Below are 144,179 nucleotides of genomic sequence, written 5' to 3' on the forward strand. Positions count from 1 at the left end.
ATCTTCCCAAATAAGATCAGTGAGGTAAATCCGAGTCATGCTGATGAGGTGCTAACAGGGGCTGACTACCTTTCCTGTGGTCTCTCGGCTCCAGCTCACGGTCTCCGGGGTTTCAAGCTCAGGCTTTTTCTTTCCTCTTCTTGCGATGGTTGTTCCCGGGTTGTTGCTGCCAGTGTCCTGTTCGGCAGTATATTTATACTTTATTTCTCAAGGAGCTGTGTGATTGGTACATGTGTTTCTGCATGTAGTTAGCCACCAATCTCTATCGTTTCAGCAGACACGATCTCGTTGTTCCAGTTAATCAGGTTATCCCTCGGTGTTTGTCTCATCAGACAAGATATCATTATTTGAGTTATTAGATTATCTTCTGATGCAGCTGCAATCACCTGCGAAGGCATATTATCTGTTGAGCCCATATCTTATTGTGCCCATGTTTGGTTCGAGCTCCTTGACTCCTCAGAGTTGGCTAGCTTTTAACCAGCATGCAATTCGGTCTGGATACAAGCCATTTGATGAAGCTTGGCTAAAAATGAAGAGATTGTCTCCCCTAGGTCCCTGATGGCCAAATTAAATTTATATCAATGCAGTATGATAGAGGGTCTGGGGTTATAATGCTCTTTCACTAATCGATCAAACGACTTGGTATCTGGGGCCTCTGGGGATGTTAAATTTCTAATGAGGTTACAAGGCTGGTGTCCGCATACCGTCAGTAAGATAACGTTTTGCTCGTCTTCCCCAGTGATCTCATTAGCTAAGAAAAAGTACCGAAACCTGTCAATGTATTGGCCCCAGTCTTCCATCCCAGGTCAAAAGACTCGAGTCTTCCTATTAATGGTATTGTTTTTCACTCACTAATACCGTGGAGACCACATCTCTTCTCTGAAGGTTTCTGATGGTCAACCCAACCCCCTCTAAAATTTGTAGCTTACGACCATTGTCCAATTTACTCTTGTCACCAATGTAATAGCACGAGGCTTCTTGAACAATTAAGTGATTTCTTTGAATTAACAGCGGAGTTAATCTAGGTACAGGAACAGCAGTTGGAACACAAGTCTTTACTCGTTGACTCTCGGGTCCATACTGACTGCAGGTCCCGCACTATATCTCTATTGGCGGATCACCTGGCCGACGAACGATTGCCCCTTAAAGGGGTCACTCTGCAACAGCAGTCACAGGAAGTGCCTATTCTAATATGGCCAACATTATCCAAGTGACACAGTAACATTGGGAAAATATCAGAGAACATATTTTCTGTCATTACCATCTTAAGGTCACTGAATGCAAGAGATGCCATTTTATTATTGGCATCTAATATTATTATGGCAGGCAGAATGGGATTGAAAATTTAAATTTCCCCTCAGGGAATATAGGTGGTTATGGAATAATAAATTAAATTTTTTTAAAAAATTATTTGTTTATTGAAAATTTAGAGTACCCAATTCATTTTTTCCAATTAAGGGGCAATTCATCGAGGCCAATCCACCTAGCCTGCACATCTTTGGGTTGTGTGGGCGAAACCCACGCAAACACGGGGAGAATGTGCAAACTCCACACGGACAGTGACCCAGAGCCGGGATCGAACCTGGGACCTCGGCGCCATGAGGCAGCAGGGCTAACCCATTGCGCCACCGTGCTACCCATCAATTACATTTTTAAAGCTCGATATATAGACATTTAATAACTGCCTTCCTCTTCAGCTGCCCCCGTGGTGTTTTGATCTGAGGCAGAAATATGAAAAGTTTGAACCATTTTCAGTATTGGGCTGACAATATGGAGGTCTTCAAGATTCTGAAGTGCAATAATAGGACACATAATTATAGATTGTTTCCTAGATGGTGTTGCAGGAATATCGGGGACCATACTTTTATAATTCTATATACATATATATTTTATTCCCATGTCTAAACCGCACAAATGCACAAAAGCAAGTCAGACCTCACTAGAAAACATGAAAGGGTCAATTCAGACATCGGGCAGGCAGCAATGGCAAAGGTCTGAGAAACTCGTTTTCAGCCAGACTCCAAGAACAATCATTGTCCCTGGACATCCAGGCAGGGGAGGCCGTTAGCACCCTCCCAGAACTGAAACTTCCTTTTTATATGTTAAATGGGGGCCAGAAATCGTCTGGAGATGCGATTACCAGGACTGTTTCAAACAATGTCTGTATTTAACAAAATTATGCAAACTATCCGGCATTCAGCAAAATAAGTCTTAAAACAAGTTTGAAGGTGATAGTGAGGCCACACCTGGAGTATTATGTTCAGTTTTGGTCTCCTTGCCTGAGAAAGGACGTACTGGCACTGGAGGGTGTGCAGAAGAAATTCACTAGGTTAATCCCAGAGTTGATGGAGTTGGATTACGAGGAGAGGTTGAGTAGACTGGGAGTGTACTCTTTGGAATTTAGAAGGATGCGGGGGGGGGGGGGGGGGGGGGGGAACTTATCGAAACATATAAAATTATGAAGGGAATAGATAGGATAGATGTGGGCAGGCTGGTTCCACTGGCGGGTGAACGGAGAACTAGGGGGCATAGCCTCAACATAAGGGGAAGTAGATTTAGGATTGAGTTTAGGAGGAAGTTCTTCACCCAAAGAGTTGTGAATCTATGGAATTTCTTGCCCAGTGAAGCAGTTGAGGCTCCTTCATTAAATGTTTTTAAGATAAAGGTAGATAGTGTTTTGAAGAATAAAGGAATAGAGGGTTATGGTGTTCGGGCCGGAAAGTGGACCTGATCTCATTGAATGGCGGAGCAGGAACGGAGGGCCAGATGGCCTACTCCTGCTCCTAGTTCTTATATTCTTATTTTCTAAGTCAATATGTTAATATTACGTTTTCTTCAAACTATCTGTATTCAGTAAACAATTACCATATCAATGCGGAATCTTACAACATCGAACAGTATAACTGACCATTGCAATGTACAATCTGAGAGAACCAGGGACTCAGGAGAACCTGCAACGTTCAGAGCCGAGCCTTCTGTGTCTCCCACATGCATGTGATACAATAAATTTTCCTCGAAGCTCAACACAGTCACCAGAACTCAGCTTTAATTCCCTCCAACAATGGAAATAACAGATACAGATATAAGACAATCATTGAGTTAATGGGGAGATAGAAAAGGTGAATTTACACAGAGAGTGGCACCATTATCAATATAAGCATCTCTATTTTGAGGTAAATCACACTACATTTGTACCTTCCATTTGATAACTTCTTCAATCTCTCCAGAATTGGATGAAGCAAGCATTTAGTGAGAAACTAAAGTGGTTAGCACTTTTGCTTGACAGCACCAGGGTCCCAGGTTTGATTCCCGCTTTGGTCACTGTCTGTGCGGAGTCTGCACTTTCTCCACGTGTCTGCTTGGGTTTCCTCCAGGTGCCCTGGTTTCCTCCCACAAGTTCCAAAAGACATGCTTGTTCGGTGAATTGGACATTCTGAATTCTCCCTCAGTGTACCTGAACAGGTGCCAGAATGTGGCGACTAGGGGATTTTCACATTAATTTCATTGCAGTGTTAATGTAAGCCTCTTAGCTTTACACCAACACAAAGTTTCCTTTAATAATAATAATAATAATAATAATAAAGAATATTTAATAATAATAAAGAATATTATTATTATTTGCTTTACCTTACAGTAAGGTGAATAAACCAAACAGCAGTTGTGATCAGGTTCATTTGAATAAATCAGTACAATTCATCTTTGCATAATAGAACAAAATAAGGAATGCTCCAGAATTTGCCATATCAGAAAGTCATAGAACTTGTCTAATTTCCACAGACAGTTTCTAGAATGGATGTGCGATAGGTTCTGCCAAGTTACTGTCCAGATGGTGAGGTGAAAATAATCTCTATTCGTCATTTTGAAACAGCTATCATTAGTAATATTCTTCTTTGTTTTTATTGAAAGTAAACCAGCACTGTGGTAGAGAGGAAACGTAAACTGAGTGATACTGGGATACAAATGTGCTGCAGAGTTGGACATAATTAAAGGTACAAGTCAGTAACTCTTTTCTTGGCTCACCTCCTAATTTTGACCAACATTTCTGGTTCTTTCTTGCCAAATTACATATGAAGTAACTTCTACATGACCTTCCCGCACAAAGCTTTTCATTCATCCTCAATCTGTGTTTCAAGAATGTCCCATGGGAAGCTACTGTACTGAATAGAGATGAAAAATACACACACACACATCAATATGCATTGATCAGACTCCAAGGTACAGCCAAGATGAGGCTGTGATGCACACTCTCACACCGTCCCAATGATTATTCCCAGCTTAAATATAGATTATAGCTTTGTCCTTAACGGACCACTGAATCATTTGAATCTGACTCTTGTATTGGGCATGTTGAAACACTCATTCTGTCGAAAAGGACAAAAAGAAGTAACTAGCAGTGATAAGGAAAGGTGAGCAGAAGGAGGGTCAAGAACAAGGTCAGGGGGCTGCTGCTCCTCAGATGATGTATGTTATTCTGTATCTTGTAATTCCCTAACCGCCAGGTATTAATTAGCCATATGTAAGTTATGCACTTTAATTGAGGCTGAGTTAGCTTTGAATACGAAGCTCATAAAACATTGCCGGGCCTGGGGAAATTGGTCTGCACACTTTTCTGGGAATGTGTGTGCTGGGGTGTGTGGGTGGGGTGTGGGGGTTGCAATTCATTTTTAAAAAAAACTTTAGATACGTAACTCTTTTTTTTCCCAATTAAGGGGCAATTTAGCATGGCCAACCCACCTACCCTGCATCTGGACTCGAAACGTTAGCTCTTTTCTCTCCCTACAGATGCTGCCAGACCTGCTGAGATTTTCCAGCATTTTCTTTTTGGTTTCAGATTCCAGCATCCGCAGTAATTTGCTTTTATCCTGCATATCTTTATGTTGTGGGAGTGAGATGCCCCGCAGACACGGAGAATGTGCAAACTCCACACGGAAAGTGATAGGAGCCGGGATCGAACCCGGGTACTCAGCGCCATGAGGCAGCAGTGCTACCACTGTGCTGTGCTGCCTCGGGGGGTCGCAATTCATGACCTGCTGGCTTCTACTGCATAACGCAAACTTGGTGCTGTCTCCTCATGGAAATCGTTCCAATCTGCAGCCCAGTGCATGCACACCTGGCAGACCTAATAGCATACAAGGTTAACACATATTCGAGCAAGCCACCAGTTCTTAATGGGGTTTGTTCCACTTAAAAAAGGGGAGCTGCACTGACTCACAGCAGATTCCTGTTGAATATCACTGATGCAACTCAACCAAGGGAAGTGGAACACCAGCACAGAGAGAGGACTCTTTGCTTCACAAATGTGCTGTGGTGCGAAAGGGCTTTTGTCATGGATGTAGACAGGAGGTGGGAGACAATTTGGAGGGGTGCCAGGAAGTCTTCAAGAAATACCTTCTGAAGGGAATGGGAACACATGGGCACATATGTCAATTCCCAATGTCTGGCCCCAAGGACCTAGTGATGACAGTACAAGAGGTGAATTTATCTTCAAAGGGCATTTTATACCCACCATAACGCCAACCTATCGCTGCAAAATTGGAGTCAATGAGAATCAGGGGGGAAATTCTATGCTGCTAAGAATCACCCCAGCACAAAGGAAGATGGTTGTGGTTGTTTGAGATCAGTCATCTCAGCACCAGGGCATCACTGTAGGAGTTTCTCAGGATAGTGTCCTTGGCCCAACCACCTTTTGCTTCTTCAATAAATAGGAACAGGAGTAGGCCATTCGAACTTGCTCAGCCATTCAACATGCTCCATCTCTATACCAATACCATACCCCAATGCTCTCCCCATAACTTTCGATGCATTCAACATCTAGAAATCTACCTATTTCCTTCTTAAATGTATTCAGTGACTTGGCATCCACAGCCTTCTGTTGTAGAGAGTTCCACACGTTCATCACCTGGAGTGAAGACATTTCTCCTCATCTCAGTCCTAAATGTCCCACCCCGTATCATGAGACTCTGACCCCTTGTTCTAGAACAAGAGGGAGGTATACAAAGAACAAAGAAAAGTACAGCACAGGAACAGGCCCTTCGGCCCTCCAAGCCTGTGCCGACCATGCTGCCCGTCTAAACTTAAATCTTCTGCACTTCCAGGGACCATATCCCTCTATTCCCATCCTATTTATGTATTTGTCAAGATGCCCCTTAAAGGTCATTATTGTCCCTGCTTCCACCACCTCCTCCGACTGCGAGTTCCAGGCACCCACTACCCTCTGTGTAAAAATCTTGCCTCGTACATCTCCGCTAAACCTTGCCCCTCGTACCTTAAACCTATGCCCCCTAGTAATTGACCCCTCTACCCTTGGAAAAAGCCTTTGGAGGTTGCAAGATGAAATCAGTGGAAGGTGTGTGAAGGTGATGTGATGTTTGTGAATGCTAGATGTGAAGGCCAAGAACTGTTGCTGGGTAAGTGATGAGGATGTGATGCATTTTTTAACAATTCATTCATGGGATCTGGATGTGATTCGCTAGGCCAGCATTTATTGCCAATCCCCAATTATCCTTCACAATGTTATTGTGAACTGCCTTCTTGAAATATTGCAACCCATGTGCTGTTAGGAAGGGAGTTCCAGGATTTTTGACCCACGACAGTGAAGGAACAGCAAAGTATTTCCAAATTAGGTCGGCGAGTGACTTGGACTGGAGCTTCGCGACCCATGCCAGTCAACCTTCGCGACCCAAGCTGCCCGTGCTTCACGACCAACTTTCTAATTTAATGCAACAGGCGAGCCTGCATGGTCCTCACGACCTCACTTGCATTGTCATTCAATGTTGCATTCCTGCTAAGGGCTTCTGCCGATGATTTAAGTTCTTGCTGCACCCTTTGAAAAAATCAAGATGTTTGTCCCTGAACTCGCCATGCTTCTTGAAGTTTTGAGGGTTTTAATATTTCATTTGCCAGTACTTCCCTGCACATGGGCTTTGCATCCTGACTTGCATTGGCACAATTAACAAAGTCATACCTCAATAAATCATCTTATACCGCTTTGTTTCTGATTTCAACTTCTTAATGGGTTGTTCATCAGAGGCTCTGCAGCTCACACCAGCACTGCTTTGTCCTGCCATGGACTCTCCTGAAATGCTCTCTCCAGCAGATTCAGTTGTGAGATCCTGGCTGTTGGTGTCTCTGGCCGTCTTTTCTTTATTGCAAACTGATCTATCTTCAGTTCTTCACACACCCCTGTTGCTTGCTCGCTGGCGGCTACAAAATGGAGGAATCTCTCTTCCGTGATTTCATGGCAAAAGCATGGATATTGTGACGTCAGTGTACTTGCTGGGTGCGTGACCTGCTCTCTAAGACTCTGCCGTTTTTAAGAAGAACTTCTTTTGGTCCTGGGAACAGGCGGTGATGTCAGGAGGAGACGATATTGGACAGCACGCTGTCAGGAGGTGGCAGTCTGCCACACTGGGCACCGGGCCTGAGAACTGCTTGATCTGCCTGAGGGGGTATGCATGCAGACAGCATTTTCCTCTTTTTTTTAAACAGCACATGGTGTCCCATAAGTTTTATTTGTGAAGACTGATAACTTTTAATACTTCATTATAGTGACACATTTGCAGAGGTTTCAAACATTCACAGATTTTGCATGCTGGTGCTTAAATTCCACTTTTCCTGCCCCAGAGGACAACCACACAAAATTTATTTTCTGTGCTTGCTGCTGGTGCCTGTGGTGATGTGCATCAATGTAAATACATGTAGGCTAGCTAGACACTAGAGGGAGCACTAGAAACATCACACACACTCAACCAATAGATCAGTTAGATAGGACATGTCCAATGGACATTCACGATACACACAGAGGTGACACGACCACAGGAGGGCATTGCACCAACCCATATATAAAGGACACCACACGCATGATCTGCCTCTTTCCAGTGGAGACAGTCAGTGAGAACAGACACAGGGTTCATTCAATATTACACCCACCACGTGGATTGCAGCAGCTGGTTAGTCAGACTGGGTAGCTATAGTAGGATTAGCAGTAGTGTCGAACCCGAGTAACAGAAGTGTAAATAGTTTAATAAACGTGTTGAAGGTATCTCCACGTCTGAACCTTCCTTTGTCAAGTGCACCACAAGGAAGCCGCTTATGTTACACCTACAACATAACAAATCAGTGCCTTTTTCTTGGATCTCAGTTTGAAGAACAAACAAATTACTGTTTATATAGCTATCACATACTTCCTCCTCCCTGTGATGGTGTAGGCATTGAAGGACTTGTGGAAACCAATGAACTGGTGCTGACTGCCAGCATTCAGACCCGCCATTCTAACCTCTCACACAAACTTCACTTCACTTGGTCGCTCTCTGTATCCTTCACAGGCCCTGAGCTCCAACTGACCCACCATCGGAAATACCGCCCTCACCTCTTCCTAGGAACAATGAGACCCCGGATGTGATGTTAGGAAAGCTAATCACCTGTTCAATGATCTTGGTGCCAATCTCATGGAGCAAGGCAAAATGTTGTTGATGGCAGTAGCGGCCGGCATTCTCAACCTAAATGCCAGTCGCAGCCGTTGGGCGTTTCTCCCATGATCGGGAGCGCCATGACCGATCGCTTCGCAACCCTCCCAATACCCGTCCATGACTCACCCGTGGGTCACGACCCTGAGTTTGATAAACCCTGTTGTAGTTGGTACACACTGCTGCTACTGTAAGTTGGTGGTGGTAAGAGTGAATGTTTGTGGATGGGATGCTAATCAAATGGGCTGCTTGTCTGGATTTGTCAAGCTTCATTAGTGTTGTTGGAGCTGCCCCTATGCAGGCAAGTATTAATGACACTCCTGCCTTGTAGATGGAGGACAGGCTTTTGAGGAGTCAAGTGGTGAGTTACTCATCACAGGATTTCCAACCTGCTCTTGTAGCCAAGTCACATGGCCTTCATCCTGCTTGTCCAACCCAAGTAAGAGAACCTGTACTCTCCTCTTCCATATGGGATGGCCTCAATGACCTCCCCAATGCTTTAAGCGATAGTGTACCTGAAAATGTTAGCAATGTCACCCACTCATGATTGGAAGGACAGGGACACATAAAAGTTTGGTACCATTGTGAACTTGATGGCCATTAGCAAGGATGTCCTTTCCCAAGTGTAGGCTAAGGTTGGGTTGTAGGAGGTCACAGTTCAGGGACAATCAGCTTGTTGAATCTGAGTTACTTCAGGCGGTGCTTCTGAGTCAAGAGGAGGTGGTAAAAGCACTCCAAAAAAAACTTTGGTGGCCTTCTGCGCAGGGTACTCCTCCTCCTTCACAAAGCTATCAGCAACTTTCACTCCATTTCCTAGTTACGTTACATACAAGAGGAATTACAATCATACCCCCATGTTTTGGGCACCAGATCCTGTGTCACCCTAATTTTCAACACCAACTCTCCAAAACACCTCCAAAAATGCAGCACCATACTTCCATAAACTGAGACTAAGCAGAAAGAAGACAAAAGCACCTCACTCGGAAGTTGATGTGAAATGCAGACTTACCTCCTCGGCAAACAAGGACCAGAAGCTGCAAGTCCTGATGAGCCTCAGGATCTTTGCGCATGCAGAGGCTAGGAGTAGGTGGCAAATGTGCAATCCAGCATTTGTGGTACTTCAGGCTGAGGCCCGCCCAGTGCACCAGCGCAAAAGAAGAACATAGCATGAAAATCAGGTCATGTGACCGAGGAGAGGTGCGCCAAAGCTGAGAGGAGTTGTTACTCAAAATCAGGGGCTATGGTGGAAGAATTAATCCAGTCTGGTGTTTTAGGTTGAAGCAAGTTTATTGTAAGACACTGCCACAGAGCAACTAACCCACCAGTTATCTGTATTTATCGGGTGATCAATGTCACATGTTTAACGAGCAATTCATGTAACAAGGTAATTGCCATATACAATGATTAATAATACATTGACACAGGGGACAGGGCGAGGGAACAGGAAGGGGTTCCAAAGTTATGAAGAAACTGTGAAGAGCAGAGAAAGAGACTCCAAAGAGGCAAAGGGCTGTGGTTGATAGAATAGAAGGGGTGAGGGCTCAGGAAAGTCCCTGGCGATCAAAAAGGGCTCAGGAAAAGCTTGATCAATCGAAGCAGGCTCAAGAGAAGCCCGGGCAATCAAACGAGACAGCAAATGTTGGTGAATCTGTGCTGCCAGCCATTGGGCAAAGTTTCCCCTTGGAGCTGTACTATTCTGCTCAGCATGGCTGAAGTGCTGAGGTTGTGTTTGTGATTTGTGCAAGATTGCAGACTTGGGAATCAAGGGGAATTGGATCAGTTAGGTGGGCATTTATTGACACTATCCAAGTTGAAGTGACTTTTGGAGAGAATTCCGAGGTGAGATTTAATAGCCTATAATTTATTATGAGCCTGGACCAGATCCCCAATGATTTAATAAGGTCTGCTGAGGGACCAATAACCTTTTATTTAAAATTGACAAAGTTTGAGATTCAAAGGATACTTGCATAGGGAAGAAGACCATGAGATTCTATGGGCGTTAAATAAGCTAAAGATCGGGGGTGGGATTCTCTCAGCCCACGCCGGGCCGGAGAATCGCCGGGACAGGCGCGAATCGTGCGATGAATTCCCGAAGTCGGTCTGCCGATTCTCCAGAGAGTGGAGAATCGGCGCTATTGGCACCGGCGCGGTCGGCGTGACGCCGGTCGGGGGCTGCTCCGGCGATTCTCTGCCCAGGATGGGCCGAGCGGCCATGCAAAAAATGCAAGTCCCGCTGGCGCTGTCCACTTGTGGTCTTACCCGGCGGGACCTCAGTGTGCATGCATCCGGGGACGGCCTGGTGGGGGGGGGAGTGGGGTCTGACCCCGGTGGGGGGGGGGGGGGGGGGGCTCCGCTGTGGCCTGGCCCGCGATCGGGGCCTACCGGCCGGTGGGTCGGCCTCTTGAGCTGGGGGCTTCTGTTGTTCCGTGCCGGCCCCTGTAGCCCTACGCCATGTTGCGTCGGGGCCGGCGCGGAGAAGGGAGCCACCGCGCATGCGCGCAATCGCGGTTGTCCCACTGCGCATGTGCGCATTGGCGCAGGTCTCACTGCGCATGCGCAGATCCGCGGCGCCCATCTGATGCCGGGATTGGCAGCTGGAGTGGCGTGGGTCACTCCAGTGCTGTGCTGGCTCCCTGCAGGGGTCAGAATCGCTGCTCCTGAGAGCATGTTGACACCATCCAGAAACGTGACAGCGTTTAGATGGTGTCAACACTTAGCCTCAGGATCAGAGAATCCCGCCCTCTGTTCCCGCTGGCAGTCCGTCCATGGATATCTGACAGCATGGGGTGGTTTCAATGGGAAATTCCATTAACAAGCGCTGGGGTAGAGATTCCCGTCATCAGCTGACGTGTTCCTGACATCTGGGTGGGTGAATCTGCCTTGGTCACATTTGTTATTTGGTGAATTTGACTGCAGTTTGCCTGTTAATTCACATGCACTTCATATTAACCATGAACACGAGAGTATAATTTTTCTTTATTCGTTTCTGGGACATGGGCGTCGCAGACTGTGCCAGCATTTATTGCCCATTCCTAATTACCCTTGAGGGAGCAGTTCAGATTCAACCATATTGCTGTGTGGTCTGGAGTCACATGTCGGCCAGACCAGGTAAGATTGGCAGATTTCCTTCCCTAAAGGACATTCGTGAAACAGATGTTTTTTTTAATGACAATCTACCATGGTTTCATGGTTATCATTGGACTTTAATCCCAGATTTTTATTGAATTCAAATTTCACGATCTGCAGTGGCAGGATTTGAACCTAGATCCCCAAAGCATTACTCTGGGTGGCTGGTTTACTAGCCCAGCGACAATACCACTACGCCACCACCTCCCCATTCAAGATCGGACCTGTAAATTATTTTATCTTTCTGACATTATGTAGTAAGTTTTCTTTTGTTTGTTTAAAACCCATGCAATCTCTTGGCTTTATTCCCTTAGTGTGTTAAATCTCAAACTTTGTCTACTTTAAACATAAGGTTATTGTTTCCTAACCAGACCTTAGCAAAATATTGGCGGTCTGGCCCAGGATCATAACAAATTTGATACTTGGCCCTTTGAACATTGCTGTTAGGAGGACTCCCATGCCTCTGTCCAACGATGTGCCGGTTAGGTGGATTAGCCATGCTAAATTGCCCCTAATGTCCAAAGGTTGGGTGGTGATACAGGGCTAGAGCGGGGATTGGGCTTAGGTAGGGTGCTCTTTTGAAGGGTCTGCGCAGATTTGATGGGTCGAATGGCCTCATCTGCACTGTAGGGAGTTTATGATTTTTGAATGCTTGATCAGCTTGGAGTGGTCAGCACAGACATTCATAGCACAGGCAGAGTTCTTGAAATTAATATCAAACCAGCTAGAGCAGCAGTTTGGCATCATGAGCCTTCCATCACATGCATAGCATACCCATGCTGGTACCCTTCCCAGCTTAGGGCATTGAGCAGGCTATGTCAGAAATGTCCAGAGGTCAGCTGTGCAATTCTGTTGCTTCAGGGCTTCTCTGGTACAAGGCCTAATTTCATGCCCATAAATTTGAAGCTTGAATAGGCCAATGCCTGCGGGGGTAGAGGCCTTTACATCATTGGGAATCAACCCAAAAAAACTCCTATTTCCTGCTTTGACCATGCAGTTGATGGATTAGATCTTCAGAGCATGCAACCCATAATTTTAAAGAAAGACACAGTTGCTTTTACCTGATTTAACGTAATGTGATCCCTCTGTCCCTGGCTGTGCAGAAAACCATCTCCTGTCGAGTTTACAGAATTGTTGGTGAAGCACGGCCCATGTCCAACCCTGTGTTCGATTCCCAGCTGATTGTGGGGCTGAGCCATAATATTTCCTTGAGACAGTTTTAACTCTCACTGCTGCACAGTAAAACAAAAAGCATTGGGCGGGATTCTCCGCCGGCGGGATTCTCCGTTTTGCCAGCAGCCCGGGGGTTTCCCGATGGCTTGGGGCTGCCCCACAATGGGAAACCCCATTGACCGGCCGGCGTAACGGAGAATCCCGCCGGCGGGTCGGGGCAGAAATGTGGCACGGCGGGGCGGAGAATCCAGCCCATTATATCTTGGGGTATGCTGAAACACCAATTAAGCTCCTTCGTTGACTCCTCAGAGAAGAGTATTCAGAAAAAGTAGAATGTGATGTATAAAATAACAAAATAGACAAAACAATGGTATCTAAAATATAATGCAGACTAGTGTAAAGAAGGCTTGGCAGGAATCATTCTGAGAGAGGGCAGCACGGTGGCGCAGATGGTAGCACTGCAGCCTTACGATGCTGAGATGCCAGGTTCGATCCCGGCTCTGGGTCACGGTCCATGTGGAGTTTGCACATTCTCCCCGTGTTTGCGTGGGTTTCATCCCCACAACTCAAAGATGTGCAGGGTAGCTGGATTGGCCATGCGAAATTGACCCTTAATTGGAAAAATGAATTGGATAATCTAAATTTATAAAACAAAAAGGAATGATTGTGAGAGTTTGTTTCTCCTGGCTTGAGAGTTTAGAACTATGGGCCATAATCTCAGGATAAGGAGTTGGCCGGTTAGGACTGAGATAAGAAATTCCTTCACTGACAGGATTGTAATCTCTGCACCCGTGGGATGTGAATGTTCAGACATTGAATGTATTCAAGTTTGAAATCAATAGATATTTGGACATAAAGGGAAAAAAAGAATATAATGATAGAGCAGTGGACTGAAATGGAAGATAATCTTATTGAACTGGCTCAAGGGGTAGTATGTCCCACTCCTCCACGATTTCTTATGTTTTTATGAAATATTGTGTATTTGAAAAGAAACAACTGACATGAAATTGCAAAGGATAAAGTTGAAAAAGACTTCACAGTCTTGAGGCTCAACATTTTTATGCAGTACAGACAAACTTTTACCAAAGCCAATTGAATGTTGAAGTACACAGTCCAAATATTAGAACACAAGTCAGAGGAATGTTGTGAGCAAACTGATTAATGCTTGGTTGGAACAGACCTACAAGCATTGCACCTAGTTTGTAGAATCGCTGAAATAATTTCCCCCTTGTACTGCAAAGTTAAACATTTGCTGTAAAAGGGCGGCACAGTGGCGCAGTGGTTAGCACTGCTGCCTCACGCTCCGAGGACCCGGGTTCGATCCCGAACCCGGGTCACTGTCTGTGTGGAGTTTGCACACTCTCCCCGTGCCTGCGTGGGTCTCACCCTCACAAACCCAAAGATTTGCAGGTAGGTGGACTGGCCATGATAAATTTCCCCTTAATTGGGAAAAAAATGATTGGGGACTCCTTAATTTATTAAAAACAAACATTTGCTCTAAATTAGTCTCAGGGGTACTCTATCCCTAGCTTTAAATTATATTCCCATAAATGGATCAAATTGTAGTTGGGCAGGAACCAGCCACTCTCATACAAAAGTGCTCTATTTCTGGCCTCTCTCCTTTAAGCTTCCCAGCATGGGATGAATTACAGATAGCAGGATGACCACTCGTATCACTCTTCAGCTTGTAAAGCCCCCTCACCACATCCTGGTTATAGCCAAGAAGGGTCACAAAAAGACTGCGCCATCACAGATTCAGTAGCAATACCACTTCAACTAACACTTTAACAGAACAATGAATTAGTGCTTTGAAAGGCCTCATTATCCCTTCATCAATATTCAGACCCAAATCAAAGGATTGTCTACCTGAAACTGCATGATTAACTATCCACCATATGGATGGCCCTGACCATGTCCTTGGATAAATGTAGCATAATCTTGTTCAACTGATGGACGACAGCAATATCAGACCTCTGTGTGGTCAAACCTCTGGGCAAGAACCGCATTATAATTATATTCAACTTGATCAGTCAAACAAAAGTTACTGAAAATGTAACACTAAATGCTAAATTCCAAGATGAGAGCTTAATTGAATCAGGTCAGTTAGGAAGACTTATTACCTTACTGCCGCACAGTAGCATAATACAAATGGAAGCCATAGATGTTTCTAGATTTAAAAGGAAGGGCACATGGTAAAACAAAGACATATTGTTTATGCCAAAATCAATCTCAAACAACAGTACTTTTATATATAAAGCAAATACTTCTCTTGAGAATAGGAACAAATATTGATCTAATGAAAAGGCATTGAAAGCTGTTAGAAAAAATAGCCAAAGATTGGTTTCAGAAGAAGATTGTGGATAAAAATGGAAATATTAACAAGAACTGTTTTTTCTACCTGTAGGAGAAGTCACAAGCCCGTGAAGGGCCATTGAAGGATTTCACAGCCTCAGACTGAAAGAAACTTGCAATATGGGCATCTTCCTCAACCAATAATTTTCTCATATTTGAGAGTTATTTTAAAGTATTGTCCTCTGGATTCAAAAATTGCCAACGGCACACCATTATTGAAGAAGAACAGGAGTGAGAAAACAATAAATGATAGATCTATCTATTTCATGTCTATTGTGGGGAAACTACAGGAATTTGTTATTAGAGACAGGGTGACTGAACACTTGGACATATATGAATAACTATAAACTTGCTAGGCAAATTTATCTTGTGGTGTATCAAGCACTGGGGCTGACCAATTTCACAAAAGAGTTCTCTAGTCCTTTGCAGGCATAGGATGCTTATTTAAATATTTTAGTTACTATTTGAGTACTTCCAATGCACTCACTGCATGGCTAAATAGGGTTGAAATCCAATTTGGCAGACAGTGAACAATCATCATGAAATAGTGGGCATGACTTAACCACCGCATTGTGCCTGGCGCACCCCTGTCCCGATTAAATAGCAGGAAAGGCTAAAATCAAGATTCACGCTGTGTGCAAATCAGTTTGCTATCTAAACTCCTGACTCCCGATGGTGACTTTGCCCAAATATATTGAGTATATCATGAATTCCATATTTCCATTAATTTAAATCTCATTAGCTAGATTAAAATCAAATGTAACGACCTCCTGGGAATTAACCGGCTCTCCAGCAAGAAATCACACAGCGTAGTTTGGTACCCCTTTTCAAAAACATGAAGCTGGTGCAATGGCTATGGAGGGGAACTGAGGAGGTGAGTAGCCATTTCCATTTTTGGCCATGTAGCTCAAGGGCGCTGGAGCTGCTGCCCCAGTGCTTGGGTGGGGGTGGTGGGGTGCCCCTCAGCGGAGATTGGTCTTGGTCGGGGGGTTGCCCCTAGGTTTGGGGTGGGGGGGGGGGGGGGAGGTGTTGAGGATATATGTGGATGCCAGGATTTAGTTCCAGTGAGATTGGGCCGTGTGAGAGGGCCTGCACAGCTGCGGCTCCTGGACGGAGAATGGCGCTGATACGAGGAACAAGTCACACATTGATGGACAGATTGTTTATAGAACAAAGCTCTGGACATGATAACACATTCTCAGGCTTAAACCTCTGTTTCTTTTGAGGAATCTGCAAGCAATGATACCATGGGCCGGGTCAGAGAATCCCCGGTGGGCGTTGTGAATCCCGCCCTGCTTCTCCGACGCCGGCTGCCGTATTCTCCGGCGCCAGTATTCGGGCGGGAATCACGCCATGCCGGTCGGGGCCCGATGGGCCGAGCGGCCGTCGGTTTCTGGCCAGTCTGCCGGCGTGGATTGGACATGGTCCCACACGGTGGGGCCTGGCTGGTAGGCTGGCTGGTGCGGTCCTCGGGGGGGCGCAGGGGGATCCGTCCCCGGGGGGTGGCCCCCACGGTGGCCTGGCCCGCAATCAGGGCCCACCGATCTGCGGACGGGCCTGTGCTGTGGGGGCACTTCTTCCTTCCGTGCCAGCCCCTGTAGGGCTCTGCCATGGCTGATGTGGAGAAGCCACCCTCTGCGCATCCGCCAGAATAAGCCGGCTGGTCTGCGCATGCGTGGAACAATGGCGGCAGTTCTGCAAATGCACTAACCCGCGCCGGTCCTTCACCGCCGGCTAGCGTGCCGCCAACCCCTCCGCCGCCAGCCTAGCCCCTGGAAATGCGGAGAATTCCGCAACTTCCGGTCGGCCCGATGCCGGAATGGTTCACACCGTTTTTTGAGCCGACGTCGGGCCACCTCGCTGATCCGGGAGAATCCCACCTCAGGTGTTTGTGTTTTGTGTGAAAATGAGCTGATATAGCTTTGTGTTGGTACCAATATGGTGACATTTATTTGTTGCTCTGAGCAAAGCCCTCTTCGCAAAAAGCTCGATTGAAACAACAATATGAAATGTTGTTTTTGGACTTGGCTCTCAGTCTGTTAAATATCTTCTCTGAAATATCTAATTTCTTAGCCACAAACCAAATAGTCTCTAATTGTATCGCCTAGCGAGTCACCATATTCTTAAAATTCTGCAAGGTGCTTGAGGGTCACGATGAACTGTACAATATTTTCCCCTTCAAGCTGATTCCTTCACGAAAGCGAAATCTCTCTAATAATTAATGCCTTAACGATCTTCTCGTATTTTAACCAGTCCAAAGATGTATGGGTTAGGTGGATCGGCCATACTAAATTGCCCTTAGTGTCCAAAAAGGTTAGCTGAGGTTACTGGGTTACGGGGATGGGGTGGAGGTGTGGGCTTAAGTAGGGAGCCCTTTCCAAGGACCGATGCAAACTCGATGGGCCAAATGGCCTCCTTCTGCACTGTAAATTCTATGATTCTTGTTAATTTTTATCAGTGGGTTTTTCGAGTTGGACCAAACTTATTAACAAATTAAAGGTTTTGCATACTTAAAAACTCAATGGGCTGAATGACCTCCTTCTTCACTATAAAATTCTATGGTTCTGATCTTATTATGTAGCTTAAATTGTTTCATTTTTGTTATAATGTTCCTGTAAAGTGCCTTGCTGCTCTTTATTACATTAAAGGGATCAAATAAATATACATTATTGTTGATACTGGGTGAAAGGGCTATCCTCTGAACACATGGCTGATGTTTGTCTGCAACCCATACAGATCGCCTGCATACAATGAGAAATTATTCCCACATGAAATTTAATCGAAACGACCTCTGGGGTGTTTAAACAATTCTGCAACCTCCAGTGCTTCGGAAGGGCCCTATAACATTCAGCAGAATATTTATTCGGATTCATGTTGGTCTTAGCATGGGACTTGCCATCATGATAGCCCAGCCCTTGCCGCCAGGTACATGATGAATAGTTTAGGATGAGGTGAAGAGAAAGAAGAGAGGACGCAATTAACACATTCCCTTTCTGACCGAGTTGTCTGTGATTGAATCATCCAGCTGCAATCCAATTCCCCATTCACTAACAGTCTCACACTTTACCTTCCCACTGTTACTGACCATCATAGCGTCCTCTTGGCCACAATGCTAAAATAAAAATCACATATTGTCCCAATACAAAGGTAAACAAATCACCCTTGTATATCCTTTAATGTTTGCCTTCTGTGTATTTTTGATTTATTAATGCTCCTATTGTGCTACCCCCAGACATTGCAGCATGGTTGGTGGTGGACAGCTAACAGCGCAGGTGGCTCCTGATGAACTTACAAGACTGACTCTGCTTCTGGAAAGACTGGTGGCGGAATGCACCGTCTCGGCACGGGCAATGTTGGACTGCTTCCCTGTTCTATTTTCTTTTGTTACTGACATCAGTGACAATAACTACAGAATGAGCTCATGTTACAACATTCAACATGAACGCTTAGTCAAATCATACAATATGGGCGGATTTACCGGCTGTTCACGCTGGCGCGATATTCCGGTCCCACCAACGGCACAGGGGTTTCCCGGCAATGAGGGATGCAGTCAACGGAAAGTCCCGTTGACAACATGGGGGAAAAAAATCACATTGGCGGGCTGTCGCCGCCATCAAAACACATGTGGCGGGTTGGTCGATAAATCATGCCCTGTAATTCCATTTGATATTACACTGATATTTTTGCTGGACTGGCAATCCAGAGACCCAGGATAATGCTCTGTTGGCCAGGTTCAAATCCCACCATGACAGATAATGAAATTTGAATAAAAATCTGGAATTAAAAGTCTAATGATGATCATAAAACCATTGTCTATTGTCACAAAAACCCTCCTGGTTCAGTAATGTCCTTTAGGGTCGGAAATCTGTCGTGCTTAACTGGTCTGGCCTACACCCGATTCCAGATCCACAGAAATGTGGTTAGCTCTTAAATACCCTTTGAAATGGAGGGTAGTTAGGGATGGGCAATAAATGTTGGCCCAAGCAGCAGTGCCCATATCCCATGAATAAAAAAAACCTTTATTATTGACTTCACAATTCACAGTAAAAACCCAGGTACCAAATTCTACCATTCCAGATGGACTACAGCAGACAGTCATTTGCTCAAACCACTTATACCAATTATTTTGACCATTACCTAGCATACATGCTAACACTTAATAACAATGCATTAAAGGACAGATACTGTGAACTTCAGATAACATTGAGCCACAAATTATGCTCATGGTCATTAATTTCTCCCATTGATTCTATTAGCATGGTTAAATGATCCACTTAAGCTTTTAGTACTATAAGCAGTGACCAAACAATATGTCACAGATCCTCAAGACAAAATTTCAGATCCCTATTCGCTTCTCATTTATATTCAGCAGAGCTGGAAGCTGCTTTGGTTCATCATGTGTTGATTCCACAAACAATAGGTACGTTGAGATAGATGGATGATGTAAGCTCATATTACTATTAAGAGCAGTCTTTCTCTCTGGCTCGCAGACAACACCAAGGGCACTGCTGGAGTGGCAGTGGTGGGAGGGTGACTTCCTTCATCCTGAGAGCGGACGGCAAGTTCATGCTTCATGGAACAATGGCCACTCACCTGAATCAATGCCTCAGCAATCCTAGTGATCTGCTAGAGGAATGATTGGTATGCTGACACCCTTCAAGCTCCACTCAATGTTGGTATCTGTAGCTATGATAGCAACAAGTTGAGATTATATGACTGAGCTTCCTACTGCAGCACCTACATTTTAGGTGTCTTTTCTTATGTTGCCACGGGAGCCACTATATCAACCGTCAGATCCTGCAGCACCGATTGGCCCTCAAGTGTTCCGATAGAGCTTTCCACCACTTCCATGCAGGAAAAGATGGGCTCCAAATATGTGCCAAGGTGGTGCAAGACTCCTTCAAATTGACAACGGACTTTCTGACAGACCTGGCAATGCACCAGAAATTTCTGTATGCATGCTCGTTCATTTTCTGCTGGAAGACACCCTATCAACATCCTCACCCGAGCCCTCCGCAGCAGAATGTTTGTGTGACCTTGCAGTCTGAGGGGCAGGTGATTGTGCTACCCTCGTCTGCTGCCTTGGCTGAGGACCACCTGTGCCCAGTGACCCATAACATGCAAATACCGCCGCTAACCAATTCTCTAAAGTGTGGTATCCGAGTTGGTGGCCATGAATGTAAGAGTCAATTATGGTGTTTCCTACCTTCATGCGTTTCCATTTTTTTCTCTTCCAACACAGCAAGTTTTGGGTATCCTGGAAAGGGAAAGGCTCAAGGGTAAATTTGTGGTGGGAGAAAGGATGGAAAGCAAGAGATGTCTGCTTGCACCATCTGACACTTATGAACTAGAAAAGATTGTAGAGTTAAGGACGTAGCGGGATGTGAGGAGAATTAGGCTTCGGTCCATTGCCATACCACCATCTTCGATGCTTTCAGCCCTGCCACTGGCCATGGGCACAGTCATGACTGCTCCATTAATGACAGAAACTGCCTGAGCTCAGCCTATCCTCACTTTCCCCCACCATCACCTTATATTAGGTGCAATTGCCTTTGGCTGTGTAGCACCTTTTCCTGCAATGGAGGGGGAAGTATGTCAGTGAGTGTGGTGCAATATTTTTGTGTGATCTGGCTTTCATGTTTAATAGCTGGCCTAGTAGTAAGTGCAAGCTGTGAGATGTGGGTGTGAGGCTTGCAAAAGTGCTGACTGTGCAAGGGTGAGCTGAAGCAATGAATGTTAAGTATGAGTTATGATTGAGAGAGATTGTTGGCAGGTGAGTGATGGAGATGGGGTGCAATGAGCAGTGTCTAAGGCTACTTGTGCAGCTGGTGGGATATGACACTTGAAGATATATTCACTAACCTGGACCACTCACGTGAAGCCACGAGATGTCTGCGTCCAGGTCCTTGGAGCCAGATTGCTGGCATTGATCACAATAGCTATTTGATCCAACTGCCTGTTCAATGTCTGTAGGAGGGCTTCCTATGATTGAAGACCATTCTCCTCCTCTCCACCTCCGCCAACAAAATCTCCAGAGCAGCATCTGAGAATCTTGGAGCATGCCATTAGATTGGTGTGCCCTTTTGTGCCATCAGTCACTCTGTTTGTAGGTCAGATCGATACCCTTGCTCAATCACTTCCAGCACCTGCTCCAGCCAGAATTTGCATCCCCTTAAAGAGCACAGGCTGGCTTTAAATAATGCAGGTAGCTTTAAGTAGTGCTAGACTGACATGATCTTTGGTCCCCTGCTGATGCTTGCAGCTGCTAAACAGCATATTTAGCGATAGCCTGCAGGCTACATTCTGTTAAATTAGCAATGTAAGTAACGGGAACAGGTTAATTGTGATCCCTGTCCCTTTGTCTGTCCCTGTCCAAATGCAGCTGAGCCATCTTCCACTTTGTTTGGAGATCAAAAATGGAGCAGGTTCATGGGGACATAATGTACAAGCCTCTAGATAAGGAGGGTTTTGTGAGGGCCACGACGAATCCAGCATGAGTTTTAAGGATACAAAGTAATAACATTTATTTACAATAACATATATATATATAACAGCAGCAGCAACTTCCCTTGCTGCACACTGCTTCCTGCTGGTTCCAAACTGGCCAGCTTTATTTATACATGGAGTTTACGAATGGTTTCTCTGCCCCCCTCATTGGGGAAGCTCATACTCCCACAGGATTGTGGGATTGTCATTAGTCCCCAGCCAATGGTAAGCAGGCAGGTTATAACATCCCTCCCCCCCCAAAGTCCAAGGAATCCACCGAAGACCCTGGCGAAGGAGGGCAGCGGACTCGTTTTGCCGCAGGCCGGACACCATTTGCACGCGGCGCTGGATCAGGCGGCGTGTAACGAGACGGAGACCGGCGCTTCCGTGATGAACGGCGCAACGGTTGTACATCCACGGCCCGTGGACCCGAGGATTCCCCCTCTGATGCGTCCAGTGTCTCCATCTCGGAGTCAGAGTCTGCTGCCTCCGTCATGTCAGCGTCTCTATCTCCATTCGGTTCTGTAACGACCTGCGCAGGCTTTGAGTGAGGCACCAGAGGAAGATTGTGAGGACTACCTTCCCTTGTCTCTGGTCTCTGCGGCTGTAGAAATGAACTCCGGGGGCGGGGAATCTTTGGAGGGGATAGTCTTCTGGACCGAACGTGGTCTACATGTTTGCACTGGAGACGACCCTGGGCTTGCACCTGGTAAGATATAGGGCCCGTTTGGCGAAAGATTACGCCAGGAACCCACTGGGCACCACCAGCAAAATTCCGAATGAACACTGGGTCACCGGGCACAAACTGCCGAATCGGCCGATGCCGCGAAAATCCCAGTCCCTGCCGTTCTTGTGTGCGGCGTAATTTTGCGCCAATGTCCGGGAAAACCATACTAAGGCGGGTGCGAAGTCTCTGGCCCATTAGGAGTTCTGCGGGAGCTACCCCAGTTACCGCATGGGGGGTGGTCCTATACGTAAACAAAAGGCGAGCCAGTCTCGTGTCCATTGATCCGGAAGACTGCTTCTTTAGGCCTCTTTTGAATTTCTGCACTGCGTGCTCTGCCAACCCATTTGAAGCTGGGTGGTAAGGGGCAGTGCGGAGATGGCGTATGCCGTTCATCTTTATGAACCTCGCAAACTCCTCACTCGTGAATGGTGTGCCGCTATCCGTTACCAGCACCTCGGGGAGGCCATGCGTACTAAAAGACAAACGCATCTTTTCAATTGTTGCGCAGGACGTTGTCCCCTGCATCTTATGCACCTCTAGCCATTTAGACTGGGCGTCGATTAATACAAGGAACATGGGTCCTTGAAATCTGCATGCAAGCGCACCCAAGGCCGCCCTGGCCATTCCCAGTGATGTAGGGGCGCGGCCGGCGGAAGCTTCTTATGCTCCTGGCAAATGGAGCAGTTTTGGGCCACCTTCTCAATCTCGGTGTCGTCCTGGCTACCAGACATAACTCCGGGCCAACATTTTCATTTTGGTCACATCTGGATGCCCATTGTGCAAGTCTCTTAGTATCAGCTCCTGGCCTTTTTCTGGGACAATCACACGCATCCCCCACAAGAGGATGCCATCTTCCACGCTGAATTCTGAGAGCTTGGAGGAAAATGCCCGCAACTCGCCTGGGAGCTTTCTATGCTGCCCACCATACAGGACTATGTGCCGAACCTTTGACAGGACTGACTCCGTCTGGGTCCACTCACGGATCTGTGATGCCGTGACAGGCAAGGTGTCCATAAAATTTAGGGTTGCAACCATCTCACCGGTCGTGGGGGTTGACATGGGGCCGGTCGATAAAGGCAATCGGCTCACTGCGTCGGCATTTGCTATCTGCGTTCCTGGTTTGTGCTCCAGAGAATACTCGTATGCAGCAAGCAACAAAGCCCAGCGCTGGATCCGTGCGGAAGCAATGGGCGGTATTGGCTTATCCTCTCTGAAAAGTCCCAACAGAGGCTTATGATCAGTCACGATAGTGAAATGGCGGCCATACACATACTGGTGGAAGCGTTTAACCGCAAAAACCACTGCGAGGCCCTCCTTCTCGATCTGCGCGTACTTTTTCTCCGCTGCAGTCAATGTGCGGGAGGCGAAAGCTATCGGTCGCTCGGCCCCATTCTCCATCTTGTGGGACAGGACGGCCCCAATACCATACGGGGATGCATCACATGTGACGAGCAAAGGCTTTCCAGGATCATAGTGGGTTAGTAACCCAGACGACGACAATTGTTGCTTTACCCTCCGGAAAGCGGTTTCTTGCTGACCCCAAACCCAGATGTGATTTTTCTTTAGCAGAAGGTGCAACGGGGCCAGCGTAGTTGCCAGATTGGGGAGGAACTTCCCGTAATAGTTTACGAGACCGAGAAAAGAACTAAGATGCGAAGTGTCAGTCGGGGCGGGGGCCTGTTGAATCGCACGCACCTTCTCTGCGACGGATTGCAAACCTTCGCGGTCCACCCGATAACCTACGTAGACTACTTCCTTTGCCTGAAATACACACTTTGTGCGACGTAAACGGACTCCAGCCTCCGAAAAGCGTCTAAGGACAGCCTCCAGATTTTCATCTAAGTAGACAGCGACACGTGGTAAACCTCTCAAACTACCCTCCATAACACATTGAAAAATAGCGCAGGCAGAGGATACTCCAAAGGGCAACCGTGTATATTCATACAGGCCCCGGTGTGTGTTAATTGTTACATATGGTCGGGAAGCACGGTCCAGCTCCAACTGTAGGTAGGCGTGACTCATATCTAATTTTGTGAACGAGAGTCCGCCTGCAAGCTTTGCGTAGAGATCCTCTAGGCGAGGCATTGGATATCGGTCGAGTCGGGAAGCCGTATTCACTGTAAATTTATAGTCGCCACACAAGCGAACTGTGGCATCTGGCTTCATTACAGGTACAATTGGTGCTGCCCAGTCAGCAAAACGGACGGGCCTGATAATACCCAAACTCTCCAAACGAGTGAGCTCCCCTTCTACCTTCTTGAGCAAGGCGTAAGGCACCGGGCGCGCCCGGAAATAGCGCGGCGTGGCTCCTGGTTCGACTTGGATACGGGCTACAGCCCCTTTTATTTTCCCCAAACCAGGCTGGAATACATCTGGGTATCGTCCTAGCACCTCAGTCAACCCTTCAGAAACTGTTTGGAGGATGTGCTGCCATTGCAACCGCAAATGGCGCAACTAGTCCCGACCCAACAGGCTGGGCCCATGGCCGCGCACCACGATAAGTGGGAAACGCCCCTCCTGGCGTCCATAAACAACAGGGGGTCATTGTAGTTCCTGCAATGTCCAGTGGTTCCCCTGTGTAGGTGGCCAACCTGGCCTGTGAGTCGGTTAATGTAAGGCTCTGTATTCCCTGCTTGATGCGGTCGAATGTCCTCTGGGCAATCACGGAGACCACTGCGCCAGTGTCCAACTCCATCTCAAGCGGGTGACCATTGACCCATACTGTCACCTTAATGGGGGCCACACAGGGAGCTGCCACACAATGCAGGTGCAGGCAGTCGTCCTCCGTCTCCACGTCCTCAGGAGTAGTCGCCTCAGGTTCATCCACATGGAAGGTACAGCCCCTGGGCTGGTCCCAGTTTCGGTCAGAACGACGGCGCCTCTGGCGCCCCCAGGACCGGCGTCCGCGACGGGGTCAGCGCCTACACGTCTGACACGGACATGGCTCCTCATCCATTGGTTTTGGAGAAGGCTCCCTTCGGGGAGGAATGTCCGACGGCCACTGGCGTCGGTTCGGACGTCGCCTCGCCCAAGGTACCGCAGGCGTGCGGGGGGACGTTTTCGGATGGAAGGGGTTGCGCCCCAAGGCATGCACTTCCATTCCCTGTAGCTCCTGCACTCCTGGTTCTGCGCTCTCTCGGGACAATACTATTTGAATGGCCTGTTCAAAAGTCAATGTTGGCTCAGCTAACAACTTTCTCTGGGTGGCCGCATTGTTAATACCGCAAACCAAACGGTCGCGTAACATTTCTGACAAGGTCTCACCATAGTCACAGTACTCCGCAATCCTGCGTAGCCTGGGTAGAAAATCGGCAAGGGATTCTCCTGGGGTCCCCTCAGCAGTATTAAACCGGTAACGCTGGACTATCGTGGATGGGGTTGAGTTAAAACGTTGTCCCACTATATTCACAAGTTCATCAAACGTTTTGGTGTCCGCGCAGCTGGGTACATAAGGCTCCTAATCACCCCAAACATATGCGGGCCGCAGGCGGTGAGCAATATGACCACCTGGCGCTCGTTTTCGGTGACATTGTTTGCCCGGAAATAGTAACGCATCCGTTGTGCGTACTAGTTCCATCTTTCCAGCGCAGCATCAAAAACATCCAAACGTCCATACAGAGGCATGGTATAATAGAAAACAACTTCCAACCTGTATCCAACAAAAATCCAGGGAGGTGGCTTCAGCAGTGTAGACAGCTATTCACTTTAACCCTCGTCGCCAGTTTTGTGAGGGCCACGAAGAATCCAGCACAAGTTTTAAGGATACAAAGTAATAACATTTATTTACAATAACATATATATATATATATAACAGCAGCAACTTCCCTTGCTGCACACTCTTTCCTGCTGGTTCCAAACTGGCCAGCTTTATTTATACATGGAGTTTACTAATGGTTTCTCCGCCCCCCTCATTGGGGAAGCTCATACTCCCACAGGATTGTGGGATTGTTATTAGTCCACAGCCAATGGTAAGCAGGCAGGTTATAACAGAGGGGAAAAAAGTACCCAAAGTTTCCACCATCCTGATGGCCACTATTGCAGGTGGCTGCATCAAGCAGTGTGTAGACAATCGGTACACAAGTACGAAGTGTCACTATGTGCTGAGGTTCTGTCTGTCCCAGATGTTGCGAATGTCTGGCCATTTTGCAGATGCCTGACCATATTGCTGCAGAATGCTCCAAGTAGTGGATAATATGGACTGGGCCATATCACCTGTCCTTCATAAAAAGATTTATGCAGAAAAATCCTTTAACCACACGACCGTCAAGCAGTGGTCCACACGTACCATTCTCAAGGCCTAAGAGGAAAATGAGATGGGGGATTGTGTTGCATGGTTCCAGGGATAGACTGTCAAAGTGTTTTGATAGAACGCCTCAATATCAGAACTTTCAAACAATCAACTGGATGTAGCTTGGCTGGTGGTGCGAAGAGCCTACCCCATCAGATCCTTCCTGTACACGCAGAGCTTCATCCTTCCGCATGTTGCCCTCTAGGTGGCTGGGGTTGTCCACCTCCTTCTGGAATGTGCCTCTGCAAAGTAGGTCTGAAAAGAGATGGAGTGGTCTTGTTGAAGTTCACCCTGAGCAGCAGGGGCCTCTGCTCTATGGCTTTTCTCAGGGATATTTCTGAAAGACCTTCAACTCAGAAAAGGTGATTTTTAATCTGCCCAAACCTTGCTGGTGTCCCAATCCAAACAGTTGTCCATGGCCAAGTATTTCAGACTGACACAACCAATGTCCAGGACTACATGATGAGGGAGGCACTAATCCACAAGGTCTTTTAATCATAGTACACTGAGGGGTTAGAAACTGGTTAAAACCCTTTACACTTCACTTCTGATATATAATGAACATTGTAAATATTAGGTGTAGTGTAGTGACTAATACAGAGTATTGGAAAGAAACTGATTTGGTTTGCATCTTACGTAATGCCAATTTTGAACAGTCATGTAATGTAATTTTATAAATAAAGCATACTTTGGGGAAAACATGCTACCCGATTTTGTCTCCAAGCTCCTGTTTCTCTGCCACAGGTACAATTTAACCTCCTGAGTATTTTCTGTATTTGATGTTTTTATTTCAGATTTTCAGCATCCTCAGTATCTTACAAATGCAAACCTTGGCTGATTATTTTTTCTCACAACCTGAGACCGATTGTAACACCTCTGCTGACATTCCAGCTCAGATTAACAAATGTTATACCTCGAAGAAAAGAGTACAGATGGGTTGAAGTCATGATTTAGTTACTGAAAACCCTGGAGTACTGTGAGTAATTCTGTCCACCACACCTTAGGAAGTATTGGCCTTGGAGGGAGTGTAGAGTAGATTTACCAGGTGGATATTTAGACCTCAAGAGTTAAATTAGAAGAAAGGAAAAGGAAAATCACAAGTAGGCTTCAATGAAGTTACTGTGAAAAGCCCCTAGTCGCCACATTCCGGCGCCTGTTCGGGGAGGCTGGTATGGGAATTGAACCATGCTGCTGGCCTGCCTTGGTCTGCTTTAAAAGCCAGCGAATTAGCCCAGTGTGCTAAACCATCCCCTGTACTGAGTACATGTCCTGAAAGTTAAAGCTTTAGTGGGTGATTTGATCAAAGCTTTCAAGTTTTTGAGGGGGCAGAAAGGCTGAATTGAGTAAATCTATTTCTACTGGTCAGGGAGTCTAGGACGAGTGAGGTGTAGTCAAAACATTAAAACTAGACCTTTCATGAATGGAATTCGGAAACATCTCTTCACACAAAAGAGAGTTTGGAACTCTCTTCCACAAACTCATACTAAACAAATTGTTAATTTTAAAACTGGGGTTGATAGATTTTAATGAATCAATGGTATCTCTGGATATTGAGCAAAGGCAGGTATATGGATGGTAGGACACAGATCAGCTGGCAGCATTAACACAGAGAGCTCATTGAAAGGTGGAACACGTTTGATGGGTATCTCTTCCTGTTCTTATGTTTCACGACTGTTTTTTAAACCTGGAATATTCCTTATTTGCGTGGCTCTGTACTATGTATTGATGTGCATTTACCCACTGAATTCATTTGGAGAGCACAATTCTATCTGACCGGCACACGCGTATACACATTGCTTTAGTTTGGAACAACCTTCCATTGTGCATTAACAGAGAGATCTTTGAGTGAATAATTCCCTGTGTCATCTGCTCACGAATTGTTAATGAGTTTATAAAAGACACAGAGTACGAGGAAGGTGTAGGAGGATCCATCACTGTAATTGGTTTCTGTCAGTACCACCTTTGTTCACTGTAAATACCACGTTGACATTGTTCAGTGTTTTTTTAATTAACATGTCTACCCTTTAAACAGGATTATTTCATTCAGTTGTACTGTTCAATTAATTGTGAGATCTCTCATTTCCTGATGACTTCATCATCATTGTCATGGACAAGCATTTGGACAGATGCAGAAGAATATTAAAATTACATATTTATTCTATACCCTGTGACATACTCAGTACAATTCCTGCATTCAAGCTGATATTTGCAGACATAAATGTACATCCCAGTTTGGTCACCCCACTGTGGCATGGACAGGTCAAAGAACGCAGCTCAATGCAATTTATTTTAGCAGAAATCATTAAAATTAATGGGAAAACTCAAGCACCCTAACTTTTTGAGTTCTGCTATATGTTCAAGTATAAATATGTTGCGTGTTTGAATTCTCAATTAGAATTGGTGCCCTTGCTAGATTCAAGTTCAAATTCAACCGCAAAAAGCTATCGCCGGTGACTCAAGTGAACCAGGCTTGACCACAATTTCCAGCAAGAATAGTGATTTGTCGGAATACCAGGATTTTTTTCTCCAACTGATTTATCCAACAATGGTAATTTTCCCTGGTACAGACGTTTTCCTGGGCGCAGTGTATTGAGGGTGCAGTGATGTCTATCTGTACAATAATTTTGTAGGTACAGTGATTTGCCTACATGTGGTTATTTATGTGGATCCAACCTATTTGGCTGGGTGCCTAGATGCAATGATTTTGGCATCTGACACGTAAGGTGTGTGTTTACTGAGGTGGACGCTTGGTAAACTTACAATGCTCGTCTAGCAAGGCCCATTCGCGCACTGGCTTTCCCCAGTGACAGACTTCCCCCTTTTTTCACAGGCAATCATCCTGCCTGGATAAACCAGCAATTTATTAAGTTTATCACAGAAGGTTGCAATCTTCCATTGCATTTCTGTTCCATGTTGAAGTCTGTGAAATATAATAGCATGGCGATATGGTAGTGAGTGTTTTCCACGAAGCTCCAACTTGAACCGTTGTTTCAAACTTTGGCCTGCTGTAGATACTTTACGGTGTTCAGTTTGAGGGGCATCCCATATACCATGTTGCCATGGAAATCAGCCATGGAGATTAAGGAGATTCATTTGGTTTAATTTATCTGTGTGCATGTTTGCTTACGGAAACAGTCAGTAGTTCAATTTAGAAACAGATGGAAACAGTTGGAGCTCACTTAGTCAAGGGAACAAAAGAGGTAAATGTTAGAAATGCCTGCTCCTTAAGCAGAGACAATTCTAATTGTATTGTTCGCTGCACAAAATGCGGGTGGGAGTTGAGTTCAGTTTCAAGACAGAATTGTGAGGGAATAGAGTACACAAAAACACAAGAAATCAATTCTTGACTTCTAAATCAATGAGCACGATGCAGTCAAGGCTAAGCTTGAGCTGAGGTGTACACAGTTGTGAAGTTTTGAGAAAAAGTTGGAGATAGTTGACGATTGGCTGTCAGGCAGAAGGCAGAGAGTTGGGATAAAAGGTTCTTTTTCGGAATGGCAACCGGTGACGAGTGGTGTCCCGCAGGGTTCAGTGTTGGGGCCACAGCTGTTCTCTTTATATATTAACGATCTAGATGACGGGACTGGGGGCATTCTGGCTAAGTTTGCCGATGATACAAAGATAGGTGGAGGGGCAGGTAGTATGGAGGAGGTGGGGAGGCTGCAAAAAGATTTAGACAGTTTAGGAGAGTGGTCCAAGAAATGGCTGATGAAATTCAACGTGGGCAAGTGCGAGGTCTTGCACTTTGGAAAAAAGAATAGAGGCATGGACTATTTTCTAAACGGTGACAAAATTCGTAATGCTGAAGTGCAAAGGGACTTGGGAGTCCTAGTCCAGGATTCTCTAAAGGTAAACTTGCAGGTTGAGTCTGTAATTAAGAAAGCAAATGCAATGTTGTCATTCATCTCAAGAGGCTTGGAATATAAAAGCAGGGATGTACTTCTGAAGCTTTATAAAGCATTAGTTAGGCCCCATTTAGAATACTGTGAGCAATTTTGGGCCCCACACCTCAGGAAGGACATACTGGCACTGGAGCGGGTCCAGCGGAGATTCACACGGATGATCCCAGGAATGGTAGGCCTAACATACGATGAACGTCTGAGGATCCTGGGATTATATTCATTGGAGTTTAGGAGGTTGAGGGGAGATCTAATAGAAACTTACTAGATAATGAATGGCTTCCTTCTCCGCACACGCCCCGACGCAACATGGCGCAGGGTTACGTGGGCCCACGCGGAGCAAATGAGGCGTAGGTGGACGTAGGGAAGTTGTTTCCATTAGCAAGGGAGACTAGGACCCGGGGGCACAGCCTTAGAATAAAAGAGAGTCACTTTAGAACAGAGATGAGGAGAAATTTCTTCAGCCAGAGAGTGGTGGGTCTGTGGAATTCATTGCCACAGAGGGCGGTGGAGGCCGGGACGTTGAGTGTCTTTAAGACAGAAATTGAGAAATTCTTGATTTCTCGAGGAATTAAGGGCTATGGAGAGAGAGAGCGGGTAAATGGAGTTGAAATCAGCCATGATTGAATGGTGGAGTGGACTCGATGGGCCGAATGGCCTTACTTCCGCTCCTATGTCTTATGGTCTTATAGATAATGGAAGGATCCCCAGGATCTTGAGAACACAAAGGAGAAATTGAAATGAATTCTGGAGAGCTGAGGCATACTTGATTTGAATTCCAAAAGGAGGAGCCAGTATCATGTTAAGTTAGTGGTGCTTGCTTTGTTTGATTTTTTGTATACAGTAAAATTTGCTTGTGTTTAAAAATGTGAAATCTTGTGGCATAATTTATTTTGGCTATCACTGGGTGTTTTAATTTCTCTAACCGTTAATGGTCTCCATAGGAATAATAATACTATATGGAACTTGATTTGCCACTCACCAACCCATTCTGCAATATGGTGGTACAGTTCTTCAGTTCAATACAAATTTGGACGTTGTTCCCCCCCTAATTCCTGAGTTCAACTCATAGATAAAATGCGAAGAAAAATTCTTATCCCAGCATGGACCCCTGTGGAACATCACTTACCACAAGTCTAAGAAACTTCCCTTAACTCTCTATTTGCTTTCAAACCATTCTTCGCCCCGGCCCAGACGTCACACACATATATGGGGTGGGTTTCTCTCAGCCCACGCCGGGCCGGAGAATCGTCGGGCCGGGCGCGAATCGCACAACGCCGCCCCGCCGATTCTCCGGTGAGCAGAGAATCGGCGCCATTGGCGCCAGCATGGCCGACACAGTACCGGTCGGGGGCCGCATAACGATTCTCCGCCCGGGATGGGGCGGGTGGTCGCAAAAAAATCCGAGTCCCGCCGGCGTCGTCCACGTGTGGTCTTACCAAGCAGAACCTTGGCGTGCATCCTTTTGGGGGCAGCCTGGTGGGGGGGGGGGGGGGAGGTGGGGTCTGACCCCAGGGGTGGTGGTCCGACCCCGGGGGGGGGGACCTCTGCTGTGGCCTGGCCCGCGATTGGGGTCTACCGCTCGACGGGCCGGCCTCTCGGGCTCGGGGCCGCTTTTGCTCCGCGTGGGCCCACGTAACCCTGCGCCATGTTGCGTCGGGGCGTGTGCGGAGAAGGAAGCCACCGCGCATGCGCGCAATCGCGCCGGTCGCAGTGTGCATTTGCGCCGGTCGCAGCGCACATGCGCAGACCCGTGGCGAACATTTGAGGCCGGTATCGGCAGCTGGAGTAGCGTGGGTCGCTCCAGTGCCATGCTGGCCTCCTTGTAGGTCTCGGAATCACTGCTCCTGGGTGCCTGTTGACACCATCGTAAAACGCGGAACGGGCGCTGACACCGGAGTAAAACACTCCCGTTTTTACGCCAGCGTCGACACTTAGCCGCCCAACGGCTCTGTGTTCTGATATGGGGGCCAAGCACACATATTTATTGTTCTGCACATAGGTACATTGGCTGTCAGGGGTTCGGGTGCTCGTCAGAGTTCACAAACTGAGGCATGAAATCCATGATTTCCTCTTTGAGAAATCATTCCCTCTGGCTGATGAAACTTGGATGCTAGCTATATCTTGCCTTTGTCATGGGAATGTCACTTTAAGAAATGTTTGTCTGCTCAAGTGGCTGCAGTGATGTCAGAGTGTGGGTGAAGCTGAGCTCTGGCTCTGCTTTTTAGTTTCGCTTTAGTGTTGGAGCTGCAGCCAGCCAAAGAAGGTGTAATGTTGATCTCTCTGCCATCTAAAGACTATCTCTAGATCACTTGGTGAATTCAGAGTGATAACTGCGTTCAGTAGAGAATTTAAACCTGATGTGCTTCTATAAAAAGGGTTTTTGTCTTATGGATGTTAAAAGGAAAGTTTAAGGATTAATTAGAGTGTTATATTCTTTGGGGGTTGTATTGGAATTGATGGTTGCTAAGATGTTCACTGTATGTTTTAAGAAAGGTTAACTGAGTTCATAGAATAAACATTGTTTTGCTTTAAAAAATCCTTCTAGATTTCTGCTGCACCACACCTGCAGAGTGGGCTGTGTGCTCCCCATACCACTATCTAGTGAAAGTCATGGGTCAGGTCATCTCCATGATATGCTTTGCAGTTCTCTAAACCCTGGCCAATAACACCTTGCAGACATCTTTTCAATTCTAAATGAACTGAACCTCAAGATGCAAGGGAAGGATGATGATTGCTTTTGGCACTGTGAAGAAATAGATGCTTTCCAAAAGTCATTGAACGTTTGGCATATGTGAGTACAAAGCCAAAACTATTACATGTTCCCCATGCTGCTACAACACATCGAAGAAAACAGTGTTAGTAAGGGAACTGCCAATCGATTGGCAGGCCTTATTCAGTTGCATTTTGCTGCCCTGGTCAACAGTTTTTATCGCTACTTTTCAGAGGAGAAGTTTCAGGTTTTGAAAGAGAAGAGGTGGGGGAAAAATCATTTTGAGTTTGAGACTTGCAGCCAGTTCCAAATGAAGCGAGTGAATGTCCAGGCCTCAGCTATGACAGCACATTAAAAACACGTCACAAGTCCATGAGGCTATCAGCATTCTGGAGTAGCGTCTCCAAGGAGTATCCAGTGCTGAGTAAAACAAGCATTTTGTTGCTATTGCTCTTCACAATGACCTACACGTGTTAAGTTGGATATTTACATCCTCACAAAGATGAAGACAGCACAAAGACCGGCCGAACTCTGCACCTGATATGCGCATTGTCCTCTCCTCCCATAAACCTGGATGAGATTATGAGGACGAAGCAGGCACATCTGTTGCATTAAAGGTAAGCAAAAATAGTGTGTTGCTTAGGTCGGCCAGAATGGATCGCATAGGTTGTCCACCAAGGCTCCCGAAGGTCGGACGGTTGGTAAAAGTGGGTCCTGGGAAAGAAGTTTGAAGAACACTGCTTTACATGACTACTCTGTGTCTCAATGCATTTTGCAGTCAATGATGTATATATATTTTTTTAACATTTATTCTCCTCCTTTTTCACATTTTCTCCCAAATTTACACCCACCAACAACAAACAATAATCAGTAACAAATATGTCAATCCCCATATCAATAACAATGATCCCATCCTCACACCAAACCCCAAACATTAGCCCGCATGTTCACATAAACAAATGACAAAAAGGAATCAGGAATCACCCATAGTCACCATCAACACACACCGATCCCTCCCCCCAACCCTCCTACCCACAACCCCCCCCAACTAATGTTCAATGTTATCCAGTTCTTGAAAGTGTATGATGAATAATGCCCATGAATTGTAGAACCCCTCCATCCTTCCCCTCAGTTCAAACTTAACCTTCTCAAGAGTCAAGAATTCCAACAGATCCCCCCGCCACGCCAGGGCACAGGTTGGAGAGGTTGCTCTCCATCCCATCAGGATCCGCCTTCGGGCGATCAACGAGAAGAAGGCTACAACATCTGCCTCCGCACCCGTTTCGATGTATTTTTTAAAATGTTGTATTTTAGGAAATGCAGCAGTCAACATGTGCTCAGAAAGCTCCCACAAACAGCAATACGATAATGACATGGTAATCTGTTTTTTGTGATATTTATCGAGGGGTAAATATTAGGCAGGAGACTCGGGAAAATCCCCTTGCTCTACTTCGAAATAGTGTCATGGAACCATTTACATCCAGCCGACAAGACAGATGAGGCTTTGAGATGGAATTCTCCAGCTGTTGGGATTCTCTTTTCCCGCTGGCAGCTCACCGCTGCCCGTGGGTTTCCCAGCGGTAAAGGGGTGACTTAAATGGGAAACCAGATTGACAAACAACGGGAAGATAGAATCCCGGTGTCAGTGAACGGTACGCAGCCGAGAAACACACGGCTGTAGGATCAGAGAACCCCGCCCTTGGTTTAAGATTTCATCGGAAAGTCGCCACCTCCCACAATGCAGTGCTCCCTCAGTACTGCACTGGAGCAGCAGCGTTGCTGCTTGTGCTCCAGTCCTGCAGTTCGAAATAAATTTTTACAACTGGCACTAATCTAATTAATCCGTAGTTGCCTGGATTAGCTTTATCACTCTTGTTGAACAACTGACGACATTTGTAGCCTATGCAATCTTCTCACGAGTTTCGTTCAATGCATCTAGGCCAGGGTTTTGCCCCCGTAAGTTTGGCTAACTTATCTATTATGTCTTTTTCCTATCATAACAGTTGTATAGCATCCCTATAGACTTCTTCAACAGTCTAATTTCTTCATTGTTAGCCTCTTCAGTGAAAACTGAGGCAAAGGGTGGAGGTCAACGGAGCAGAAACTCAGGCAGGTACTTGCACTGCCAGCCAGAGTGGAATTTGCCTGCACAGTTTGGCCCCTGAACCATTTTAGGGAAGAACGAATCAGGGCCAGAATAGCTGCTCGCCTGCTTGCAGCTGCTTGCTCAGTTAATTAAAAGGCCAATTAAAGCAATTAATCAGAGGCCAATTGGAATCTTTTAGCTGGCCAGTCAGTGCCCTGCAGCACTGGGAGCATGGTTACTTACCAGGAGGTGGCCTCCTGGTGGAAGACTGGGTTGAGGGTGCGAGGCAGTGCTCCAAGATTACTTTGATGACCATCCCACCTTCCTGGCCACAGGCCAGTGTTCAGACAGCTGCACCCATTTTTATTTTGAACATTTTTCAAGTGCTGAGATGGTGCCTCAAGATAGGGACACCACTCAATTCCTTACTTGATTTGTGCGCTGAAGCTCTTTCAGTTTTGGAGGTCTGCTATTGAACCTCCAGCTATGAGACCCCCCCCCCCCCCCACCTCTTCGCCATCTTTAATTGGACAGTGAGAATGCTATCTACCCACTAATTGGCCAATTCAACAAAAATCAATGTCACATTGCTGCTCCCGACGCAATGTAGGGGTCAGGGCACACATTCGATGCCAATGTGGAGACTTGACCCAAAACAGAAAATCCTACCAAAAATATCTAACCACTGCATCATCTGCTGTGAGTTTATTTTGCTCGTCCCTTACTGGCGTTATCTCTGTAATAAACCCACTTGTGTTATGTAGATGCCGGCAGAATACTTATCCTCTTCTGATATTTTTTAACATTTTCATTTCATTCTCTTTCTAATTGTGTTTTGTTTTACCTCTTTCTTAGCTCATCGTATTAGGCAGGATATAACGAAATGGGAACAAAGTCCCATAGCGACCACGCTTAGCCATGTGTTTCCCGGTACTTGCAGCACCGAGAGACAGAACGCTATAAAATGGCACTCATGTTAGATAGGGGCCTCAGCGGGGAATATGGGACTAAGGCCGCGCATAGCCCTGTTTTGCACACTGAGGAGTTCCGCTTGCAGCCTAGTCCAGTGATACAGCTCCTTTCTGTCCCAGAACCTCTGCCAATCATCCTAGAATTGGAATCTCTCCTTCTCAATTCCACTCATTCAGCCACATATTCAGTTTCCTAATCTGATTCACCCTATTCCAATTAGTGTTCACCTCAGGTAGTAATCTGGAGATTATCGGCAGCACAGTGGCGCAGTGGTTAGCATTGCTGTCTCAGGGCGCTGAGGTCCCAGGTTTGATTCCGGCTCTGGGCCACTGTCCGTGTGGAGTTTGCACATTCTCCCCGTGTTTGCGTGGGTTTCACCCCCACAACCCAAAGATGTGCAGGCTAGGTGAATTGGCCATGCTCAATTACTCCTTAATTGGAAAAAATAAATTGGGTACTCAAAATTTATAAACAAAAAGTAACCTGGAGATTAGCGTCCTTGAAGTCTTGCTTTTTAATTAAACTCTCAGCGCTTCATATTTCGTTTGGAGAACTATCGACTATGACAACTGGTTTTTCTCCCATTCCTTTCTCAGTTCCTTTCTAGTCACCTTGAAATATCTTATCCTCTATCATCAGAACACAAGAATGCAAGAACATACAGAGCAGGAGGTGGACCATATGGCCTGATAAGCCTGCTCCATCATTCAATACAATCACAGATGATCTTGGGCTTCAATTCTATCTCCCTGCCTGCTCCCCATTTCTCTTAATTCCTGTAGAGACCAAAATTCTGTCTATCCCAGCCTTAAGTGCATTCAACGATAAAGCATTGACAATTCTATGGGGTAGACAATTCCAAACATTTGGACCACTGAAGGAATTTCTCCTCATCTCAGTGTTAAATGATTGCACCCCCTTGTCCTGAGGCTGTGCCCTCCATGTTTTAGGTGCCCCTAGCAGTGGAATCAATCTCTCAGCCTCTACCCTGTCCCCCCCCCCCCCCCCCCCCCCCCCCACCCACTTCAGAATCTTGTACGTTTCAATGAGATCACCTCTCATTCTTCTAAATGTCAGAGATTATAAGCCCAATATACTTAGCCTCTCATTTTAGGACAACCCCTTCATCCCAGGGACTAATTTAGTGAATCTTTGCTGTACCGTCTCCAATGCAAGTATAACTTTTCTTAAATGTTAAACTCCACACATGATATAAGAAATGTACAATTGTGTTGTGTATCTGGAAATACATCCTTGCTGGCTCTGCATCACATGATGTGTAGTGACATCAGCAGAGTGTTTGCACGGGCTTTGAGCAGATCACCATCTTGATTGTATTGAGCAACACCCTTAATAAACCTCTGATCGTGTTTTACTAGAGTGCAGAGTGTGGGCACCTCCATTTCTTTTCTCTTTGCTGCAACAAAGAAATATAACAGAAGAGGCAACTGGTGATGAGGGTAGAGGCAGAAATATCGCTGGAAAGAAGATTTTTGTTGACTAATTGTGGGACGGCATTGGGGGCAATGGAAGATTCTCTCCGAGGAAACACCATCTCCCATAATGCATACGTTATCAAACAAAGAACATTGGAACAACAAGAATTGGTGGACTCAATTTTAGAAATAGATCAGCAGTATTTTATTGCCCCCACCCCTGAGCTGTATGCAGACGGGCGAAGGCTCCAGACTCAATTTGACTTACACTCCATCAATGATTTTTGCGCAAATTACAATATTCAAAGGGAACTTTTTATGAACATGGGGACAAAGCTGGAAGCCTACTGGCACATCAGTTCAGGTGCCAGTCTGCTTCCCGATTTATTTCCTAGATACATGACACCACCCATAAGCTTATTACTGACCCCATGACATTAATCTGACCTTTGCTTCCTTTTACCATAACCTCTATAATTCCAATCCTTTTTGGGTGGCTAACAATGGCTAACTTCCTAAATAATCTGGACATCCGCTCTGTAGATGTGGACAGGAGTAGAGACTTAGACAACCCTCTGCACCTAGACAAGATAACAAATTGCATTAAGTTGATGTAAAGCCCCAGCCCCAAAAGTGTTCCAATTGATTTTTACAAAAAGGTCGCCACTCAACTTCTGCCCTTGGTGCTCGACATGTTAAATGCCTCATAGGGCGGCACGTGGTGCTGTGGGTTAGCACTGGGACTACGGCGCTGAAGACCAGGATTCAAACCTCGGCCCTGGGTCACCATCCATGTGGAGTTTGCACATTCTCCCCGTGTCTGCATGGGTTTCACACCCACAACCCAAAAATGGGCAGGTTAGGTGGATTGGCCACGCTAAATTGCCCCTTAAGTGGAAAAAAAAAATTGGGTACTCTAAATTAAATGTTAAACGCCTCATGGTCTCATGGGTCCCTACCCCTATATTAACTCAAGCCTCCATTTCACTTATTCTTAAAAAGGTTAGGGACCCTGAAGAATGTGGCTCTTATCGGCCTATTTCTCTCCTAAAAGAGGTAAAGCTTCTCGCCAAGATGTTGGTGTACCGTTTGGAGCCATGCCTCCCTGATATAATCCCTGAGCACCAAAATGGCTTTGTAAAGGGTCGCCAATTATCCGCAAACATACACTGTCTACTCAACATCATATTTTCCCCAGCTGACTCGACTGCCCTGAGATGGTCGTCTCTCTGGATGCGGAGAAGGCTTTTTTTTTTAAATTTAGAGTACCCAATTAATTTTTCCCAATTAAGGGGCAATCCACCTAGCCTGCACATCTTTGGGTTGTGGGGGCGAAACCCACGCACACATGGGGAGAATGTGCAAACTCCACACGGACAGTGACCCAGAGCCGGGATCGAACCTGGGACCTCGGCGCCATGAGGCAGCAGGGCTAACCCACTACGCCACCATGCTGCCCTCACGGGGAAGGCTTTTGACCGAGTGGAATGGAATTATTTGTTCAAAATCTTGGGTGGGTTTGGGTTTGGCCAAAAATTTATGTGCACAGTGACTCTTTGCATTCGGAGTATGTTCCCTGTCAGTATTGTCCCCTGTCCCCACTGCTCTTTACTTCAGTGATAGAGCCCTTATTAATTACATTGAAGTCGTCACGCTGCTGAAGGGCATCCTCCGAACTGGGATGGAACATCGTGTATCCTTGTATGCTAATGACATCCTTTTATAGATTACAAACCCTGTTCTCTGTGTCGACAACATAATGAACATTCTCAGCACCTTCAGCTTGTTTTCTGAATATAAACTGAACATTAACAAAAGTAAGTGTTTTCCAGTTAACTCAGGTGCCAAACAAATCCCCCAGGTGCTCTGCCATTCCATAAATCTGGTGCAATCCTTCGCTATCTAGGTTTCAACATAGATCTTTTGCTCCCAACACTAGAATAAAGTATTCAAGCCTGGTTACCAAAGTTAAGGTGGATTTACACCGCAAACATTGTTTACCTGTCTCCCTAATTGGTAGAATTCATTCCAGATTCTTGTTTCTTTTCCAATGTCTACCCATCTTCCGACCTAAATCATTTTTTCCATGGTTAATAAGTTAATATCCTCGTTCACCTGGGTGGGCAGATCCCCTAGAGACTGCAGAGCAATACTTCAGAGGGGGAGATGAGTGGGTGGTCTAGCTCTTCCTAATTTACTGTATTATTTCTGGGTGGCCAATATCCAAAAAATCTTGACGTGGTGTCACCGCCCAAGTCTGAACTGGTGCCTTAAGGAGGCACAATCCTGCTGCTCATCCTCTCTTCCTGCCTTGGTCTGTGTGGTAGTCTGGATTAGGGGTATTACGGTGCCTCGGTTGAGGCTGTAAGACCATTGGTGTGGGAGGTACCTGAGGCATGGAGATCATTGGTGAAGCGTGCCCACTGGTTCCGCCCAGCAAGGCGGAGTATAAGAGTCTGTGTCTCCCTAGCAGTCACATTCTGTACCTGCGCTGCTTGGAGAAACATCTAGTTCAATAAAGCCTTCAATTGTCATCCAATCTCGCTTCTGAAGTTATTGATCGAGCATCAGTCTGTGCCCCACTGCCCTTTTCCCCCTTGAAATTCAAGTCAAACCCCGTTGTGATGTTGACTTTGAGAATATGGAAACAATTTTGTTGACATTTTAAGCGTTCTGCTCCTTCCTTACTGGGCCCTATTTGCAATAACCACTTGCTTTTGCCCTCCATCCTCAGCATTCACTTTGTGAAGGGGAAGGGACTCATGCGTTTCTCCGACTTGTTTGTAGATGGGAACTTTGCTTGTTTCTGTGAGCTCACAGACAAATTTAATTTACCTAAATCTAGTCTCTATCCTTATTTTCAAGTCCGTGTTTCATCCGCTCGTGCTTTCCACCCTTCCCTCAACCACCTGATGGAGAGGATTCTGTTTGTGCCCCAAATCAGTATTGGTTCTATCTCAGGGCCATATGATCTCAAGATATCCTTCGGGATCTCCCCTCTCCATATGGTGAGAAAGGATTGGGAAGCTGTGTGTGCTTGGGCTCAGCCTCATGGAAGACAGGTGAGAGGAGCACCCCCCCCGCCCCCCCCCCCCCCCCCCCCCATGTCCTTTTGTGCTCGGTTAAATTTAATTCAATTAAAAGTTCTTTACCGAGGCCAGGATTAGTGGGATTTCCGCCAACACAGACAAAAAATGTCACAGATGCTCACTTGCCCCCACTTGACCACATGCACACATTCTAGTCCTGCCCAAAGCTGTGCAGCTTCTGGTCATCCTTTTTTGACAGTCTTTCCAATATTCTGGATACTGACCTCCAGCCCTGTCCTTTAACATCCATATTCGGAATCTCATGTACACCGACCAGTTTCACTAAGATTGAAACAGACGTTATCGTATTTCCTTCATTACTAGCTCACAGGCAGATTCTATTAACCTGGAATTCCCCAAAGCCACTCAGTGCTCCATCCTGGTTAACTGGCTTGATGTGTTTTTAATATCCAGAGAAGATCATATATGTCAAAAGGGGTTCAACGGAGGAATACTTTTGTGGATGGCAACTCGTCTATTTTTTTTAAAGAATTAACTTTTAAAAATGTATTCATTCATGGGATGGGGGTGTCACTGGCTGGACCAGCATTTATTGCCCATCCTTGAGGGCATTTAAGAGTCAACAACATTGCTTTGGATCTGGAGTCCAAAGCAATGACTCTTAAATTACTGTCGACTGTTAAGTTTACTGTTTTAGTTTTGCATAATTTTGTATTGTATATCCGGTTATGGGGGTAGCTGAATTCATAATTATGTAATTCTCTATTTCCCTGCTCCTTTCCTCATTTGAAAATCAAATAAAAAGATATTTAAATAAACAATTCACTATCTGAATGCATGTTTTTTAAAAAATCATCTCTATTGTCACAAGTAGGCTCACATAAACACTGCAATGAAGTTATTGTGAAAAGCCCCTAATCACCACACTCCGGTGCCTGCTCGGGTACACAGAGGGAGAATTCAGAATGTTAAAATGACCTAAGAGCACGTCTTTCGGAACTTGTGGGAGGAAACCGGAGCACCCTGAGGAAACGCACGCAGACACGGGGAGAATGTGCAGACTCTGCACAGGCAGCGACCCAAGCCGGGAATCGAACCTGGTACCTTGGTGTTATGGAGCAACAGTGCTAAACACTGTGCTACCATGCCACCCTACTGTATGTAGTATTGTATGTACTACATATGCAGCGTTCATATCAAAACAGATGAATTGATAGTTCAAGTAGAAAAAAATGTTTGGTCTGATGACCAGTACAGGAACATGGCTGCAAGATGACAAAAGTTGGGACCTGAATATTCAAGGGTGCATGACAATTTGAAAGAACAGGAAGCTCGGAAAAGATGGAGAGGTAGCTCTGTTAATTAAGGATGATATTAATACAATAGTGACCAATTACCTTAGTTCTAAAGATCAAGATTTAGAACCAGTTTATGTAGAAATAAGAAATAGCAAAGTTAAGAAGTCACTTGTGGGAGTAATTTATAGGGTTCCTAACAGTAACCTTACTGTAGGGCAGAGAATATAGGAAGAAATCATGGGAGCTTTTGAGAAAGGCACAGTGATTTTATTTTATTATTTCATGGGTGATTTTAATTTACATTTATTTTGGACAACTCATATTGGCAACGATCGCCAGGAAGATGAGTTCATTGAGTGTTTACGGAACAATTTCTTAGAGCAGCACATGCTAAAGCAAACCGGAGAGCAGGCTATTTAAGATATAGTACTGAGCAGCAAGACAGGACTAATTAATGAGCTTATAGTAAAGGTTCCTCTAGGTAGCAGTGATCATAACATGATTGAAATTTGCATTCAGATCGAGCGAGAGAGGCCTGGGTTTAGGACTAGTATTTTGAACTTAAATAAGGACAATTATAAGGTATGAAGACAAAGCTGGCTAACGTGAACTGGGAAATTAGGTTAAGGTTAAGTCAGTAAAGAGACAGTGGCAGACATTTAAGGAGATCTTTTGTAACACTCAGTGAAGAGTGATTCCATTGCGAACGAAATGTCTAGGTGAAGGATGTACCATCTATGGCAAACCAAGGAAATTAAAGATAGTTAAAATTGAAAAAAAAATTGTACAATTGCATAAAGTTTAGAGGCTGGTTAGAAAAATATAAAGGAACAGCGAGGAATGTCTAAAGTATAATGAGGGAGAAATTAGAGTACAAGCGAAAACTAGTTAGATATATAAAAACAGGTAATAACAGTTTCTACAAGTATTTAAAAAGGAAGAGTATATAATGTGAACATTGGGTCTCGACAAATTGAGTCTAGGGAAATAAAATTGAAAATTAGGAAATGGTGACTGAATTAAACACATAATTTGTATCTGTTTTAACTGTAGAGGATACAAATAACATCCTAGAGATAAGTGGGCACTAAGGGAGGGAAGGACTTCAAACAATGACAATCGCCAGGGAAAAGGTATGGAAAAAATTATTGGACTCAAAGTTGTCAAGTCCCCAGGTTCTGATTGACTTCATCCTAAAGCCTGAACAGAAATAGTTGCTGAGATAGTTGGTTTTGATGTTCCTAAATTCCCTAGATTCTGGAAAGCTCCCATCAGATTGTAAAATAGGGAATGTAATTCCACTATTCAGGATGACAGGGAGGTAGAATGCAGGAAACTACAAGCCAGGAAGCTTGACATCTTCATGCAGAGAATGTTGGAATCTATTAATAAATAGATTACAGCAAGGCAATTAGAAACAGGTCTCAAAGTAATCAGGCAGGGTCAACATGGGTTTGTGAAATGGATGTTGTATTTGACAAATTTATTGGAGGTTTTGAGGAAGTAGCGAGCAACATGGGTATGGGGAACCTGTGGATATAGTGTAATTTGATTTCCAGAAGGCATTTGACAAGGTTCTACAACAAAGGTTATTACACAAAATAAGAGCTTGAGATGTAGAGGTTAACTGCATAGATAGAGAATTGATTAGCTAACAGGAAGTTATCATATATGGTTCATTTTTGTGTTGGTGTGATGCAATGAGTGAAGTGCCACAGGGATCTGTGGCCCGAAAGAATTTGCAATCTGTGTTAGTGACTTAGATGAGGGGATTGGAAGTATGGTTGCTAAATTTGCTGATGGCAAAAAATAGATGGGAAAGTAAATTGTGAAGATGACATTGTCACGAGTGTAAGCCCCTTTTTGTTTGAAAAAATGTCTTTTCAACCTTCACCTGGAAATTTTGCAATTTGAAATCAGACAAACTATTTAAAAATGCAAGGCGAAAGTGAAAAACAAACAAACCTTCGCAGACGCATTGAAAATCCTATCTGTCGAAGGAAGAAACATTAAAATGCAAAGTGCTAAATCCAAGGCTGCCACAGACAGACCCACCCAAAACCCCTTGGTAATACACAATGGGTGCAGTATAACTGGCCAAGCTAAAGTCGCTGCAGTAAGATTGCAAGTGACAAGGGAGTACTAAGGAAGTGCTCAGCAGAGGACCAGGCTGAAAGCTGCACTCTCTGTTTTAGCAAAAGTGTTTGTCACCCATTTCGAGAAGTCAACTATCAGAAACCTACCAGTGAACTAAGATCACATCATCATTGCGACATCTGACCATATCCAAGAAACCAGCTAACCTAAATTGGCCACAACATTTAAAATCTATGCCTTAAGGAAAATCAAAGGACACTGATAGAAATCTGATTTTATGTTTAGCTATGGATGAGGTAGATAGGGGTTTAAATAAGAAATCATTGGGAGTAATTAACTGAATCATATTAAGCATGAGAGTAAGAGAAGCTGACTAATTGGGAATTAATCAGATAAGACTTAAAATGTTCATATTTTGCAAGTTGTGTAAACTGCTAGAGACTGCAAGGTCAAATAGCAGAAAGACCCTTTGTGTTAAAGAACTGGGTTGAGGTCCCAGTTCTGTTTCCATGGTAATGACCAGTCAGTCCATGGTGATATGTCCTGGTGGAAAATGTGTTTCGCTCAGACAATGTTATGGAAAATTATCGCAAATCATTTATCTCTTAAATTGACAGACAGTTTGGTCAAATTGAGTGAATTATAAATTAGTTAAAGCCAATCACAGCTGTAAAGAGGGCAACACTTTACAGATAGTAATCTCCTTAAAAGATCAGTTGTCAGGATGAGAAAACATTTCTTCTTTTCTTCTACTTTTCTGGAATCACTCTAACCTATGTGAAAGTGTACACGAATGCAAATAATCAATAAGTATCGGCAATAACGAATGTGGAACACAAACTTGACCTACTGGGGTAAGCCAGAGGTTTTGTGTCAACGAGTGCGAACACCCCATTGACTTCCATAGTGTGCGCTCAGAATCAGAGGCGTCCCTCTGTAACCTTTGAATTTCAGATAACTCTGGCATGCCCTTTTTTGCTAGAATAGGTAGCTGATTTAAAGCCTGTGTACCCCCTGCGGGAACAATCATAGGGGCTGATGCAGACGCTGCCTTAGCGGCTGAATCAGCACGGGCGTTTCCTAATTGCACAGGAGTGTCCCCGGAAATGTGCGCAGCACATTTAATGATAGCCAATGTTGTATTCCCTTCACTGTCACGCGTGACAGTGAAGGGAATACAACATTGACGGTCATTAAATTGAACCAGAAGGGGTTTCGTGAGTTGGTATGTAGCCCTCTCACCCATAAAACCAGAAAGTTCCACATATTCGTCTGAGAGAGGAAAACAATACTGTTTAACTAACGTCAAATTCAACGTAGAAGCAGTTGCCCCTGTATCAATGAGGAAGGGGACGGGAATACCCTCAATGTGAATTGTAGCTGTGGGTTCCTCAGAGTGGTCGCCATTTTCTTTTGTTTTAAATCACACAGTCGTCTTTGTACTGTGCATCTTGATTTGAAGAAATTACCAACAAATATAATGTTGTATTTTGAATCCAACTACTGTATTTGCTAAAGACAATCGATCTGACTAGCTTGCTGCAGGGATAGTTGGAACTTTCTCTTAATTTTGTACTGAAATTGAATTAACCAGTAGACACTTAAAAGCTGACGAATAAAGTTTCAAATAACTTTGCCAAAAAGTACAGTCTGGAATCTCTGTTATTTGGGAACTAAGAAGCAATAATGCATATCCAGGGTTCCGAATAGACACAGAGATCCATCAGACACTTAATTGTTTCATAGAAGGGCAGCACGGTGGCGCAGTAGTAAGCAGTGCTGCCTCAGGGTGCCAAGGTCCCAGGTTCGATCCCAGCTCTCGGTCACTGTCCGTGTGGAGTTTGCACATAAAAGCTGGCCCAGCCAGGGATGCCCACATCCCATGAATGAATAAATAAAAATAGAGGGGAGCCAGTCGATTCCTTCTCACCTGGTCACAACAACATAAATACTCTACAAAGGGGCATTAATAGGTTAAGTGAGTGGGCAGAAAATTGGAGTACGATGTGGGAAAATATGAACTTGTCCACTTTGGCAGGAAGAATAATAAAGTAATACATTATGTAAATGGGGAGAGATTTCAGAACTTGGAGGTGCAGACAGATCTAGGTGCATAAATCACAAAAGGTTAGTATGTAGGTACAGCAAGTCATTAGGAAGGTAAATGGAACATTGTCATTTATTGCAAATTGAACGGAATATAAAAGCTGGAATGATGGATGATTTATTACAGCTGTATAGGGTTCTGATGACACCACATCTAGAGTACTGTGTACATCTTTGGTCTTTTTATGTAAGAAAGGACATAGTTTCCTTAGAAGCTGTGCAGAGAAGGTTCACTCAACTGATGCCTGGAATGAGCGGGTTATATCTATGAGGAAAGGTTGGACAAGCTGGCCCTGTATCCATTGGAGTTTGGAAGAATGAGAGGCCAACTTCATGAAAAATATAAGATCCTGAGGAAATTTAACAGGGTTGATGCTGAAAGGATATTTCCCCTTGGGGGAGTCACTAGATCCAGGGGAGACAATTTAAAATTAACAGATCTTTCATTTCAGATAGAGATGAGGAAATTATTTTTCTCTCAGAACATTGTGAGTCTGTGAAACTCCCTTCCCCAAAAAACAATGGAGGCAGGGTCATTGAATACTTTTAAGGCTGAATTTGATAGATTTTTGATTGACAAGGCAGTCAAAGGTATTGGGGGGGGGGGGGGGGGGGTAAAGAGGAAAATGGTGTTGACGCTACAATCAGCTCTTATTGAAAGAGTGGAGCAGGTTTGAGGGGCCAATTGGCCCACTCCAGCTCCCAATTTGCATGTTCATGTTGCTATTAACTAGCTAAAAATTGACCCAGACAAAATTTGATGGGAATTACTTTAAACAGTTTGTCCCATATTCCTTCCCTCATCTAGTAGGTGCTGTCACTTAGGGGCCACCAGTTCTATGGGTAGAAACCACCTTCTATTCTTTTGACAAAATGGTCATTCTTCATAACAGTCCTCAGGAAATATGGGCTGAATTTTGTGGATGTGGAATGTGGAAGCTGTGAGATGCAGGTATGAGACTGGAAACATTGTCAAGTGTATGTGGTGAGGTCGAGCATCTGAACATTAGGCGTATGCCCTGATTGCTGATTGCTGAGTATGAGGCCTGTCATGCATTAAGCAATGGATGAGGTTTACGGTGAGGTAGACTGGACATGTAATTAGAAGATTACTCATTTGAGGTCATCAAATTTTGTTTGGTATGACAGCCTGGTCCTCAGGCCATAGTCCTGGGATTCACCTCCCTGACCATCTGCTCCCATTTCCTTTGCGGTGTGTCTCTTGAGGATCACCTGTCCTCCTGCAGATATAAGTCATTTCCTCTCCGTTTCAACACCACATCAGGGAACTGGGAGCCCGCTTTCTGGCTTGTAGCTCCATTGGTTATCTTCTCCATTCTCTCACCGACATTCAGAAGCAGTCCCATTAGTTGTAGCCTGACTGCACTGCCCTTTAAGAAGTGCGGTCTATTTGTACTTTGTGCTATCCTTGAAGGCGTCTCGGCCTCCACTAAGCATGGAGCCAGTCAGCAGTGCATTTAGTGTTGATTGCACACCACAATCATTGATATGAGCAGGCAGCAAAAGGTTTGCATGTGGCCTGCATCAATAGAGCTGGTGTAAGGTATTTGCATATTTCAATTCCTGTCTTTGGTAATATTTCTAATTGAGGTTTTAGTCTGTAGTGTTTATGATGTGCAGACGATACCAGAATTTATACTGAATAAGTAAAATTTCATTTTTGCAATGGTATTCTTGGTGTTTTATTGATGTTTTGGGGATTGAATTTCATGACTCTGTCCATTATTCTGAGAAAACCATAAATGAGTGGCATTTATATCTATCTATATGTCTTAATAAAACTCGAACTACAGCTACAGCTTTTGAAAGGCTGCAAATCTGAAGTAAAAACTTTAAGGAAGGTATCAAATGACACAAGAAATTCAAAGTGTAAGCCCTTCTGTTTAAAAATAAATATTCACTCAGGCTTACAGCTTGTTGACCTGTGATTCACAAATTGAATTCACTCCAAAAGGCTGTTGTACCTTTTTAGGAAATAGAGGTAGTTTAATTATTAGTACTGGGAGTGTTTTAGAAATAAGATATTGGGCGTCATTCTCCGACCCCCCGCTGGGTCGGAGAATCATCGGGGGCTGCCGTGAATTCCGCCCCCGCCTGTTGCCGAAGTCTCCGGCACCGGAGATTCGGCGGGGGCGGGAATCGCGCCGCGCCGGTTGGCAGGCCCCCCGCTCGATTCTCCGGCCCAGATGGGCCGAAGTCCCGCCGATAAATTGCCTGTCCCGCCGGCGTAAATTAAAGCACCTATTTACCGGCGGGACAAGGCGGCGCGGGCGGGCTCCGGAGTCCTGGGGGGGGCGCGGGGCGATCTGACCCCGGGGGGTGCCCCCACGGTGGCCTGGCCCGCGATCGGGGCCCACCGATCCGCGGGCGGGCCTGTGCCGTGGGGGCACTCTTTCCCTTCCGCCTCCGCCATGGTCTCCATGGAAGAGACTACCTCCACTGCGCATGCGCGGGAAACTGTCAGCGGCCGCTGACGCTCCCGCGCATGTGCCGCCCGGGGATGTCATTTCCACGCCAGCTGGCGGGGCAACAAACGCCATTTCCGCCAGCTGGCGGGGCGGAAATCCCTCCGGCGTCGGCCTAGCCCCTCAATGTTGGGGCTCGGCCCCCAAAGATGCGGCGCATTCCGCACCTTTGGGGCGGCGCGCTGCCCGTCTGATTGGCGCCGTTTTGGGCGCTAGTCGGCAGACATCGCGCCGTTTCCGGAGAATTTCGCCCATAGTGTTAAGTTTAAGCTTAGTTTGTGTTTCTGTATCTATGTGCCAAGCAAGGTTTAAAACTTCAGTTCAACTTCATGTTAAACAAGAGTGCCTAAAGCTGTGGCTTTTAGTGGCACTTTAGACATTGGCTGCATTGGAATGAAGGGTGTACGATGTAAAGGTGTTGGCCGGGCCGTCGATTCTCCAGCGTTGATGGACCGAGCGGCCGTGCGGAAATGGCAGAGTCCCGCCGTCCACACCTGCTCGCATCCGGCGGGAACTCTGTGCGCAGAGTCAGGGGGTGGCCTGTGGGGTGGGGAGGGGGGCTCCTTCGCTGGAGGGGGGGGGGGGTGGGGTGGTGCCAATGGGGTCTGGCCCACAATCGGCAGGCCGGCCTCTCCAGCCCTGGCCCCATTTTGTTACGCGGCCGGCCCCTGAACCCCCGCGCCATGTTGCGTCAGGGCCAGCGCATTGAGGAAATCCCCCACGCATGCCCGGGCTGGCGCAGCGGCCAGTTGGCGGCGGGAAGGGAGGCTGGAGCGACATGAACCGCTCCAGAAGCTAAAGAACAGAGGGCGGGATTCTCCACTCCCGCGCCAAAGTGCCCACGCCGTCATGAACGACGTCGAGGTTCACGACGGCGCGAAATGGCCCCGATCCCGACCGATTCAGGCCCCGACAATGGGCTAGGATCGGGGCCGTGTCATCTACACGTGCCAGGCCTTGTCGCCGCGTAAAGGCGGCGCCGCATAGAGGACGCGGCCGGCGCTGCATAACTGGCGTCACCTGCGCATGTGTGGTTGCCGTCCTCTCTAAGTCCGCCTCGCAAGAAGATGGCGGACGGATCTTGTGGGGCTGCGGAAGGAAGGAGGTCCTCCTTCAGAGAGGACGGCCCGACGATCGGTGGGCACCGATCGTGGGACATCCGACATTTGAGGTACCCCCCGGTGCAGGATCCCCCCTCGCCCCCCCTGCAGGCCGCCCCTCCAGCGTTCGCGCGCTGTTCCCGATGGCAGCGACCAGGTATGGACGGCGCCGGGGGGAATCCGTCGTTTTGGCCTGGCCGCTCGGCCCATCCGGGCCTGAGACTAGCGGGGGTGCCGGAGAATCGCCATTTTGGGTGTCTTCGGCGATTCTCTGGCCTGCGGCCCGCGGAACCCGACCGGGCTGTTCCCGCCGCTTGGGAGAATCGCGGGAGGGCGTTGGACCGGCGTCCCGGGAAACTTTGGCGGCCCAGGCGATTCTCCCAACCGGCGCGGGAGTGGAGAATCTCGCCCAGAATGTTCCGAAACCAGGGAATGAAGAAGAGGAAAGTCCCAGGAAGAAATGAAACAAGGTACTGCTCACAGAGGTAAAGAGACAGAGAGAGGCTCCCAGTAAAAGACAAGTCTACAGGGTACAGACCTTGGGCGTCATTCTCCGACCCCCCGCCGGGTTGGAGAATGGCCGTTGGCCGCCGTGAATCCCGCCCCCGCCCCCGCCGAAGTCTCCGCTCCCGGAGATTGGGCGGGGGCGGGAATCCGGCCGCGCCGGTTGGCGGGACCCCCCGCTGGATTCTCCGGCCCGGATGGGCCGAAGTCCCGCCCAGGAATTGCCTGTCCCGCCGGCGTAAATCAAACCTGGTATTTACCGGCGGGACCAGGCGGCGTGGGCGGGCTCCGGGGTCCTGGGGGGGGGCGCGGGGCAATCTGACCCCGGGGGGTGCCCCCACGGTGGCCTGGCCCGAGATCGGGGCCCACCGATCCGCGGGCGGGCCTGTGCCGTGGGGGCACTCTTTCCCTTCCGCCTCCGCCACGGTCTCCACCATGGCGGAGGCGGAAGTGACTCGCCCCACTGCGCATGCGCGGGAAACTGACAGCGGCCACTGACGCTCCCGCGCATGCGCTGGGAAACTGACAGCGGCCGCTGACGCTCCCACGCATGCGCCGCATTTCCGCGCCAGCTGGCGGGGCAACAAACGCCATTTCCGCCAGCTGGCGAGGCGGAAATCCCTCCGGCGTCGGCCTAGCCCCTCAATGTTGGGGCTAGGCCGCCAAAGATGCGGAGACTTCCGCACCTTTTTGCCGGCGCGATGCCCGTCTGATTTGCGCCGGCTTTGGCGCCAGTCGGCGGGCATCCCGCCGTTGGGGGAGAATTTCGCCCATGGACTTGCAAGAGCCAGCCAGCCATCTGAGGTGGTTCAAAGATTGGTGACACCTTAATACAGTCTGCAAAATAATGATGTTCTGTTGGCATGGCTGGGCACCTGAGAGATCGTGTGAAAGCTTGAATGTCTGTGGTGATCGTGGATAGAAGAATACTGAAAGGAGAGAACAACAACAAAGAACAAAGAAATGTACAGCACAGGAACAGGCCCTTCGGCCCTCCAAGCCCGTGCCGACCATACTGCCCGACTAAGCTACAATCTTCTACACTTCCTGGGTCCGTATCCTTCTATTCCCATCCTATTCATATATTTGTCAAGATGCCCCTTAAATGTCCCTATCGTCCCTGCCTCCACTACCTCCTCCGGTAGTGAGTTCCAGGCACCCACTACCCTCTGCGTAAAAAACTTGCCTCGTACATCTACTCTAAACTTTGCCCCTCTCACCTTAAACCTATGCCCCCTAGTAATTGACCCCTCTACCCTGGGGAAAAGCCTCTGACTATCCACTCTGTCTATGCCCCTCATAATTTTGTATACCTCTATCAGGTCGCCCCTCAACCTCCTTCGTTCCAGTGAGAACAAACCGAGTTTATTCAATCGCTCCTCATAGCTTATGCCCTCCATACCAGGCAACATTCTGGTAAATCTCTTCTGCACCCTCTCTAAAGCCTCCACATCCTTCTGGTAGTGTGGCGACCAGAATTGAACACTATACTCCAAGTGTGGCCTAACTAAGGTTCTATACAGCTGCAACATGACTTGCCAATTCTTATACTCAATGCCCCGGCCAATGAAGGCAAGCATGCCGTATGCCTTCTTGACTACCTTCTCCACCTGTGTAGCCCCTTTCAGTGATCTGTGGACCTGTACTCCTAGATCTCTTTGACTTTCAATACTCTTGAGGGTTCTACCATTCACTGTATATTCCCTACCTGCATTAGCCCTTCCAAAATGCATTACCTCACATTTGTCCAGGTTAAACTCCATCTGCCATCTCTCCGCCCAAGTCTCCAGACAATCTAAATCCTGCTGTATCCTCAGACAGTCCTCATCGCTATCCGCAATTCCACCAACCTTTGTGTCGTCTGCAAACTTACTAATCAGACCAGTTACATTTTCCTCCAAATCATTTATATATACTACAAAGAGCAAAGGTCCCAGCACTGATCCCTGTGGAACACCACTGGTCACAGCCCTCCAATTAGAAAAGCATCCCTCCATTGCTACCCTCTGCCTTCTATGGCCTAGCCAGTTCTGTATCCACCTTGCCAGTTCACCCCTGATCCCGTGTGACTTCACCTTTTGTACTAGTCTACCATGAGGGACCTTGTCAAAGGCCTTACTGAAGTCCATATAGACAACATCTACTGCCCTACCTGCATCAATCATCTTAGTGACCTCCTCGAAAAACTCTATCAAGTTAGTGAGACACGACCTCCCCTTCACAAAACCGTGCTGCCTCTCACTAATACAGGTTGAAACCATGGATGTAGATCCTTGGTGGAGGCATCTAAGAGAAAGTGTTATGGGGAGAGAAGATTCCAAGTGTGTTCTTTGAGAGAAAGAGTTGGAAATTCTTGTGTGAAAGTCAGAGTAGCAATGAGATTAATTGACTCACCATGTGACAAGCATCTGGGCGGATTTGGTGTGAAATCCACAAAAGTTGTTTTGGATTGCATCAGTCACTTGGTTTCAGTGTGGTGTGTCTGACCAAATTTTGCCGATTGGTTTACATGGACTGTATACTTGTGGAAAACATGAGAATAGTAAATCTATTTTGTAACTTGTGTTATCCTTGAAAAATATATTTGAAAAGGCACAGCTGGAGTGAAGAAGTAACATTTTAATATTTTCTTGCTTAATAAATGTTTTATTCTTTTGTTTAAAGTTAATTGACCGTCCCATGATTCTGTTCATCCACATCGCTAAACAAAAAATAAAAGGTACAATCTACCGAGCTCGGATTGTAACAAAAGTGGGGGCTCATCCCGGATATTTAAAAATGTGGAGAGTGGGTTGTTGGAAGCTGATTAATAATAATACGTCACGATATTTGAAATGTGGACTGTAAGTTACTGAATGCCGAATACTAAAACTGGGTCTGGTTGAAATCCAAAATGTTGGTGAAAATTGCCACGACTTGTCCAAAGGTGGAAGATATAACCCTGATTGGTTTACAGCAAATAACCAAGAGGCAGTTAATGATAAATTGCATGAGAATTATCTGGAGGGGCTAAGAAAGCAGACATAGTTGACATAATATCAGATCATTTAAAATTGGAGGAAATACAAGAGATACCAAGTTTTCCAAAGGATAAGTCACTTTAATTGGCTAGAATTCAGTTACAAATTATTACAGACTGTCATTTTGAGTACAGAGTGTTGTTATAAATCTTTCTCCTATGTTTTAAGAGCATGAATTGAGGGTTCTCAGCATGTGTAAACTTTGGGTGGGCTTTTTCAGCCTGTAAGCAAGACCTGTTTTACTAGAGCTCCAGGTTTCATATTTATTAGTGTTACTATTTTCTGTCACTGCTATTCTTAAACTTAGTTATATATTTATATGAAAAAGTTCCTTCTTTTAAAAAATGCATTTGACTTAACTTTTTTTGTGGTCTCAAGTTATGGCAGCTTTTGGTGACAAGGAGAAAATGCAAAGAAAAGAAAACAATGTTTTTCCATGTTCAACGTGGCAACACAATGTTGCATTCAGTGAGGAGTTAGTTTTCATCGTGGGTTTATTCAACAGAATTTCAAGTTAGCAGTACCATGGATATGTTCAGGCTAGCCGGTGAGTTCGATGAGAGAAGTGAGGACTGGGCTGAATATGTGGAGAGGTTGCAGCATTTCTTTTTAGCAAATGGAATAGAAGCTGAGGCAAAACAGCACTCGAGTCTCCTGAGTGTGTGTAGGGTGAAGACCTATAATTTGATGAGGAATCTGGCCATGCCCCGGGAGCCAGGGGAGGTTTCACCTGCAGTTTTAATTGCTCTGGTCCAGAATTACAATAACCTGAAGTCCTCGGTGATTGTTCAAAGATTCAAAATTCATAGCCATTTTTGAAAAGCAGGTCAATTGATAGCTAATTTTGTGGCAGAATTACAGCTTTCATAATACTGTGATTTTGGGGCAGTTTTTGAAGAGATGCCTAAAGATGAGCTGGTCTATGGTGTTAGTAAGGATAGCACTCAGTATTTGTTTTGGGCGAAACCACACTGACTTTTAGCAAGGCTCTGAGAATTTCTCAGGGCATGGAAATGGCTGTTAGCAATGCTGGACATATTCAACAGGCTAATGGCGTGCCTAGGGAGGAGTGCTTCACCAAGAACGAAAGAACCTGCACACAGAAAGATGAAAGCAATTTGAGGTGTGGCGGGCCACACTCTGCAAATCAGTGCAAGTTTCTGGAAGCTGGTGTCACTGATGCAAATCGAAGAGTCATTTAGCGAAGAAATGCAGGGTTGCAATAGGCAAGGCAAAAACTGAACAAGGAAGCCTCAAGCAGCTACCCGTTATGTGGGGGTAGAAGAGGCAGAGGAAAATACTTATAACATGTTTAATGTGAATGAGGCATGGACAGAGCCTATTTTTACTACAGTGGTGATCGCTGATAAGCAAATCAAGATAGGAGTTGAATACACAAGCCTCCGCATCTGTAATTAGTGAAGAGACTTGAAGGTCAACATGGGACTCTAACCAAGTGCCAGCCTTTACTCTTGCATCATCTTGCATCATTGACTTTGTCTACATATGAGTTTGTGGAACCCACCTCTTCACTCATTTTATGAAGGAGTTGCGCTCCAAAAGCTAGTGACTCCAAATAAACCTTGCACGTGAGGGTACCTTTAAGACATGGACGTTTAAGCAATGTACCTTTAAGAAAACAGCGATGTCATAGAGTGGGTGGAGCTCAGCTCAGTTCAGCCATTTTGCAGTTTGATTTTGCAGTTTTGAAAAGTGCCTGGCTGGTTTTGCTGAGAGCAGTTTAAAAGTGTCTGGCTGTTTTGCTGTGAGCTGATTAAAAGGAGAAAGCCAGTTTGAGACAGCAGCTTAAGAAGTTCTGGTTTGCTGTGATCTGATTAAAAGGAGAAAGCCAGTTTGAGACAGCAACTTGGGTGTGTCTGTGTGTGTCCAGAGAGTTTGAAGGAAGAAAGCAAGGTGCTGGAGCTGAAGTCACCCAAGCTAATATATCTCTGCCATTCTACAGAAAAAATATATATCCATTAACCTGATGTGATACTGTTTAAAGGTGTTAAGTCTCTTGGAAGTTTGAAGGAACAGTTTAAGGAGTTATTTACTGTTGCAATATTTTCTGAGTTATCTTTGAAGTAAGGGGTGTTAAGAGATCCAATGTTTATTTACAATGTTAAGTTGAGTTCATGGAATAAACAGTGTTTTGTGTTTAAAAACCCACGTGTCCATAATTGTAATCCCACACCTAAGGAAAAAGCCGCGTGCTCGGAAAAGCAACAAATCCATTAAAGGGAGAGGTTGTTTGAACTCCATGATACATTTTGGGGTTCTGAAAACGCCTCGCCCATAACAACCTGTTGGACTTTAACATGGTGTTGTAAGACTTCTTACTGAGCTCTTACTCTACAAAAGATTAATCTTCGGACATACACCAGAGAGTCCACATACCTTTGCTCGGGAGGTTGAAAGTTCATATAGTCAAGAAGCAACGGCACACCTCATGTGGTCAAAGGGAAGGGGCTGAGTTTGCTCGGATGTGACTGGCTCAGCAAAATTCCAGTAAAGTGGGATGAGATCAAACACCTGAGGGTATCCAGATGTGTTCAAGGAGGAACTGGGTACATTGTGTGGTACTACGGTGAAGTTGTACATAGATCTTCCGGGTCCTCCATACTTTTTCAAGCCCAGGGCAGTGCCCTATGCCATGAGAAGGAAAGTGGAGGAGCTCATTCAGATTTCTCATTGGGCAGCTTCAATTTGTCCTGTCTTTAAAAATGAGGGTATGGTGAACATATGTGATGACTACAAACTCACCGGTAACCAGTTTTCCAAATTAGATGCATATTAATTACCAGGGATGGAAGATTTGTTTTCAACTCTTCCGGGAGGCAAGACATTTTCAAAATTGGATATGGGTCAGGCATATCAACAACGCTTGCCGGAGGATTATTCGAAGCAGTACATGATCATCAACATACATAATTAGACATGATTCGACACGTCACAGCCTTCCGGGCTTAACATTGAGTTCAACAACTTCAGATTGTGAACTGTCTGCTCCACCTTCACCCCATTTTTATTTCTACCAATTTATTTTCATTTATTTCATTGGTCTTCCCCCCCCCCCCCCCCCACTTGCGTCAACTGTTCCTAGTTGCCCTTTCACACACTGCTCACTTTTGTTCTGCCATTCACACATTCTAATCTCTTTTTATGCCACTATCAGCACCCTTCTTAGCCTTAATCACCTCCATTTACATTCCTTGTGTCTTTCTGTCCTCAACATCTTTGTCAATCTCCACCTATCGCTGGCACCCTATCCAACCCTACTGCTCCGCCCCCCCCCCACAACAGTATAAATCTGACCACATTTCCAATTTTCTCCAGCTTTGACAAAGAGTCATCCAGACTTGAAACGTTCGCTCCCTTCTCTCTCCACCGATGCTGTCAGACCTGCTGAGATTGTCCAGTATTTTCTATTTTTGTTTCAGATTCCAGTAATATGCTTTTAAAAATCTATCAAGCTCAGTTTTGAATTTTGACTTAACCTCAACAGCTTTTTGGTGAAGAAAGTTCTAGATTCCCAGTACCCTGAGTGTAAAGAAGGACTTTCCACTTTATCAATTCATTTAATCATCTGAAACACTTCAATTACATCACCCTTAATTTTCTATGCACTGAAGTCTTCAGAAACCTGCCTGGCAGCATAACTTTCTGATGTGCTGCACCTTTGGATAGATACGAGAAAGTGATACTTGGCCTATACACAGTGGGCGGGATTCTCCACTCCCGCGCCGAAGTGCCCACGTCGTCGTGAACACCGTCGAGGTTCACGACGGTGCGAAATGGCCCCGATCCCGATCAATTCAGGCCCCGACAATGGGCTAGGATCGGGGCCGCGTCATCTACACGCGCCAGGCCTTGTCGCCGCATAAAGGCGGCGCCGCATAGATGACGCGGCTGGCGCCGCATAACTGGCGTCACCCGCCATGCCACATTTGAGGTACCCCCCCGGTGCAGGATCCCCCCTCCCCCCCCCCCCCCCAGGCCGCCACCCCAGCGTTCCCGCGCTGTTCCCGATGGCAACGACCAGGTGTGGACGGCGCCGAGGGAAACCCGACGTTTTGGCCTGGCCGCCCGGCCCATCCGGGCCTGAGAATAGCGGGGGTGCTGGAGAATCGCCATTTTGGGTGTCTCCGGCGATTCTCTGGCCTGCGGCCCGCGGAACTCGATGGGGCCGTTCCCGCCGCTTGGGAGGGCGTCGGACCGGTGTCCCGGGAAATTCTGGCGGCCCAGGCGATTCTCCCAACCAGCGCGGGAGTGGAGAATCTCGCCCAGTGTGCTGGATGTTGCTGTATATGAGCAGCTCCCCTCACCTATTTGCTTCTAGTCAGCTCAACTGGTCTTCATTGCTAAGGCTGCAGCTGCTGCTGCTCTTTCCATTTAAATGAAATTGGCAACATTAGCACCGATATGTTGGAGATACCTATCAGAGAGAAGTGATCTAGAAGTCAAAAACACTCCAGGCAATATGAGAAAAACAGCAATCCAATATTTGCAGCTGATTGCTGCTTCAGTGATGTTGAGACACCAATTGAAATAGGTTTTCATGGCATGTTGAGCACAAGGTGAGGTTCTGTATTTGCATGTAAAAAGTATGCCTTATTAATCAAGAACCTATCTATCTCTGTCTTAGAGACACTCAGTGATTTGGTCGCCACAGCTTTCTGCGGCAAAGAGTTCCACAGATTCACCACCCTCTGGCTGAAGAAATTCCTCCTCATCTCTGTTTTAAAGGATTGTCCATTTAGTCTGAGATTGTGCCCTCTGGTTCTAGTTTTTCCTGCAAGTGGAAATATTCTCTCCACGTCCACTCTATCCAGGCAGTATCCTGTACGTTTCAATAAGATCCTCCCTCATCCTTCTAAACTCCAACGAACACAGACCCAGAGTGCTCAACCATTCCTCAAACGACACGTTGTTCATTCCAGGGATCACTCTTGTGAACCTCCTCTGGACCCTTTCCAAGGCCAGCACATCCTTCCTTAGATATGGCGCCCAATACTGCTCATAATACTCTAAATGGTGTCTGACCAGAGCCTTATACAGCCTCAGAAATACATCCCTGGTCTTGTATTCTAGCCCTTTTGACATGAATGCTAACATTGCATTTGCCTTCCTAACTGCCAACTGAACCTGCACGTTAAAGAATCGTGAATAAGGACTCCCAAGTCCTTTTTGTGCTTCTGATTTCCGCAGCATTTCCCCATTTAGAAAATGGTCTATGCCTAAATTCCTCCTTCCAAAGTGCAAAACCTCACATTTTTCCACATTGTATTTCATCTGCCACTTCATTGCCCACTCTCCTAGCCTGTTCAAATTCTTCTGCAGTCCTCTTGCTTCCTCAATACTACCTGTCCCTCTATAGATCTTTGTATCATCTGCAAACTTAGCAACAGTGCCTTCAATTCCTTCTTCCAGATCATTAATGTATATTGTGAAAAGTTGTGGTCCCAGCACAGACCCCTGAGACACACCACTAATCACCTGCTACCTTCCTGAAAAATACCTCTTTATCCCCATTCTCTGCCTTCTGACAGTCAGCCAATCCTCTATCTATGCCAGGATCTTACCCTTAACACCATGGGCTCTTAACTTATTTAACAATCTCCTATGCGGCACCTTGTCAAAGGTCTTTTGGGAATCTAAATAAATCACGTCCACTGGTTCTCCTTTGTCTACCTTCCTTGTTACCTCCTCAAAGAACTCTAACAGATTTGTCAGACATGACCTCCCTTTGACAAAGCTGTGCTGGCTCAGTCCTATTATCATATACTTCCAAGTACTCTGCAATCTCATCTTTAATAATGGACTCTAAAATCTACCAATGACCGAAGTCAGACTAACCGGCCCATCATTTCCAGTCTTCTGCCTTCCTCCCTTCTTAGTCAGCGGTGTTACATTAGCCACTTTCCAGTCCTCTGGGACCCTTCCTGCCTCCAGTGATTCCTGAAAGATGACCACCAATGTCTCCACAATCTCTTCAGCTATCTCTTTTAGAAACCTGGGGTGTAGCCCATCTGGCCGAGGTGATTTATCCACCTTCAGACCTTTCAGTTTCCCCAGAACCTTCCCCTTAGTGATGGCCACTGCACTCACTCTGCCCCATTAAATTCCCCTGGAGCTCTAGCATCCCACTGGTGTCATCCACCGTGAAGACTGATGCAAAGTACAGTTCGTCTGTCATTTCTTTGTTTCCTTTTATTACTTCTCCAGCCACGTTTTCCAGTGGTCCAATGTCTATTTTTGCCTCTCTCTTACCTTTTATATATTAAAAAAAACTCTTCCTAAGTCATAAGATAATAGCCCATGGTGTTGTAGGTAGTATATTGGCATGTATTGAGAATTGGCTCATGGACAGGAAACAGCGAGTGGGGAAAAGGGGTTCTCAGGTCGGTGACCTGTAAACAGTGAGGTTTCTGGAAGGGAGAACAAAAGAACAGAGCATTATTTAAATGGACGAAAACTGGGTACTTGTGCACAGAACATAGAAAGCCAGCACACAGGTGCAGCAGGTTATCAGGAAGGCCGAGGAATGGAGTGTTGGCCCTTATTTCAAGGGGGTTGGAGTATAAGAGTAGGGAAGTCTTGCTGCAACTGTATTAGGGACTGGTGAGACCACATCTGGAGTACTGTGTGCAGTTTTGGTCCCTTTACTTAAGAAAAGATATTATTTCATTGGAGCGGTTCAGAGAAGGTTCACGAGGAGGATCCCAGGTATGGATTAATTGTTTTATGTGCAAAGGTTAAGCAGGTTGAGACTCTACTCTTTGGAATTTAGAACAATGAGGGATGATCTCAATGAAACAGATAGAATTCTTAAAGAACTTGACAGGATAAATGTTGAGAAGATGATTATCCTCATGGGAGAGTCTCGGACCAGAGGGCATAGTCTCAGAATAAAGTGGTGCCAATTTAAGACAGAGTTGAGGAGGAATTTTTTCTCTCAGAGGGCTGTGAATCTTTGGAAGTCTTTGCCTTAGAGAGTAGTGGGGGTACAGTCCTTGTGTATATTTGAGGCTAAGATAAATTCTTGATCATTTAGAGAATCAAGGGTAATGGGGAAAGGGCAGGAAACTGGATGTGAGGAGTGTTGGATTAACCTTGATCCTATTGAATAGCGGAGCAGGCTCAGGTTTGCATTAGGAACCAAAGATAGTTACTGGGAATAATTTTAAACCTAAGTGATCCAGTATCTTGGGTAGTGAGACTGCAACACAGAACAGCTGTTCGCAGACACCAAGGGCGAAATTCTCCGTTATCGGCGCAAAGTCCGCCGATCGGCGCAAAAAACGGCGCAAATCTGACTTGCGTCACGCCGGAAAAATTGTTGCAAAGTCTCCGGCCCGAAATGGGCTAGCAGCGACGTGACGGGATCCGCGCTTGCGCACGTGGTTCACGCCGTGCAGCATCATACACGCCGCACGGCGTGACGGCATATAAGGACGCGCTGCTCCCCCCCACCCGACCGGAACACCCGACCGGAACACCCGACTGGATGGCTGGCCGCCGCTCAGCCCCGAGGTTCCAATCACGGGATGTGGAGGCCACTGACCAAACACAAGGAAAGGGCCCTGGAACTGGCTGGCGGACCTGAGGACATGGAGGTTGCTGATGCAGAGGTTGGGGGCGTACTAGCAAGTGAGCCACCGACAGCCCGTCCCCATATCCCCCCTCCCCTATATCCCCCTCCCCCATATCACCTGATCACTGCCTGCGTGTCGAACCATGCATGCTTCATTGTGTATCGCAGGAGCAAACGTCGAGGCACCCACCCCGCAGATGCAGACCGCCCGCAGGATGCCCCTCGGAGGCCATGGGAGACGGAGAGACCCGGACCCTCCGGCATGCGACGCCCGCAGGATGCCCCTTGGAGACCACGGGAGACGGAGAGACCCAGACCCTCCGGCATGCGACGCCCGCAGGATGCCCAATGGAGACCACGTGAGACGGAGATACCTGGAGCAACAGGGAGACGACGCCCCCGTCAAGTGCGGGTGCGACGACGCAGGCGTGTGCCACCCAGCGACGAGAGGGGCAGCCACAGGCCCCCGTCACAGCCAAGCCAGGACACCACTACCCAGGACACCACTACCCAGGACACCACTACCCAGGACACCACTACCCAGGACACCACTACCCAGGACAGCACTACCTGGGACAGCACTACCCAGGAAGACGAAATACCGGACAGTGACTCAGAGTGGATGGGTGGAGACGAACCCCCACCCCAAAGTGCCATGGACTCAGAGTGGGACGAAGAGCACGACACAACGCCACTGCTGTCACCAACACCCTCCACCATCGCAGAAACACTCACCTCGGTTGGGCACTTTAGTAATGAGGCGTCTGCTACACTCACTGGTGCGCACAACACAGCCGTCCCGGTACAGCAGGTGGAGGTAGGAGCAGCAGAGGGGCCGGGCGGTCGGAGGGCAGCCCAGCCCAAGCGAACATCTGCCGCCCAGATGGATCCCGGGTTCCTGGAGTTACCACACCCACACATAGATCCGATGCAACCACCGACCTGGAGACGAGCGAAGAGGGTGACGGCCGGCTTGCGGCGGCTGCAGTCGCAGGTGGAGGAGTCCACCCGCGTTCAGGAGCTGGGAGTGGTGCCGGTCATGCCTGTCACCCAGGCCAACACCGCACGGGTGGCGTCCGCGGTGGAGGCAATGGGTGCGACGGTGTCAGACATGGGGAACGGTTTGCGAGGCCTGGGGCTTTCCGTGCAGGCGGCGTCTGTGCCCAGGACATGGCTGCCCTCTCACAGGAGGCCATGGCCCAGTGCCAGCGCCAGATGGCAGAGGCGCTCAACGCCATGGCCCAGTCTCAGCAGGCCATAGCCCAGTCTCAGCAGGCCATAGCCCAGTCTCAGCAGGCCATAGCCCAGTCTCTGCAGGCCATGGCCCAGTCTCTGCAGGCCATGGTCCAGTCTCAGCAGGCCATCGCTGAGGGCATCGGCGCCAGTGGCCATGTGCGAACCGGCGTAGCACAGTCACAGACAGGGTTTGCCAACCCCCTGGGCTCCATGGCTGCAAACCTGCAGACCCCTGTCGATACCAGCACGGGCCTCCAGGACTGGCAGCGCCAGATGTCGGGGGGGCGTCGGATGGCCAGTCCGTTCGCATCCCCCACCCATGTAGAGGCCTGGGGGCCATCGGACACCCCGAGGGAGGAGGAGGTGGTGTGGTCCGTCCCGGGTCCCCCTGTAGGGGAGGTCGCGGAACACCGCGGCACCTCGGACTCCCCCCCTTCCGTCCCAGGTGCATCGGGTGGGCAACGGGCAGGACAGGCTGGCAGCTCGCCATCCCAGTCGCCCGGGCCGCAGTCTGGCCCATCTAGGTCAGGACGCCCCAGGAAACGGCCGCCAAAGGGATCCTGTGTCAGAGGGCAGGAATCACAGGAGTCCACCTCCAGTTCTGCTGTACCGTCTGGGGAACCACGTAGACGTAGTCAAAGGGCCCGTAAGGCCAAACAATTAGACACTGAGTAAGTTGGCACGGGTGCAGGGCACAGATGAGTTTTAGGGGCTAGGGCACGTGCATGAACTCCTTTGGTTATTAAAGTCAATGTTACACCTACAGAAGCTGCCTTTGTGCTCTGTCCAAAGCGTGCGGGGGTGTCATGTACGTTGAGCGCAAGTGTGTGTGTGAGGGGTGGTCTTACCTCAGCCCCAGGTGAGTCTGCCCCCTTCCCCCTGGGCCGCCATCAACATCCCCCCGGGCAGAGGACGGGACCGTGCGCTGCAGTGTCACAGCCGCATGCAGGGATGGTCCGGGTGGATGGTGGTACTGTGGCCATGGGTCAGACATAGTCCAACGATGTGGAGCCAGGAGCTCATCGCAGGGCGGGTTGTCATCATCCTCCATGGCCTGCAATAGACACGCGTCCACCCGCAACTGTGTGAGCCCGGCCATTGTGCCGCAGGTGGATTGGCAATGGGGGGGGGTGGTGTGCATGCGGGTGGGGTGGGTGGGGTTGGGGAGGGGGGTGAGGGTGCTGGGTGGGTGGATGGGTGGGGGGGGGTGTGGTCGGCTGTTGCCATGGTGTGCGGTCTGTGGCCATACTACCCGATTCCCACGCCCATCTAGTCAGTGAAGCGGGCGGCTATCAGTCTGTCCCGTGCCCGCTGGGCCAGCCAGTAACGGTGGACAGCCACCCGCCTGTGTCTAGCCCGTCTTCCCTGACCATTGCCTCCGTCCCCCTCATCTAGGGAGGACTGCGCCACTTCCTGCTGCTCCTCCACTCCGCCCTCCTCTGCCTGCGGCACATCGCCCCTCTGTTAGGCTATGTTGTGCAGGACGCAGCACACCACAATGATGCGGCCGACCCTATCTGATCGATACTGGAGGGCGCCCCAGAGAGGTCCAGGCACCTGAAACGCATCTTCAGCACGCCAAAGCACTTCTCTATCACTCCCCTTGTCGCTACATGGGCATCATTGTAGCGGTTCTCCGCCTCATTGTGTGGCCTCCGTATAGGCGTCATCAGCCACGATCGCAATGGGAAGCCCCTGTCGCCCAGCCCCTCAGCCGGGGATGGATGACCGTACATGCCGGGGATGGATGACCGCGACAACACATATGAGTCGTGTACACTGCCTGGGTAACGGGCGCAGGCGTGCAGGATCATCATGCGGTGGTCGCAGACCACCTGTATGTTCATCGAATAGGTCCCCTTCCTGTTGGTGAACACGGCCCTGTTATCTGCAGGTGGCCGCAAGGCGACGTGCATCCCATCAATCGCGCCCTGGACCATGGGGAACCCGGCCACGGCAGAGAAGCCCACGGCCCGGGCATCTTGGCTGGCCCGGTCCACGGGGAAGCGGATGTAGCGGTGCGCCATGGCATATAGGGCATCTGTCACTGCCCGGATGCACCGATGCACCGATGTCTGCGATATGCCGGACAGGTCCCCACTCGGTGCCTGGAATGACCCCGTTGCATAAAAGTTCAGGGCCACCGTAATCTTGACGGACATGGGGAGAGGGTGTCCCCCGCCAGTGCCACGCGGTGACAGGTGTGCCAGCAGGTGGCAGATGTGTGCCACGGTTTCCCGCCTCATCCGGAGTCTCCTCCTGCATTCCCGGTCCGTGAGGTCCTGGTATGACTGCCGGGGCCGGTACACAGGGGGCGCCCTCGGGTGCCTCCGTTGCCGAGGGGCCGCGACGTCCTCCTCCCCCTCCTCGTCCTGTCGGTCAGGTGTCCCTCCAGCCTGGGCCTCTGCGGCAGCCTGCGCCGTCTCTCTGGCACGCTCCTCCTCCTCCTCCTCATCCAGGGCAACATAGACATTAGCGGCTGCCGCCACGGCGGCCAACATCGCTGGATGATCGGAAAACACGACGACATGTCATCATTGCCCATATCCCTCCTTCCCCCCAGCCAGGTGGCATGGACCGCCTGGGTCCAACTGTTGGAGGCTGGCACCTGGCCAGGTGGACCAACTCACTTGCCCTCGCATCCCCCTCCCCGGCATGGACCCCCCCATCCCCCTCCCCGGCACGGACCCCCCCTATCCTCCTCCCCGGCACGGACCCCCCCATCCCCCTCCCCAGCACGGACCTCCCATCCTCCTCCCCGGCACGGACCCCCCATCCTCCTCCCTGGCACGGACCCCCCTCCCCATCCTCCTCCCCGGCACGGACCTCCCATCCTCCTCCCCGGCACGGACCCCCCATCCTCCTCCCTGGCACGGACCCCCCTCCCCATCCTCCTCCCCGGCACGGCCCAGCCCACTCTAACCCCCCCCCCCCCCCCCCCCCCCCCCCCCCGCCGCACGCACACACAAAACCCTACACACACCTCTCCCCCACACATTCAGTCTGCGGCCATGCCATCGCCTGCCCAGCGGCCAACCCCCCAGGCCGTCACTCACCTCCACGCTGGTCGGCGTGAACCTGGAGCACAGGTTCACGCCTATGAAAAGGAGGTTTGATTTACTTCGACGTGACCGGTCATCACGTCGACGGGACTTCGGCCCATCCGGAAGGGAGAATGTCGGCAGGCCCAAAATCGGCTGCCTTGCGCACACCCGTGCCATTCTCCGACGTCTGCGGCGCCATTAACGCCCCGCCGACTTTTCTCCCTTCGGAGACTTCGGCAACCGGCGGGGGCGGGATTCACGGCGGCCAACGGCCATTCTCCGACCCTCTGGGGGGTCGGAGAATGACGCCCCAAGACCATATTCATTTACTTCATGACTCAGAGTCAGGCACCGTTACAGATAACCTGGTAGAAGATAATGCTGCTGTGGGTGTTTACCAGGAAGTGGTTCCTGTGTTTCCAGGTTTACCAGTTGACACTGCTGGGGGAGTGGAAGAGGAGCGTTCATGTTCAGATCCTCAATCTACTTCTTCACCTACGACTCCAGATCAACTGTTTGAAGATTCCCCGGTGGTACTGTTTAGGTCGCAACACAATCGTAATGCTTCTGACAGACTTTTTTTATCGTTAAGACATTACATTTGTTGTATTGCTGTCTGATGGGGGATTTAAATTTAAGGGGAGAGAAAATGTTATTTTGAGCACAGTGTGGTCTCATAAGCCTTTCGCCTTTGTAATTGTTTTACTGGTATCTGTTGAAGGTTCTGAGCATGTGCGAGCTTTGATGGACTTTTTCAGTCTGTAAAGGGTTGAGCTGCAAGTAAGACCAGTTTTACTAGTGCTCCTGTTTTCATAGCTATCCCCATTACTACTGTTATCCTGAGTAACTGTTACTGTTAAACTTTGTTATTTATTTATATTAAAAAGTTCTTTCTTTTAAACAATGCATTCGATTACCTTTCTTTGTGGTCTCCAGTTACCACACAATAAAAAATTGAATTGGAGGTGAAAGAAATAAGAAAGATAAAGAATGCAAATGGAAGAAAAGGAAAACGAGAATGAGTTTTTTTTTTCCATAAATTTAGAATACCCAATTATGTTTTTCCAATTAAGGAGCAATTAGCATGGCCAACCCACCGCCCTGCACATCTTTGGGTTGTGGGGGTGAAACACGCAGACGCGAGGAGAATGTGCAAACTCCACACGGACAGTAACCCTGGGCCGGGATTGAACCTGGGACTTCAGCGCCGTGAGGCAGCAGTGCTAACCATTGCGCCACCCGAGAATGGGTATCTAAAAGGGAGTGAACAAGTATTTAAAAGGGAGTAAGCAGAAAGAAAAGAGAAAATAAGACCAAATAAAAATCAATTGAAAATGGAGAACTTAGCAACTGGAAGAAAAGGAAAAAGTGAACGAGTATTTAAAAGGGAGTGAAGAGAAAAATAAAAGGACATTGGAAATGGAGAACTTAGCAAAGGAAGAAAGAGTAGAGGAAGGTGTCCAAAATTTCCAGCTTAAAAGGCTGACAGTTAAAACAGGCAACAGAAGGCAAATCAGAACTCAGTGGGGAGATGTTTAAAATTATGCTAACTTTCCCAAAGTTGAGGAAAGGGATACTGAGGCATTCTTTACTTCATTTGAAAAGATAGATAAGCAATTTGAAGGCCAAAGGAAATTTGGACATAGCTATTACAGAATAGGTTCCGTGGTAGAGCTCATAAAATGTATGCATCACCATTGGAAAAGGTATCTGTAGAGTATGTAGCAATAGAAAATGCTATCCTTAGTGCGTATGAGTTGGTTCCTGAGGTGTACACGCAGAAATTTTGAAATGCCAGGAAACAGCCTGGAAGACTGATATTTAATTTGAGAGGTAATTCAAAGTAATTTTGATTATTGGACATTAAAGGTAGAGACATCATATGAAGCGGGGTGGAAGGCCGACCTGGATGCCGTGGCATGTTGTTGAAGTTAGTTTAAACAATGAACAAAACAATAAACAGCCATTGCCCCTCTCACTCCCTCACCTACACACATTTCCCCCTACCCCATCCATGCCAACCTAAGCCACATGTTCCCATTCACACCCAAATAACCTCTCCTACCCTACATGCCAATTTACGTTACCTCTCCAAAAGAGTACCCTGGGTGCCCAAACAAATCCACAAGGCACAAATCTGCTCCTACCAGGTCTAATCTTCCCACATTGGGTTTCAAATACCCATCTCCCCGAAATCATATATGAGTGACAGTAGCTGCTTCTTTCTATGGGCTGCTGCCTCCATGCATTGTTAATGTGCAATTTAGAACCAGCCTCCATTCACCCCCTGCAAAAATTGCAGAGGTACAATTTGGGAGCAGGACCTCCGGATTCAGGTCCATGTTGGCATTTTTGTGCAGAGGGAGAACTTCTTATCTATTTTGTACAGTCTCCAAGGTCTGTTCATCAGAAATCCAAATACCTATGTTTCCCTATGCCTGCACTATCTCTGTTCCTTACTGATAGGATTGTTTAGTTTCACAGGTTTACCATAATTCAACAAGTTTAATTTTAAGGCTGATAAACAAGCATTTTTCATTAGCACTCTTTCAAGCTTCCAAAGGCATGCTGGTTTAATGTCTGGCTAAAAATGATGTCAATTTGTTCTTTTTCCTTGCAAAAGGGTAAACTTAATCATTCTGTCATGAAATATTATTTGTTTGCTATTTAAAACCACAGCCAAGATTTTTGCTGAATGGAAAAGAAAAGATATATGGTCAGGAGCCCATTTTACACCACATCCTATTTTACTTCGCATTGAAGCCAATGAGAGTAAAATTACACAAATTAAAAATGTTAAAAGGGCATCCAGAGCGGGTTGGGTTAAAATCGGGGCTCATGTATTTTATTTTAGGAATTTCAGTTAATGAGAAACAAAATTCAAAAAACATTTTGAGTGATTCATCAACAAGACCTGGTGGCAAAACGTTGACATGCTGAGGTAATGTTTTGATAATGTAAAGTTTGACAAGAATTTTCATCATAAGCATTGGCATAAGAAGTTTCAATGCAAAATGTTTAGTTGAGAAGTAAGATGCAAAGTCTTGGTCGAAGAAGTAACATTTTTGTGCCAAAGATCCCGAATTTCTGTTAGGAATGCTTGTGGCAGACTGGCACCAGGATAGAAACATAGGAACAGGAGCAGGACATTCAGCCCCTCTGATCTGTCCCGCCATTCAATGAGATCATGGCTGATCTGTGACCTAACTCCATTTCACTGCTTTTGGCCCGTATCCCTTAATATCTTTGCTTAACAAATATCCAGTTATCTCCGATTAAAATTAACAACTGATCTAGCTTCAACTGCTGTTTGTGGGAGAAAGTTCCAAATCCCTACCACCCTTTGAGTGAAGAAGTTCTTCCTAACATCTCTCCTGAACAGTTTAGCCCTAATGTTTAGACTATGCCCCATAGTTTTAGAATCTCCAAACAGTGGAAATAGTTTCGCATTATCTACACTGTCTTTCCGTTAATATTTAGATTATTTCAATCAGATCACCCCTAATCCTAACCCTAACCCTAAACCTAACCTTCGAAATTCGAGCAAAAACAGGTCCAATTTGAGTAATCGCTCCGCATAACTCAACCCCTGTAATCTCGGTAACATTTTTGTAAACCTACGTTGCATTACCTCCAAGGCCAAAGTATCCTTCCTAAGTAAGGTGTGGTGCCCAGAACTGCTCACAGTGTTCCTAGCTGCAGCATAGCTCCTGTCTTTTATATTCCAGTTCTCTAGATATAAAAGCTAGCCATTTTGATTACTTTTTGCACTTGTTCCTGGCATTTTAAGGACCTATGCACCTGCACCTCCAAGTCCCTTTGGACATCCACTGTACCTAATCTCTTTCCATTTAGAAAGTACTCTGCTCTATCTTTTTTTTTGGTTCAAAATGGATAATCTTACACGTGCTTACAGGAAATTCTATCAGCCATAATTTTACCCATTCACCGAGTCTGTCAATGTCTCCTTGCAATTTTCAGCTATCATCTAGGCTGCCTATAATGCCACCTAATGCCCCTGAGATGGCACCTGGATGCCCACCTACACCATGCTCCCACCGACCCTACAAGATCCAAGGAGGTCATATTAAAAGGTGCGGAAATGTGGTTATACCTCGTTCTCCTGGGGGTTTTTGTGCGATCTGAACATGGTGAGCCAAAACAGCATTCTCGGAATAGGAATTCAATATATAGCAGGCCTAGGTAAGGATGAAGTGTCAAAGACCCATATGAAAATCATTCAACCATGCCTTGGTGGCCTGGTTCCATTGCTTATTGTAATGAAGTGATTGGAAAGCTGAAGTGGACCATATATCCATGGCAGCAAAATGATTAGGAGAGATTGAGATAATCTAAGTACAACTTTCTTGCTCCCTGTGGTTATTCTGATGCCCTTTTTTGTGCCATTTGATTCATTGTGATTTAGACTGATAGTATGCATGAAATGTTGTGATGTAAAATAGAATTGGTGTAAGTGTTTTGAGTAAACCATTGTAGCCATATTGGAGTGTGGAGTGTTTTGTACTGAGTTTTCATAGGAAATTGTGCACTTGATAAAGACTCATGCATGTATTCCTTCTCCCTTGTCTGCGTGGGTTTCCTCCGGGTGCTCCGGTTTCCTCCCACAAGTCCCAAAAGACGTGCTGTGAGGTAACTTGGACATTCTGAATTCTCCCTCAATGTACCTGAACAGGTGCTGGAGTGTGGCGACTAGGGGACTTTCACAGTAACTTCATTGCAGTATTAATGTAAGCCTACTTGTGACCAGAATAAACATTATTATTATTAGATCATGTAGTGTGGCGTCTCTTTGAAGGTCTGATTCTGGGGTTGTTACAATTCTGGGGTTGTTACAATTGATGACTGATGGGCGGCAAGGAGGCACAGTGGTTAGCAACCCGGGTTTGATTCTGGATTTGGTTGACTGTCTGTTTTGAGTTTGCACGTTCTCCCCGTGTCTGCGTGGGTTTCCTCCAGTGCTTCGATTTCTGACCACAGTCGAAAAATGTGCAGCTTAGGTGGATTGGACATGCTAAATTTCCCCTTACTGTTCCAATTATGTGCAAGTTAGGTGGATTGGCCATGATCAATGTGTGGGTTTACGGGAACAGGGCTGGGGAGTGGGCCTATGTCGAGTGTTCTTTCAGTGGGTTGGTGTAGGCATGAAGGGCCGAATGTCCTCCTTCTGCACGGTGGAGGATTTTATGATTCTATGACTGTGTGCACCAGTGTTTAAAGGAACAAAATGAATTAGAAAGAAAGAAGTCCCAACAAATTCCATAAATATAATGGGTGAGTCATAATCACAGGAACCTTGGGCCTGTATTGGACTTTAGAGTTTTGAAGAGTGAGGGGTGACGTGGTTGAAGTAAATACGATAAGAATATTAATAATATTTATTAGTGTCACAAGTAGGCTTACATTAATGCTGTAATGCAGTTACTGTGAAAATCCCCTAGTCGCCACACTCCAGAGCCTGTTCGGATACATGGACGGAGAATTCAGAATGTCTAATTCACCTAACAGCATGTCTTTCAGGACCGGAGCACCTGGAGGAAACCCACGCAGATATGGGGAGAACGCATAGACTCCGCACGGACAGTGACCCAAGTCGGGAATCAAACACGCGTCCCTAGCACTGTGAAGCAACAGTGCTAACCACTGTGCTGCCTCCTGAGCTCCTCAGCCATTTTTTTGATTCCCCATTATGAATTCCCCTGTTTCTGACTTTAGGGGGCCTACATTAGTTTTTTTCCTTTACATACCTATAGAAACTTTTACACTCAGTTTTTATGTTCCCCACTTGCATACTTACATTTTGCATTTTCCTCTCTTGAATGGTCTTGACAAGGTGGGCGTGAAAAGGATGTTTCCTCTTGTGGATGAGTCCAGTACTAGGCACACTGCTTTAAAATTAGGGGCTCACCTTTTTAGGACAGAGATTAAGCAAATTTCTTCTCGGATGGTTTTGTGTCACTTCGGAACTCTCTTCCACAGAGGGAGGGTGGTGGTCATTGGCTATTTTTAAGGTGGATGTAGAAGGATCCTTTTAGGCAGAGGAATCAAAGGCTATCGGGGTAGATGGGAATATGGATTCTAAACACAAACGGATCAGCCATGATCTTATTGAATGGCGGAGCAGGGTTGAGAGGCTGAATGGCCTACTTCTGTTCCAATTTTGGCTTTGTACGTATGCTCGTACTTATCCATGATGTTGCAAGTACCTGACTTCACAAACTGAGGGTGATAGTGACTTTAAAAGCCATTTGCAAAGCTGGTTAAAAGGATTATCTTTGCTGTGTGTCCCCTGGGAGCAGTTGGCAGTGTTCAGCTGCAGCTTTATTGATGAACTTCATTCTGCCCTTCTAAGTCTTCACTCAGGTTTCCACAAATCTGTGAAGGCTATGGATTCTTTGTTAGAGATAATGGCCGGTTGGCTGCATTCTCGTCAGATGCTGTCTGACCTTTTCACTCCTTTTCTCGCTTCTCATTTACTCATTTACCATGGCTATTAATATGGTGAACAAGGGAATCCTCACAGGAGAATGAGAACATTTTAATCTGGGTGCAGCAAAGGTCATCAATCTTTTAGACGAAAGTCCATCTTTATTCATCACAAAAACAAAATAGATTTCTCAAAAGTAGTACTAAGCCCAATTGTAGCTCAAAGTAATTTTCCCAGTTTACAAGATGCAAACAAGAAGTCGCCTCACCAGCTGCTGACAACAGGTTCACCTGTTTTATTTCAGCGTCAGAATGGGTGATGGTTTCACCCATTCTTCCCATTTCCAAACTGGGGCTGGGTTCTCTGGTCCTCCAGTTGCCGGTTTCTCGGCAGCGTGCCATTCGTTGGCGGCAGAATTCTATACTCCTGCTGCTTGTCAATGGGCTTTCTCATTAAAGCTCCCCCACACTGCCGGAAAACCCACGGGCAGAGGTGCGCTGCTGGTGGGAAAAGTGAATCGCAACTCCGGCCTGGATTTTCACTCCTTTCCTTGCCACAGGCAAATGTGCCTACAAATCCATTTTGCATGCTGGGTGTGAACGACAGCAGGGAAACAGAGGTCAGAGTCCCTTCACAATTCCCTGCTTATGCCAAGTTTAGTGGCTCCAAGCAGAACAACAGCTATTTCATTTGGGGCAGTGGTGGCAAACCTTCTCCATGCAGTGTTCAAGATAATAGATGTAGTAGTGGCCACCTCTCCACCGTGTACCCATGAAATTCACCATATGAAGGTCTCAGCCCACTCTGAACATTGGGTGTGAGTCACTCAGAAAATGGCTAAAGTGTCATTTTGGGCGAGTTTACTAGGTGATTCCCACCGGCTTTTTGGGTGTGATCCAGACCTGTATTCACCCACACTTAGTTTTGGGGGCCTGCTGAGTTCCACCCCAGTCTAGCCCATACGTAGAAATGTTTTCAGCAGTGGGGAACAAAACTCGCCTGCCACGCCGACTCCTCAGAAATCAGGGCGTCCTTTTGAAAGGGTGTCTCGATCTCAAAATGAGCTTGAGGAACCCCCACACCCTCCACTCACGAGCAATGCAACTCTCTGCAGACATGGACATCACACCCCGCTATGCGGTCGCTGAAGGCCCGCCCCCCCCGTCCTTTCAGTCATCCCCTTTCAGTTTCCCTTTTAAAGATCCCCCCCCCCCCCCCCCAATGTTCATAACCCACATTCATACCACCTCACAATTAATGCCCCCACATCACCCCTGTCCTTCATGGGTATGGTCCCCCTCAGGCCCGACTTTGGTACAGCCAGCCTGACACCCGGGCAGTTTCCCTGACAAACTGGCAGTGCCAACCCTTTCAAAATTGTGCTCCGATCTCTGAGTCGCCAGTCTGGCCGGCGAGTTTAATTCCCCACTGTTGAAAAAATTTCTTAGTGTGGCTAGACTGGGGAGAAACTCCCCTGGAAATGCCAACCTGGCATCTGGGCAGTGCCCCTGACACACTTGGAGCTACCAGGGTACCTGGGGGAGTGCCAGAGTAATATTGTCCTGACCTGTAACCATCCACTTGAGGGGGCTCCAATGGCCTCCGACACCCCTGGAGTGGCCACCATGTCTGGTCTCCTCTTGTGGAGCCCAGTAGTAATCGAGCCTGAGTGAGACCTCGGCAGTGTGAGTGGTGACTCCCGGGAACCAGGAGAGTGTGGCGGATCCCAAACTGTCAGCAGGGGAGAAATTTCTGGCCCTCGTTTGTAGGATACACTATTCCCCTGGTTTAGAGAATAAAAATATATATTTGCCACCAACTGTCCTGACACTGCAATGGGGCCAGGGGTTGTTTCCCCCAGCTAAACAGACGCTACTGAAAAACTTCATCCCAACCCAGTTCAAGTATCCTAGTTTCCAGTCTTTTATCTTTAGTCCTTTCTTTATCTTGGTTTATATTTATTGTTAGGCTTATGGTTGCAACACGGAAGGAGGCTATTTGGTCTGTTGAGCCTGCAGCAACTCTCTGCACGAGCAATTTAGCTTGTTCCACTCCTGTGTCCTTTCCCCATAGCCCTGTAATTTTTTTCACTTCAGGTGCTACCCAATTCCTTTATCGGTAATTAAATTTTAGTTTCTATTTTTAAACGCAACAACTTGCGCGAAGCACTAAAACCTAAATTTATGTTTTTGAACATTGACTGCCCCAGGTTTACACAAACCATTTAAAATACTAAAGTCAAAAAAGGAGCACCGCCGGCAGCTCGGCACCTAATTCCACCTCATAAAATAATTCTGAGCTTCCTTCTCCGTTTGCGAGAACCTGTGGCAAGAGGCAGGAGGCTGTAAAGTCGAGGGATGACAGGTATAGGTTTCAGAGTAAGGGCTTGGACATCTGAAAAGCAGTGATGTGGTGGGGAACAAAGGAACAGGTGAGCAGAGACAGTAAAGCTTAATGAGGTCACTGAGGTCAGGTGAAGGTCATTTGACGTTGAGGAAAATAATTCTCAAATTGGTACAAAAGGGAAAGGAAAGTGTTGGAGTTGGGTGAGAATCTGGGAGGTAAAAATGTGAGACATTGAGCAGGTATGAATGAGGCATTATGAGCAAACTTATAGACAGGGAATCAGGCAATCCAGCACGCTGACAACATTAGAGAAGTTGAACCTCAATGTGATAAATGCATGGATTAGTCTCGAGTCACAGCCACTGCGAGGGAAATGGGGACAGTATTTCAAGATGGGAAGCAACAGTGAAATAAAAGAAAAATACTGCTGTAAATCTGAATTAAAAACAGCAAATGCTGGAAAAACTCGGCAGGCCTGACAGCACTTGTGAATAGAGAAACAGAGTTAACTCCTCGAGTTCAATATGACTCTGTATAGGGCTCTAAAGGATTCGAAAGGACTCAAAATGTCCGCTCTGTTTCTTTCCCCACATATGCTGCCAGACCTGCTGAGTTTTTCCAGCACTTTCTGTTTTTATTTAGGAAGCAACAGTCTATTGATGACCGGTGTGCATTTGTCAAATTGAAATCATGCTGCTAATTTGTAAGTCACTATGGATCACCACCTCGCAAATGGATCATCAGATAACACTGCATGAATGACAATTGAAATGGTTGAATTACTATCACACTCCAATTAAGGACAGCTGCAAGTTGATTTGCTATAAACGTCTGGTGCTGTTTCCTTGCTCGACACAGCATGACTGTGAATGTTGATTCCAAATACCAACTTCCAGCACTGCTAATCATAACCCTGCCCAGAATCTCAACCTGACACCAATGTGCTGTCAGTCGCCAACAGACAATCAAAATGGGAAAAGCAATTTCTTATTTTTCTTTTGTGAGATTTTTCCTTATTTCATGTAGTAGTTGTAACACTGCGTGCATTCTCCAGTACCAGAAAATAGCATTTGCCTGCACTGTTTCCATGCTCTTTCTTTCCTTTCTCTCTCATCCAATTTTCAATATGGACAAAGGAACTGCCCTGACTCCTCCAGTGTTATTTTGCCTGAGGTATTCATTGTGGCAAACCTGTTTGTGTGTATACAGTGTCTTTGCAGCACTTGCAGTAAATGCTGGCACAGCAGGTATAATTCCAAGTAATTTTCCTGCCACCGTTGATCTTCACGTGCTTAGGAAGGGATTTCCACAGCCTTGCATATCTCTGCACAATGAAGGCTTTCCTTTGCTCTATTAAACTGTGATAATGTACCTTGTATTTATAGGAAAATAGGAAGAGGGGTAGGACACTTAGCCCCTTGAGCTTGTTCCACCATTCAGTGAGATCATGGTTGACCTGTGACCAAACTCCAGACACCTGCCTTTGTTCCATGTCCCTTGACATCTTCAGTTAATGAGTCTATCAATCTCAGATTTAAAATTAATGAATGATCTTGCATCACTCGCCATTTGTGGAAGGGAATCCCAAGCTTCTACCACCCTCTGTAGCATTCTAGTTTTACTCCTGAAAAGTCTGGCTCTCATTATTAAGTTATGCCCCTTATTCCCAGGCAACCTTTTAAATCATCTATGGGATGTGAGCATCGCCGGTTAAACCAATATTTGTTGCCTGCCCTTAAGAAGGTGGTGGTGCGCTGACTTCTTGAAACGCCTAAGTCTCTCAGATGTAGGTACACCCACAGTTATGTTAGCAATGGAATTCCAGGATTTTGACCCAGCGACAGTGAAGGAACGGTGGTATATTTCCAAGTCAGGATGGTGAGTGACGTGGAGGGAAATCTGCAAGTGGTGTTCCGAGGTATCTGCTACTCTTGCCCTTCCTGATGATAGTGATCGTGATTTCCGGCAGTGCATCTTACAGATGGTAATCACTGCTGCCACTGCTCATCAGTGGTGGAAGGATTGAATATTTGTGGAAGGGGTATCAATCAAGTGGACTGTTTTGCACTGGATGGTGTCAAGCTTCTTGAATGTTGTTGGAGCGGAACTCATCCAGGCAAGTGAGGAGTATTCCATCATACTCCTGACTTGTGCTTTGTTGATGGTGGACAGGCTTTGGGAAGTCAGGAGGTGAGTTACTTATGGCAGGATTCCTAGACTTTGACCTGCTCTGGTAGCGACAGTATTTATATGGCTAGTCCAGTAGAGTTTCTGGTCAATGGTAAATCTCAGGTGGTTGATAATGGGAGATTCAGTGATAGCTTTGCTATTGAATGTCAAAGGGTAATGGTTGGATCCTGTCTTGTTGGGGATAGTCATTGCCTGGCACTTGTCTGGCGCAAATGATGCTTGCCACTTGTCATGATGTTGTGGCTATTACAGAAACGTGGTTCAAGGAAGGGCAGGATTGGAAACTGAATGTTGGAGGATATAGATGCTTCAGGAGAGATAGAGGGGGATGTAAAAGGGGTGGAGGAGAAGCATTACTGGTTAAAGAGAATATTATAGCCCTACTGCGGGAGGACACCTCGGAGGGATCATGCAATGAGTAGAGCTGGGTAGAACTCAGGAAGGCAACAATCACAATGCTGGGCGTTTATGACAAGTGGACCCCCAACTGCCAGCGAGAGATAGAGGAGCAAATAGGTAGAGAGCTGTTGGATAGGTGCAAACGTAACAGGGTTGTTGTGGTAGGGGATTTTAATTTCCCGTATATTGACTGGGACTCACTTAGTGCCTGGGGCTTGGATAGGACAGAGTTTGTAAGGTATATCCAGGAAGGTATCTTGGTGCAATTAAAGCATCATAAAAGCTTGGTTCATGGATTTGCAATTGGATTAAGAGGGTTCCCTGTGGAACAGTTAATTAGATACAGTGGGCGGGATTTACCATCCAATTTGCTGCGTGTTTGTCGGCAGCGGCGGGGGCCGACCAGAGGGATTTTCTGGTTCACGGGAAACCCGTGAGCCGTCTCTGGGACCGGAATATCCCGCCGGCGTGAACAGCTGGTAAATTCCGCCCTTTGTGTTTCAGATTGGTAAAATGATGTGACTAATGGGAGGAGCTAGAGTACTATGCATTTTTGCAGGAAAGCAGGCAGTGCAGTTCTGGAAATGAAAGTCAAATCATGAAGGCAGTTTTTGAAAACTTAGCTAGAGATCCTACATTGCCAAGACAGGATTCATGCCTATCCCTTAAAACAATCTCAAAGAACATCTCTTCAGTAAGTATGCTTGGGTCTGCTAACTGTATTTAAAAGTGGATTGGGATCTGAGACGGTTTTGTTGTTTGAGTGGAAATAAAGATAGCAGTTAAGGGTTACTGTGTCACTGTATTGATTCGCAATGTTTATGGGGTAATTGTAAGATATTTCTTGTGTGATGTCAAAGATATTTTAATACTGGTGTGATTTACTGGCTGCATTGCGCCCAAAAGGTGGCAGGGCTGGTAAATGCCAGGAGATTCCTCATCCGGATTCTACCCAGCTTGCCACATCTCACGAGATCTAATGCGAACTCGTGAGACATTACAATCTAAATCCTGCCCATTGTGGGGTGGACCTCGGGAAGTGCCGTTCAGTTCCAGGCGAGCGGAGTTCCTCAGTGCAGGAAACGGGACTAAGTGTTGCCTCGGCGGTGAGTTCCTCATTGAGGCCCCGAATTGCAACCTAGTCCCGATAGATAGCATGGTGTTTCTCGGCGCTGCGAGCGCTCATCACGGGACTCTGTTCCAAATTGGTTAGATCGTGCTTACTGTGTTAGTAATAACGTTTGTTTTAATATACCATATCCTTATTTTGCGTGAAAGCACTCGTGTAGCCAGGTATCCTTTCCTCACAGTCTTACAAAATTAAAATAAAATATTGGGGTTTCTGTCCAGAGTCCAATCCACTGTTGGGGGTCTGATCCGGGATCATAATATGTGGCCTTTCTGTTCTCTCTTTATTGTGACATTAGAGTTTAATTAGAAGGTGAGGAGTATTATGGATTTGGACATTTTAAACATTACTTTCAAGTACTGTTCCATAAATAAATTCCCTTTCACATATGTAACAGGCTAGATAAATTTAAAGTTTCCACTCCACTGACTACAAAGGGAAGGATTTCATTTTGCCACATTGACAATCTTCACTTTAATGGGGTGAAAGACATTCGCCTCAAGGTTTTATGGCCCTGAGGGCAGCACGGTGGCACAGTGGTTAGCACTGGGACTACGGCACTGAGGACCCGGGTTCAAATCCTGGCCCTGGGTCACTGTCCGTGTGGAGTTTATACGTTCTCCCCGTGTCTACATGGGTTTCACCCCCACAACCCAAAGATGTGCAGGGTAGGTGAATTGGCCATGCTAAATTAATTGGAAAAAAAATAATTTGGTACTCTAAATTTATATTAAAAAATAAGATTTTATGGCCCTGTAACGGTGTGTCTCTCCCCCGGCAGATATGGTGGGCCATTTAAATTGTCGTTTACTTTGGTGGGACCGCAATATCCTGGAGGGTGGAATATCCTGGCCATTTCTTTTCGACTAATCCATTTCTACACTGCTGCTCTTCTGCAGATTTGAATCTATCTCTGAAATATGATTGCAATATCCTGACAGACGGGCAACCACCAGATGGATTAACAAATGAACAATTTATTAAAAAGAAACTATTTACAGAGAGTGAGTTGAAAGCTACCATATTCCAAGACTCTAAACTCCCAACTGACTGGGAACCTAAGCACTGCCCCCAGTGTTCACATACTCTGGCCTCTTTGTCCAATTAGGTCACATGAACCTCCGGGTACTCACCCCCTTAAAGGTGTTGACCAAGAATCTGCTTGATTTGCTTAGACAGACAGAAGGAACATACACTTTCTACTTTAACTCTATTTTACCTGTGTCTTACAATCCTCAAAATCAATCACATAGAATTTGACTCAGACTAACAGCTGACCTCTAGGTATTGTTACAACACCCTAGGCTAGTGTGTGGTCAATTTCAGCATCACCTGACCCGGAGTCGCAACATAATTGAATTAACCAATAATTCTTTGAAAAATACCCAAAATCTTTGGCCCTTGACTGCCCAATAATTACAGTAATCAGGTTTGTAAACTTAAACACAATTACTTTTTATTTATAAAAAGAATTCTAATGAAATATGCAGCAAATATAACTGATTAACTATTATTTAATTCCTAACCCCCATTTTAACTTTCTCCCACCCTCGTTGGTGCAGACTTGATGGGCTGAATTGCCTCTTCTACAGTATATTATTCTGTGATTCTGCACAGGCACACAAGACAAACAAACACAGAGGAGAAGAAAGGGTTGAAAATAATAAGTAAAAGGATGAAGAGTCTTTGTTTCAGATGGTCGACTTTAAGCACACTTTCCTTTAAACAAGGCTTCAATTTGAGGTTTCTGTCTTCAATCTCTAATGGTTTTCACTGGAGGTTCATTCATTCAGGATTTTTGTAGGTTCAGAAATACTTCAGTTCACAGCAATTTTGGAGAGAGAGAGAAAGAAGAGAGGCAGAGCAATCATTCATAGTTCATCTTCCTTGAGCGTCTAGGACCCAAATCTGCTTTCCTCTGGAAATCATCCCACTCAGGCAGGACCCAATCACCACCTGTTACTGGGAAGAATATATGGCATTTTGGCCTATTAAGTGGCCACTAGCCTACCAATCAAACCGAGTCCCACTCCATCTGTCGGGTGCCACAAAGTCTGAGTGTTGCTCGAACACTAGCCCCACATACTATGGTGCTTCTTTTTGAATTCTTCATTCTCTCTGCTGTTTGACTTAAAGATACATGTCCATTAAGCATCCATGGATCAAAATCATAACGGAAAAAAATAGAAAGGTGAAATAAGGGGATCAACAGGAAGGGCGCTTACAGTATTAGTCACACTAGTGAAGGAAGTTTCATGGCTACAATCACTCAGCATGGCTGTCGGCTTCTCTCTGAGCTCAGGGTTTCTTCTCCATAATTCTTGCCCCCTTGTTTGTGTTTGACAATATGTTCCGGTGTTCATTCTTTTATCCAGGTTCTGCTCGTGCTGAGATATGATACAGGGGCTGTTTAGCACAGGGCTAAATCGCTGGCTTTGAAAGCAGACCAAGGCAGGCCAGCAGCACGGTTCAATTCCCATACCAGCCTCCCCGAACAGGTGCTGGAATGTGGCGACTAGGGGCTTTTCACAGTAGCTTCATTTGAAGCCTACTTGTGACAATAAGCAATTTTCATTTCATTTCATTTTCATATCATTTCATGATACATACATGCACATGGCCTGAGTTCTATTGTCTCACCAAGACTTAAACTCACTAATAGAAATAAACATGATGCTGCTGTTTTAGCCAGGGTGATTTTGATCCACTGACCTCAGAAATACTCATGCCTGACCAGCTATTAGCCAGTTATGGAGCCTGATCGCCTTTTTTTGTTTGTTCTTCCTGTTGCGAAGTTGATCTCTACTATCTCAAAGTTAGTTACATATTCATAGTGTGGTCTTCTGTCCTTCCATGTTAACATGATAAATATTATAATTGCATAATCATCCGTTTCACGATAATGAGTTTCCATGCACACTTGAAAGGTCTGGCAGGCAGCCAATATCGATTCCATCTAGGACCTTTTTGGACATTCTTGTTTTTGGCCTTAATGTCTTTTTTTTCTGTCAGCCTGTCCCCCATACCACAAAGGGGCACATTATCACTGTAACAGCTAGCATAAATTGTACCATCGTATATGGTATGAACTCAGATATAAATGTATGGCTGGGATTTCCTCTCCTGCCTCCTTTTTTCAATACAACTAGGGCAAGTGGGGGAGGGCGATATTTCCCCCAATTGTGCTGCGCCATGCCTCTATTCTCTTCAGATTCCCCAGCCATTTCAAACATGCAGGCGACCAGCAGCACTGAGCAGGCAGATTGTAAGCAAATGAGGATAATATGCCATGTGACGTATTTCTTGTCATTTTGGTCCATAGCAATGCTTAGTGCAAGGGTGTGTATTCATTCCTGGTAGCTACTGTTTTTATGGTAGTGGAGGAGATGGAATATTTTTATGAATCCAGGCATTTTATACAATCAATTGTAGAACATAGGAGCAGATGTAGGCCATTCAGCCCCTCGAGCTCATGGCAGATTGTCTACCTCATTTTCCCATGTTATTCCATATCCCATGATGTTATAAGTGTCTAGAAACCTAACAATCCCTGTCTTGGACATACTCAGTGGTAGAGCTTCCCCAACCTTTCGGGGTTGGAGAATTAGAAAGATTCACTACATTCTGCAGGAAGAAATTCCTCTTCATCTGAGTCCTAAATAGCTTGCCTTTATTCTGAGACTGTGTCTGCTGGTTCTAGATCGCTCCCTTATTTCCGACGGAGGACTTTTCACATTGCACCCAGGGCAGCAAACCTCATAGGGAGCAGTGCAGAGAATCTGCGCAGAAACCATATCCACTTTTTATGCCACTAGCTGACATATTCCTGTAAATAGCTAACTTACATGTCCCAAAACAGCTTTGAAAATAGCTCTGGAGAGAAGATAAATGAGTAAGGAGTATAGGGTAAGTGGGTAAGGTGGGTTATGGGGTCGGGTGGCAGGTGGGTAGGTTAGTTTGTATGCAGGTGGATCATGGGGATAGTCAAGTCAGGTCAATGGGTGTGGAGTCAGAGGTAAGGGGGCGGTCAGGTCATGGGTGCTAGTGAGGTTGGGTCAGTGGGAAGTCAGGGGCTGGGGGGCGGGAGGTGGTGGAGGCGTGGGGGGGGCGGGTGGTGTTTGACCGGGTGGTGTTTGACCGGGTGGAGTCAGCTGGTGGGGACTACTCAGTTTCGGTTAGGGGAGATGGGGGAACCAGGAAGGGTGTTGGTTGGTTGGGGCTAGTCAGTTAATGTTTGGGGAGGGTGTGGGAGGGGAGTACTGGTAGGAGGGAAGTTGTGTGGTAGGGGCTAATCATGGCAGATAAGGGACTATCAACCGGGTTGCAAAGATAGCCAGTCAGTCAGAGTGGGAATCAGATGGTGGGAGTTAGTCAGGTTGTGTTGTTGAGAAGTTGGGATTAGCAGGATAATCGGGAAGGGATGTTCAGTGTGAATGATGGAATCTCAATTTTGTAGTTAACCAGGTCATAGACCACATTTTTCCTCCCATTTCCTGGGTAATTACCCAGGTAGATAATTCAGAACCATTTGATGTCCTACTGGCAGAGTTGGGGACTTTTTTAGGGTGGTTTTGGAAGCAGGATAATTGCCCATTGAAAATTCAAGTTTCCTGGGCAATTCCCAAAAAGTCCTTGCTTTGGGACTTCCAAGGGTTCCCACAGTACATCTTGGAGGGTACGTACTGTCTCTGACTAACTGGAGATCAGAAGATCTGATCCAAAATCTTTATTTGTCATGATGCTGTTGGGAATTGAAAAATATCAATCTTTGAGTAGGATAATATTCTGGTTAAAGGAAAAAGAACAAAAGAGATTTAGCACAGCATTTGAACATTACCACCTAGTATGTTTTCATGAGGCCTCCCTCTGACACTCAATGCTGCATTCACAGCAGGTATTAGATCTTACTGCAAACAGTCAAGCAGGTCTAAGAATTACTTAATATTGAAATAATCACCAGTCCCAATGGAGCTCTGTGAAAGCACAGAGTCTTAAAAGACTAATGATTTATCAGAAAAGCGAGACTGAAACATTCATTGACATTTGCAGATTTCCAGCCATTCATTTGTTCTGAATTGATTCCCACTAACAGGCATTGTAAAGTGATTCATTCTTTGCAGTAGTGCAGAAGTGGTTCTAGAATGAAGTATTTCATTTTAATCTCTGGGAAATGAATGTATCTGCATTGCCAGCTCTGCAATATGTTTCCTGGGATGACATCTTTCCTTATATTAAATATGTGGGAGGAAATGGTTCAGCTATGATCAGCTGAAAAGCATAAGTCAATGCTGCTTTGAGCAAGGCTGTTCAATCAGTGCTCCCTGCATTAGGCAGACTGGTCTGATGTTCACTTGTGGTACGTGTGAATGTTGTATGTTAGTTAGTTTCGTTGAGGAATGATTACTGAGGCATTCGGATGTTCAAACAATAACCAATTTATTTTGCACAACTAAACAATATGCCGTGACAATGTTGAAGTCATGAACATTTAACTTTTTGACTCTTAGGCATGTGTTCTCTAACATTATTATTATGGAAGATGCTATTTACACAGTCTCACACATTAACCTTTACAAACCCTAATACTACATCTCCCCCCAAAACTGACATCACAGATTCCATCTGTCAGGAGACTTCACGGCTCTCCATGATCGTGTTCTATCACATTTGGAAGAGCAGTAGTCTCTCTTTGAATTAGTTTATCTTGACTTAGATTGTCTTCATTTAGTGTGGTGGTTCTCTATTAATTTCTGACTCAACATCTGGCTTCCCCCAAATTTCTGACTGGTTGTTATTTTTCCTTTTTGAAATGTTTTTATTGAAGTTTTTACATTTTAGACACTGTACATTCAACAAGGTTATATGTGACAGTTACACTATACAAGGCATTTTCCTCTGTATTGATTCACCACGTCCCATCTTTTTGTTGTTTCAGGGCCCTTTCCTGGGTCGCTTATTATACAGTGGGTGGTTACCTTCTATTTACATGTGTGTGGTGAAATCCCCTCCCTTCCCCTCCTTTTGTCGATTGGCCCCAAACTCCTTCTCATCCCCTCCCCTCACTTTTGGCATTTCTTTGGGGGGTTCCGTTTCTTTTGGCCTTGCTCTGTAACCCCTAAAATCAGTTTCAGCTGTTTTCTGGCCACCCCCTCATCCCTCTCTGGCCTCCCCGCCACCCCCCCCCCCTTCCTTGTCCGTTCCACGCTGTCTCATGGGCTCATGTGTATCCACGCCCACCTCCCCTTGCTCTATTGGCTGATGGCCTCGAATAGTCCTGGAACATGTTGGTGAATGGCCTCCACGCTTTGTGGAAGCCATCCTCTGACCCTCAGATAGTCAATTTGATCTTCTCCAGGTGGAGAAATTCCGACAGGTTTGCCAGCCAGTCTGCAGCTCTGGGTGATGCTGCTGATCACCAACCGAGCAGGATTCTCCGAAGTGCGATTAGGGAAGTAAAGACAAGGGCATCAGCCCTCTTCCCCATGCATAGCTCCGGCTGGTCCAATACCCCAAAGACTGCCATTCTTGGGCATGGTTCCACCTTCACCCCACAACCTTGGACATTGCCTCAAAGAAGGCTGACCAAAACCTGACAAGTCTTGGGCATACCCAGAACATGTCATCATTGATGAACAGAAGTAAGGTTCCTCCTGTTTCTAAATATGGTTCCTTCTGGAATAAGCACGATCTCTGTTGATTTTTATCTCTCTGGACTATTGCTCCTTCGTAGATCTGGGGCTGGATTCTCCGCCCCGCCGCGCCACATTTCTGTTTCGTCCCACCGGCGGGATGCTCCGTTTCGCCGGCTGGTCAATAGGGTTCCCCATTGTGGGGCAGCCCCATGCTGTCGGGAAACCCCCGGCTGCCGGCAAAACTGAGGCGTCCTGCCGAGGGAGAATCCAGCCCCTGGACTTTACCAGCGTCTGTGTCTCTTTAAGACAGCACAGCAGAAGAGGGTCACCTGACTTGAGGGACCAATGGGAACCGAGAGTGAGTGATCACCCCAGGAGAGAAAATGGGAAAACTGTAGAAATTGATGTAGAAATCTTCCATCAGCAAAAAAGGTGAAGTTAAACAGTTTAAAAAGCATCCAAAAAGGAGGAGCTATGGTTTCTCACCAAAACTACAAAAGCGTGGGAAAATAACATTTATAGTGAGAGAGAGAGAGAGAGAGAAACAGCAGCTGTGGCAGTTTTAAAAAGTTGACCGTCTTAAAGCAGTAATGCATTTAATGTTGTGCAGCATTTAATGCAACATGCATAAGAAGGAACAAAGGACAAGGGACAGGAATATTAGAGAAGATCCCAGATAGAGGGCAACTCTAAATAGGGCAACTCTAAGCAATGCAAGGCCTCTAAGACGGCAATAAGGATCTCAAAGAAGAGGCAACACTGGAGCTCAGAAGAGGTAATAAGTCCTCAAGGAAGAGGCAACCCCAGACACAGAGTGGACAGGGAAAGACTGTCCAGAAGGAGTGTACCAATGGTTCCTAGGAGGGTACTGATGTGCCCCAGCAGGAGGGCATCAAAAGGCCTTAAACGACTGGATAAAGTGCTGAAAGCGAGCAAGCAGTCGTGTCCCATCCTTTTGTATTATAATGAGAGGTTCCTTGAGCGTTTTAGCAATAAATGACAAGCAAACGATAAAGCTGTAACCAGTCCGAAAGTAATACAAGCCACAGCAGCAGAAGTAAGAGTAAGAAAAAAAAGAGTTAGATAATCTTCACACGGACAATGAGTTTAAAGTTTGTAACTTCATCCTAAATGAGCCGCAGCCCAGCTTTATCAAAGCTAAAAAAGAAAACATGCACGATGAAAAAGGTGAAAGTAGTGAGAAAATCTACCCAGTAAGGAACAGTACAACATTCTCCAACAAGTGGCAAATGGACTTTAGTTGAGAGAAAAAGCACAGCAGAACTTAATAACAGTGGTCATAGCATGGAATTTGAAGAGCCAAGGAAATCCCATGTAATGGAGCCAATCAGTCTCAGAATGAAACGCATACAAGTTGAGTTCTTTCAGGAGGTGACCAAGCATGTGGATGAAGGTAAAGCAGTGGATGTAGTGTACATGGATTTTAGTAAGGCATTTGATAAGGTTCCCCATGGTAGGCTTCTGCAGAAAGTAAGGAGGCATGGGATAGTGGGAAATTTGGCCAGTTGGATAACAAACTGGCTAACCGATAGAAGTCAGAGAGTGGTGGTGGATGGCAAATATTCAGCCTGGATCCCAGTTACCAGTGGCGTACCGCAGGGATCAGTTCTGGGTCCTCTGCTGTTTGTGATTTTCATTAATGACTTGGATGAGGGAGTTGAAGGGTGGGTCAGTAAATTTGCAGATGATACGAAGATTGGTGGAGTTGTGGATATTAAGGAGGGCTGTTGTCGGCTGCAAAGAGACATAGATAGGATGCAGAGCTGGGCTGAGAAGTGGCAGATGGAGATGGAGTTTAACCCTGAAAAGTGTGAGGTTGTCCATTTTGGAAGGACAAATATGAATGCGGAATACACGGTTAATGGTAGAGTTCTTGGCAATGTGGAGGAGCAGAGAGATCTTGGGGTCTATGTTCATTCATCTTTGAAAGTTGCCACTCAAGTGGATAGAGCTGTGAAGAAGGCCTATGGTGTGCTCGCGTTCATTAACAGAGGGATTGAATTTAAGAGCCGTGAGGTAATGATGCAGCTGTACAAAACTTTGGTAAGGCCACATTTGGAGTACTGTGTACAGTTCTGGTCACCTCATTTTAGGAAGGATGTGGAAGCTTTGGAAAAGGTGCAAAGGAGATTTACCAGGATGTTGCCTGGAATAGAGAGTAGGTCTTACGAGGAAAGGTTGAGGGTGCTAGGCCTTTTCTCATTAGAACGGAGAAGGATGAGGGGCGACTTGATAGAGGTTTATAAGATGATCAGGGGAATAGATAGAGTAGACAGTCAGAGACTTTTTCCCCGGGTGGAACAAACCATTACGATGCGACATAAATTTAAGGTGAAAGGTGGAAGATATAGGAGGGATATCAGAGGAAGGTTCTTTACACAGAGAGTAGTGGGGGCATGGAATGCACTGCCTGTGGAAGTAGTTGAGTAGGAAACATTAGGGACCTTCAAGCAGCTATTGGATAGGTACATGGATTACGGTAAAATGATATAGTGTAGATTTATTTGTTCTTAAGGGCAGCGCGGTAGCATTGTGGATAGCACAATTGCTTCACAGCTCCAGGGTCCCAGGTTCGATTCCGGCTTGGATCACTGTCTGTGCGGAGTCTGCACAGCCTCCCCGTGTCTGCGTGGGTTTCCTCCGGGTGCTCCGGTTTCCTCCCACAGTCCAAAGATGTGCAGGTTAGGTAGATTGGCCATGATAAATTGCCCTTAGTGTCCAAAATTGCCCTTGGTGTTGGGTGGAGGTGTTGAGTTTGGGTAGGGGGCTCTTTCCAAGAGCCGGTGCAGACTCAAAGGGCCGAATGGCCTCCTTCTGCACTGTAAATTCAATGATAATCTATGATTAATCTAGGACAAAGGTTCGGCACAACATCGTGGGCCGAAGGGCCTGTTCTGTGCTGTATTTTCTATGTTCTATATATATTAAGTTGTGACCCAAGGCATTCATGTCAGACATCCTGTATCATTTACTTCAGGAGTCACCGTGTTGTTGAAGCAGAAATTAGAGCAAAGCTATCATTTACCAGAGCCATTATTAGCAATTCTCTAGAGATCCAATTGAATGATCGAACTATCAGTCGTGTGGAAAACACAAATGAGCTGGAGAAATTGGCATGCCGCAGAGAGACTGAAACTCCCTGGTGTTTGAGGTTGCCTGGGAGAACATAGCAATGGACAAACCCAGAGAGAGAACACAACTGTTGGAATGAGTTAACAATTCAGGAGAATTGTCCAATAAACATAACAAGAAGAAGGGAGAAATGATGAAAAATGTTGCAACTACAACAAATGGAACTGGTCAGTTCTTTGCAAACATGCAAAGCATGAGAAGGGTAATCGAATGTTGTAGAAGGGAATGATGGATTCACCTTGGAAGAAATACCAAAACGGAAAAACTGAATCGATTCCAAAAGCAGAGCAATGGACTAAAGAATGATTGTTATTCTCTCTGACAAGCGATAATTATTCTGACAGAGAAAAAAAAACTGCAGTGGTTTGAGGAAGAACTCCAATGTGTTCAGTAACAGAGTGTTAAGCTAACGGAAAATGTCAAGCCAACTGGACATTTCTTGCGAAGAGCTGGAAATCGAGTTTGGGATGCGGATGGAGCAACGTTTACATGAGACAAATGGACTCAGAGTACAGCATGCACATACTGAGAATGAGAAGCAGAAACCAAGAAGAACAGCTTAATCATCAGATACAAACAAATCAGCTCTCAATTGAGAGAGAGATTGGGAAGGTAATAGTTGGGAAATAAAGCTGAGTCGGAATAAATTCGGAAACAGGTTGAAAACTGTGATTGCCACAGAGATCTCTTTTAACAAAAATAGGCCATTTAAATTTGTCAGTTCACCTAAGGGTACTCCAGATGAATATCAAGATAAAGTAGATGGAGCTGGAACTGGATGAGACCAAACTGCAACTGATGGAGGTTTGAGTGCAAATTACAGATGGAGGAGAAGCAAATGCATTAAATAAAACACTACTTCAATCCAAGCAGAAAATTGCTTGATGCAGAAGACAAAAGGAAGAGATTGGAACCCACCCAGTTAAAGGAAGTTGTGGCGGAGAGAATGAAACATAGCAGCAATTCAAGGCAGAGAAGGAAAATTAGGTTACATGTCAGAACGAGACTCCCCTTCCCTTATGTGTCCCACCTTCACTCAGAGTGCCATCCAATGAGCCAGTTATTCTGGAGAACCTAGCTCTGCACACCCACCCCGGCTACATCAGGAACCCCTAGATCCCAGACCCCTGCTGTTGATGTACAGTGTGTTTAACCCACGGTGACATGCCAGTTACATGCAGCACTCACCACACCAGCAACAAAAGCATCAGAAATCTGTGAAAGCTCTTCTTCAACAGCGTCAACAGGTGGCCCGTTTGGATCAGTGTCACACACCAGGTCCTGCAGCGTCTTCTTGCTTCAAACCGGATTGCTTTCTGGACTCTTACATCCCCCGGTCCCGGTGTTCAAGGACCCAGGTAACTTAGAAACAATTGTTCTTCTTTTCAGCTACAGAAATGGAAGGAAACAGCAACAGCAACCTCTAGGCATCTGCAGCCATCAGTAGGAGCAAGCAGCAAACACAAACTGCAGCTGTGAAGCTCTCACAACTAACAAGGCCAATTCTTTATTAGCAAGAGCCCTCAGCTACGAAGCTAGAGGCTGCTGACAGTCAAAGGGAGTTAACGTGACCTTCAGTGTATAACCAAGTACAGGGCTCTGTCCGAGAAGCATTTGCTCGGACAGACAGGCAGCAGCTGTAGTTGCCCGTTATGGGTCTCCACAATATTTAAAGATGGCTTGAAGGCCTCACGGATGAAAAGCTCCTCACCCTCCCACCCCACACAGCCCCAGGGGTGAGCCCAACCACCGAACAAGCCCAACTCACCTAAGGGGTCTCCCTCCCACACCACCATCCCTCCCCAGGGTCCTGGGTCAGCAGCTTCAGTGTCTGAGTTGCATACCTGGAAATGGAGATGACTACTCACCTCCTCAGTTCCCCTCAGTTGCCATTGCACCAGCTTCACATTTTAAAAAAAGAATACTAAACGCTGCCTGCATAATTTCCTGCTGGGGAGCCGTTAATTCCCAGGAGGCTGCAACATTCAACTTAAAGCTCACTAAAGAGATGGAAATTAATGTATTTCGGGTTTATGATATGTTGGCCATACTTGGGTGAGATCCGGAATTCACCATCGGGAGTGGGCCGGTTAGATAGCAAACTGATTTTGTCCTTTCTCACTATTTAACCAGTGCACCCAGATATGCGTCAGGCGCAAAACGGTGGTTAAATCGCGCCCATACTTTCTCAAAGGTCATCACAGTTGGATGAATGTGGTATTTGATCAGGGTGCTCCATCGCCAGATTTAATTTTCCACTTTCAAAGCAATACTACAGAGAGATCAGTAATCCCTCTCGTTCTTGTGTTTATTCCAGTCTGATTTTCCACTCTGCATTCGTTGTGAGTGAGTAGACCTACCGTGTATTGAACATCCTCCTGCAAAATGATTGGCCTGTTAACCTCTGTGAAATGTGTTAAAATGTTAGCACTGTAGTTACAATCTTCATTACAGTTGGATAGTTTCAGGGATTCATTTCTAATGTTACCCTTGGATTCTTGCTGATTGACTTCGACTTTCCTGATAAGATTGAGGTCCATGCAAGCTCTTCTACTTAAAAAAAGAGAATTCCCAATTCTGTAGAACCATACAGTGTTCTAATATCTGCTTTCCCTTGTACTGGAGTGGTGCTGTAACTTTCCTTGACTTTTAGTGCAACACCTCCTGGACCTTATAACTGGGTTTCTGTTGACTGCAGACAATATACTGGTAACCAGAATTCATCGTCTAATAAAACCATACCAATCGCTCCAATACCTAGTTTAAATTTGGTGATACGTCCAGTGACAGAAATATCTGTGTTCCAGAATAGAAATATAGAAAATAGGAGCAGGAGGAAGCCATTTGGCCCTTCGAGCCATACACCATGATCATGGTTCAACATCCAACTCAATTGTCTAATCCCGCTTTCCCCCCCATATCCTTTGATTCCCTTCACCCTTAGTGCTAAATGTAACTGCTTCTTGAAAAGAAATGCGTGATTGGGGTCATTAATCTCACCCAGGAAATATTTGAGTTTCTCATCTGGCAGAAATTCATGAAACTCATTAACAGCCTTACAAGTGAAGACTTTTTCTTTGAAACCTGTGATATTAGAGGTTTTACCTCAGCACACCTTCCTGAAATAGCCAATTTGTCTGCAGACAAAGCATTCGATAATGTTTGCCGGGCACTTTTCACACCGATGGGTCTTTTTTGATGCCACAGCGCTGGCAAGGTTTTATGGTATCTTGTATTACCGCTCCAGATTGTCCCTTCTTTTCTCATACTACTTTTGCATTCCTGAGATTAAGGAATTGTATGGTCACTGGAGGTTTGTTGTATCAAGATTTTTCTTCACCTCATGGTATTGTTCTGTGTTATGGGCCAGGGTTTAGAGAACCCCAAAGTGTATCATGGAGTTCACATGACCCACAACTTTCAATAGATTGAGGCAGCATGGTAGCATTGTGGATAGCACAATTGCTTCACAGCTCCAGGGTCCAAGGTTCGATTCTGGCTTGAGTCACTGTCTGTGCGGAGTCTGTACACCCTCTCCGTGTGTGCGTGGGTTTCCTCCGGGTGCTCCGGTTTCCTCCCACAGTCCAAAGATGTGCAGGTTAGGTGGATTTAGGTGGATTGGCCATGCTAAATTGCCCTTAGTGTCCAAAATTGCCCTTAGTGTTGGGTGGGGTGACTGGGTTGTGGGGATAGGGTGGAGGTGTTGACCTTGGTAGGGTGCTCTTTCCAAGAGCCGGTGCAGACTCGATGGGCCGAATGGCCTCCTTCTGCACTGTAAATTCTATGATAAATTCTATGGTATGGGGAGCACATGGCCCACTCTACGGGTGTGGTACAGCAAAAATGGAAAAGTATTTTTTAAAGCAAAACAATGTTTATTCTATGAACTCAAGTTAACCTTTTAAAACATACAGTGAACATCTTAGCAACCATTAATTCAAATACAACCCCCAAAGACTACAACACTAAGTAAACCTTTAAGCTTCCCTTTTTAACATCCATACGACTTAAAAACAAAACCTTTATCAGAAGCACATCAGGTTAAAGTCACTACTGAAAACGTTTATAATTCTGAATTCACCAAATGATCAAGAAATAGTCTTTTGATGGCAGAGAGAACAGCAGTACACCTGCTTTGTCTGGCTTCAGCTCCAACACTGAAAACGAAACTAAAACACACCCTGCAGCAAACAGTAAATGACAGTAAAAAGCTGACAGACAGCCCAGCTCTACCCACTCTCTGACATCACTGCAGTAATAAACACCCATTTCTTAAAGGTACATTTCTTTAACACCCATTTCTTAAAGGTACTCTCACATGACACCTCCCCCCAAGAAGAAAAAATAAACCATCAACTTCAAGATGGTTTTGTTTTTCACCTTTTCACTTTACTTTAAGAAATGCAGACAGTAAATATACTTTATAAGTTTTTTTAAATAACACACGCAAACAGGTACAATAATATAGTCCATTTTTGATCTTCTTCCTCTAACTGAAATCCTTCCTGATTGACAGTGTCTTTGAACAAGAAGATCTCTGCATGATCCGTTGATTTCTCTATGCCTCGGCATTTCTCTTTAAAGTTAGATACTTTAGTTCAATCTGATCACAGAGTCCCTTGTAATTCTCCAACACAGGAGCATTGGTTATCACAGCTTTCAGGCAGTCAAATGCCTGTTGAAACTCCGCTCTCCACTGGAATTTGTTACACTTCTTGAGCAAGTCAGTGGAGCAATCATGCGACACAAATGTTTGCATAAATTTTCGATCAAATCCACTCATGCCAAGAAATCGCATTATTTTCCTTCGTCTTGAGGTTATCGGAAACTCCTCAAGGAAAGTGACTTGGGCTTTGCCAAATTCACTTTTGGCTAGGTTTATCAACAAACCCGCCTCCTCAAGTCGATCGAATAACTCCATCAGATGTTTCAAATGTTCTGTCCATGTCTGGCTGAAAATTACCAGATCGTCGATGTATGCCGCACAATTGGGTAATCCTGAAACGACTTTGTTAGTTAACCGTTGAAATGTGGCTGGGGTGTTTTTCATGCCAAATGGCTAACCTTGAATTGGTATATACCATCTAGAGTCACAAAAGCTGAAATCTCCTTCGCCCTTTCGGATAAAGGTACCTGCCAGTAACCTTTAAGTAAATACAGTTTGGAAATAAAAGCTGATTGTCCCACGTTCTCAATGCAATCCTCCAAATGTGGGACAGGACAAGAGTCCGCCCTTGTAACCGCACCAACCCTTCTATAGTCCACACACAACCGTTGGGTACCATCTGGTTTAGGTAGCATCACTATCGGTGAGCTCCATTGGCTGCAACCCACTTTAATTATGCCATTTTTAAGCATACTCTCAATCTCTTTGTTCACCTGTGCCAATTTTAAAGGGTTAAGTCTATCTGGATGTTGTTTGATTGGAACAGCATTTCCCACATCTATATCATGTATAGCCATTTTAGTATCCATAAACTTGCCCATGTGATATCAATAACTCCTTCAGGTCAGTCCGTTTTCCCCCTGGAAGGTAACTCAACAATTTATCCCAATTTTTAAGAACATACTCATTTTCCAATTTAATTTAAGGTATGTCAAATTCACAGTCATCTGGATTTGGTTCGTCATGTTGAGTTAGAATCATTAAAACCTCCTCCTTTTTCTCTCCTTCCTTTTCAAAGTACCTTTAAGCATATTCACATGACACACTCGGTGAGTCTTCCTTCTATCTGGTGTTTTTAACCACATAATTCACCTCACTTAATTTCCTTTCAATCTGATAAGGTCCACAAAACCTAGCTTTAAAGGTTCACCTACCACTGGTAACAACACTAAAACTTTATCTCCAATGGCAAAACTACGAACTTTGGATTTTTTGTCCGCTATCCGTTTCATCACATGTTGTGCAACTTTTAAATGTTGTCTAGCCAATTAACCTGCTCTATTTAATCGTTCCCTAAAATTGGACACGTAATCCAATAATGTAATTTCCGATTTCTCACTCACCAATTTTTCCTTAATCAATTTAAGTGGTCCTCTTACCTCATGACCAAAAATTAGTTCAAAAGGACTGAATTTGGTTGACTCATTAAGTGCATCCCTAATTGCAAACAGTACGAATGGAATTCTGTTATCCCAATCCTTTGGATAATCGTGACAATAAGCCCTCAACATTGTCTTTAATGCCTGATGCCACCTTTCTAATGCACCCTACAATTCTGGATGGTACTCAGTTGATTTAAATTGTTTTATTCCTAAGCTATCCATAACTTCTTTGAATAACTTTGAGGTAAAATTTGATCCTTGATCCGATTGTATTTCTGTGGGTAGTCCATATCTAGTAAAGAATTTAAGTAATTCCTCCGCAATCCTTTTAGCTGTAATGTTACATACTGGAATGGCCTCTGGAAACCTAGTAGACACATCCATTATAGTCAAAAGATATTGATTCCCACTTTTCGTTTTAGGAAGCGGTCCTACGCAATCAATTAGGATCCTTGTAAAAGGTTCCTCAAATGCTGGAATGGATATTAAGGATGCTGGTTTTATCACTGCTTGAGGTTTCCCTATCACTTGACATGTGTGACATGATTGACAAAATTTAACTACATCTTTATGTAGTCCAGGCCAATAAAAATGTTTTGGGATTTTAACTTGAGTTTTCCTTATTCCTAAATGGCCTCCCACTGGTACCTCATGTGCAACTAGCAACACCTCCTCTCTATACCCTAACGGCAATACTACTTGATGAACGTCTGCCCACTTTTCGTCCGCCTGCATATGTAAAGGTCTCCATTTACTCATCAAGACATCAATTTTACGGTAATAACACTCTGGTATCCACTCAGATTCCTCTTCCGTGTATGCTTTCTGATACATCCGTTTTATTTCTACATCTTTCTGTTGTAACTCCGCCAATTTTCCTGAACTAAAAATATCCGCCGCATCCTCCAGCCGTTCTTGTTCTTTTTCAACCATCTGATCAAAAATCGTTTCTGATAATTGCACTTCAACTTCATCTTCACTCTTTGATTTCTCCTCTTGTCTTAACCTGTGACTTTGCAACCTTTTTCCTACATAATCAGGAAAAATCCCAGGATATTTATCCTTCAACACTTCAGTTGTCTGATTTTCCACTGGCTTATCAACCACAGCAGGCATCACTCCTATCTGCGATCCAGCTATATCATTACCCAAGATAAACTGTATTCCTGGACAAGATAGTTTCTCTATTACTCCTACTACCACTTCACCACTCTTCACTGGACTTTCCAACCTTACCTTATATAATGGAACACTACTCCTCTCACCTTGAATTCCACATATTACCACCTTTTCTGGCACCTTTCTTCCCAAACTACATAACTCCTCATCTCTTACCATTAAAGATTGATTAGCTCCCGTATCTCTTAAAATTGTGACTTCTTTACCTGCTCCTCCTGATACATATCTGTAAACTTTACCGACACAAGTAAAATCTTTAAAGAGATCTGGCACCTTCTTATCAATCACCTTTTGATCAGGCTGTACAATCTTTTGCACCTCCTTCGCTTCACTTGGCCTTTCCTTTACCACTTTAACAAACCCCACTGTCTTATCCTGTTTTACCACATCAGCCTTCCCAGTGCTTTTCTTCAACTACCAACACTGTGACTTTACATGGCCTAGTTTATTACAGTGAAAACATTTGAAACTTTTCATTGCTTTTCCACCCTCCTGGATTTCTTTTTAAATCTGAGGTACACTCTCCTTATTATCTCCCATCAGATCACCTTTACCTTTACCACTTGAGTATTTCTCATGTCCCCAGTTTCTAACCCTCACAGGCTGAAACTGATGTCAGAAAACAAGCTTTGATTTATGAACTAATTCATAATCATCTGCCATTTCTGCTGCTAATCTCACAGTTTTAACCCTCTGTTCTTCCACATGAATTCTCACTACATCAGGAATTGAATTTTTAAACTCCTCCAAAAGTATAATTTCTCTGAGAGCTTCATACGTTTGGTTTATTTTCAAAGCCCTTATTCACCTATCAAAATTACTCTGTTTGATCCTTTCAAACTCCATGTATGTTTGACCAAATTCTTTCCTTAAATTTCTAAACCTTTGTCTGTAGGCTTCAGGCACTAGTTTATATGCATCTAAGATGGATTTTTTCACCTCCTCATACGACTCAGATACCTCCCCTGATAGTGATGCAAACACTTCACTAGCCCTACCTACCAGCTTTGTTTGAATCAGTAATACCCACATGTCCTGTGGCCATTTCATTTGTTTAGCTACCTTCTCAAATGAAATGAAAAAGGCTTCCACTTCCTTCTCGTCAAACCTTGGCAATGCTTGGACATATTTAAATAGATCCCCACCAAGCCTTCGACTATGACACTCTTTCTCATTATCCTCATCACTGTCATCCAACTGTACATTTCCCTTTATGCCTGCCAATTTTAACTGATTGTCATGTTTCATGGCCATTTTCTGAAGTTCAAATTCTCTCTCTTTATCTTTTTCCCTGATCTGTATCTCCCTTTCTCTTTCTTTTTCCTCTCTATCTGTTTCATATTCAAGTTGCTTTAATTCTTTCTCATGTTCCATTTGTTTAATTTGCAACTGAATTTTTTGCCATTTCCAAAGAGTCAAACTGTATCTCAGGCAAATTTAAATGCTCAGCCACCACTATAATTACCTCACCTTTTCGCATTTTGTCAGGTAATGTTAACTGCAATGTTTTTGCCAAATCTAACAGTCTGCTTTTAGTCTCTGTCTGTAAGGTACTGTGTGTGACCGTCTCCACCCCGTAAAACTTCAGAGCCTCTGAAAGAGCCATTGTCCACAACACACTCCCTACTTAAACTAAAATTCCACACCTGAAAAGCCCCCACAATATGCTCACCCCTCACTGTCTTTAAGTTCACTTAGCCAATCCAATAGACAGACTTATATCCCCCTCGAGCCCCCAATTTGTTATGGGCCAGGGCTTAGAGAACCCCAAAGTGTATCATGGAGTTCACCTGACCCACGACTTTTACTAGATTGTGGTATGGGGAGCACACGGCCCACTCTACAGGTGTGGTGCAGCAGAAATGGAAAAGTATTTTTTAAAGGAAAACAATGTTTAGTCTATGAACTCAAGTTAACCTTTTTAAAACATACAGTGAACATCTTAGCAACCATTAATTCAAATACAACTCCCAAAGAATACAACACTAAGTAATCCTTTGAGCTTTCCTTTTAACATCCATACGACTTAAAAACACCTTTTAACAGAAGTACATTAAGTTTACATTCACTACTGAAAACATTTATAATTCTGAATTCACCAAATGATCAAGAGATAGTCTTTTGATGGCAGAAAGAACAGCAGTACACCTGCTTGGTCCGGCTTCAGCTCTGAAAACTAAACTAAAACACACCCTGCAGCAAACAGCCTAAAACAGAAGTAAAAAGCTGACAGGCAGCCCGCTCCACAAACTCTCTGACATCACTGCAGTAATAAACACCCATTTCTTAAAGGTACATTTCTTAAACACCCACTTCTTAAAGGTACTCTCACATGACATCTGTTCTGTTTATGGATTTCTGTTAGTTGCACCGGCTGTATTGCTTTTTCTAAGGTGAGGTCTTCCTTAGATTGCAATACATTTCCTGTGGCCTCATCACTAGCACTGACTACAATGCGGTCTCATATTAATTCTGTTATTAGGTCTCCATACTCTCACCCTTATACCAGCCTGTAAATGTCACGAGTAAAAATCCAGGCCATGAAAGTTTTTCTTTATTCTTTCATGTGATGTGGGTGTCGCAGGCTAGGCCAGCATTTATTACCAACTCCTAATTGCCTTCGATAAGATGGTGTTGAGCTACCTTCGTGAACTACTGCAGTCCACGTGGTGCAGGTACACCCACTGTGCTGTTAAGGAGGGAGACCAAGTGACAGTGAAGGAACTGTGATATAGTTCCAAGTCAGGATGTTGACTGGTTTGGAGGGGAACATGCAGGTTGTGGTGGTCCTATGCTGCCCCTTGTCCTTCTAGATGGTAAATGTCACAGGTTTGGAATGTGCTGCCGAAGGAGCCTTGGTGAGTTGCTGCAGTGCATCTTGTAGATGGTAAAAACTGCTTCTACTGTGTGTCAGTGGTGGAGGGAGTGAATGTTGAATGTGGTGGATGGCGTGCCAATCAAACGGGGTTCTTGGATGATGTTTAAAATCTTGAGTGTTGTTGGAGCTGCACTCATCCAGGCCAGTGGAGTGTATTCCATCAAACTCATGACTTATGTCTTGTAGATGGTGGACAGGCTTTGGGGAGTCAGTTATTCCTCGCAGGATTCCTAGCCTCCAAACTGTTTTTGTAACCAAGACAAAATTATAGGAATAGGCAAAGCACGTGCTGTTCAGAGAAGAGGCCAAGACCAGTACTGGCCTGCACATATAGGTATACCTAATACCAGAAACAGGACAATGTAACTAAACTATCATTAGGACTAATGTCACCCCAAATGGTGGAACCGCCAGTAATCGGCCATCCGTTGAAAATAGAAGCGGACACGAGAGCTGCGGTCTCTGTTATCGGGGAGCAGACATATGATCACCTCCAAACTGGCATTTAAATCTTGAGCTTATAAGACATGAAAGCCTGGGCAGCACGGTGGTGCAGTGGTTAGCATTGCTGCCTCACGGCGCTGAGGTCCCAGGTTCGATCCCTGCTCTGGGTCACTGTCCATGTGGAGTTTGCACATTCTCCCCGTTGGCATGGGTTTTGCCTCCAGAACCCAAAGATGTGAAGTGTAGGTGGATTGGCCACGCTAAATTGCCCCTTCATTGGAAAAAATGAATTGGGTACATTAAATGTATATAAAAACAAAGACATGAAAGCCAGACTAGCCATCTCCACAAGGGGAACCATTACGAATAAAGGACACCGCAGTGACCCAAGTGACTTAAAGGCAGCAATCAGCCTGACTCCCACTCATTGTTGTGTGGGAGCAAGGAGCAAGCCTACTGGAGAGAGGTTTGCTCCAGTGGATCAGGCTGAACTGGTTGGTGCCGTTCAGGATGGATGTGGGAGCAAATACCCTGAGGTTTTCCAGGAAGGAGTTGGGAAAATAAAAGAAGTCAAATCCTGGACTCACTGAGATATCGTGCAGGACGACGAAATGCTGAAAGGTAGCCTTGTGTACTGGAATAAGCCTTTATGCGTGCTGATCGTAACGAATCTTTGGCACTGTTCATCCAATTTTATGGGCAGGTAGGCATGTCCGTGGTCCAGTTTGGAATATGTGAGATTCCCCGCTAATTTCGCGTGGACTTTCTCGATTCTGGGAATTGGGAACTTGTCTAATTGAGCCGCCCGATTGTTAGCTTGTAGACCCTATATATTCTATCTGAATGGTCTGCTTTGAATAAGGGGATGGTGCCGGCTGACCACTCGGAAAATTGTATGGGTTTGATAATTCCCAGTTTCTCCAAGCGTTTGAGCTCGGCTTTCACCTTTTGATATAGGGCGTAAGGGATTGGTCACATCCTGAATATTTCAGCATTGAATCCGGATCAGCATATATCTTGGCCTTTCCTCGTTTTATTTGGCCCAACTTGTTTGGAACATGTCCTTAAACCTACATAAGTCGTCCTGGAACACACTTCTAAATTTTGAAGATCTACAGCCAATTTAACTTAATTCACTGCTGCTGAAATTCAAGGACTGAACTCCTTCTCGAATATAGTCGAACATCTGCTCACCCACAACCATGACCAATGCCCCAGTATCAGCCTCCATCTTCAAGGGTCTTCCATTCGCCTGCAGGACTATCTCGATTAGAGCTATTTTCTTCATTGGCTGATGACCCGTTTTCCTCCCAGACTGTTGACCAGGATCCTGTCCCGAGGGCTGTGGATGGCTTTCTTCTGTGTCTGTCAGCCTAACCTCGCAGCCATACCGCTCCACATTAAATAGAGATCCTTAAGTAAAGTCTCTGATGTAACAGAAACGCAAACCGAAACGTTGCAAATTGTCTCCAGTTCCATTATGCAAAAAGCCGGTTCATAAAACCTCATTGCCACAACCCACCTTTACAGCTGCTGGCAATATGGCCCTTGTCTTGTTCTAAGCTTGTAACTTTGGCTGGAGCAGGTGTCACATTTCATTAAGGATGTCCTTACTAAAGTGCAGACATCTTGCACATTATTCCTTTCTAACGTTGAGGTATGATAATTGCTCACTGAACACTCTCAATGAATATGGCATTCTCTCCCTTCTTCTCCTCTCTCTCTCAGCAGCTTGTCCTGCTCTGTGTAAACTCTTTTCATTCTTCCAGGTATGTTCCAAGGGGAATGACCACTTGTGCAGCCATGTTTGGGAGCAACTGGCTTGTGCAGGAGCCTTGGTGTCAGAAAAACTCTTTCAGTGCCTGCCACTCCACGCCATGTGCACCATAAAACAATGACAGAAATCATCGAAAGTTATAGAGCTGAAGCAGCATTCAGAAGAAACCAACCAGCAGCTAACCGAGAAGTAGTTGATAATCCCTTCAAATAATGCTGGCAGATGGTGTTACCCGATAGAGACCAATAACTTTAAAATGAAAATCAAACTCCGGTTAATAGCTGAAAGAACGACTCGGCAAGATTTCATATATTAAGGCACTTATTGTAACAAACAACTAAAACACTATTAACTAAACATTACCTTTATAGGTAACTTATTCTTTATTTCACAGGAAAGAATACCCCTCTTCTTAGTCTTAGCACAATTGAAAAGGGAGACTTCACAGGTATTCTTTAGACTCTCCTTTCCAAGGATAATCAATTTTCCCAGAATCAGTCCAAAGTGATCCTTCGCTCTCAATTAATTATTCCTGTTCTTTTCTTTTTTCAGACTGGTAACTTGTAATTTTAGAACTGTCTTTCACAGAGAAGTTTCCTTTTCTGGGAGATTGTCCCTTTAGCCCAAGCTAGTTGACACTTCCAGTCTTTTTAAAAATTCCAATGAATTTGATCTTTTTGATCCAAGAACGAGCTTTCACGTACATTCCTTCATGGCATACCATTGAGATTTTTTTGACCTCCAGCTGCTCCCTCTCTCCCAGATCTAGGCAGTCTTCAAACATTTTCTGTGATATTCAGTGACCTGGGGCGAAATTCTCCCCCAACGGCGGGATGCCCGCCGACTGGCGCCAAAGCCGGCGCAAATCAGACGGGCATCGCGCCGGCAAAAAGGTGCGGAAGTCTCCGCATCTTTGGCGGCCTAGCCCCAACATTGAGGGGCTAGGCCGACGCCGGAGGGATTTCCGCCCCGCCAGCTGGCGGAAATGGCGTTTGTTGCCCCGCCAGCTGGCGCGGAAATGCGGCGCATGCGCGGGAGCGTCAGCGGCCGCTGTCAGTTTCCCAGCGCATGCGCGGGAGCGTCAGCGGCCGCTGTCAGTTTCCCGCGCATGCGCAGTGGGGAGAGTCACTTCCGCCTCCGCCATGGTGGAGACCGTAGCGGAGGCGGAAGGGAAAGAGTGCCCCCACGGCACAGGCCTGCCCGCGGATCGGTGGGCCCCGATCGCGGGCCAGGCCACCGTGGGGGCACCTCCCGGGGTCAGATCGCCCCGCGCCCCCCCCAGGACCCCGGAGCCCGCCCACGCCGCCTGGTCCCGCCGGTAAATACCAGGTTTGATTTACGCCGGCGGGACAGGCAATTCCTGGGCGGGACTTCGGCCCATCCGGGCCGGAGAATCCAGCGGGGGGTCCCGCCAACCGGCGCGGCCGGATTCCCGCCCCCGCCCAATCTCCGGGAGCGGAGACTTCGGCGGGGGCGGGGGCGGGATTCACGGCGGCCAACGGCCATTCTCCAACCCGGCGGGGGGTCAGAGAATGACGCCCCTGATCTGTGACCTGATCTTTACAATGGCTTCTGTTGCTTCCATCCCTATGGCAATATAAACCTCATCAGCCTTGTATCTGGATAGAAATGTTAATTAGTTATCCTGGAGAGCCCAACTCTCTTTCATCTTGAAACCAAATGGTTGGTTTAAAGGAAACTTTTTATAACCCAACATTTTCAACACTTTTCTGGGACACTGAAGACTGACAGTCTCCACTGTTAACACATAGGCTGCTGCCATTGTCTTCAAGCGTAATACTTTGGAGATTTTTCCCAGTAAGACAAACAATGCAGTCATTTGATTTCTACCAATCAGGCATCCAGTATCAGGCAGAACAGGTCAAATGGCCCCATTTATTTTATTTTAAATTTAAAGGCACAGTTCCAAAACAAAACCATCTTAAAATCCTCATAATTGTAACAATGATCCTTCCTGAGGATGAATGCATGTTCAGTTGGAATATAGTGTTCAATTCTGGTTGCCACACTGCCAGAAGGATTTGGAGGCTTTGGAGAGGGTGCAGAAGAGGTTTACCAGGATGCTGCCTGGTACAGAGGGCATTTGCTATGAGGAGATATTGATAAACTCGGTTTGTTCTCACTGGAACGACAGAGGTTGAGGGGTGACCTGATAGAAGTTTACAAAATTATGAGGGATATGGACAGAGTGGTAGTCAGAAGCTTTTTCCCAGGGTGGAAGAGTCAATTACTAGGGGACATGGGGTTAAGGGGGGAAGGGCAAAGTTTAGAGGAATTGTGCGAGGTAAATTTTTTACAGAGGGTAGAGGGTGCCTGGAACGCACTGCCGAAAGAGATGGTGGAAGCAGGGACGATAGTGATGTTTAAGGGGCATCTTGACAAGTACATGAATAGGACGGAAATAGAGGGATACGGACCCTGGAAGTGTAGAAGGTTTTAGGTTAGACGGGCAGCATGGTCGGTGCAGGCTTGGAGCACTGAAGGGCCTGTTCCTGTGCTGTACTTTTCTTTGTTCTTTATTTGTTCTAGTTGTATGAGTTTACGAGAGGGCATTAGCTGGAGTTTTGAGCTCCGGAATGGCACCACCGATGTCAAATCAATGTTGCCCACTGATTAATGTCATGAACAGCCTGCTATGCATACTGCCAGTAAATGTCCATGGTGTGCACTCTAATATATTGACCAATGCAGCATTCCATGCAATTTGTCCCACAAACTTGTGTCCATGCGATGAACTGCATTCTGGTGTTCTACAGGCAGCTGTGACATCTCAAAAAAATTGAGGCAAATGATCACAATTTCTCACCGACAGACACTAAATATTGACTAAACACTTTGTTTTGAAGGTCTTTAATGATTGTGCCTGCAGGTGCTCTGTCTGTGACTGGGCAGGGGTCCAAGATGATTTCTGTGTTTATATCCACTCACAATAATGTCTGCAGCATTTCGCTAATAAATGAGGTGCAGGGACCTTCCACAATCATTGACAAGCAATGATTTGCATATTGCTCTTATAGTGCACAAAATATCGAATACTGTCAGAATATTCAGACGCAAATAGCATGAGGTTAAGGCCAGCAGTAGTAATGGAAATAAAATTCTTCCCTAAAGATTGCTGCACGTAGAACCGTTTGATGTTGAGATGAGAGGAGTACCCAGACAGGCAGACTTTTATATTGAGAAAATAAGGCCATTTTATATTTGTGTCTGAAGTATGCTTGTTGTGTAGAATAGAATTGAGCTGAGGTGACCTTTATATCCTGACCTTTATGTCTGATAGCAGGTTGTCTCAAGCTGCTACCTGTCACACAATAAAAGCATCATCAGTCTCAATAAGCAGTCACATCATTCATTATGAATTTCCTCAGATATAATGGGATTATTATACACAAGTTTCTCTAATTGTACTGCCTCACTATGAGCTGCAAGCAAACAGAGTTTGCCACACTGCCAAATTGCTGCACAACAGATTTCTCTTGTTGAGGCTCTCACCTTAGCTTCTGGTATTATTGCTTACACCCAATGCTTATTACTGTATGATACGGGTGACATGTATTTAATACCTCATACAGTGTCCCAGCTTAAAACAAAGTTTCTCTGCTCCTTCATTCGGAACCTGGCACAGTGACCATTTCTAAATGGACGATGAAATCAGCTCACTAATCCAGTTGATTGAGTGATTATTGATCAACTGCAGAGTTAGAATCACGGGCAGCATGGTAGCACAGTGGTTAGCACAGTGGCTTCACAGCGCCAGGGTCCCAGTTTCGATGCCCTGTTAAGTGGGGGTTACTGGGTTACGGGGATAGGGTAGATACATAGGCTTCAGTAGGGTGCTCTTTGTAAGGGCCGGTGCAGACTTGATGTGCCGAATGGCGTCCTTTTGCACTGTAAATTCTATAATTCTATAATAATTCTATAATGTTGGGTCACTGTCTGTGCGGAGTCTGCACGTTCTCCCCATGTCTGCGTGGGTTTTCTCCAGATGCTCCGGTTCCTTCCCACAGTTCAAAGATGTGCAGGTTAGGTGGATTGGCCATGATAAATTACCCTTAGTGTCCAAAAAGGTGAGGAGGGGTTATTGGGTTACGGGGATAGGGTGGAAGTGAGGACTAATTGGGTCGGTGCAGACTCAATGGGCCGAATGGCCTCCTTCTTTACTGTATGTTCTATGTTCTTAACTGTTACAGCACGTTTGGCCCATCGAGTCCGTGCCGAACCTTTGCAGGAACAATTTAACTTGTCCCAATCCACCAACCTTTCCCCATAGCCCTGCAAGTACTTTGCCTTCAGATGCTTACCAAATTCCTTTGAAAAGAATGATTGAATCTTCCACCATCACCCCTGCAGATGATACATTCCAGATGCTATTCACTCGCTGCTTAAAAAATTATTTTCCTAATGACACTTTTGATTCTTCTGCCAACCGCGTTATATCTGTGTTCTCTGTTTCTCTTTTTATTTCATTATAACTTTAGAGTACCCAATTATTTTTTTCCAATTAAGGGGCAATTTAGCATGGCCAATCCACCCACCCTGTGCACCTTTGGGTTGTGGGGCGAAACCCACACAAACACGGTGAGAATGTGCAAACCCCACACGGACAGTGACCCAGAGCCGGGATCGAACCTGGGACCTCGGCGCCGTGAGGCAGCAGGGCTAACCCACTGCGCCACCGTGCTGCCTATTCTCTGTTTCTCGACCCTTCCTCCAGTTGGAAGAATTTCTCTCTATCCACTCTGACTGGACACTTGATCATTTTGAATACCTCTATCAACCTCAACCTTCTCTTGCTAAGGAGAAGACCCTCAGCTTTTCAATCTACCCATGTGACTAAGGACCACAGAAAATAGAAGCAGAAGGAGGCCATATAAGCCTTCAAGCCTGCTCCGCCAAACATTATGATTTTGGCTGATCATCAAGTTCACTAATCTGATCCGCCTTCCCCTATATTTCTTGATTCCTTTATCCCGAAGAGCTATATTTAATTCCTTCTTGAGATTCCACAATGTTTTGGCCTCAACTACTTGCTGTGGTAACAAATTCCACAGCTTCCGGATGAAGAAATTTCTCCTCATCCCAGTCGTAAAAGGTTTATCCCTTATCCTCAAACTATGTCCTCTAGTTCTGGACTCCCCCACATCCTTTCTGAATCTACCCTGTCTAATCCTGTTAGAGTTTTGTAAGTTTCTATGAGATCCCCTCTCATTCTTCTAAACTCCAATGAATATAATCCTAACCGACTTGGGGCACGATTCTCCGGAAAGATTTCGAAGTGTGGTAGCAATTGCTTCCCGGTGCTCGGCCCAGCATAGCGAGCAATGCTATTCAACATTAATTGTTCCATTTAACGAGGCTCCATGGGTTTGCTACCACAAATGAAGGCTCTCCAGCTGATTCGCCAGCACTACGCTCCCCAGTCCCCTCCTAACAAGATTGAGCATCGCTTAAGCAGCACTTGCTCAGCCAACCCCAGCCAGCTTGCAGCAATGGCGCCGCGGAGACTGGCCCCAAGATTCGGGGACCTGGGGAGGCTGCTAGACGCCAGGGAGGCCAAGAGGATTGTCCATTTCCCCGAGGATCGCGGAGGGTCAGCCATGGATGCCTGAGCCAAAATGGTGGCAGCTGTGAGCGGTGAGAGTGTGACCAGAAAAAGGTCAGCGACCTACACCGGGCAGTACGAGTGAGTAGACACCTTTCCGCACCCCCAGGAGCGTCCACCCCCAACTCTCCATGCGACCCCTCATTCTCCTTCCACCCCCTCCCCCTTCAACTCCCCCAACTCTTCCTTCACACACCCCCACCCCACTACTGTGAACATATGACTAATGATGCCCTCACTGTGGCTCCTCAGGAAAAGCTCTCCCACAATCGCCGGGAGGGGGCCCAGACTGGCGGTGGCCGGACAAATGAATCCTCATGACCTTTGAGGAGCGTGCTTTGGAAGTGACTGGATGTGGCCGAGGACAGAGTGGTCACCAACGCGGAGGCTGGCGGACGCCGCAGAGGTGAGGAACCTCCGGTCTCCACACGCGGGACCTATCAAACGTGAGTTGTTATTGCCTTGCTGACTGACCCATCCCTCCCACTGACCACATGTCCATTCTCTTGCAGGTCCTCCAGCCGACAACGCTGGCCCATCCTGGGTGCCCCCCCCCCCCTCTCCAGCCTCCCAGGAGAACACCGCGGTGGAGAGCCCCAACGGTGCCACACCTCCACCATTGCAGACACACGCACCTCGGTGGGAGATGTTAGTGGTCAGGCTTCTGGGGCACAATCTGGTCAGCACCACACTGCTGCTGATGCACATTAGGTGGAGGCAGGAACCCCCAGGCGAGACAGCTGTCAGAGGTCTGCTGGGATCCCAGGACGAAGCTGGATCCCAGCTTGATGCTGAGCCTGTGGAAGAGGTTATCTCGGAGCTGATGGAGATGTTAGGGTGGAGCGTCACCCAGCAGATCCATAGCTGCTTGGAGGGGTCCTAGAGGCTATGAGTGCTGGAGATGTCACCGGCAATGCGTGGCACTGAGGCTAACACTGCAAGGGTGATGACCAAGGTGGAAAGACTGGTGCAAGGCGTCGGCACCATTTGTGAAGGTGTCCAAGGCATTGCTCAGTTGGTGACGGCCATGGCTGAGGGTCTCAGCAGAATGTCCACCTCACTGGGGTATGTCACCCAGTACCAGGTGACGTTGATGAGGTTCTATGGGACATGTCCCGTTCTCAGATGGGAATGGCTGAGGCACCGCGGAGCTTGTCCCAATTGCAGGTGGGCATTGCCGAGGCACTGCAAAGCACGTCCCAGTCACTGAGGAGCATCGCCGAGGGCGTCAACATGATGGTGCGGACCATGGTGAACTGCCAGGGCTGGCAGAATAAGATGATCCAGGGGCAGCCGGGACTCAAACTAGCTGTTCCCCCGTCCCAAGGTGAACCCCAGGGCCCTATGAGCACCAAGCAGGAGGAGGGGGCGCCGGGTGGCTACCGTGGTGACGGTGGCTACCAGCTCATCCGAGTTCCACCCCTCTGATGATGCTGTGTCTCACAGCCAGCACACGGAACAGGGCGGCACGGCTGTGCATGTGCCGCTGACAAGTGAGCCAGGGCCATCCGACCTCAGAGCAACCAGAGGACACCCGCCAGGTCGAAGGCCACAGGACTAGAAAGCAGCTGGCTGCCTCCACCTCAGATGTGCATCGTGGGGACATCCCTTGACGTAACGGTAGAGCTAGGAGGGCCAAGCACAACAAGGATCACTGAGGGCACTGGGGGAGGGTGTGGAAGGGCGTGCGGTGGGGGAGGGTGCAGCACCATCATTATGGTGGGGAATTGTAAAATGCAATAAACACCCTTGTGCAATAAACACCCTTGTGCACAACCAGTATGACGCCCCTGTCACTTTCTTCCTCAATGAAGCCCGACCTCCGAACACTTTGCCTCCTCCGCAGGCATCTCCCCCCCCCCCCCCCAACTCAGCACTCACCTACCCTCCGGCCGAGGCCATGACCCAGGAGCTGTGTCCCATCTCCTGGGTGTTTGGATGTTGGCTGCTGCGTGTGTGGTGTTGCCTCTCGCAGTGTTCAGGCACAGTGTCCATGCATCACGGGTTGATTGGGATGCTAGGCAATGACTCCCACATGCCACATGCTCGCCTACCCACCAGAATCCACTTGGGTTGTGTGAAGTGCTCACTTAACCACGGTTGCCAATTCCATATTAGCCAGAGGCTTCGGCTGTCAGTGGGGGTTATGGGAGTTGCCCCTGGAATGGGTACACATGATCCAGGGGTTGACATGGTGGTGTCATGAGTGGTTGCCCCTCCTTACTCCCCACAGCATCCCTCACTACCCTCCCAAGATGGCCCACCCCTGCGGAGGGTCCCCACTCCCAGATCAAGGTCCCATACCTGCCCCCCCCTGCTGAGAACTAGGGTGGCAAGCGCTGCGTGTTCGGGCTCTTTGCCTGTGAGCAAAGATGGCTACTCACCTCCTCCTCGGCTCCCCACTGAAGCCCTACCGCCAGGTTCACATTTTAAAAATGGAGTATTAATGGGTGCCAATGTGACCACTTGCTGGGGAGACCGCTGAATGACGTGGGGAGTGTTGTATAAGGGCTCGTTAATTATATGGAAATAGGGCTTAAGTTGTGATTATTGGTTTCTCGCCAAGCTACAGCGGGATCCCAATTTTGCCTATGGGAGCAGGCATGTTGTATCGCAAACGATTTGATGCCGGGTGCGGTTCTCTTTTTATGTCTCTCCTGCTATTCATCGGCCTTGTTTTGTTCGACGATAGCGCAATGAGGCCAGAGAATCGTGCCCTTAATCTCTCCTCATATGACAATCCCGCCATCCCAGGAATCAGCCTGGTAAACCTTTGCTGCACTCTCTTCCTTCCTCAGATAAAGAACCTCGGACGAGATTCTCCGACCCCCCGCCGGGTCGGAGAATCGCCGGGGGCTGGCATGAATCCCGCCCACGCCGGTTGCCGAATTCTCCGGCATCGGAGATTCGGCGGGGGCGGGAATCGCGCCGCGCCGGTTGGCGGGCCCCCCCGCTCGATTCTCCGGCCCGGATGGGCCGAAGTCCTGCTGCTAGAATGTCTGTCCCGCTGCTAGAATGTCTGTCCCGCCGGCGTAGATTAAACCACCTACCTTACCGGCGGGACAAGGCGGCGCGGGCGGGCTCCGGGGTCCTGGGGGGGGCGCGGGACGATCTGGCCCCGGGGGTGCCCCCACGGTGGCCTGGCCCCGCGATTGGGGCCAACCGATCCGCGGGCGGGCCTGTGCAGTGGGGGCACTCTTTTCCTTCCGCCTTCGCCACGGACTCCACCATGGCGGAGGCGGAAGAGACTCCCTCCACAGCGCATGCGCGGGGATGCCGTGAGCGACCGCTAACGCTCCCGCGCATGCGCCGCCCGGCAATGTCATTTCCGCGGGGCGGAAATCAGTCCAGCGCGGGCCTAGCCCCTCAAGGTTACGGCTCGGCCCCCCAAGATGCGGAGGATTCCGCACCTTTGGGGCGGCACGGTGCCCGACTGATTTGCGCCATTTTTGGCTCCGGTCGGCGGACATTGCACCGATACCGGAGAATTTCGCCCCTCACCCGAGGAACCACTTTCCTAAATCTTTTCAACCTTCTCTAAAGTCGTCACATCCTTCCTGAAGTGTTATGTTTGGCATTGGACACAGTATGCGAGATGAGGCCTAACAAATGTTTGATAAACATTCATCATAACTTCTTTGCTCTTGTACACTATGGGTCGAATTTCTGCTTATGGGTCGGGAGCGCAGAATCACAGAATTTACAGTGCAGAAGGAGGCCATTCAACCCATTAAGTCTGCACCTGCCCTTGGAAAGAGCACTCTACTTAAGCCCACAACTCCACCCCATCCCCGTAACCCAATAACCACACCTAACCTTTTTAGACATTAAGGGCAATTTAGCATGACCAATCCACCTAACCTCCACATCTTTGGACTGTGGGAGGAAGCCGGAGCACCCAGAGGAAACCCACGCAGACTCGGGGAGAACATGCAGACTCCGCACAGACAGTGCCCCAAGCCGGGAATCGAACCTGGGACCTTGGAGCTGTGAAGCAACTGTGCTACAGTGCCGCCCACAGGAAAGTCCCAACTCCATACACCTGACTCGAGAATGTGCCTCAAATGGCCAGGCTTTTGTTCCAGGGATGGGGATAGCACTGGTGCTGACTGGAGACAGGCCCGCAGCCCCAAAGAACAGTGTGGAGGCAGACACAAGGGCTGCTGGGTGCTGAGGTGAGCTGTTTAAAAGACCTATCTCAGTGCTCTGGGTCTTTGTTCCAGTTGTTAAAAACAAACAGTAAAATAGAAATTACTAACCTCAAGCTCTCATCCCTAAGACCCCCTCAACCCCAACATGTTTCTCATGTGTCACCCATGTCAACTCATGTCACCTCAATCCCACACCGATCCCCATGGTCCTTCATATACTCCATGACAACCTATGCCCTTCTATCCACAGTCATGAATTTGTATTGCCCTTTTGCCAATATAATGCGAACTCATGCCAACCATGACTCCATGGCCCTTTATAACTTCTCTGCCATCTCAGTTCTAACTCATGTCAACCAATGCCCACCACCATCCTTTGTTCTTACACTCTCCATGCCAACATAGCAAGTACCCATCGTGGGTAGACTTGAGGAGACATGATGAGATTAAATAAAGTTCTAAATATCTATTACACACTGCACAATGTTTTAAAACTCTGCATTGATAAAAGCCCATTCAATAAATTTAAATCACTTCACAAGCCTAATCCCTTATAAAATTTCCATCAAGTACTTTATACGTTATAAAAATTAACACTTGTATTTATAGCCACACAGTAGAAACAGCTGATCTCTTATGACAACTTGGAACTGTCAATCAAATTGTGAATTTACAGTCCCCTGATTGTAATAATGATAGGTTACAAAAGTAGGCAAGCAGCACTAATCCTATAATGATAGCATTAATCCGATAGTGATAACCCTCAGGCTTATGTCAACAATCATCTACTTAAATGTTTTCAAATGCACACCCTTATAATTCAAAATGTAAAGTTCAAGAGATTACAATGACTTTACAGAGTATTGAACTGGTCCACTTTGACAGGAAGAATAGAAAAACAGTAAATTATTTAAATGTAGAAAGATTGCAAAACTTGGGTGGTACAGAGGGATCTGGATGTCATGGTACATGAATCACAGACAATTAGTGTGCAGGTACTGCAAGTGATTCGGAAGGCAAATGGAATGTGGGCATTTATAGTAAGCGGAATTAAATATAAAAATAGGACGTTTTACTGCAGCTGTATAAGACTTTGGTGAGAGTACATTTGGAATATTCTGTTCTGTTGTGGTCTCCTACTTGAAATAATATACAATTGTGTGAGAAACAGTTCAGAGAAGGTTCACTCAACTCATTCCTGGGATTAAAGGCTTTTCTTCTGAAGAAAGGTTGAACAGACCCCATTGGGGTTTAGAAAATGAGAAATTATCTTTTTGAAACATATAAGGTGCTAAAGGGATTTGATCGGGTGGATACTGGAAAAATGTTTCCACCTGTGGGAGAAAATAGAACCGGGGACACAGCTTAATAAGAAGATGTCTTCCATTTTAGATGAAGATAAGATTCTTTTTTTTCTCCAAAGGATTAGTATGTGGCATTTTCTTCCCCAGTAAGCAATGGAGAATGGGTCATTGCATTGATTCAATGCAGAGTTAGACATATTTTTAATAGGCAATGGAGTCAAGGGTTATGGTGTGGGTGCAAATGGCAAAATGAAATTGACCACAATCAAATCAGACATGATCTTATTGAATGGCCGAGCAGACTTGAAGGGCTTCCACTCTTCAGTTGAATGTTCGAATAATAACTTGACAGTTCCACAGTCCTTATCCATTTTTAATGCAAATTTAAGTCTGCTCTTACCAATCTCAAAGGAAAACCAGGACTTCTCCAAAAGGGTACCTTACCTCTTCAAAGCTCTCCAGTAGGTTTAGTTCATTTTCTCAAATATCTAAAGCCCACAAATTGTGTTTTGGAAATTGCATTAACAAAGAATGCATCTATTTCAAGGCAGCTACGTATTTGACTGTGCTGCTGCCTCTGTGAGCTGTGGAATGTGTATACTCGTGCCCCTGTTCAACATAACCCTCCAAGGTTATATTCTCTACTCCCGGACAAGATTTCGCAATTGCTGAAGCTATTTCACAGTCATCCACTTTAAAATCTGACAATACCACTCCTGGTTCAATACTCTCCTCACTCTTGTCATCTTTAAAGTCACCAATTTCAAGCCAATGAAGGAATTATTATTTTAATATCCTGGATGAGCCCCTAATTTTGTTAAAAGCACAACTGATGGTAAGCGCCAGGGTATTCCAAATCTCAGAAGGGAAACTTGAAACAACTGCCCTCAACTTTATTTTGCTACTTAATATAAATTGAGATTGTGTGTGATTTGGAATACAAATCACACACAATCCTGACTTGGAACTATATTGCTGTTCCTTCACTATCATTGGGTTAAAATCCTGGAACTCCCTTTCTTATAGCACCGTGGATGTGCCTACACCATAAAATTACAGCAATTCATGAAGGTGACTTACCATCACCTTCTCAAGAGCAATTAGGAACGGTCAATAAAAATGTGGCCTAGTCAGCAGCGCCACGTCCTGGGAAAGAATAAAACAAACAAATTGCTGGAAAATTTTGATTTGTTTTGTTTGCAAAAGCAGTCTCAGGTATATCATAGGTTAGAATCAGTTCAAAGGTCATTCTAGACTGTCAAACATTCTATCTGCTGCGCAAATAGAATACCAGGAAATACCAGGACAGGCCAAAGGCTAGGAATCCTACTGTAAGTAACTCACCTCCTTATCCTGCAAGCCTGTCCACCATCTACAAGGCACAAACATTCAAACCCTCCGCCACCAATGAACAGTGGCAGCCATGTGTACCACATACAAGATACACTGCAGTAACTTGGCAAGGTTCCTGAGCTGGCATCTTCCAAACTGATGACCGCTACAATCTAGAAGGACAAGGGCAGCAAATGCCTCGGCACCACCACCTGGAGGTCCCCTCCAAGTCACTTGAAAATATATCGCCATTTCTTCACTGTCGCTGCGGCAAAATCCTGGAACTCCCTCCCTAACAGCACTGTGGTGTACCTACATCTCGGGGACTGCAGCAATTCAAGAAGGCACCTCACCACCACCTTCTGAAGGGGACCTAGGGATGGACAATAAATGTTGGCCTAACCAGCGACGACTACATCCCGTACATGAATTAAAATAAGAAACATACTGCGAGATTCTCCTTCGTCAAGATCCTCCGGTTCGCCAGCATCGCACCCATGTCCGCGAGTTTTCCGACAGTGTGGGATGGCCACAATGGGAAACCCCATTAGCCAACTGCTGGAACAGAAGATCCCGCTGCCAGCAGGGGTGCGTCGTGCCGGAAAACGGGGCTGGCGGGATGGAAAATCCCCCCCATTATATTTTCATTTCTGCTGGTGCAAAATCTTAGTGCTTCCTGAAACTGAAAGAAATGGTGGTGGCCTCGATTTTGAGGACAGCAGCAAAGGAATGGCAAGGAATGGCACTCACAGTTCATTACACTTACATCCGCCCACAGGCATTCTACAGGATTCGGGTGGCAGTTTACAATGACCAGAAATTATTTAAGCCCAGCATTATCTACAGCGGATTTGTGGCATGTGGGATAAGGAATGCAACAGCATGTCTCTTCAAATGATCAGATTGATTGAACATTTCAAATTGAGACATAGAGGGGTGAATTTTAAAGACCCAAAACTAACGGCTTGGGGCCACGTGAAATGTAAATATTCTGAAAATGTATTCCTGAACCCAACGTACCCACTTTCAAGGTTACCAGAGACGAGTTTGGGGTGGGGAGCCAACTCACACCCAAGAGGTATGTTGGCAATTTATGTATAATGAGGAAATCCAACAATTCAAGGGATGCAACAGCAGTTTCACAGAAACACCACGCATCTTTACAATGTTGCTTGTGGGCCAACCTGTCCTCCTTATCTACCAGCTTGTCTGATATTGCATACCCCCGAACAGAACCCTTTCTTTCCAAGACCCCACCCCAGGTCAGGGATTTAATGCCCACGGATATCCAGGATAGGGGATTGGCCTTCATCACATTTCACCATGCTCTCACCAGCAGGTGCAAGCTACTTACCTGTGGCTTCAGCCTATTGAAGAGCACACTCTGCCTGACTGGAAGCCAAGCCTGTCAAAACAAGTTGCACCATGTGTGGTTAAAACACCATCCATGGGCAGCACGGTGGCGAAGTGGGTTAGCCCTGCTGCCTCACCGCGCCGAGGTCCCAGGTTCGATCCCGGCTCTGGGTCAGTGTCCGTGTGACGTTTGCACATTCTCCCCGTGTTTGCGTGGGTTTCACCCCACAACCCAAAAATGTGCAGGGTAGGTGGATTGGGCACGCTAAATTGCCCCTGAATTGAAAAAAATGAATTGGGTACTCTAAATTTTAAAAAAACACCATCCACTCCAATATCCATCCCATCAATATCAGGGTCAGGATATAAAATAGCAAATTTCAGTTAGAATATTTCATTCACAGTATAATTATGTATGGAAAGCAAAATAAAGTGAGGGAAAGAAAGCAGATTAAAAGAGAGCAATGTAAAAGAACAAAAAGCAAACATTAAAAACAAATGTTCTTCAGACATTCTGAAGCAATCTTTAAAATCTGAAGCAGTCGGTAAAATAATTTCTTACTGATGCTTAAGTTCTTTGGCAGTAGAGAGTTACTGCCCTTGACATCAAGGAGCATTTGACAAGTTGCCCTAGTAAAATTAATGGGGAATTAAAGGGAAACTCTTCACTGATCAGACTCATGCCTCGCACAATGGAAGACGATTGTGGTTGTTGGATGCCAGTCAGCACAATCCCAGAACAACACTGCAGGAGTTCCTCAGGGCTCGATACTATCCAGGATGAAGATGTGCTGTTAGGTAATTTGGACATTCTGAACTCTCCCTCTGTGTACCTGAACAGGTGCCGGAATGTGGCGACTAGTGGATTTTCACAGTAACTTCATTGTCGTGTTAATGTAAGCCTACTTGTGACAATAAAGATTATTATTAAATGTGTTGGCTGAACGTGCAGTTCAGACGTTCAAGGCTGGTATGAAGAAACAATTCCCTAAGTCACTAGGAACCAAAATAGCATGCTTCCTGTTAGCCTACTGAACCACCCCACATACCACTACTGGCATAGCTCCAACTGAGCTGCTGATTGGTCAGCGTTTGAGAACCAGTTGAGTTTGGTAGTTCCAAATTTGGCTGGGTGGGTAGAGACAAGACAGAATTACCAGAAAAGGAACCATGGATGGGAATCTCCAACCCCCCGCCGGGTCGGAGAATCCCCGGGGGGCGGGGGGGTGGGGCGGCATGAATCCCGCCCTGCAGCTCCGATGCCGGCTGCCGTATTCTCCGGCGCCGGTTTTCAGGCGGGGAGGGGATCACGGCGCGCCGGTCGGGGGCCGTTGGCAGCGGCCCCCCCGGCAATTCTCCGGGCCCCGATGGGCCGAGCGGCCATCTGTTTTCGGCCAGTCCCGCTGGCGCAAAATGGACATGGAAATGGCCACACGGCGGGACCTGGCTGGTAGGCCGGCTGGTGCGGTCCTGAGGGGCACTGGGGGATCCAGCCTCGTGGGGCCCCCCCACGGTGGCCTGGCCTGCAATCAGGGCCCACCGATCTGCGGGCGGGCCTGTGCCATGGGGGCACTCCTTCCTTCTACACCGGCCTCTGTAGGGCTATGCCATGGCTGGCACGGAGAATAAACCCCCTGCGCGTGCGCCAGAACACGCCAGCGGTTCTGCGCATGCGCGTGACCACGCCGGCCCTTCGGCACCGGTTGGTGCGGCGCCAACCCCTCCAGCGTCGGCCTAGCCCCCGGAAGTGCGGAGGAGTCCGCAACTTCCGGGTGGCCCAATGCCGGAGTGGTTCGCGCCGTTCTTGGCGCCGGAGTCGGGCCATTCCGCCGATTGCGGGAGAATCGCACCCCATGATTCATAAAATGTGGAAAGAGCATTTGAGCTAGATGATCTAGTTTTTGTAAAGAAATTTGGAAGTGGACTAATTTGGGCCTCGGGAGTTGTGGTGGCCAAGACGGAACAATAGACCTAATGAGGTGAAAGTGCAGGACAGTTTTTGAAGAAACATATTGGTCATTTTCAGAGACTGGAGCCCACCCAAGGGCCAGTGTTACTGCCTGATCCAATTGTGCCAGCAAGTTCTGCAGTTGTTTGTCCAAGGAGTGAAACGGCTTATCAGCCAGTGACAGGCCAAAGTGCTGCTCCCAGTTAAACCAAGAAAATAGTGGAAAGTGATGTGCTGCTACCAGGTGAGAGTCCCAGTGAAGCAGGTCCAACCAATTATTTGACAAAGAGTCATCCAGGCTTGAAATGTTAGCTCCCTTCTCTCTTCACATATGCTGTCAGCCCTGCTGAGGTTGTCCAGCAGTTTCTGTTTTTGTTTCAAATTCCAGCATATTTGCTTTAATCCAACTGAAGCTGCCTCTACTGCAGAACCTCAAAGAGTTGAACTATGTTGATCCTTCAAAAAGTGAAAGTTCCCGGACAGACTCAATTTCTGATCAACTTTGTAAAAAAATGTCAGTACTACTTTGGAAATGTTTTGAAAATTGTATAAGTTATAAATTGTTACTATGTAACAAGGGACTTAAAGGGGGAAGGATGTAGTAGCTGGCCCCTTTAAGGGAGCATGCATTGGAAGGATCATGTGATCCGATCAACAATTGGGGAACGAGCGTGGAGATCTTGGTGCCGAGTGTGGGGTTTTGCAGCCAGTTGCGACCCTAGTGCTGAGAACGACAACATTGATATAGTACTCTGTATGTAGTTTGTATTTATAATAAAGCCACCATTGTTATTTAGCTGACTGGTTATTGCCAATTATTGCATTTACCACCGCACTAAATCTCGAAGGAATCATTGAATCCATAGAGTCCATACAATCCCTACAGTGCAGAAGGAGGCCAATCAGTCCATCAAATCTGCACCAACACTCTGAAACAGTATCCTACCAAGGCCCATTCCCCTGCCCTGTCCCTGTAACCCCAAGAGAAAATTTATTTTGGCATGGCAAGTCCACCTAACCTGCACTTCTTTGGACTGTGGGAGGAAACCGAAGCACCTGGAGAAAACCCACGCAGTCACAGGGAGAACGTGTAAACGCACACAGTCACCAGGCCGGAATTGAACCCTGGTGTCTGGCGCTGTGAGGTAGCAGTGCTAACCACTGTGCCACCGTGCCATGAATCAGTGGTAGTTGTCACCTCAGAACTCATGAATGTCCTTAGAATCTTTTCTTGAAACTTCTATTGCAGTATACATTTCCTAAACAATTATTTGATCGCTGTGCTCCTACATGCTTTAGAGTCTTGAACAACCTACAGAAGGCATCTGAGAGCATTGGAAAAGTACCATCATGTTGAAAGAGCATCAACTTTAAAACAACCGTGAGAGGATTATTTCCTTTCTCTAAAAACAGCCGTGTTATTGCAGATAGCATTGGGCTGGAATTTCCTCTGCATTTATGTCCAGGTATACATGCAATCTGGATGCAAACCAATTGTGTGGCTTAAACAAATCTTGAAATTTCAGGCACGAGTTATGCACTCAAATGCAAATACCCAAATCTGCTCAATCTTTTCCCACCATCCATCAAACCTTCGATCCAAATAGGTCATTGCGCGCAAAGCTTGACATGCCTACAACCCATAAATATGAATGTTCTCCAACTGCCTTTGACCAGGTGCAGCAGGAATGAAAGCAATTTGCCTGATATTTTATTGCAATTCTTTGAGTGTTTTTAAATGTATTCTCACTGAGATATACACTGTATTTTCTGTTGCTTTGATGCATTTTTATGGAATTAGAGTAAGTCACATTAAAAATTGAATAACTTTCCTGATTGTAGCTTTGAAACATGCAGTGCCCCATGTGTATGAATGATAGTTGAATTTGTAGAAAGAAGAAGTATCTGGTATGCGTTAAGTGCTATCATTAAGCTGATTTACTCCCACTCTAAGTTCAGGCATATACTATTATGGTTAAGAGGATACATGGACATAACGTGGCATCGCCAAAATGGCCGCAACATGGGTTTGCCATGCCAAAATAAATTTTCTCTTGGGGTTACAGGGACAGGGCAGGGGAATGGGCCTTGGTAGGATACTGTTTCAGAGTGTTGGTTTTGGGTTTGATATCCAGGTTGCGTCTGCCAGGAAATCCCAGGCCAGTGTGTTCCACATGAATTTTAACAGTTTCACTTCTGTCTTAAAATCTAACGAGATGAGAATATTCCACTGCTTAAATTATTTGTACCTTGCGGGAAGCACCTATTGCTTCCTTACAAAAAAAGACATCAGCAAGCCCATTCTGACCATGAAGATACAATAAATGAGTGTTGCACAAGTTTCATCTATTACCGAGCTATTACATCTCAAAATTATACCAACAGGAGGAAATCACAGCAAATGAGAATCATGCAGTTCCCAGAGCATTTTCAAACGTTGTCTTTTCCTTCCAGTTTATGCTGGTCACCGTCTTTTCTGATGAGTTATACCACGAGGAAATAAGAGTACACAAAACATTTACTTGGAAACTGAGAACCGATGTACCATTAATGTGGATTGTTGCCTGAGAACAGAAACTTCACAAATTGTACATTGTGACCACCAGGAAAAAAGCTCTAGTTGGGCTTCTCCTTCCTGTGCTTTTTTTTGGAGGCCACAGCACGAGATGAGGCGATAAATCAATGAGATTACAGCACTAAAAAAAAATCCCTATTACAACACAGAATCAGCCAGCTGCTGCTCTTCCTCTGATCCAATGTAATTTAAAAGCATCGGCAAAGGTCTCATGATAGGTTCATATTTACAAAATCAAAACCATAACCTTTTCTGCTCTGTATGATAGCTTTATTATCTTTTGGCTTAAACATTCTTCCAATTTGCTCCAGGAGTCAGGCAAGATCCTCATTAGCTCTCGGGCTTAAATGCACCACGATACCACCCAAAAGCTCGAATGGTGGGAATTTTTATTTATCAACGAGCCAGAGCAGGGCAGTCCAGTTGCACACGGGGACCCTAGATAGGTTTTCCTGCCTGCCTGCTCTGGAGTTTTAATTCTGCAACGTGCGACTTTGGACTGTGACAGGTTCCCCGTTTGGGAGTCAAGCTGATTGGCAGGTTAGGCTTCCGGCCAGCCGGAAAGCAGTCTGCAGGGTGTAGCTGCAGGACCACTGGCCCTGTGACCTTTGGGGTGGTGGGGACAGTGGGGTAGTGTTTTGGATTGAAACCGAGGAAGAATTGGGGGAGGTTCCGTGGGGCGTGTGTATAATACTGGAGGGGGAATTGAGAGACCAGGAGTAAGCACTTCTGCTTACTCAAAGTTGTTTTCAAAGATTTTTGTATATTATTTATGAAAAAGCTCCAACAATATAATTTATTTAAAACCCTTAAAGGATGATGTTTTTCAAGCACATCTGTACTGGTTTTCACCATTGAAATGAATTCACTGCCATCCGTGCAGTGTAGTCAGCACCAGATGACTCAATTGCAGCTGGCTTGCGCTCATGTCTTTTTTTCCCGTTAAGAATCCAATTTAAGGATAATTGCACAAACCACTATCAAGTTTAAAAAGAAAACAGAAACATTGCTGAAAAAGGGCATTTTGTTAATGCTGTTTTTGTTATTTGCAGACGAAAAAAACGTGCACACATTACGCCTATTTCAATTGGGATAACCATTCGCTGGCAATGCCTTGACCAATGTAGCCATCTGGGATGGCCACTTCCCGATTACAAAATGGACACTTTGCAAAGATTGCAGGGAAAATGGACAATACTGAGAAAGCAAGCAGGTGCAGGGTTTGTCTGTTGATTGGAGCCGCAGCTCCCAGACAAGACCGAAACTGCAAAACCATTACCATACTAATGAGCCATCCCCTGGGACAAAAGAGTAACATTTAAGTAAACAATACCAAGGCAGACACCCTGGCGCCAGAGGAGACCAGAACAAAGCAGGCCAACGGCCACCTAGGACACGCCCAGCCATCAGGGCACCCATCCCTTTATTGGAGGAAATCGATAGGAACGATTGGGAAATGGCCCAATTAATTGGGGCCAAGTTCAAGGCCCGCCCAAAAGCCCGCAAAGCCCCTTTTAGGTATAAGAAGGATCCCCCAAGAGAGAATCGCTCTCTTGGCTCCGGCTCTCATCAAGGAGAGACCTGCCCAACAGCAACATCAGAACAAGTAAGTCCAAGGACAACGCACGCTACGAGACAGACGCTCTTAGCTGTTATTCTATACCAGTTCGACCCCAGCAGCCTCAGAACCGAACAATGGCCATTGTTCCTCTGACTGAATGGGCACCCGAAGCTAAGTATAGGCTTTAGCAGTAGTGATAGTTTAGTTTGTAGGGGTTTATGCATGAATATATTTGACTGTGTGTGTAAATATATGAGCATTGAGTTTGAACTTACTAACTGGTGTATCGAGTCTTTGATCAGTATTCGGTTTTGAACCTTGTGGTGGCATCGAGAGATACCTGGCGACTCTAGAGCAAAACATAATTAGAATTAAGGAAGGCGACCATATTGGCCGCCATCTTCAGAGCCAAATTAAGGGAAACACAATTAGCAACACCAATCAAGGTCAAGCTGCCTGGTTTAAATGTACACACAATGCAACCACTTTAAATAACCTTAGTCTAAAATTTGTCGTTGAAGAATCTCCAATCTTTTCCCTGCTTAAAACAATAGTAACTAGACTCTAAAAGAAGTTAATTGACTGTCTTGTACTTTGGGACATTCTGAGATTGTGAATGGTGTGAATATAAATTTGCTTTTTTTATACAGAGGAAATTTCTGGTGTGGCCATGAATCAGAGGAAGGGAGGGTCTAGGAACAGTCCAGTCCCACTTGGACTCAGTCACAGTGCTCTCAATTGTGAAATATTTGAAACATGGGTATTAGTTCAAACTCACAAGGCAACTTTTAACATTTTTTACCCTGTTTCTGTGGAAGGCGACGGAGACAGGAGAAAGCGACGAGTTTACCAAATGGTGACAGAGGGAGGGAGTGTGGAAGAACACACCCTGGAAAAGCAGCAAAAGCTGGACCTGCAGGTTTCCCAGTGGTGTTCTGGATACACTCTGGGCTCTGGTTGGCCGTGCATGATGCTGCTAAACTTATCAACTTCAAACTAAATCCAAAAGCTGCACTAGCTCAGCGAGTTTTGAAGGGTTTGCAGTGAAATAAATTTGATAGCCCACCCTGGCCTGATTCCCTTTCAATCTTCAACATCTAGCCCAAGTCTGGTTTACTACCCTCCAATCTAATCCCAATACCTGACCCAAATCTGGTTTAAATTTTGCAATCTGTTGTTTGAGGTTTCAGCCAACACCCCTGTTAAATTCATTGCATCGTCTTTTCCCCGGCAGGAGCTGCAGAACTCAATTTAGATACGTCTTTACCCTCACAACACCGCCTCTCCCTCCCACTCCCCAAATTCCCCAACCCCTAACCTCCCTAACAGCAGCACAGCAACCGGTAAAATTGACCTGACAACCTGGCTTCAAAAAAATCAGAATATTGAAAGTTCCCAAGTTTTTTCAGCCAACCTGTCCGGTCAGAAGCTCTGGCTGCTCAGTATGGATTATGAGAGCTCCATTTAAAACACCGAACCCTTGCCCTTGGGCCCTGATGTTTGGAACTATCTGCAGGCCCCTCTCCCAGGCCCTGATTGGAGGTGCCAGAGCAGCGCTACACCACTTGTTGCGTGGTTGGAGGAGATTACAGAGATAGGGAGAAACAAGGCCATGGGGCGATTTGAAAATGTGGATGTCAATTTTAAAATTGAGACTTGGCTTGACCAACAACCAATGTGGGTCAGCAAGCACAGGGGTGATAGTGGAACGGAACTCCCTTCAATTTAAGACAGGGGCAAAGACGGCAAAGTTTTGGATGACCTCTAATTTACAGAGGGTAAAATGTAGGAGACAACATAGGAATGCACTGGAATAGTCAAGGCTAGAGGTGACATAGGTATGGATAATTTAAAGTGGCACTGTGACGATGGGTGGTTAAAATGCTAATGAATCAAGCTTTGATGTTGTTCACCATAGTCATCTCAGGCTGTCAACTTATTGTTCTGTTCCTACCTCATGTAAATTTTTAGCTTCCCTGAAGTGTATCTGTGCTATTCATCTTGATTACTCCATGTGGTAGCAAGTTTCATATTCTCACCATCTCTGAGGAAAAGCATTATTCCTAAATCCCTTATTGGAACTTTGAACATAATGTGGAGATGCCGGCGTTGGACTGGGGTGAGCACAGTAAGAAGTCTTACAATGCCAGGTTAAAGTCCAACAGGTTTGTTTCGATGTCACTAGCTTTCGGAGCGCTGCTCCTTCCTCAGGTGAATGAAGAGGTATGTTCCAGAAACATATATATTTCTTATTGGAGTGTGTGTGCAGAAGCAGCAGGTAACACACAGCCTGAAGGCAGCTCACTCAAGTGAGCTTACTTTGAACATAATGTTTGCTCTATATGTTCAATTGTTTTGAAATAAAACAGACAAAACAGTTTTATCTAAACCATTCTTACCTCATGTTTTCGGGGCCCATCTTTGAAAAGTATGAAGTAACAGAGAACCAAAAGATACAGCAATTCAGATTCCAGGGGGATACTTGTAACAAGCAGGTTGTGCCAACTTTCATCAGGATTTATCACAATAATGATAGATACAAAGTTGAAAAGTTATTTCGATATTAAAGTTAGACAATAGCAGGTGCAGCTTGAAGTCAGGCAATTAAATGAAGCTAAGGTGAAACGATACAATATGAACAGTTTGAATAAAATAGAGAAACAGATTTCATTCAGAAATATTAAAATGTATTCATATTTGTATAACATTCAGCATACCAATAAGCTAGGGATTTAAAGCGACGAATGTAGTGTGTAATAATGTCAATTTCAAGAGAATGCACAAGTGGTGCGATGGTAGAATTGGTGCTGTGAGAATATTTCAGATACAAAGTAGCCTCCTCCATCTTACAAGAACCATTGATTGAATAATTTATTGGCTAATAATGGTCAGAGCAAACTCTCTATGGTGGCACTGCTATCCATTGCCAAAACTAATCACTATTCCAGGATAATCCTGGAATGCAAAAATAACCCCAGGCTTCATTTCCCTACTGCAAACATTCTTCTGAAACCTTTCACCCCTATGTCCTCTGCCCCTATTTCCAACAAGTAAGAGAAGCTTGTGGACATTTCTGCCTCTAAAGCTGAGACTATCCGATCTCTCCTTGTCATGTCCCTTGCTTCCCTTATCCTACTGGGCCAAATGTCCTCTCAGGATCTACCTGCTTTCATGTTCAATTTGCATCTTTCTCTAATCTCGCTGATGATTGTAGCATATAAGATTCTAAGGGGACATTGTAGCCATCTGGGATGGCCACGTCCCGATTACAAAATGGACACTTTGAAAAGAATGCAGGGAAAATGGACAATACCGAGAAAGCAAGCAGGTGCAAGGTCTGTCTGTTGATTAGAGCTGTAACTCTCAGACAAGACCGATACTGCAGAACCAGTTCCATATTAATGAGCCAGCTCCGGGGACAAAAAGGGTAACATTTAGGTAAACAATGCTAAGACAGACACCCCGGCGCCAGAGGAGACTAAAACAAAGCAAACCAACGGCCACCTAGGACACGCCCAGCAATCAGGGAACCCACCACTCTATTGGAGGAAAATCGATAAGAATGATTGGGAAATGGCCCAATTAATTGGGGCCAAGTTCAAGGCCCGCCCAAAAGCGCGCGAAGCCCCTTTTGGGTATAAAAAGGGTTCCCCAAGAGAGAATCTCTCTCTTGGCCTTGGCTCTCAGCGAGGACAGACCTGCAAAGCCGCTCCAGACCAAGTAAGTTTCAAGTCAACGCACGCTACGAGATAGACACTTCTAGTTGCTACCCTGTAAACAGCTCAACCTAGCAGCCTCAGAACTGAGCAACGGCCATTGTTCCTCTGACTGAGTGGGCACCCAAAGCTAAGTATAGGCTTTTAGTAGTAGTGATAATTTAGGTTGTAGAACATAGAACATTACAGTGCAGGACAGCCCTTCGGCCCTCGATGTTGCGCCGACCTGTGAAACCACTCTAAAGCCCATCTACACTATTCCCTTATTGTCCATAATAGAACATGAGTTTTATGCATGAGTACATTTGACTGTGTGTGTAAATAAATGAGCATTGAGTTTGAACTTACTAACTGGTGTATCGAGTCTTTAATCAGTATTCGGTTTTGAACCTTGTGGCAGTATTTTTTAAATTTAGAATACCCAATTACTTTTTCCAATTAAGGGGCAATTTAGCATGGCCAATCCACCTAACCTGCACATCTTTTTGGGTTGTGGGGGTGAAACCCACACAGACACGGGGAGAATGTGCAAACTCCACACGGACAATGACCCAAGGCTGGGATCTGAACCCGGGTCCTCAGCGCTGTAGGCAACAATGCTAACCACTGTGCCACCGTGCTACCCCGATACCTGGTGACTCTTGAGCAAATGTAATTAAACAGAGTCAAATTAAGAAACAACAGCAACGAGCAACATTTACTGGCGACTCCGCTGGGACCCGATTTAGAAATGGTCTAACCACTCCAAGAGAACCCAAATTTGAATTGAGAATCCAATTAGAAACAGAAAAACCACAACTGTAAGAACAATACTGATCAAACCTCTGAGATTCGGAAGTGTGTTAATGTATGCGTACTAACAGGGATATAAGGTACACCTGAGAGATTTTGTTGCGTAAAACTGTCGGGAGTTTTGTAGGCCGGAAATTAGCGTAAGCCGTACCCGTGTTTACATCACAACTTTATAACCCCCTGTTCCAAATTCAGTAGAGAACCTTGATAGAGAAAATGGCAATGAAGGCAATGGAACACCTTATGAACCCCCAGGAATTCGAGGTCGCAGCGACCAGTAGAATAGAACAGTGTCCCGTTTGGGAAGATGAGATCAGGAAATATATCAAAGGGAAAGGATGGCCCCTTTGGAGTGAATTCTGCACCAATGACGAAACAGGTCCCAGGAGTATAGGACATACTTGGTGGGAGAACCTGTCAGAGATACACAAGAAGAGTTTGGGGAAAGTTCACAAGCCGATGGCAATCGTGTCCTGTTTGGCACGATTGCGAGGCACAGAGGAGGTCATTAGGATGCTCCGTAGAGAGATAGAGGAGAGAGATAGAAGTAGTGAGGTAGATGTGAGCGAAGTAGAGAAGGAGAATAGAGATTTGAGAGAGCAGTTAGCAGCAAGGTACAGAGAGGTGGATGATGCCAAGTGGGCACACCAGTCTTGTCTTGCGCATTTGAGTAGTTTCCAAACGCAATATGATAAGGCCTACCAGGACACGCAACGTGTGGTCTTGGTAAGACAAGAGACCGAGCAACAAGTTGAGAAATTGCTGAAACAGTGCAATGATTTGAAAGCAGCCCTACGAGCACTCCATACTTCCACAACGGAACAAAGGCAGAGCTCCAGAGACCACGCAAAGTGCCGGAAGCAAATTACAGAATTGCAATCTCTGCTTTCCGTTCAAAATAGGTTTCAAAGCACATTCGGACCCCAGTTAGATCAGGAAAATGGCCCCGATTGGCAGGAATTGAACGAGACTGCCCATAGATATGTACATGGGACATGTACGCAGGAAAAAACCCAGAAAAGGAAAACGCCCCAACCCCCAACCGAACAGGCAGAACACCCCCCCCATGAACCCTGTAACCACACACCGCAGGGCCGCAGTAGAAGGAGACGCAGATTTCCTTTATACAACCCCATTAACCGTGACCCAATTACGGGACGCGTGTGGAAAAATTACACCGTTCCTTCCCACATCAGACCCCCACCAATTTTTCGCGAAAGTCAAACAGCAGGCAACCATGTACGGCCTGGACGAAAAGGAGCAAGTGAAGCTCACAGTTTCAAGCCTCGATCCTTCAGTCGTGGCAGCCCTTCCCGACCCACAGAATGTAGGAGGAGGCACACTCCAAGAGATGCACAGAACGATCCTTGATGCGATCGGCTATAACAGAGGAGACCCCGTAGAAGGCCTAAACAAGTGTAGGCAAAAGAAAACAGAGCACCCAACAGTGTTTGCTGGACACTTGTGGATACATTTCACAGCAGTTTTCGGAGAGTTAGCCCTCGCCCATTTGTCCCCAGATAATATGGCCAAATGGACTCGAATCCTAGTCTCTCACGCGACAGATGCAGGACAGAAAGCTTGCGCAAATTATGACTCCCCAGACGAGGCCCACAATGAAAAATAGGTTTTGAAAAGGTTGTCCCGCACTTGGGAGCAATCAGTCCAAGGCAAAACCGCATTTATAAAACCCGATGAAGAGCAGGCAGACATGAATCCAGTTAAAGCGCACCAGAACCCCACATGGGTAAATGAGGGCAGGAACAACCCACCACAGCCCAAAGCTCAAGAATGTTACAATTGTGGACAGTTAGGACACTTTGCATGAGAGTGCAATGCGCCCCAAAAGCAGCAGAGAAACCAGCAGCCAGGCATCCTAAACAGGAATAGGGCAAAGCTGATCCATAGCGTTAGCGCCCGTTCAGAGAATGCAGACATGAACGGCACCGACTGACGGTGTTCGGGCTCCCCAACCTGGGTCTGCGACACCCTTTGGGACAAGTCCCATAGACCGGTAGTAGCAGGCAAAGTCCGGGGACATTCCGTAGAATTTCTTTGGAACACAGGAGGGTCCCGCACCACACTCAATTCCTCCACGATGTTTCAGCGAGACACGTGGCCCACAACAGACACCATCACACTCAGCAGTTTTACAGGTCATTTACAACAGGGACACATCACAACCCCTGTAGCGATACAAATAGGTAACATTATAACTAAGCGCCCGGTAGTTTTGGTTGATCTGCCCCAGACAGCATATCATATCCTAGGGATCGATTTTATGAGCTCCCACAACCTTTCTTTTGACCCAGTTCACAAATGTGTTTGGAAAATGGCAAAGGCAGCACGAACCCCCGCCACGCTCACAGTAGGAGAGTATGTAAACAGGATTAGCTCAGTAGGAGACTTCTGGTTCGACCCTCAAGCCATTAGTGCAGACAAACAGGTTAGGGCAGTCCTGCAGGAACACAAATCGGCATTTGCACAGCACAAGCATGACTGTGGCAAACTGGCTGGTTTTGTGAACATTACAGGTCCCGACCCTAAACCCCAGAAGCAGTACGGATTTCCCCAGGAAGCAGAGGGGGAAATCTCCAAAGTAATAGAGAGTTTGCTGGATCAAGGCGTACTCAGATCAGTAGCCTCCACAAACAACGCACCAATTTGGCCCGTCAGGAAACCGGATGGATCATGGCGACTGACCATTGATTGCCGGGAACTGAACAAAGTAACTCCAGTAGCAGCCCCCACCGTAGCCACGAGTCCTGAGACCATGCTCAAACAGGGACTCCGGTCAAAGATTTTTCCGGTTTTGGACATTAGCAACGGCTTTTGGTCCATTCCATTGGCTAAGGCGTGCCAGTACAAATTCGCCTTTACATTCCAGGGACAACAATATACATGGACGTGGCTTCCACAAGGCTTCCACAGCTCCCCCTCCATTTTCCACCGACAGCTGGCAAATGGTTTAGCAAAGTTTTCCCGCCCCGATTGTCTGGTCCAGTATGTAGACGACTTGTTAGTAAAGACAGACACAAAGGGAGAGCACATTTCACTTCTCGCCGAACTCCTAGCACTCCTAAAAGAAATTGGTTGAAAAGTCAACCCCAAGAAGGCCCAGATTTTGAAAGAGAAAGTGATTTACTTGGGAACAGTGATCACTCATGGTAAACATGAGATCGAGCAAAAGAGAATTGACTCGATCGTCAAATTGCCCCTTCCCCCAATATCTCAGCCCTCCGGTCAATTTTAGGTCTGGTTGGCTACTGCCGAAACCATATTGACGGTTTCGCCACTAAAGCAGCACCCATTTGCGAACTTCTCAAGAAGCAGACACCTTGGGAATGGCTTCCACAGCATATAGATGCCGTGGATGCTTTAAAAAGAGCACTCAGCACAACCCCCGCACTACAGGTCCCAGATCCACTTTCCCCATACGCAATCGAAGTTGCAAGCACCGACCGAACCCTTTCGGCCATCCTCCTCCAGGAACGCCATGACCAATGACGCCCCGTAGCGTACGCCTCACGTGTGTTAGACTCTGTAGAACAAGGATTTTCTGCCTGTGAAAGGCACCTGCTCGCAGTTTTTTGGGCAGTACAGTACTTCACCGACATTACAGGACTCAACCCCATCACCATCCTCACAGAACACACCCCGACACAGCTATTGTTAGATGGCCGACTTAAGGATGGCACAGTCAGCCAAATCCACACAGCCCGTTGGACCCTTCCTTTACACGGATGGGACATTATAGTAAAAAGAACCAAGATCCACACCTTCCTTGCTGATAATTTGCAGTATGCAGGCACCCCTCATGAGTGTGAGATCATCACCACAAGACAGAACACAGGCCCATTTATTCCCAAAACACCTCCCAGGAAAACAGGTGGTACACCCCAGAGACTCCAGCCCCCAGACACGTGCGCACCCCTGAAGATTTATGTGGATGGCTCTTCCACAGTGTTAAATGGAAAGAGAATTACCATTTGCGGTATTTACGTAGAGGACGTGCAGGGACGCGCCCTAGATGAGATTTCACTAAAGTTGCCAGGACACTTAGGCTCTCAGGCAGCAGAACTGGCAGCAATATCTTATATTGTAGACCAACCCGACTCGTTCCCGACCCCAGCAGATATCGATTCGGACAGCTTGTATGTCTGCAATAGTTTGATGGAATTCCTACCCCTGTGGGAAATGAGAGGATTTGTTTCCGCGGACGGTAAACCCCTACCCTCAGCCCCATTGCTCGCCATATCTTAGAGACAGCGAAGGATAGAAAATATGGAATAATTAAGGTTCGCAGTTATCACTGTTCTTCCCCCCCTGGTAACGTTAAAGCAGATGCCCTAGCGAAGGCAGGCTACAGGCATGGTTATTTTTGGAACCCCCCCCCCCCCCCCGAAAGTACCCCAGTACACGCAGTTCAGGTCTCACAGACCAATATTCAGGATCTAGCAAAGGCACAGAAAGAGGCTGAGAAACTCAGGGAAGTTTTAAAGGGTACCTTCCCAGCCCCGTACGACAAGTTTAAAAACGCAATCACCACACACGACGATGTGATTTTAAAGGATGGCATTTACATAGTTCCCAGCCAGGACAGGAACCAGATCATTTGTCAGTTCCATGACAATCATGGACACCAAGGTATTGAACCCACCCTAGCCCACCTCAGACCGCTCTGCTGGTGACCTGATTTAAAAGCCGATGTTACCCACTGTGGTGATCCACTGTAATTGGAGATGTAAGGTAGGACCTGCACTACAGGTTCGCCGGTAGCTCCTGCCGACTGGCTCCGCCCAAGGAGAACTGTATAAACATGCATGACCTCCAGTGCCCTGCCATTTCGCCAGCTGCAGCAGGAGGCCTTGCATCTGACTGTAATAAAGCCACAGTTGTACCCAACTTTAGTCTTTGTGCAATTGATCGTGCATCATCAACTACATAGAGAATTGCTTGATCTGTGCCCAGAACAATCCGGACGGATATGTGAAAAAAGCTCAACTTAGTCATACCCGCTCCGTTAATGGACCCTGGACAAATCTACAGATAGACTATATAGGACCCCTGCCCCCTTGCAGAAATGGTTCTAAGTATGTGTTGGTGGTCATCGCCACCTTCACAAAATGGGTGGAAGCATTTCCATCGAGAACTAATACGGCCAAGACAACAGCTAAAATATTAGCACAGCACATCTTTACAAGATGGGGCTTCCCCCGCAGTATAGAATCCGATCAAGGCTCCCATCTCACAGGACGTGTAATGAAAAAGGTCCTCACGATTTTCGGCATTCGACAAAAGTTTCACATAGCATACCACCTCCAGTCAAGTGGTATTGTAGAGAGGATGAACAGGACATTAAAAGCCACCCTCAGGAAAATGGTGCAGCAGAATAACAGCACCTGGGATTCAGTTCTCCCATTTGCTTTAATGTTTCTAAGGAACACGGTATCCACGTCCACAGGATACACCCTCCACACCCTCATGACTGGAAGCCCCATGAAAGGGACAGAGTATTTATTAGGACTGGATTTGGCCAGCCCCGCAGTCTCAGCCCTCACGCATGACAATGCTGTACAACAATTGATAGAGAACATAAAGGCAGCCCAACTCGCAGCAGCTGTGAGACTTGGGACCAGGAAGAAACAGAGTAAGGCTTGTTTCGACAAAACAGTAAACGCCACCGAGTTTGCAGTAGGGTAGCAAGTGATGCTTTCCCTATACAACCCCAGTTCATTCCTTTCCCCTAAATTCTCTGGACCGCACTCCATTTCGGACATAGTCAGCCCCTCGGTATACAAGATTACATATCCCAATGGCAAGTCTGCGTGGTTTCACATAAACCAGCTCAAGGATTATGGCTCGCACAATAGCCACACACACCACATCCTGCTCGCAGCAGCAAACGAGCACGCCCCGCCCACAGATGACGTTTTCCTATCCTCCCCCAACCAGTCCAGCCCGTCCTCAGACACAACTTCAACTCCACCCCCAGAGGCGCAACTCCGCTTCTCCCTTCCTTCAACCAGCTGCGACAGCGACAGTGATAGCGATCACGATGAAGATAGCCACAGAACACCATGTAACGATTATCCCCCTGTACCAGGCCCCACTCCCAGCGATTCCGAGCATGATTCCACTGACTCCTTCGAGATTACATATATCAAAGCCCCTGACCCAGACCCACCGCCCGACGATTACGGATTGAAACCTAGTAGCTCCAACCTCGACACACGATTCTGGCACCAAGACAATTCGTTCAGGCTCATCCGGAATGATGAGATGGACCCCAATTCGCCCCAAGCAGCTTTAGCACGATTACTACAGTCAAGAGTTTGGCAGCCGGGGAAGATGATGACATAGAGTCTGACTCCCACCAAATGAATCCCTTTGCGACCCTGTTCGCTATTGAGTGTGAGGTGTCCAGATGATGGGAAAAAGGAACCAATGGAGAGGTACGGTGTCCTTCCTGATGGAACCTGCACCATGTTTGTTGAATGTTTGTTCGTTAGTGTTATTGTTAAGTGTTGTTTGTAAACTTGAGATTTTTTCGCAGCCCCACGTCACCACTCCTTTAACGCCCCCTGGCAGTTAATGGAACAAGTTTGTCCCCAGACAACCGTTCAGAGGAACTAGTTTGTCAACAGAAACCAGTTCAGAGGAACTAGTTTATCAACAGAAACCAGTTTAGAGGTACAAATGTGTCAGCAGACAACAAGGCAACCCCCACGATGACCACAGTCTTACCCGTTCTTGGCGCTGATCAGGCAGTGGAGAAACGGCACTGGGCTCCGCCCTGCCTGAGGACCCCCTCTGGTCAGCGACGCTTGGGTAGAGCACAAACGGCATTGATCACCGTCCTACCTGGGGATTCCACCCATTTCTTACCCGCCACGGCCCATACGCACCCCATTTTGGCTCGTTATGTTCAAAATTCCTTTGTTTGGTTTTAGCAACCCTTAGGTTGCTTCCGTATGCTATTTACATCCTAAAACACAAGGATGGTAAATCGCACAGGCTGTGAGACAGCTCGCACTATGTCAGTATTTTTCTCGGATGTCTTGTCCCAAATATTTGGTTTAAAAAAGAAAATGAGGGAGTTACAAATGGTAACCAATTATAAAGGGAAACTGGCAACAAAGGACAGACAGACAGGCATACGAGATCTTCAGCAAGATAATGACAGATATTCTGCTTGTGTTCACAGAACTCCGGAACCTCAGGAACCCCAGAGGAAGAAAAAGAAGAAGACAGAAAGACGGAAAGATGGTGACAACCTTCATGTTAAGACCATAAGACATAAGAGCGGAAGTAAGGCCATTCGGCCCATCGAGTCCACTCCACCATTCAGTCATGGCTTATTTCAACTCCATTTACCCGCTCTCTCTCCATAGCCCTTAATTCCTCAAGAAATCAAGAATTTATCAACTTCTGTCTTAAAGACACTCAACGTCCTGGCCTCCACCGCCCTCTGTGGCAATGAATTCCACAGACCCACCACTCCCTGGCTGAAGAAATTTCTCCTCATCTCTGCTCTAAAGTGACTCTCTTTTATTCTAAGGCTGTGCCCCTGGGTCCTAGTCTCCCCTGCTAATGGAAACAACTTCACTACGTCCACCCTATCTAAGCCATTCATTATCTTCTAAGTTTGTATTAGATCTCCCCTCAACATCCTAAACTCCAATGAATATAATCCCAGGATCCTCAGACGTTCATCGTATGTTAGGCCTACCATTCCTGGGATCATCCATGTGAATCTCTGCAGGACCTGCTCCAGTGCCAGTATGTCCTTCCTGAGGTGTGGGGCCCAAAATTGCTCACAATATTCTAAATGGGGCCTAACTAATGCTTTATAATGCTTCAGAAGTACATCCCTGCTTTTATATTCCAAGCCTCTTGAGATAAATGACAACATTGCATTTGCTTTCTTAATTACGGACTCAACCTGCAAGTTTACCTTTAGAGAATCCTGGACTAGGATTCCCAAGTCCCTTTGCACTTCAGCATTATGAATTTTGTCACCGTTTAGAAAATAGTCCATGCCTCTATTCTTTTTTCCAAAGTGCAAGACCTCGCACTTGCCCACGTTGAATCTCATCAGCCATTTCTTGGACCACTCTCCTAAACTGTTTAAATCTTTCTGCAGCCTCCCCACCTCCTCAATACTACCTGCCCCTCCACCTATCTTTGTATCATTGGCAAACTTAGATAGAATGCCCCCAGTCCCGTCATCTAGATCGTTAATATATAAAGAGAACAGCTGTGGCCCCAACACTGAACCCTGCGGGAGGGGTCCAGAAGCAGCTGAAATCTTCCAGACCTTCAAATACTCAAAGGGGCAAAACAAGAGCGATTTCCAGGCAGTCTTGGACAAATTGCAAGAGTTCTGCGAGGAACAGACAAGGAATAAAGGTAAAAGAGGTGCCAAAACTCACCGCGAGGTAGGCTTGCAGCAACGAACGGCAGTTTTGAATTGCAGCCATCTTGGAAAAGGTGCTGCACATGTGCAGTTGCTTTAATTTAGAGGGCTTTGGCAAAGAGCCATCCAGACTCGAAATGGTAGCTCCATTCTCTCTCCACAGATGCTGTCAGACCTACTGAAATTGTGCAGCATTTTCTGTTTTAGTTTCAGATTCCAGCATCCACAGTCATTTGTTTTTATCACAATGTAGAGGGTTACGCTTGGTGAATCTGTCCTGGTCCTAGTCCAGGTAGGAGGAGTGCCTGTCAGTCCTCTTGTCAGTTGTGCCCTGCGTGGTGTGTAGGGCATGGCCATTCCCTCACACACATCCAGCTTGGGTGTTGCTGGCTTCCCCGATGCAGGGTTCTTTGGATTTGAGGATCTTCAGACCAGCAGATATGACATTCCAACTCGTGAGTGCAGGATTATGCTGCGGCCTGACACCAAGAGACAGAGAGCGGTACAAGCCCACAGAGAGCAGCCTGCTGCCACACAGAGAGTGGTCCATGCATCGCGAAGGGTCCCCGACTCCACACAGAGAGTGGTCCACGCACCACAAAGGGTCCCAGCCTCCACACAGAAAGCGATGAAAGACTCCACAGCGAGCTCGTGGACAGACTCCACGATAGAAGCAACACAAGACTCCATTGTGCAGTCCTTGCTTGAACAAGAAGTGATTCGAGTGACACAAGCCTCCACAGCGAGCTCGTGGACAGACTCCACGATAGAAGCAATGCAAGACTCCAGAGCGCAGTCCTTGCATGAACAAGAAGTGATGACAGTTTCCACTGAGAGACCAATGCACGATTCCACACAAGGAATGCTGCAAGACTCCACAGAGGGAGTGACACAAGCCTCCACAGCGAGCTTGTGGACAGCCTCCATGATAGAAGCAATGCACGACTCCAAAGCGCAGTCCTTGCATGAACAAGACCATGAGGGTCGAGCAACCTCCTCTGAGCAACCAGCAGCAGACAATGCAAGTCTGCCACGCTCAAATGATCAACAGAAAGACTATGACAGTCTGCCATGCTCAAGTGTACAGCAAGCAGACTATGACAGTCTACCACACTCCAGTGAACAAGAAGACTGTGACAGTGTACCACGCTCAAAGTGTACATCAAGCAGCCTATGACAGTCCACCCGGATTAGTTGAGCCACCAGAAGAAGACTCTGACAGTCTACCCAGCTCAAGTGAAAGACAAGAACACACTGAAGCTCTACCCACTGTATGTGCGACCAGTGACGACGGCATCCCACTTCCCATACCAGATGTGCAACATGACAGACCTCAGCTAGAATGTACAGAGGCACACGACAATCACAGTGAGACCACTGGTGACTCCAGTGACACCACGTTACTTCAAACCTCACTCGCTCGAGCCTCTCCACAAGCAAATGCATTCCTGACTGTTTTGACCCCGGACAGGGAGCATCACGAAACCTCAGAAGATGCAAGTGAAGCTGAAATGACTCCGGACGGGGGTCATGAAGAAATCTCAGCTGACTCAAATGAACCTGCAGTGACTCCGGACGGGGAGCGTCAAGAAACCTAAGCTGATTCAGGTGAACCAGAAAGGGCTCCAGACGGGGAGCATCGACAAACCAAAACTGACTCAGGTGAAACAGACCAGACTCCAGACAGGGAGCATCGACAAACCAAAGCTGATTCAAGTAAGCCGGACATGACTCCAGACGGGGAGCGGCGCAAACTCAGTGACGGCACGCTCAAAGAGACAGCAGTGCACATCAAGGAAGCCTCTTATGCTACGCCAAGAGCATAACAAGACACCCTCCTTCTAGCCTTTGTCAGCCAATGGTCAGTCAAAATCTGTGTCTCAACTTGTACCAAGTTCCATTCACCAACACCCGTCTGCTCCCTGACCTATATTGGCTCCCAGTTGAGAAACCTCTTGATTTTAAAATCATTATCCTTCTTTACAAATCCCTCCTTGGCATTTTCCCTTCCCTATATCTGTAATCTCTTCCAACCCTACAACCCACCAAGCTACTGCCATTCTTCCAATACTGACCTCTTGAACATCCCAGCTTATCTTTGCTCCATCATTGGTGGCCTTCAGTTACCAATGCTCTGAAATTCGGAATTCCATCCCTAAACCCCCTCGCTTCTCTTAATACACTCCTTAAAACCTATCTCTGACTAAGCTTTTAATCACCTGCCCTAACACTTCTGGTTTAGTGTCACATTTTGTATGGTAACTCTCCTGTGAAGCATTTTTATTGTTATGATAAAAACAAGTTGTACTGTTTCAAAATTTTCCTAAACGTTCCTCAATGGAGAACTGGCATTGATTGGAATTGGGATTGATCTCCCCTTACGTTGATGGCGGATCAGGCTGCCTGCCACAGCATGTCAGGAACGGCACTTGCATTCAATTTAATATAACGCCATTATGAAGGCAGCTCACCAGAATCAGACCCTCGCAACAGATCATTAACAGCTAATTAGACTGCCGAGATTCATGACTGGATTTAAATGACGTACACCTGGCGAGTATCACTTTACTCATAACCTCAAGTTATCTTGGCCTATCTTTCATTGGGCTATTCCCGTGGCTGTTCCCACTCTGTGCCAGGCAGCGCAAGCGAGACCATTGGGCCTGCATGGGGTTACCTGAGCTAAAGCTTACCTTTCAAGACCAGCAGGAAGAAAGTGAGGAAGTCAAGAGAAGGGGCTGGAGGGAAAGGGCTTCGTTGAATGTGGGAGGAAGGTGAGACAAGGCAGAGGCGAGGGAAGGACATAGGCTTCACTGGGTGAGGCAGGTGGGTAGTGGGGGGAGACTGGGGAGGGTGCACACAGACACCTCACCTGGGTGGGTTTTAATGCAGCTGGGGTCAGAGAGCCTAGGCACACCTGGAGACCCACTTTACAATTTATAGGCCTTTAATTTAGAGGGCTTTGACAAAGAGTCATCCAGACTCGAAATGTTAGCTCCATTCTCTCTCCACAGATGCTGTCAGACCTACTGAGATTGTGCAGCATTTTCTGTTTTTGTTTCAGATTCCAGCATCCACAGTCATTTGTTTTTATCACAATGTAGAGGGTTGTGCTTGGTGAATCTGTCCTGCTCCTAGTCCAGGGAGGAGGAGGGCCTGTTAGTTCTCTTGTCAGTTGTGCCCTGCGTGGTGTGTAGGGCATGGCCATTCCCTCACACACATCCAGCTTGGGTGTTGCTGGCTTCATATTGGGCCACAGATGGATCAGTCACATTCAGGGGAGGCATCTGCAACCTGCAGATGGGGAAGAGGTAATATAGGGGCGGGCACTCATTAGTCTCAGGTGGGGAGGGGGGGGGGGGGTCTCTATAAATCACAGCACAAAATACCTCATCTTGGGGAGGTGTCAGATTAACATGGGAATCAGGACCTCAACATCAAACGGTTCATGGGAAAGAATAGGGATATTCACTGCAGCCATGATGGGGTTAAAGATGAGGGGGCAGGAGGAAGGAAGTAGAGTGATTGGAGGGAGGGAAATCTGAACATGATGCTCTCCCAGCACACAGAGTGGAGCGGGGGTTGAAGCTGGTCTGGTAGTAAAACCTCAATACCACCATCCCTCCCTGACTCCCAAATTGATCATACCATAATTGAAAATTTGGGCTTCTGCGTAATCCAAATGATGCAGTCTGACAGTGCCCTGAGTGAGGCTTCTGCTGCCTGGCTGAACTTATTGGTACCCAAGCCACGGTGTCAAAGCACTGTGTCGCTGTGGGAAGTGTGTTTGAGGAATGGGGGGGGGGGTATAAATATCGGGGGGGGGTGTCATGGGTCTGCTTATAGTGATCTAGGAGCTGCAAAAGGAATAGGACTAAATGGGGGTGTAATGGCTGGAATGATAAGAACCCATGAGCACCACACAGCCTCCTTAGTTACCGAGTGTAAGGTGATCATAGCAGCCTTACATACATTCCTGTTTCTCTTCATTGCTTCTGCAGAAACAATCACAAGGGCATGATGGATGGAACTGGAAATGTTTCGTTCATCTAGGCAATCAGGCAACCAAGAAGAAGGAAAAGAAGGGCACGTTGCCGCTAGAATGAGCTATCTTTTATGTATCTATACTTGGGGAGAATGGAATCAAAGGCTATGGGGAGAAAGCAGGATTATGCTATTGAGTTGGATGATCAGCCATGATCGTGATGAATGGCAGAGCACGCTCGAAGGACCAAAAGACCTCCTCATGCTCCTATCTTCTATGTATGTATGTATCTAAGGGAAGATCTTCACCCTGATGAACAAGGACCAGTAGGGCCCGCTTAACACCCAGAAGCAGTGGCTGTCAGAGGTATTGTTCCTAGGTGCCTGGCAAGACCAAAGGTGTAAAGAAGACACCTCTCATTCCTCCAGAGAGCCAATGCTGTCGATAACATTTCAAGTGTAGAGATGTGTGGGCTCTCATCTGCCAATTCCTCTGGGAGGAGATGACACCACAAGGATTGGGAGGCCATCCCTTGCCAGTGACTCTCAAAGTGACCGTCACTTTGAACTTCTTCAGGAGTGGCTCGTTCCAGGGCTCCACCGGGGTCTCTGCAGGATTTCTTAAGCATCTGTTCACAAATGTATCCAAGGATTTACAGGTACCCTATTGAGCAAGGTGCATTATTACGTCCAGTTCTCCTGTCCAGTGGGATTTGCAACTGGTCTCCAGATTCCTACAGGTGGCAGGGTGCCATAGACTGCACTCATGTGGCTTTACGAGCTCCATGGCAGCAGCTACTAAAATTTATTCACAGGAAAAGGTTCCACTCACTAAATGTGCAGCTGCCTCTGTAACTACCAGAAGCAGATTATGCAGGTGTGTGCAAGACACCTTAGAAGATCCCACTAATACATCATTCCCAACTGCCACAAGTATTCAAGGGCCCCCAGTACATCCAAGGTTGGCTCCTTGGTGACAAAGTTCACCCACTAAAGACATGGCTGATGATGCCTGTTCAACATTACCCTCTCCTCAAAGGCACACCCAAAGTGCCTTTGAGGAGAGGGTAATGTTGCTTATGTCGCAACATGCTCATTGCTTGGGCAAACTATTGGCATCCTGAATCCACATTTCCGATGTGTGGACAGGTCATGTGGCACATTGGTGCACTGTAGTACTCTCCTCAGAGGCTCTCATGCATCATAATTAACTGCTGTGCTCTATACAACCTCGTGCTCCATGAGGAGGTAGATGTCTTGCCAGAGAGAGATGGAAGAGCTGTACACCTCATTCGATGGTGAAGACTTCGAGAGGGCTGAACTTGATGAGAGTGAGGAAGCAGTGGTTCCGGTGCCAACAGCCATCGCATGAGCCAGGTGAGGCAGGCATGCACATGCCATGCTTATAGCAACCAGGTTCCAGGAGGTGGAGGATGCTTAGCCAAGAAGAGCCTCTTTAATCTGGGTCCACCATTCATGATGGGTCCACAAAATTACCTTTGTTGTGATCCTCCTCATATGAACGCAGCACATCAATCTCGGAATGAGTAGCCATAGGGCGAATCGCGCCACGCCACCCCGATGCCGGCAAGCGATTCTCCGCAAAGAGGAGAATCGGCGCCATTGGTGCCGGCGTGGTTGGCGCGGCGCCAGTCGCGGGCCGCTCAACGCGGCCGGCCCGCCGATTCTCAGGCCGGGGTGGGCCGAGCAGCCGTTGTGGAAACGCCGAATCCCACCGGCGCTGTCCACACCTGGTCTCAGCCGGCGGGAACTCAGCGTTGAAGGGTCGGGTGCCGGCCTGTGGGGGGGGAGGGGGGGGAGGGGGGGTCAGACCCCAGCAGGGGCCTCTGGTGAGGCCTGGCCCGCGATCGGGACCCACCGATCGGCGGGTGTGCCTCTCTGTCTCCTGGCCTCCTTTCTTCTGTGCCAGCGCCTGCACTCCTGTGCCATGTCGGGTCGGGGCCGACGCGGACAAGGGAGATACCGCGCGTGCGCGGAAATCGCGCCGGTGGAATTGCGCATGCCCGGGTTCGCGCCGGACCCACTGCACATGCGCACATCCCCCGGCGCCCATTCCATGGCCGGATCAGCAGCTGGAGCGGCGTGAACCGCTCCAGCGCCGTGCTGGCCCCCTGTAGAACATAGAACATTACAGCGCAGTACAGGCCCTTCGGCCCTCGATGTTACGCCGACCTGTGAAACCACTCTAAACCCCATCTACACTATTCCCTTATCGTCCCTATGTTTATCCAATGACCATTTGAATGTCCTTAGTGTTGGCGAGTCCACGACTGTTGCAGGCAGGTCACTCCAAGCCCTTACTACTCTCTGAGTAAAGAACCTACCTCTGACATGTGTCCTGTATCTATCTCCCCTCAATTTAAAGCTATGTCCCCTCGTGCTAGACATGACCATCCGAGGAAAAAGGCTCTCACTGTCCACCCTATCTAATCCTCTGATCATCTTGTATGCCTCAATTAAGTCACCTCTTAACCTTCTTCTCTCTAACGAAAACAGCCTCAAGTCCCTTAGCCTTCCCTCATAAGATCTTCCCTCCATACCAGGCCACATCCTGGTTAATCTCATCTGCAAACTTTCCAATGCTTCCACATCCTTCCTATAATGCGGCGACCAGAATTGCATGCAATACTCCAAATGCGGCCGCACCAGAATTTTGTACAGCTGCAACATGACCTTATGGCTCCGAAACTCAATCCCTCTATCAATAAAAGCTAACATACCGTACGCCTTCTTAACAACCCTCTCAACCTGGGTGGCAACTTTCAAGGATCTATGTACATGGACACCGAGATCTCTCTGCTCATCCACACTACCAAGAATCTTACCATTAGCCCAGTACTCTGTCTTTCTGTTATTCCTTCCAAAATGAATCACCTCACACTTTTCTGCATTAAATTCCCATTTGCCATCTCTCAGCCCAGCTCTGCAGCTTACCTATGTCCCTCTGTAACTTGTAACATCCTTCCGCACTGTCCACAACTCCACCGACTTTAGTGTCATCTGCAAATTTACTCACCCATCCTTCTACGCCCTCCTCCAGGTCATTTATAAACATGACAAACAGCAGAGGCCCCAAAACAGATCCTTGTGGTACACCACTAGTAACTGGACTCCAGGCTGAACATTTCCCATCAACCACCAGCCTTTGTCTTCTTCCAGCTAGCCAATTTCTGATCCAAACTGCTAAATCACCCTGAATCCTATGCCTCCGTATTTTGTGCAATAGCGTATCGTGGGGAACCTCATCAAACGCTTTACTGAAATCCAGATACACCACATCAACTGCTTTACCTGCTGTGGTAGTATGATTAGGGGTCATGTGGGACTGTGAAGCCGTGATGCTATTGGCTGACAGATCCCGGGTCCTGGTTGGCTGTTGACTCCTGGCTCCGCCCTGAAGGCGGAGTATAAGAACCCGAGCTTCTCCCCGCCGCTCCATTCTATTGCTGAACTGCTGGGGACAAGTCTCGCTTAATAAAGCCTCATCGACTTCATCTCTACTCGTCTCTCTCGTAAGTCATTGTGCGCTACACCCGCGTCCACCTGTTTGGTCACCTTCTCAAAGAACTCAATAAGGTTTGTGAGGCACGACCTACTCTTCACAAAACTGTGTTGACTATCTCTAATCAAATTATTCCTTGCCAGGTGATTATACATCCTATCTCTGATAAACCTTTCCAAGACTTTGCCCACAACAGAAGTAAGGCTCACTGGTCTATAGTTACCGGGGTTGTCTCTACTCCCCTTCTTGAACAAGGTGAAAACATTTGCTATCCTCCAGTCTTCTGGCACTATTCCTGTAGACAATGATGACATAAAGATCAAAGCCAAAGGCTCAGCAATCTCCTCCCTAGCTTCCCAGGGAATCCTAGGATAAATCCCACTCGGCCCAGGGGACTTATCTATTTTCACACTTTCCAGAATTGCTAGCACCTCCTCCTTATGAACCTCAAGCCCTTCTAGTCTAGTAGCCTGTATCTCAGTATTCTCCTCGACAACATTGTCTTTTTCCTGTGTGAATACTGACGAAAAATATTCATTTAGCACCTCTCCTATCTCCTCAGACTCCACGCACAACCTCCCACTACTGTCCTTGACTGGCCCTACTCTTGCCCTAGTCATTCTTTTATTCCTGACATATCTATAGAAAGCTTTAGGGTTATCCTTGATCCTACCTGCCAAAGACTTCTCATGTCCCCTCCTGGCTCTTCTTAGCTCTCTCTATCGGTCCTTCCTAGCTAACTTGTAACTCAAGCGCCCTAACTGAACCTTCACGTCTCATCTTTACATAAGCCTCCTTCTTCCTCTTGACAAGTGATTCAACTACTTTAATAAACCACGGTTCCCTCACTCGATCACTTCCTCCCTGCCTGACAGGTACATACTTATCAAGGACACATTTCAATTGTGCCCATCCCCTGCAGTTTCCCTCCCCGTCCGATGCATCCTAAGTCTTGCCTCATCGCATTATAATTGTCTTTCCCCCAGCTATAACTCTTGCCCTGTGGTATATACCTATCCCTTTCCATCGCTAAAGTAAACGTAATCGAATTGTGGTCACTATCACCAAACTGCTCACCTACCTCCAAATCTTACACCTGTCCTGGTTCATTACCCAGTCCATTACCAAATCCAATATGGCCTCGCCTCTCGTTGGCCTATCTACATACTGTGTCAGGAAACCCTCCTGTACACATTGGACAAAAACGGACCCATCTAAAGTACTCGAACTATAGCGTTTCCACTCAATATTTGGAAAGTTAAAGTCGCCCATAACAACTACCCTGTACCTTTCGCTCCTATCCAGAATCATTTTTGCAATCATTCCTCTACATCTCTGGAACGTTTTAGAGGCCTATAGAAAACTCCTAACAGGGTGACCGCTCCTTTCCTGTTTCTAACCTCAGCCCATACTACCTCAGTAGACGAGTCCTCCTCAAACGTTCTTTCTGCCACCGTAATACTGTCCTTGACTAACAATGCCACCCCTCCCCCACTTTTACCACCTTCCTTGAGCTTACTGAAATATCTGAACCCCAGCACCTGCAACAACCATTCCTGTCCCTGCTCTATCCATGTCTCCGAAATGGCCACAACATCGAAGTCCCAGGTACCAACCCATGCCGCAAGTTCACCCACCTCATTCCGGATGCTCCTGGCATTGAAGTAGACACACTTTAAACCACCTTCCTGCCTGCCGGTACATTCTTGCAACTTTGAAACCTTACTCATGACCTCACTACTCTCAACCTCCTGTATACTGGAGCTACAATTCAGGTTCCCAACCCTCTGGTGAACTGGTTTAAACCCTCCTGAAGAGCATTAGCAAATTTCCCCCCCCAGGATATTGGTACCCCGCTGGTCCAGGTGTAGACCATCCCGTTTGTAGAGGTCCCATCTACCCCAGAATGAGCCCCAATTATCCAGGTATCTGAAACCCTCCCTCCTGCACCATCTCTGTAGCCACGTGTTCAACTCTTCTCTCTTCCTATTCCTCATCTCGCTAGCACGTGGCACGGGTAACTGCCCAGAGATAATAACTCTGTTTGTTCTAAATCTAAGTTACCCAAGCTCCCTTAATTCCTGCCTTACATCCCTATCCCTTTTCCTACCAATGTTGTTGGTGCCTATGCGGACCATGACTTGGGGCTGCTCCCCCTCCCCCTTAAGGATCCCGCAAACACGATCCGAGACATCGCGGAGCCTAGCACCTGGGAGGCAACACACCAGCCGCGAGTCTCTCTCGTTCCCACAGAATCTCCTATCTATCCCCCTAACTATGGAGTCTCCAATGACTAATGCTCTACTCCCCTCCCCCCTTCCCTTCTGAGCAACAGGGACAGACTCTGTGCCAGAGACCTGTACCCCATGGCTTACCCTGGTAAGTTGCCCCCCCCCCCCAACAGTATCCAAAGCAGTATACTTGTTACTAAGGGGAATGACCACAGGGGATCCCTGTACTGACTGCTTCCTCCCAGCCCCTCTCACCGTCACCCATCTATCTTTATTCTTCGGAGTAACTACATCCCTGAAGCTTCTATCAATGACCACCTCTGCCTCCCGAATGATCCGAAGTTCATCCAGCTCCAGCTCCAGCTCCCTAACACGGTTTCTGAGGAGCTGGAGATGGGTGCACTACCCACAGGTGAAATCAGCAGGGAAACTGAGGGCGTCCCTCACCTCAAACATCCTGCAGGAGGAACATTGCACTGCCTTCCCAGCCATCCCCTCTAGATAAAACAAGAAAAAGAAAGGAAGAGCTTACCTGATATTGACTCACCCCCTTAGATTAGAGGAGGTGGAAGGGTGGGGGACCCTACAAATGTAGTGTCTCGGGTTTAGCAACCGCCCAACTTATATACAGGTACTAACAAATCTGTAGGGGCCAGAATTGCTGATCCTGGGGCTGTGTTGATGCCATTGTGTTTCGCGACGGCGTTTCCGACGGCGTCAACACTTAGCCTCAGGATCAGAGAATCCCACCCATGATGTGGAGAAGCCGGCGTTGGACTGGGGTGAGCACAATAAGCAGTCTTACAACACCAGGTTAAAGTCCAACAGGTTTGTTTCGAATCACTGGCTTTCAGAGCACTGCTCCTTCCTCAGGTGAATGAAGAGGTAGGTCTACCTACCTCTACCTATTTCTTCATTCACCTGAGGAAGGAGCAGTGCTCCAAAAGCTAGTGATTCAAAACAAACCTGTTGGACTTTAACCTGGTGTTGTAAGACTTCTTACTCGGAATGAGTAGTTACGCTAGTGTCATGATGGAAGGCAATGCAGCCTCGGGAGCATGTGATCTTTCTGTACTGGGATGATAACGGCAACAGGGTGTTTGGTGAGCAGACTTCAGATAGCACAGCCTGTGGAAATATCCCAGTGATATTCCACTGCCTATGGCAGCCTACAAGAGGCAGGAGCAGCATTGCAACCCGCATGGCTCTTGTGGCAGTATTCATGCAAGGTGCCTCAAGGACCACAATCATCACTCACTGGTTATCTCCTTCGAGTCTCAGGTATGTTGTGAATCTACCCTGTGGTTTCCCTGCACAGGCAATTGTTCCTGCAAGATAGGTTTTCAGGCCTCTTCACCCTATTCAGTCCCCAATCTTAAATGCATCCTCACAATGTTATTCATTTCTAATTCTGAGTGATGGATGTAACACTGCAGTGAAACTCACCTCACAGTGAAGGCGGAAGGCTCAGGAAATGCATAATCTGATGTAGGTGATGCACTCATGCCCATGCCACTGTTTTCAGTCTCGCAATATCCCGCTCGACCTCGCCGGTGCTTTTATTCACCCAAAAATGTTGACACTGCATCGAGGCCTTAAGAAACAAAATCCGAGATAATCGAGAGTGCACATCAGGGGCGAAATTCCATCCCAACGGCGCGATGTCCGCCGACTGGCGCCAAAAACGGCGCCAATCAGACGGGCATCGCGCCGGCCCAAAGGTGCGGAATGCTCCGCATCTTTGGGGGCCGAGCCCCAACATTGAGGTGCTAGGCCGACGCCAGAGGTA

This window comes from Scyliorhinus torazame, chromosome 5 (genome assembly GCF_047496885.1).
Source record: "Scyliorhinus torazame isolate Kashiwa2021f chromosome 5, sScyTor2.1, whole genome shotgun sequence".
Lineage (NCBI taxonomy): Eukaryota > Metazoa > Chordata > Chondrichthyes > Carcharhiniformes > Scyliorhinidae > Scyliorhinus > Scyliorhinus torazame.